Source organism: Salvelinus alpinus, chromosome 10 (genome assembly GCF_045679555.1).
Source record: "Salvelinus alpinus chromosome 10, SLU_Salpinus.1, whole genome shotgun sequence".
NCBI classification, from domain to species: domain Eukaryota; kingdom Metazoa; phylum Chordata; class Actinopteri; order Salmoniformes; family Salmonidae; genus Salvelinus; species Salvelinus alpinus.
In genome coordinates this window covers 33,320,720-33,443,988 of record NC_092095.1, presented here as the reverse complement: position 1 = coordinate 33,443,988, position 123,269 = coordinate 33,320,720, and the positions used below count along the sequence as shown (strand labels likewise).

The window sequence follows — 123,269 nt, the reverse complement described above, 5'->3', positions numbered from 1 at the left end:
CCAACAGGGGGAGTTCCAGAACATGCATTGTGATCCAGGACTAAACCCCCACAGCAGCCTATTCACATAATTTAAGAAGTTTACTACATTTTAGCCAGACATAAATGTGTACCGGATATTGATACATAATGTAAAGTGAATAATTGCTTAGGCTCTGTGTGAAGAATTCATTGTATACTATTATGGGTATGAATATTATGGATAGGGAATATACAATGAACAATTAAAAGGTACATTGTGTTCCGAGACCAAATGTGTTATTTTTCTGATGTCTACATTGATGAGAAAAATGATGAGAAATAATGAAATCCATTACTATTTCAATGTCAGTTTTCTGGAGTCTTTATTCAAAATGAGTGGCAAATTAAACTGTCTATGAATGTAACATGTTCCCATACCTTCAAATAGATACTACAGATTGCAAGAAGATTAACTGTTATTTTGAGCCATTTTAAAGGTTAATTCTATGTCCTCATGCTAATAACCCTTGATCTGATGAATGTGTCGTAGTAACAGGGAGAAGTTTATTGAGAGAGAACTTTGTGCAGTGGCCACAGCCAGACCCATCACATTCTGTTTCAAATAGTACATCTAAGGATCCAGAACAGGACAAATTTAAAGTCTTGCCAAGTTTATGTTGTTTGTATAAATTGCAGAAGTTTGTCCTCCTCAGTTAACCCCTCCACACACACACCAAAAACCCTAAGCCCTGACCCTAATTGTAACCCTAAACCTAAGCCCTAAGCCTAAAATAGCCTTTATCCTTTCGGGGACCGGACTTCTGGTCCCCACAAGGATAGTAAAACCCAAACACACACACGCTCACACACACACACTGATGCTAAAAATAATCTTCTTTAGTTACTCATGTAGTTTATAGCATAAACACTCAAAAATAAAAATATAGAAATGTTGTTTATTTTAGGGGTTTTCTGAGTGGCAAGAGGTAAATCAAGACATGGTTAATATTTGTATTGTTTGCTACAGTATATCACCATCTGCTGGACAGTTGATTGAGTAGTAAATCTGCAGCATCAGAGCATATGCAGTACATAGGCCTAAAAAGATTTTTTGAAAACGAAACAGATTCACATTCAAGTATCAATTCCGATGCAAAAATATCCTGTTGCCTTGGCTGGTTTACAAGTCTTAGCTGCTTTCACCTTTTCAAAAATACTGCAGATTGTAGAAAGTGAAAGATTAACTGCTGTTTTGATCAATTTGAAAGGATAATTCAATGCCCACATGCAAATAACCCTTGATATGATACATCTGTAGTAGTAAAGGGGAGAAGTTTATTGAGAGAGAAATATGATTAAATGCTCGGCTCAGTCAATGAGATTTAGTTAATTTTTTTTCCAGAATCTTTGTGCATTGGACACAGCCCGACCCATCACATTCTGTTTGGAAAAGTACAGCTTTGGAAACAGAACAGGACAAATGACTAGTCAGGACAAATGGACAAATGGACAAATGCCTAGTCTTGCTAAGTTTATGTTGTTTGTATAAATTGCAGTCGTTGGTCCTCCTCAGTTAACTTACAAATGCAAACATTCAAAAGAGTGAAACCAAAGTGAAGTAATCTAGCTTGCTTACATTTTACTTAATGATTGAGGAATTAAATAAAACAAAGTAAAAATTCACCAAGAGTGTCATTGTAGACACAGCTAAATATAATCTTCTTTATTTACTCATTTAGTTTATAGCATAAACCCTCAAAGACGAACATAAGGAAATATTGTTTATTGTTGGTGGTTTGCTGAGTGGCAAGAGGTAAATCAAGAAATATTTAATATTGTATTGTTTGTTACAGTATATCACCATCTGCTGGACGGTTGATTGAGGAGTAAATCTGCAGCATCAGAGTATATACAGTACATAGGCCTGGATAGATTTGAGAAAACTAAACAGATTCAAATTCAAGGATCAATAGGTAAATAATAATACAACTTACTGAAATTAACAAATAATCTTTCTTTAAAAAAAAAAGACAATAAGGCAGTTGTTTTTTAGTTTAGACTTCATCAAAGTGAGAATACATCAATATGGATGTGATTAAAACCTAGACTAAATTAAAGATTAAATCAATAAAAATAATTGTACATACCAAACTAAAAGAGCATTAGCCGTCATTCTAATATGGGGAACTCTACAGTTTACACAGCACAGCAGAATTATTTTTGTACCCAACCCATATCCCAGGAAAGAGGGGTTTAGTGAACGTGCTTTCGACTGTGTGAAGGAGGGTCATTGTGTCAGAGACGCTGTAGAAGGACAGAATACCTGCCTTGTGATCCAGGTACACTCCTACTCTGGAGGACTGAGGGCCTGATACTTTAGTCTCAACATTATTGTGTCTGAAACGATAACCATTACTAGAGCACTCTAAACCCCAAGACTTGTCATTGTATCCGAATCTGGAATCATTAACCATCCGTATTCTACTTATGTCTTTATATGAGACTGCTGTAACAGTCCCATGATGACACTCCACCTCCCAGTAACAGCGTCCAGACAGACCCTCTTTACAAAGGACCTGCCACCAATCAGTGAATCTGTCCGGATGGTCAGGATTTGGATCGTTAACAGCATTAACAACTGTCACCTTCCTGTTTCCCTCAGACAGAGAGAGGGATTTCTGTGCTGTGTTTGGGTCCAGTGTGAGCTGACAGGAATCTGGGAGAAGAGCAGAGCAGAGACCAATGAGGGGAGTTAGAACAGTAAGTTAAGGCACATACTGTACTGTATCTACCCTGTCTTTGATTACAGCAGAGCAGAGATCAATGTGAGCAGGTTCTACTATTGAAATATCACAAGGTTTGTAGTAGTGTCAGAAAAAAGAGACTGTTAGTTACTTGATGAAGAAACTCACATTGTAAGAAGTGTTCTCTGTTCTTGGGCTCTGGAGGCAGTACATCATCCACTGAATTCACTACATAGATAAAAAATATTATCAACATACCGTGTTGTACATGGTCTGAAGTAGGTGTTCTTATGTGTTGTGTTATTATTACTTTCAACCCACCTATGGTGGAGATCTTGATCCATTCTCCTTTAATGAAGTCTTCTAGTTTCTCTCTGACATCAGAAACAGCCTTATTCACATCTCCAAGGAACTGAGGACGCTTATCAATGCTGGGTGGGTCTGAAGAGACACTGGGACTGGAGAGAGACAGATAACTCTGGAGAGGAAGAGAGAGCGAGAGAGAGAGAGAGAGAGAGAGAGAGAGAGAGAGAGAGAGAGAGAGAGAGAGAGAGAGAGAGAGAGAGAGAATAATTGAGAAAATGTTTTTGTCATCTAATATTTTTTTTAATAACAGATGTCATCAAACATGACTACAGATATACAGAATGAAATATAATAGACAAAATGTATAGGGTCACAACAAGCTTATTTCTGTATCACCTTTATCAAGGAAGTTTAGTTACCTGGAGGAAATGGATGTGATCCTCTGTGTGAGAGAGCTGCTCCATCTCAGCATTTCTTCTCCTCAGCTCAGCTATCTCCTGCTCCAGTTGCTCCAGGAGTCCATCAGCTTGACTCACTTGAGCCTTCTCCTGGTCTCTGATCAACTCCTTCACCTCAGAGCACCTTCTCTCAATGGAGTGGATCAGCTCAGTAAAGATCCTATCACTGTCCTCCACTGCTGCCTGTGCAGAGTGCTGTTCAGACACAAAGAGAGAAGAGAAGGCTCCATGTTAAGTAGAATATATTTTCCCCAGGCCGTTTTATTACCGAGGAGTAAGGTTCTACATAGAACCCTTTCCATCTGAATAAGCTTTCTCACTGATGGTATCAGTTGTCATGACTTTGGCCTGGGGGTAGGTTTATGACAGTCATAAATACCTCTTCCCCCCTTTTTCCTCTCCCTACTCTACTGATGTGACATTAGAAAACCCCTTGGTTAACATAGAGATTCTGGGAACATCAGAAGTTGGACTATAATGAACTATATTCTGGTAATCCGACCAATTGAACATATGCGGTGGTACTTAAGGTATATTATGTCAGTTTGGTTGTCATCTGGCACATTCTCATCGATAGGATGACATAAACTCTCCTGTGGAAAGTCTACACATCAGAGTTATCGGATTCACATGGAATTGTTGTTCAATTCAAATGTTTGAATATGAAATTATTGGTGAAGAGATGAAATGTAATTTTAGCTTCCAAATGAGAGATTTGGGTTTTCATAAGTTTAGGGCTCTGCTCAACCAGTGGCCCTCCGCTGTGAAGAGACATGGGTTATAAACTTTTCAGACACACCCTTCTATCTCCACTATATAAGTCATTGATGAAAATTTAACCTCCTGTTCCGAGGATGTGAGGACGACGGTCCGATGTCAGAATGGTTTAGATAATAACTACAGAACGAAGCTAACATCAGCGTGAGCTTTGGTTGCAAATGGTATGAACTTTGAACTCTTATTCACTACAGAAGTGATACCGCCTAGCCGTTGAGTTAGCAACAGCAGCTGCAAACGTAAATTATCCCATCAGAGTATCCCGTCTACCACACAACGACGTTACTACAACTATCCAATTGACCACCAGAGACATTCTTCAAAGGACAAAGGACTCGGTTTGGCAACACGGCCTTCCATCTACCACCAACCTACCGAAGCGCAGCTCAGAGTAAATATTCATTGCATTTTCCTTTTCCAAATGGGCGGTAATTTAGAATGCATAAGATATTGTATTTACGATAGCACAGCTTCGCCCTTTGTTCCTCAGCCTTCCCGCTCTTTCACTCAAACCCAGCCCCTTTTCTTTTGTGTAACCAGCTGTCATGTCTGTTCCGCCCGCTAGGGACGTTTTCCTTTATGACGTAATTTGTAATCAAGGTATGATTCATTCTGTGTATATGTAATTCTGTGTGATTAGTTAGGTATTTAGTAAATAAATAATTAAACCCAATTTTGTATTGCTGATTCAACTTGTTAGCCAGGGTTCGTGAAGATAACCAAGAATTTACAAATTTCAGATGAGACTGAAATAAGGTGACGATTAATATTGACTGCTATTTATGTAAAATATTACTAGGTCTTTAAGAGTTTATTCGGAAGATAACAGCTCTATAAATATTATTTCGTGGTGCCCCGACTTTCTAGTTAATTACATTTACATGATTAGCTCAATCAGGTAATAGTTATTACGGAGAAACGATTTTATAGAATAGCATGTCATATCACTTAATCCGGCATAGCCAAAGACACGACACAGTCTAGCCACCCCAACGAAACCCAGAAACAATACAAGTAGAATAAAACAACAATAAAAATTATAGATACAACCAACCGTAAGTGAACTAATGCAAAGAACAGAGATTCACAATTACCCACAACCCTCCAGCAAAATATAAAACCTAGAATTTAAAGGGTTCTAGGTCGAAACCTTCATAGAGGCCCACATAAAAAAACACAATTCACTGATTGTACAAAACATTAAGAACACCTTAATATTGAGTTGCACTTGACCCCTCGCCCCCTTTGCCCTCAGAACAGCCTTGAAACATGGACACTACAAGCTGTCGAAAGACTTCCACAGGGATGTGGCCCATGTTGTCTCCAATGGTTCCCACAGTTGGCTGGATATCCATTGGGTGGTAGAGCATTCTTGATATACACAGGAAACTGTTGAGCATGAAACACCCAGCAGCGTTGCACGTTTGTGACACAAACCAGTGCACATACAACCATACCCCGTTTGGTATTCCTTGTATATAGCCTCGTTATTGTTATTTTATTGTGTTACTATTTCCCTTTTTTTTAATAGCACATTTTTCTTACTTTTTAACTCTGCATTGTTGGGAACGTGTTCGTAGGTAAGAATGTCAATATGAAGTCTGCACCTGTTGTATTTGGCGAATGTGACAAAAACAATTTTATTATTACTTACTACAGTGTTTTTGGGGGGTAGATAATACTGAAGTATTCACAATAGTATTTCAGTATATTACAAAATGTTATAGTAAGTACTACACATGATCGACAGATACTAGTGTTTAGTATAGTATTCTACAGTATACTACAGTTTCTATATAATGAATTTTTTAAATTTTTAAATTTCACCTTTATTTAACCAGGTAGGCAAATTGAGAACACGTTCTCATTTACAATTGCGACCTGGCCAAGATAAAGCAAAGCAGTTCGACACATACAACAACACATAGTTACACATGGAGTAAAACAAACATACAGTCAATAATACAGTGAAAAATAAGTCTATATACAATATGAGCAAGTGAGGTGAGATAAGGGAGGTGAAGGCAAACAAAATATATATATAAATAAATAAAAATATAAAAAGGCCAAGGTGGCGAAGTAAATACAATATAGCAAGTAAAAAAAAAAGTAGAGTAGAGATAGTAGAGATAGAAAAAGTAGAGATAGAAATAATGGGGTGCAAAGGAGCAAAATAAATAAATAAATACAGTAGGTAAAGAGGTAGTTGTTTGGGCTAAATTATAGATGGGCTATGTACAGGTGCAGTAATCTATGAGCTGCTCTGACAGCTGGTGCTTAAAGCTAGTGAGGGAGATAAGTGTTTCCAGTTTCAGAGATTTTTGTAGTTCGTTCCAGTCATTGGCAGCAGAGAACTGGAAGGAGAGGCGGCCAAAGGAAGAATTGGTTTTGGGGGTGACCAGAGAGATATACCTGCTGGAGCGCGTGCTACAGGTAGGTGCTGCTATGGTGACCAGCGAGCTGAGATAAGGGGGGACTTTACGTAGCAGGGTCTTGTAGATGACCTGGAGCCAGTGGGTTTGGCGACGAGTATGAAGCGAGGGCCAGCCAACGAGAGTGTACAGGTCGCAGTGGTGGGTAGTATATGGGGCTTTGGTGACTAAACGGATGGCACTGTGATAGACTGCATCCAATTTATTGAGTAGGGTTTTGGAGGCTATTTTGTAAATGACATCACCGAAGTCGAGGATTGGTAGGATGGTCAGTTTTACAAGGGTATGTTTGGCAGCATGAGTGAAGGATGCTTTGTTGCGGAATAGGAAGCCAATTCTAGATTTAACTTTGGATTGGAGATGTTTGATGTGAGTCTGGAAGGAGAGTTTACAGTCTAACCAGACACCTAGGTATTTGTAGTTGTCCACATATTCTAAGTCAGAGCCGTCCAGAGTAGTGATGTTGGACAGGCGGGCAGGTGCAGGCAGCGATCGGTTGAAGAGCATGCATTTAGTTTTACTTGTATTTAAGAGCAAATGGAGGCCACGGAAGGAGAGTTGTATGGCATTGAAGCTCGCCTGGAGGGTTGTTCACACAGTGTCAAAAGAAGGGCCAGAAGTATACAGAATAGTGTCGTCTGCGTAGAGATGGATCAGAGAATCACCAGCAGCAAGAGCGACATCATTGATGTATACAGAGAAGAGAGTCGGTCCAAGAATTGAACCCTGTGGCACCCCCATAGAGACTGCCAGAGGCCCGGACAACAGACCCTCCGATTTGACACACTGAACTCGATCAGAGAAGTAGTTGGTGAACCAGGCGAGGCAATCATTAGAGAAACCAAGGCTGTCGAGTCTGCCGATGAGGATGTGGTGATTGACAGAGTCAAAAGCCTTGGCCAGGTCAATGAATACGGCTGCACAGTATTGTTTCCTATCGATGGCGGTTAAGATATCGTTTATGACCTTGAGCGTGGCTGAGGTGCACCCATGACCAGCTCTGAAACCAGATTGCATAGCGGAGAAGGTATGGTGGGATTCGAAATGGTCGGTAATCTGTTTGTTGACTTGGCTTTCGAAGACCTTAGAAAGGCAGGGTAGGATAGATATAGGTCTGTAGCTGTTAGGGTCAAGAGTGTCCCCCCCTTTGAAGAGGGGGATAACCGCAGCTGCTTTCCAATCTTTGGGAATCTCAGACGACACGAAAGAGAGGTTGAAAAGGCTAGTAATAGGGGTGGCAACAATTTCAGCAGATATTTTTAGAAAGAAAGGGTCCAGATTATCTAGCCCGGCTGATTTGTAAGGGTCCAGATTTTGCAGCTCTTTCAGATCATCAGCTGACTGTATTTGGGAGAAAGAGAAATGGGGAAGGCTTGGGCGAGTAGCGGAGGGGAGGGCAGTGCTGTTGATCGGGGTAGGGGTAGCCAGGTGGAAAGCATGGCCAGCCGTAGAAAAATGCTTATTGAAATTCTCAATTATAGTGGATTTGTCGGTGGTGACAGTGTTTCCTATCTTCAGTGCAGTTGGAAGCTGGGAGGAGGTGTTCTTATTCTCCATGGACTTTACAGTGTCCCAGAACTTTTTTGAATTTGTGTTGCAGGAAGCAAATTTCTGCTTGAAAAAGCTAGCCTTGGCTTTTCTAACTGCCTGTATATATTGGTTTCTAGCTTCCCTGAAAAGTTGCATATCACGGGGGCTGTTCGATGCTAATGCAGAACGCCATAGGATGTTTTTCTGTTGGTTAAGGGCAGTCAGGTCAGGAGAGAACCAAGGGCTATATCTGTTCCTGGTTCTAAATTTCTTGAATGGGGCATGCTTATTCAAGATGGCGAGGAAGGCATTTAAAAAAAATATCCAGGCATCCTCTACTGACGGGATGAGATCAATATCCTTCCAGGATACCCCGGCCAGGTCGATTAGAAAGGCCTGCTCGCTGAAGTGTTTCAGGGAGCGTTTGACAGTGATGAGTGGAGGTCGTTTGACCGCTGACCCATTACGGATGCAGGCAATGAGGCAGTGATCGCTGAGATCTTGGTTGAAAACAGCAGAGGTGTATTTGGAGGGCAAGTTGGTTAGGATGATATCTATGAGGTTACCCGTGTTTACGGAATTGGGGTGGTACCTGTTAGGTTCATTGATAATTTGTGTGAGATTGAGGGCATCAAGCTTAGATTGTAGGATGGCTGGGGTGTTAAGCATGTTCCAATTTAGGTCGCCTAGCAGCACGAGCTCTGAAGATAGATGGGGGGCAATCAGTTCACATATGGTGTCCAGAGCATAGCTGGGGGCAGAGGGTGGTCTATAGCAGGCGGCAACGGTGAGAGACTTGTTTTTAGAGAGGTGGATTTTTAAAAGTAGAAGTTCAAATTGTTTGGGAACAGACCTGGATAGTAAAACAGAACTCTGCAGGCAATCTTTGTAATAGATTGCAACACCGCCCCCTTTGGCCGTTCTATCTTGTCTGAAAATCTTGTAGTTGGGGATGAAAATGTCAGAATTCTTGGTGGTCTTTCTAAGCCAGGATTCAGACACGGCTAAAACATCCGGGTTGGCAGAGTGTGCTAAAGCAGTGAACAAAACAAACTTAGGGAGGAGGCTTCTAATGTTAACATGCATGAAACCAAGGCTATTACGGTTACAGAAGTCATCAAAAGAGAGCGCCTGGGGAATAGGAGTGGAGCTAGGTACTGCAGGGCCTGGATTCAACTCTACATCACCAGAGGAACAGAGGAGGAGTAGGATAAGGGTACGGCTAAAAGCTATGAGAATTGGTCGTCTAGAACGTCTAGAACAGAGAGTAAAAGGACGTTTCTGGGGGCGATAAAATAGCTAGTAAGTACTGTAGTATTCTATAGTAAACCGTAGTATTTTTCATGTGGGGGTGCTTTCCAGAGGGTTCTACCTAGAATCAATAAGGGCCTAGAATCAGAAACGGTCCTACTTAAACAGGTTGAAGAACCCTTCATGGTTCCTTTTTATAAGAGTGTATTTCATCTCTGACTGGGAGCCCAGAGAGCCTGTTCCCCACAGTGAGTCTCAGTTTGATTGGAGAGTGTCCTCTCTCTCTGACTGGCTGACTGGAGGAGGGAAGTGAAATGGTGCATCTCCAGTCCTCTGTGCCCAGTTTTTCAAAAGTTATCTGATTGGATTTCGGAAATCGGATAGGATTAAATGTTAGAATTGGGTTTTTCAACATTTACAATTTTTATTCTGATCTTCTGGATAGGGATTCACATTTGGTAATCCAATCTAAACTTTAATCAGAATTAAAAGTATTTTTAACATTTTTCTGCTGTCAAAAATAGTGATTAGGATGGTTTTAATGCCGATAATCAGGATGATCTTAATCCCACGGGAAACGGTGGATTCAGGGTGGATTTAGAAAGGTAAAAGGCACTACAACGAATACATGTCAATGTAACTAAGAGGAGGTGGTTTAAAAAACGAAAAATGAAGGTTCATTATGTTAAATTGACCGCAGTATAGTTTCGTGGTCAATTGTGATATGTCTCTCTTTAATCTAGGTACCTTTATTCATGTAGTTAACTCATCTCTGTTTCCCTATGACAGTGTAGAAGTAGTATCATAACCAGTCCAGGAAACTGGCCCAAAAAACAGGTCTGACAAAAGAGAGATCTGATCATGAATTGCAAAAAAAAAATAATGATCCAGATTGAATTTTTGGAAAAACTGGGCCTTGGTCAATAAAACTTACCTTGAGAGACTCCACATTCTGTTGGAGCTCCTTCAGCTCCTTCTCTCTCTCCTGGATTCTCTGCTGGAGCTTCTGCTGACTCATCCCCAGCTGACTCTATGGAGAAACACTGTTCATTGAGCTATCAAGATTTATTTGTCCAGTAGTGCAATAGTATGGTATTATGATATAAGGCCCATAGAGAGTAGGATTTAAATTGTAATAGAAGTCCCACTGCAAAATTATATATCTATGTTGTTAGTTGAATTATTATGTTTCTTTACAGTACTCATATCATATAGTTTAAACAGAACTTTGGACTCAAAAGAAAATGATGGTGTGTGACTACAACAAAGTGGTGATACATTTAGACAATGTTTTTCATGTAACTAATTATATATGTTTATCTCATATTCAAACAGCTCTCCTGCTGTATATTACATTATTTGTTTATCAGAGTCACCAACAAGTTATTCTGGTCTAACCTGTTTCTCGGTCCTCTCCGCTGCAGCTGACACTGTATCATGGCCTTTATGATCATCCACCATACACAGACAACAGATACAATTCTGATCGGTACGACAGTAAATCTTCAGCAGTTCGTCATGACGGGAGCAGATGTTCTCCTGTAGCTGTGTGGAGGCTTTGACCAGCTTGTGCTTCTTTAGTCCAGGGACACTATAGTGAGGCTGGAGGTGAGTCTTGCAGAAAGACACCAGACACATCAGACAGGACATGAGGGCTTTCTGCTTTCTGGTCCCAGTGCAGAAATCACATGCCACCTCTCCAGGTCCAGCATAGCACAGATCAGGGGGAGCAGCCTGAAGTCCTGTCTTCAGTTTCTCCACCACTTCTGCCAACATGTTATTTTTTCTCAGAGCAGGCCTTGGAGTGAAGGTCTGTCTGCACTGAGGACAGCTGTAGATCCCCTTCAGATCATCCTGATCCCAGCAGCCCTCAATACAGCTCCTACAGTAACTGTGTCCACAGGGAATAGTGACTGGCTCCTTCAGTAGATCCAGACAGACAGAACAAGAGAACTGGTCCTGTTCCAGCAGAACTGCCTGCTGAGCCATTTGGACGGTTGCTGTTCACTTTCACACAGACAAACGACACCGCGACTCAGATAAGTTTTGTTTTCTCAGAAGAGAGTTTGTGGAAGGGGTAGGGACTTCCTGGTTCTGCCAGAAGGTGGGGTTAGTTAGAGGGAGGGAGATAGAGGAATGTCGTCCGATGCAAAAATGAATATCCTGTTGCCTTGGCTGGTTTACAAGTCTTAGCTGCTTTGTGACATATACTTCTGCAGCATGTTCCTACACCTTTTCAAAAATACTGCAGATTGTAGAAAGTGCAAGATTAACTGCTATTTTGAGCAATTTGAAAGGATAATTCAATGTCCACATGCAAATACCCTTGATATGATACATTTGTAGTAGTAAAGGGGAGAAGTTTATTGAGAGAGAAATATGATTAAATGCTCGGCTCAGTCAATGAGATGTAGTTACGTTTTTTTCCGGTATCTTTGTGCAGTGGCCACAGCCCGACCCATCACATTCTGTTTGGAAACAGAACAGGACAAATGCCAGGTCTTGCTAAGTTTGTTGTTTGGTTGTTTGTATAATTTGCAGTAGTTGGTCCTCCTCAGTTAACTTACAAATGCAAACATTCAAAAGAGTGAATTCAAAGTGAAGTAATCTAGCTTGCTTACATTTTACTTAATGATTGAGGAATGAAATTAAATGGAGTAAAAAGTCACCAAGAGTGTCCGTGTAGACACAGCTAAATATAATCTTCTTTATTTACTCATTTAGTTTATAGCATAAACACTTAAAACGAACATAAGGAAATATTGTTTATTGTTGGTGGTTTGCTGAGTGGCAAGAGGTAAATCAAGCCATGTTTAATATTGTATTGTTTGTTACAGTATATCACCATCTGCTGGACGGTTGATTGAGTAGTAAATCTGCAGCATCAGAGCATATGCAGTACATATGTAATAGGTGCGTGTTGGTGGCAGGGAAGTCAGGCGCAGGAGAACGAACTTGGTATAAACGGAGTCGTTTAATAAGTGCTGACCAAACTCCAAAAATCAAAATATATAAAAATAACAAAGTGGGTACAAACCCAATCGCACACCAACACATACTAGCACAATCACATACAATAAAACAATCTCCGACAAGGGTTAAATACACAACATGAAATTGATGGGATTGGAACCAGGTGAGAAGGAAGATAAGACAAAACCAATGGAAAATGAAAAATGGATCAGTGATGTCTAGAAGGTCGGTGACGTCGACCGCCGTACACCGCCCGAACAAGGAAAGGGACCGACTTCGGCGGAAGTCGTGACAGTCCCCCCCCCCCCCGACCTCGGGGACGACCCGAAGGGCGAGGCGCAGGGTGATCCGGATGGAGACGGTGGAAATCTCACGGCAAAGAAGGATCCAACACGTCCTCCACTGGAACCCAGCATCTCTCCTCCAGACCATACCCCTCCCAATCCACGAGGTACTGAAGGCCCCTCGCCCGACGTCTCGAATCCAGTATGGAACGAACGGAGTACGCCGGGGCCCCCTCGATGTCCAGAGGGGGCGGAGGAACCTCCCGTACCTCAGACTCCTGGAGTGGGCCAGCCACCACCGGCCTGAGGAGAGACACATGGAACGAGGGGTTAATATGGTAATCAGGGAGAAGTTGTAACCGGTAACATACCTCGTTCACTTTCCTCAGGACTTTAAATGGCCCCACAAACCGCAGACCCAGCTTCCGACAGGGCAGGCAGAGGGAGGGGCAGGTTTCGGGTCGAGAGCCAGACCCGGTCCCCCGGTGCGAACACCGGGGCCTCACTGCGGTGACGGTCTGCGCCCACTTTCTGGCGCTGTACGGCACGCTGAGGGGGGACATGCGCGGCCTCCCATGTTTCCTCCGTGCGCCGGAACCAGTCAACCACCGCAGGAGCCTCGGTCTGACTCTGATGCCAAGGAGCCAGAACCGGCTGATACCCCAATACACACTGGAAGGGGGAAAGGTTAGTGGAGGAGTGGCGGAGCGAGTTCTGGGCCATCTCTGCCCAGGGCACGAACGCTGCCCACTCCCCCGGCCGGTCCTGGCAATAAGACCTCAGAAACCTACCCACATCCTGATTTACTCTCTCCATCTGCCCGTTACTCTCGGGGTGAAAACCTGAGGTAAGGCTGACCGAGACCCCCAGACGCTCCATGAACGCCCTCCAGACCCTCGACGTGAACTGGGGACCCCGATGAGACACTATATCCTCAGGCACCCTGTAGTGCCGGAAGACGTGTGTAAATAGAGCCTCCGCAGTCTGTAGGGCCGTAGGTAGACCGGGCAACGGGAGGAGACGACATAGAAAAACGATCCACAACGACCAGGATCGTGGTGTTACCCTGTGAAGGAGGAAGATCAGTCAGGAAATCCACCGACAGGTGCGACCATGGCCGTTGTGGAACGGGTAAGGGTTGTAACTTACCTCTGGGCAGGTGTCTAGGAGCCTTGCACTGGATGCACACCGAGCAGGAGGAAACATAAACCCTCATGTCCTTAGCTAAAGTGGGCCTCCAGTACTTCCCACTAAGACAGCGCACCGTCCGACCGATACCAGGATGACCAGAGGAGGGTGACATATGGGCCTAATAGATCAGCCGGTCACGGACAGCAGACGGAACATACAGACGCCCAGCCGGACTCTGAAGGGGAGTGGGCTCTGTACGCAACGCCTGCTCAATGTCCACGTCCAGCTCCCACACTACCTGTGCCACCAGGCAAGAGGCCGGGAGTATGGGAGTGGGATCCATGGGCCGCTCCTCTGTGTCATACAGCCGGGACAATGAGTCTGCCTTAACGTTCTGAGAGCCTGGTCGGTAGGAAAGGGTAAAAACAAAACGGGTGAAAAACATGGCCCACCTTGCCTGGCCAGGGTTCAGTCTCCTCGCCACCCAGATGTACTCCAGATTGCGGTGGTCAGTCCAGATTAGAAATGGGTGTTTGACCCCCTCAAGCCAATGTCTCCACGCCTTCAAGGCCTTGACAACAGCCAACAGCTCCCGGTCCCCCAGATCATAGTTTCGCTCCACCGGGCTGAGCTTCTTCAAGAAGAAGGCACAGGGGCGGAGCTTAGGTGGCGTACCCGAGCGCTGAGAGAGTACCGCTCCTATCCCAGCCTCAGACGCTTCCACCTCCACTATGAACGCAAAAGAGGGATCCGGATGAGCCAGCACGGGAGCCGAAGTAAACAGAGCCCTGACTAAAAGCCCTGTCCGCCTCAGCTGACCACTGCAAGTGTACCGGGCCCCCCTTCAGCAGTGAGGTTATGGGAGCCACCACCTGACCAAAACCCCGGATAAACCTCCGGTAGTAGTTGGCAAACCCTAAGAACCGCTGCACCGCCTTTACCGTGGTGGGAGTCGGCCAATTACGCACGGCTGCAATGCGGTCACTCTCCATCTCCACCCCCTGAAGTGGAAATGCGATACCCTAGAAAGGAGACGGACTGTTGGAAGAACAGGCATTTCTCAGCCTTGACGTACAGGTCATGCTCCAACAGGCGACCAAGCACTCTGCGCACCAGGGACACATGCTCAGCGCGTGTAGCGGAGTATATCAAAATGTCATCAATATACACCACTACACCCTGCCCGTGCAGGTCCCTGAAAATCTTGTCTACAAAGGCTTGGAAGACTGATGGCGCATTCATCAACCCGTACGGCATGACGAGGTACTCATAGTGCCCAGAGGTGGTACTGAAATCCGTCTTCCACTCGTCTCCCTCTCGGATACGCACCAGATTGTAAGCACTCCTGAGATCTAGTTTACTGAAGAAGCGCTCCCTGTGCATTGACTATCGCTGTGGCTATGAGCGGTAGTGGGTAGCTATACCTCACAGGGATCTGATTCAGACCCCGTAAATACACGGGCGTAGACCTCCCTCCTTCTTCTTCACAAAAAATAAACTCGAGGAGGCGGGTGAAGTGGATGACCGAATGTACCCCTGACGCAGGGATTCGGAGACATATGTTTCCATAGCCTCCGTTTCTGCTTGTGAGAGGGGATACACGTGACTCCTGGGAAGTGCAGCGTCTACCAGGAGATCTATCGCAGAATCGCCTCGTCGATGAGGTGGTAATTGAGTCGCCTTCTTTTTGGAGAAGGCGAGAGCCAAATCGGCATATTCAGGGGGAATGCGCACGGTGGAGACCTGGTCTGGGCTTTCCACCGTAGTAGCATCAACGGAAACCCCTAAACACCTACCTGAGCACTCTCGCGACCACCCCGTGAGAACCCTCTGTGGCCAATAAACAGTGGGGATATGACAAGCTAACCAGGGTAGGCCCAGCACCACAGGAAACGCAGGAGAGTCAATGAGGAAGAGACTAATTCTCTCCATATGACCCCCCTGTGTCACCATGCCCAACGGCGCGGTGGCCTCACTAATTAACTCTGACCCTAATGGTCGACTATCTGAGGCGTGAACGAGGAAGGGCACATCCACGGGAACAATAGGGATCCCTATACTGATCCCCAGCCAAGCCTGAATCGAGGGAACGTAACAGACAAAAAGTTTTTAAAAACGTAACAGAACGTAACAGAATTGAGGGAACGTAACAGACACAAACATATGTACAACAGAGGGCTCTGGGTGAGAATGGAGCCAGCTCACCTGGGGTGATGCCAGAGCACTCTGCCTGCTGCCTCGATTCCAACCCGGCACCGGAACCAACCCGGCACCGACCGGCAGTGTGACCGGCAGTGTGACCTCTGCGGCCACTGATGGTGCACGAGCGGGAACCCCCTCCAGTCTCCCTGTGCATCGCCCCTCCCAGCTCCATGAGAATTGGAGGGGGTGCGGGAGGATGGAACCACCAGACCCCGATCTGAACGTCCGCGAGTAGCCAGCAGGTTGTCCAGCCGGATGGACAGGTCCACCAGCTGGTCAAATGTGAGGGTGGTGTCTCTGCAGGCCAGCTCCCGACGGACGTCCTCGCGCAGACTACAACGATAATGGTCGATCAGGGCCCTGTTGTTCCATCCCGCGCCGGCAGCCAGGGTCCTAAACTCCAGGGCGAACTCCTGGGCGCTCCTCGGATGGTAGAGGCGCTCACCCGCCGCTCTACTCTCGGGCGGGTGGTCGAAGACCGCCCGGAAACGGCGGGTGAACTCCTCAAACTGGTCCAACGCCGCATCTCCCTCTCTCCACACGGCGTTGGCCCACTCCAGGGCTCTCCCGGTGAGGCACGAGACGAGGGCGGACACCCTCTCACGGTCCGATGGAGCCGGGTGGACGGTGGCCAGATAAAGGTTTAATTATAACAAGAACCCCTGGCAGTTCGCAGCCCTCCCGTCGTACTCCTGGGGCAAGGAGAGACGGATCCCACTGGGTTCAGGCGGGAAAGGGGCGCTCAAGTGAGACCCCGGTTGTGCTGGTGGAGGCGCTGGAAGAACTCCCTGTCTCTCCCAGCGGTCCATTGTCTGGACAACGCGATCCATGGCGACGCCAAGATGGTGAAGCATAACTGCATGCTCCTGGATGCACTCCTCCACCTCAATGGCCGGGGTACCTTCTCCTGCTGACTCCATAGTTGGGGTCGGAGATTCTGTAATAGGTGCGTGTTGGTGGCAGGGAAGTCAGGCACAGGAGAACAAACTTGGTATAAACAGAGTCGTTTAATAAGTGCTGACCAAACTCCAAAAACCAAAATATATAAAAATAACAAAGTGGGTACAAAACCCGTCGCACACCAACACATACTAGCACAATCACATACAATAAAACAATCTCCGACAAGGACATGAGGGGAAACAGAGGGTTAAATACACAATATGTAATTGATGGGATTGGAACCAGGTGTGAAGGAAGACAAGACAAAACCAATGGAAAATGAAAAATGCATCAGTGATGGCTAGAAGGTCAGTGACGTCGACCACCGAACACCGCCCGAACAAGGAGAGGGACCGACTTCGGCGGAAGTCGTGACAACATAGGCCTAAATAGATTTTAGAAAACTAAACAGATCAAAATTCAAGGATCAATAGGTATTTAATAATACAACTTAGTGAAATGAAATAACAATCTTTATTTAAAAAAAAGATATCAATACAGCAGTCGTTTTTTAGTTTAGACTTCATCAAAGTGAGAATACATCAATATGGATGTGATTAAAACCTAAAGTAAAGATTAAATCAATCAAAATAATTGTACATACCAGACTAAAAGAGCATTAACCGTTGTTCTAGTATGGGGAACTCTATAGTTTACACAGCTCAGCAGAATTATTTGTGTACCCAACCCATATCCCAGGAAAGAGGGGTTTAGTGAACGTGGTTCGGACTGTGTGGAGGAGGCTCATTGTGTCAGAGACGCTGTAGAAGGACAGAATACCTGCCTTGTGATCCAGGTACACTCCTACTCTGGAGGACTGAGGGCCTGATACTTTAGTCCTAACATTATTGTGTCTGAAACTATAACCATTACCAGAGCACTCTAAACCCCAAGACTTGTCATTGTATCCGAATCTGGAATCATTAACCATCCGTATTCCACTTATGTCTTTATAAGAGACTGCTGTAATAGTCCCATGATGACACTCCACCTCCCAGTAACAGCGTTCAGACAGACCCTCTCTACAAAGGACCTGCCACCAATCAGTGAATCTGTCCGGATGGTCAGGGTGTAGATTGTTAACAGCTTTAACAACTGTCACCTTTCTGTTTCCCTCAGACAGAGAGGGGAAATTATGTGCTGTGTTTGGGTCCAGTGTGAGCTGACAGGAATCTGGGAGAAGAGCAGAGACCAATGAGGGGAGTTAGAACAGTAAGTTAAGGCACATACTGTACTGTATCTACCCTGTCTTTGATTACAGCAGAGAAGAGATCAATGAGAGCAGTATCTACAATTGATATATCACAAGATTTGTGAGTAGTGTCAGAAAAAAGAGACCATTAGTTACTTGATGAAGAAACTCACACTGTAAGAACTGTTCTCTAGTCTTGGGCTCTGGAGGCAGTAAAACATCCACTGAATTCACTACAGACACACAGGTATTCACAGAGAGAGAGAATATTATCAGCATACCATATTGGACATGTATAAAGTGATGACTATAGGACCTCTGATTGGTCTAAACTAGGTGTTCTTACACTATATATTGTGTTAGTATTATTTTCAACTCACCTGTGGTGGAGATCTTGGTCCATTCTCCTTTAAGGAAGTCTTCTAGTTTCTCTCTGACATCAGAAACAGCCTTATTCACATCTCCAAAGTACTAAGGATGGAAAACGATGCTGGGTAAGTCTGAAGAGACACTGGGACTGGAGAGAGACTGATAACTCTGGAGAGAGAGAGAGTGTGAGAGAGAGAAAGAAGAGAGAGAGAGAGTAGATAATTGACAATGTTTTTTGCGATCAAATATGTTTTATTAATGTCAGGTAACATGAATACTGATATGGAGAATAAAGTATAATTTACAAAATATATAGTTTCACAACAAGTTCATTTCTGTATCACCTGTAACAAGGAAGTTTAGTTACCTGGAGGAAATGGATGTGATCCTCTGTGTGAGAGAGCTGCTCCAGCTCAGCGTTTCTCCTCCTCAGCTCAGCTATCTCCTGCTCCAGTTGCTCCAGGAGTCCATCAGCTTGACTCACTTGAGCCTTCTCCTGGGCTCTGATCAGCTCCTTCACCTCAGAACGGCTTCCCTCAAAGGAGTGGATCAGCTCAGCCCACTCCTATTTAAACACACTTTCCTCCAGAGCCATATATTTAAAGGTAACATATCTTCTCTGACAGGGGGCGGTCCAGTAACATGAATTGTGATCCAGGACTTAACATTAGAGCAGCCTATTCACGTAAGAAGTTTTGGCTACATGTGCCATACTTGTAAATCACTTTCATTGTAAGTGTATGGTTCCTACCTTTACAACATAGCCAGACAAATGTATACTGGATATTGAAACATAATGTAAAGTGAATGATTGATTTGCCTCTGTGTCCACAATTCATTGTATACAATTATGAGTATGAATATTATGGGTAGGTAATATACAATGAACCATTAAAAGGTACATTGTGTACCTAGGCTAAATGTGTTATTTTTCTAATGTCTACATTAGAGTTCACTAGATAAACTAAAGGGTATTACTGCAGGATGAGAAATAATGAAAACCATTACTATTTCAATGTCCGTTTTCTGGAGTCTTTATTCAAAATGAGAGGCAAATAGAACTGTCTATGAACGTAACATGTTTCTATACCTTTTCAAAAATACTGCGATTGTAAGAAGGTAAAGATTAGATACTATTTTGAGCTATTTAAAAGTTTAATTCAATGTCCACATGCAAATATCCTTTGATATGATGAATCGTTGTGCATTGGCCATAGCCTGACCAATCACATTCTATCTTAAATGGTACAGCTATGGAAACAGAACAGGACAAATGCCAAGTCTTAAAAGACTCAGACCATGTTGTTTAGTTGTTTGTATTAAGTGCAGTAGACTGTCTTCCTCGGTTAACTTTATGTCACGCCCTGACCTTAGAGATCCTTTTTATGTCTCTATTTTGGTTTGGTCAGGGCGTGAGTTGGGGTGGGCATCCTATGTTGTGTGTTCTATGTTTTCTATTTCTGTGTGTTTGGCCGGGTGTGGTTCTCAATCAGAGGCAGCTGTCTATCGTTGTCTCTGATTGAGAACCATACTTCGGTAGCCTTTTCCCACCTGTGTTTTGTGGGTAGTTGTTTTCTGTTTTGTGTTGCTGCACCTGACAGGACTGTTTCGTTCCGTTCATTCTCGTTGTAATTTTGTTTAGTGTTCTGTTTTAATAAATTAACATCAACCCTTGCTGTGCTTTGGTCCGATGATTCCTCATCTTCAGACGACGAACGTGACACTTTAGTAGAAAAGATTTCAAAGAATGAATCCAAAGTGAAGTCTTCTAGCTCGCTTATATTTTACTTAATGATCATGAATGAAATAAAATGGAGTAAACATTCACCTAGTGTCAGGGTAGACACGCCCCCCCTACACACACACACACACACACACACGCACACACACACACACACACACGTCCCTCACCACACATGCACCCCACTCGCAGGCACGCACACACGCATACACACTGCTGCTAAATATAAGGTTCTTTAATTGCATTGTCACTCATGTAGTTTAGAACATACAACTTATAGACAAAAATATAGAAATCTAGTTCATTTTGGTGGTTTACTGAGAGGCAGAGGTGCTGTAAATCAAAAAATGTGGAATCATTTGATTTGATTTTGCCATATCACCATCTGCTGGGTAATTGATTGAGTAGTAATTGTTTAGCACCAGATTGATATACAATATATAGGCCTAGATATATTTGAGGAAATTACACAGATTCAAATTCAAGGATCAATAGGTAAATAATAACACAACTTATTAAACAAGATATCAATACAGCGGTTGTTACTCAGAATGTACATCAAAGTGATAATACATCAATATGAATGTGAACATATAAGATTGAAACATACACTACAATTAAGATGATATCACTCAGAACAATTATTGTACATACCAGACTAAAATAGCATTTACCATCACTCTAATATGGGGAACTCTACAGTTTACACAGCTCAGCAGAATTGTTTACATACCTATTCCATATCCCAGGATAGAGGGATTTAGTGAACGTGCTTTCGACAGTGTGGAGGAGGGTCATTGTGTCAGAGACGCTGTAGAAGGACAGAATACCTGCCTTGTGATCCAGGTAAACTCCTACTCTGGAGGACTGAGGGCCTGATACTTTAGTCTCAACATTATTGTGTCTGAAACTATAACCATTACTAGAGCACTCTAAACCCCAAGACTTGTCATTGTATCCAAATCTAGAGCCATTAACCTTCCCTATTCTACTTATGTCTTTATACGAGACTGCTATAAAAACAGTCCCACTATGAAACTCCACCTCCCAGTAACAGCGTCCAGACAGACCCTCTCTACAAAGGACCTGCCACCAAACAGTGAATCTGTCGGGATGGTCAGGATTTGGATCGTTAACAGCTTTAACAACTGTCACCTTCCTGTTTCCCTCAGACAGAGAGAGGGATTTCTGTGCTGTGTTTGGGTCCAGTGTGAGCTGACAGGAATCTGGGAGAAGAGCAGAGCAGAGACCAATGAGAGGAGTTAGAACAGGAAGTTAAGGCACACACTGTACTGTATCTACCCTGTTTTTGATTACAGCAGAGCAGAGATCAATGAGAGCAGTATCTCCTATTGATATATCACAAGGTTTGTAGGAGTGTCAGAAAAAAGAGACTGTTAGTTACTTGATGAAGAAACTCACATTGTAAGAAGTGTTCTCTAATCTTGGGCTCTGGAGGCAGTAAAATATCCACTGAATTTACTACAGAAACAGACATTCACAGAGAGAGAGAATATTATCAGCATACCATATTGCACATGTATAAAGTGGTGACTAGAGGACCTCTGATTGGTCTAAACTAGGTGTTCTTACACTATGTGTTAGTATTATTTTCAACTCACCTGTGGTGGAGATCTTGGTCCATTCTCCTTTAAGGAAGTCTTCTAGTTTCTGTCTGACATCAGAAACAGCCTTTTTCACATCTCCAAAGTACTGAGGATGGATAACGACGCTGGGTAAGTCTGAAGAGACACTGGGACTGGAGAGAGACTGATAACTCTGGAGAGAGACAGAGATAAAGAGAGGGGGAGAGAGAGATAGAGCGAGAGTAGATAATTGACAATGTTTTTGTGATCAAATATTTTTATTAATGTCAGGTAACGTGAATACTGATATGGAGAATAGAATATAATTGACTAAATGTACAGTTTCACAAGTACATTTCTGTATCACCTGTAACAAGGAAGTTTAGTTACCTGGAGAAAATGGATATGATCCTCTGTGTGAGAGAGCTGCTCCAGCTCAGCGTTTCTCCTCCTCAGCTCAGCTATCTCCTGCTCCAGTTGCTCCAGGAGTCCATCAGCTTGACTCACTTGAGCCTTCTCCTGGGCTCTGATCAGCTCCTTCACCTCAGAGCACCTTCTCTCAATGGAGTGGATCAGCTCAGTAAAGATCCTATCACTGTCCTCCACTGCTGCCTGTGCAGAGTGCTGTTCAGACACAAAGAGAGAAGAGAAGGCTCCATGTTAAGTAGAATTTATCTCTCCCTAAAACTTTTTTTCTTTTTCGCTGATGATAGGTTCTACCTAGAAGCCTTTTCATCTGAATAAGCTTTCTCACTGATGGTATCAGTCTAGCCACCCCAACGAAACCCAGAAACATGAACTCAGAGACAATACAAGTAGAATAAAACAACAATCAAAATCATAGGTACAACCAACCATAAGTGAACTAATGCAAGGAACAGGGATTCACAATTACCCACAACCCTCCAGCAAAATATAAACATAGAAGATAAGGGTTCTAGATAGAACCCTTCATAGAGGCCCACATTAAAAAAATACTATTCACTGACTTTACAAAACATAAAGAACACCTTCCTAATATTATGTTGCACTTGTAACCCCCTTTTGCCCTCAAAGCAGCCTCAGTTCGTCGGGGCATGGACTCTACAAGGTGTTGAAAGCATTCCACAGGGATATGGCCCATGTTGTCTCCTATGGTTCCCACAGTTGTGTCAATATGGCTGGATGTCCTTTGGGGTGGTGGACCATTCTTGATACACACAGGAAACTGTTGAGCATGAAAAACCCAGCAGCGTTGCAGTTCGTGACACAAACCGGTGTGCCTGGCGCCTACTACCATACCCCGTTCAAAGGCACTTAAATCTTTTGTCTATGCACAATCCATGTCTCAATTCTCTCAAAGTTTAAAAATCCTTCTTTAACCTGTCTCCTCCCCTTAATCTACACTGACTGAAGTGGATTTAACCCAAAAATATATCCCAATCCAGATTAACATGTTGAAAAACTGGGCCCTGGTCAATAATATTTACCTTGAGAGACTCCACAGCCTGTTGGAGCTCCTTCAGCTCCTTCTCTCTCTCCTGGATTCTCTGCTGGAGATTCTGCTGACTCATCCCCAGCTGACTCTATGGAGAAACACTGTTCATTGAGCTATCAAGATTTATTTGTCCAGTTGTGTAATAGTATAGTATTACGATATAGGGCCCATAGAGGGTAGTAATTACATTTTAATAATAGTCCCTTTGCAAAGTTACATATCTATGATTTTAGTTGAATTATGTACTCATATCATAGTTTAAACGGAATTTTGGATTCTAAAGAAAATGATGGTGTGTGACTACAGCAAAATGGTGATACATTTAGAGAATCATGTAACTAATTAGATATGTTTCTCATATTCAAACAGCTCTCCTACTGTATATTTCATTATTTGTTTATCAGTCACCAACAAGTTATTCTGGTCTAACCTGTTTCTCGGTCCTCTCCGCTGCAGCTGACACTGTATCATGGCCTTTATGATCATCCACCATACACAGATAACAGATACAATTCTGATCGGTACGACAGTAAATCTTCAGCAGTTCGTCATGACGGGAGCAGATGTTCTCCTGTAGCTGTGTGGAGGCTTTGACCAGCTTGTGCTTCTTTAGTGCAGGGACACTATAGTGAGGCTGGAGGTGAGTCTTGCAGGAAGACACCAGACACACCAGACAGGACATGAGGGCTTTCTGCTTTCTGGTCCCAGTGCAGAAATCACATGCCACATCTCCAGGTCCAGCATAGCACAGATCAGGGGGATCAGCCTGAAGTCCTGTCTTCTTCAGTTTCTCCACCACCTCAGCCAACATGTTATTTTTTCTCAGAGCAGGCCTTGGAGTGAAGGTCTGTCTGCACTGAGGACAGCTGTAGATCCCCTTCAGATCATCCTGATCCCAGCAGCCCTCAATACAGCTCCTACAGTAACTGTGTCCACAGGGAATAGTGACTGGCTCCTTCAGTAGATCCAGACAGACAGAACAACAGAACTGGTCCTGGTCCAGCAGAATTCCTTGCTGAGCCATTTGGACGGTTGTTGTTCACTTTCACACAGACAAACGACACCGCAACTCAGATAAGTTTCGTTTTCCCAGAAGAGAGTTTGTGGGAGGGACTTCCTGGTTCTGCCAGGAGGTGGGGTTAGTTAGAAGGAGGGAGATAGAGGAATGTAGTCCGATGCAAAAATGAAAATCCTGTTGCCTAGGCTGGTTTACAAGTCTTAGCTGCTTTGTGACATATACTTCTGCAGCATGTTCCTATACCTTTTCAAAAATACTGCAGATTATAGAAAGTGCAAGATTAACTGCTATTTTGAGCAATTTTAAAGGATAATTCAATGTCCACATGCAAATAACCCTTGATATGATACGTCTGTAGTAGTAAAGGGGAGAAGTTTACTGAGAGAGAAATATGATTAAATGCTCGGCTCAGTCAATGAGATTTAGTTATGTTTTTTTCCAGTATCTTTGTGCATTGGTCATAGCCTGACCCATCACGTTCTGTTTCAAAAAGTACAGCTATAGAAACAGAACAGGACAAATGCCTAGTCAGGACAAATGGACAAATGCCTAGTCTTGCTAAGTTTGTTGTTTGTATAAATTGCAGTCGTTGGTCCTCCTCAGTTAACTTACAAATTCAAACATTCAAACGAGTGAATCCAAAGTGAAGTAATCTAGCTTGCTTACACTTTACTTAATGATTGAGGAATTAAATCAAATGGAGTAAAAATTCACCAAGAGTGTCATTGTAGACACAGCTAAATATAATCTTCTTTAGTTACTCATTTAGTTTATAGCATAAACACTTAAAACGAACATATAGAAATGTATTTTATTTTTGGTGGTTTTCTGAGTGGCAAGAGGTAAATCAAGACATCTTTAATATAGTATTGTTTGTTACAGTATATCACCATCTGCTGGACGGTTGATTGAGTAGTAAATCTGCAGCATCAGAGTATATACATTACATAGGCCTAGATATATTTGAGAAAACTAAACAGATTCCCATTCAAGGATCAGTAAGCAAATAATAATACAACTTATTGAAATTAACAAATAATTATTTTTATTATTGAGAAAATATATCATAACCGCAGTTGTTTTTTAGTTCAGACTTTATCAAAGTGAGAATACATCAATATCAATGTGATTAAAACCTAGACTAAATTAAAGATTCAATCACTCCAGAAATAATTGTACATACCAGACTAAAAGAGCATTAACCATCACTCTAATATGGGGAACTCTACAGTTTACACAGCTCAGCAGAATCGTTTTCGTACCCAACCCATATCCCAGGATAGAGGGGTTTAGTGAACGTGCTTTCGACTGTGTGAAGGAGGCTCATTGTGTCAGAGACGCTGTAGAAGGACAGAGTACCTGCCTTGTGATCCAGGTACACTCCTACTCTGGAGGACTGAGGGCCTGATACTTTAGTCTCAACATTATTGTGTCTGAAACTATAACCATTACTAGAGCACTCGAAACCCCAAGACTTGTCATTGTATCCAAATCTGGAATCATTAACCATCCGTATTCTACTTATGTCTTTATACGAGACTGCTATAAAAACAGTCCCACGATCAAACTCCACCTCCCAGTAACAGCATCCAGACAGACCCTCTCTACAAAGGACCTGCCACCAACCAGTGAATCTGTCCGGATGGTCAGGATTTGGATCTTCAACATTATTTTCAACGGTCACCTTTCTGTTTCCCTCAGACAGAGAGAGGAATTTATGTGCTGTGTTTGGGTCCAGTGTGAGCTGACAGGAATCTGGGAGAGGAACAGCGCAGAGACCAATGAGAGGAGTTTGAACAGTAAATTAAGGCACATACTGTACTGTATCTACCCTGTCTTTGATTACAGCAGAGAAGAGATCAATGAGAGCTGTATCTACTATTGATATATCACAAGGTTTGTGAGGAGTGTCAGAAAAAAGAGACTGTCAGTTACTTGATGAAGAAACTCACATTGTGTCAGGATTTGGCCAGGATTGTTCAGGTTTTCGTCACTAGATGCCCCCATTGCGCCTTTTTGAACCTTTTGTTTTTCCCTTGTTCTAGTTATTATTTGCACCTGTGCCTCATTTCCTTGTAGGTATTTAAACCCTTAGTGTTCCTCAGTTCTTTGCTCTGTGTTTGTATGTTAGGACCCAGCCCCAGCCATGCTGTGAACATTTATTTTTCTAGTTGGATTTTCCTGAGGTAATCTGGTTTTGTTCTTGTTTATTTTTGATTATTCTTTTGAGGTTTGTTTTTCCCTGCTGTTCTTACCACTTTGTGGATTTTCATTGTATCTTGGAGGTTATTCATTTTTTGTCTTGGCATTACTTTTGACGTTGTGGATTTATATTTTTTGCCTGAAGATCTTCTTCCTTTATTAAACCACCGTCTCTAGTACTGCTGTGTCTGCCTCATCTTCTGGGTTCTGCCGACTATTAGTGACTGTTTCTCACACCGGGTCCTGACATATTGTAAGAACTGTTCTCTAGTCTTGGGCTCTGGAGGCAGTAAAACATCCACTGAATTCACTACAGACACACAGACATTCACAGAGAGAGAGAATATTATCAGCATACCATATTGCACATGTATAAAGTGGTGACTATAGGACCTCTGATTGGTCTAAACTAGGTGTTCTTATACTAAGTATTGTGTTAGTATTATTTTCAACTCACCTGTGGTGGAGATATTGGTCCATTCTCCTTTAAGGAAGTCTTCTAGTTTCTGTCTGACATCAGAAACAGCCTTTTTCACACCTCCAAAGTTCTGAGGATGGATAACGATGCTGGGTATGTCTGAAGAGACACTGGGACTGGAGAGAGACTGATAACTCTGGAGAAAGAGAGAGTGTGAGAGAGCAAAAGAAGAGAGAGACAGAGAGAGAGCAGATGACTGACACAATATTTTTTGTGACCAAATGTTTTTGTATTAATGTCAGAAAACATGAATACTGATATAGAGAATAAAGTATAATTGACAAAATGTACAGTTTCACAAGAAGTTAATTTCTGTATCACCTGTATCAATGTAGTTTAGATACCTGGAGGAAATGGATGTGATCCTCTGTGTGAGAGAGCTGCTCCAGCTCAGCGTTTCTCCTCCTCAGCTCAGCTATCTCCTGCTCCAGTTGCTCCAGGAGTCCATCAGCTTGACTCACTTGAGCCTTCTCCTGGGCTCTGATCAGCTCCTTCACCTCAGAGCACCTTCTCTCAATAGAGTGGATCAGCTCAGTAAAGATCCTATCACTGTCCTCCACTGCTGCCTGTGCAGAGTGCTGTTCAGACACAAAGAGAGAAGAGAAGGCTCCATGTTAGGTAGAATATTTCCCCCCCAAAGCGTTTTATTGCAGAGGAACAAGGTTCTACATAGAAGACTTTTCATCTGAATAAGCTTGATGCAACCAGTCAGGATGCTCTCGATGGTGCAGCTGTAGAACCTTTTGGGGATATGAGGACTCATGCCAAATATTTTCAGTCTCCTGAGGGAGAATAGGCATTGTCGTGCCCTCTTCACGACTGTCTTGGTGTGTTTGGACCATGATAGTTTGTTGGTGATGTGAACACAAAGGAACTTGAAGCTCTCAACCTGCTCCACTAAAGCCCCATCGATGAGAATGGGGGCATGTTCGGTCCTCCTTTTTCTGTAGTCCACGATCATCTCCTTTTTTCCCCTCCTTTTTTTAGGGGTGGATCAGCTTAATATTGTGGAAAGATTTTTGCTTCCATCAATGTAATTGTCTGCATCATTTCCATTCCCCATATACTTTTGTTTGGTAAATATATATATATATCCATATACAGTTGAAGTCGGAAGTTCACATACACTTAGGTTGGAGTCATTAAAACTCGTTTTTCAACCACTCCACAAATTTCTTGTTAACAAACTATAGGTTTGGCAAGTCGGTTAGGACATCTACTTTGTGCATGACACAAGTAATTTTTCCAACAATTGTTTACAGACAGATTATTTCACTTATAATTCACTGTATCACAATTCCAGTGGGTCAGAAGTTTACACACACTAAGTTGATGGTACGTTTAAACAGCTTGGAAAATTCCAGAAAATTATATGGCCTTAAAAGCTTCTGATAGGCTAATTGACATCATTTGAGTCAATTGGAGGTGTACCTGTGGATGTATTTCAAGGCCTACCTTCAAACTCAGGGCTTCTTTGCTTGACATCATGGGAAAATCAAAAGAAATCAGCCAAGACTTCAGAAAAAAATGTAGACCTCCACAAGTCTGGTTCATCCTTGGGAGCAATTTCCAAAGCCTGAAGGTACCACGTTCATCTGTACAAACAATATTACGCAAGTATAAACACCATTGAACCACACAGCCATCATAATGCTCAGGAAGGAGACGCGTTCTGTCTCCTAGAGATGAACGTACTTTGGTGCGAAACATGCAAATCAATCCCAGAACAACAACAAAGGACCTTGTGAAGATGCTGGAGGAAACAGGTACAAAAGTATCTATATCCACAGTAAAGCGAGTCCTATATCGACATAACCTGAGAGGCCGCTCAGCAAGGAAGAAGCCACTGCTCCAAAACAGCCATGAAAAGCCAGACTACGTTTTGCAACTGCACATTGGGACAAAGATCGTACTTTTTGGAGAAATGTCCAATTGTCTGATGAAACAAAAATAGAACTGTTTGGCCATAATGACCATCGTTATGTTTGGAGGAAAAAGGGGGAGGCTTGCAAGCCGAAGAACACCATCCCAACCGTGAAGCACGGGGGTGGCAGCATCATGTTGTGGGTGTGTTTTGCTGCAGGAGGGACTCGTGCACTTCACAGAATAGATGGCATCATGAGGTAGGAAAATGATGTATATATATTGAGGCAACATCTCAAGACATCAGTCAGGAAGTTAAAGCTTGGTCGCAAATGGGTCTTCCAAATTGACATTGACCCCAAGCATACTTCCAAAGTTGTGGCAAAATGGCTTAAGGACAGTAAAGTCAAGGAATTGGAGTGGCCATCACAAAGCCCTGACCTCAATCCAAAAGAAAAGTTGTGGGCAGAACTGAAAGAGTGCGTGCGAGCAAGGAGGCATACAAACCTGACTCAGTTACACCAGCTCTGTCAGGAGGAATAGGCCAAAATTCACCCAACTTATTGAGGGAAGCTTGTGGAAGGCTACCCGAAACGTTTGGCCCATGTTAAACAATTTAAAGGCAATGCTAGCAAATACTAATTGAGTCTATGTAATCTTCTGACCCACTGGGAAAGTGGTGAAAGAAATACAATCTGAAAGAAATAAATCTCTACTATTATTTTGACATTTCACATTCTTAAAATAAAGTGGTGATCCTAACTGACCTAAGACAGGGAAGTTTTACTTGGATTAAATGTCAGGAATTGTGAAAAACTGAGTTTAAATGTATTTGGCTAAGGTGTATGTAAACTTCCGACTTCAACCGAACATACATATACACATATATACATACACATACCTATATAGACATACATACTTTGTTTTTAGAATATACCTTTATTATTCCCTGCAAACCCTACACCCCTTCCCCCAATTGGAGTAAACTAATAAACAATAACACGTAGGCTTCTACCTTCAGTTTATACATCTTATACACATTTTACAGACACAGTCTATTTTATAATAGTTATATTTTGTTTGTTTTTAGTCCTTCCTCTATTTCTGATGTCCATCCAGTTTGATTTCTATTTGCAACTGTGCTATTTCACAACATTTCTGAACCTATATACATTTTACAGACCCCGTATGTTTTACATTTGTCACGCCCTGGCCATAGAGAGGCTTTTATTCTCTATTTTGGTTAGGCCAGGGTGTGACTAGTGTGGGCATTCTATGTTATTTTTTCTATGTTTTTGTATTTCTTTGTTTTTGGCCGGGTTTGGTTCTCAATCAGGGACAGCTGTCTATCGTTGTCTCTGATTGGGAACCATATTTAGGTAGCTCTTGCCCACATGGGTTTTGTGGGTAATTGTTTTCTGATTTGTGTTGTTTCACCTGACAGGACTGGTTCGTTCTTTCTCTTTGTTATTTTGTTTAGTGTTCTGTTTTAATAAATTAACATGAACACTTACCACGCTGCGTTTTGGTCCGATGATTCCTCATCTTCAGACGACGAACGTTACAACATTGGTTATCTTGTTATTAGTCCCAACCTTCAGCTCCATTCAACCCCTCCCATCTATCTCTCAACACCATCCATTTTGGATTTCTATTTGCCATATATTTTCCAACTGTGCTGTGATGCTTCACAAATGTACTGAACCTTTCTATTCTCATAGCTTCTACAGATTGTAAATGAAAAATGAACATTTTTGCTAAACTAATAATTATATTATTGATTGATTGACTATGGCTTTTCAAATCACCCAGTATTGCTATCTGCAGTGTTAGTTCTAGGCAAATGTTGCAATTCTTCAGCCATTCCTGGACCTGTGAACAAAAATGAGCTACATATGGACAATACCAAAATAAATGATCTAATGACTCTGCCTCCTCACAGCAAAATCATCTGAGAAGCTGGGTTGATTGTATCCCCCATATATATAACATTCTATTGGTTGCAAGAATTTTGAATAGTAATTGAAAAATTCGAAGTTTTGAATCCGGCGTTTTGCGTATCAATTCATAAACCATGTGCCATTTTGCAATTTATATGGCACAGCTGTCAGTTTTTTGGTCCTTAAATTAAATTGGTATGTGTTTTTATTTATCACACTTTTCTTTAACCATTTATGTTCTTTAAAACAGGGCCGACTTACAAGATCCTTACTTTTTCCCCTTCTACTTGTCTCTTCCATTTTTGTGGTAACGCTGCAATTAGTTGGTTGTAATTTTGGGTAGAGCAGACATTTCCATATGTATGTGCTAGCTGCATGTGTGACATAACTCCACCTGTCCTATTTATGATATCATTCGCTAAAAGTATAACTATTTTTTAAATTTCTTCGAAAAATTCCTTTTTTGTTTAATCAAATAGTATATTTGAGTTTAACCACAATATTTGTTGTATTATTTGTTCTGTCTTTTCAGGTGGATTAAACTGAAATTGCAACCAACTTTCTAAGGCTTGTTTAAAAATCTATATATATTTCCTTTTCAAACAACCGAAAGTGAGCAGGTGTAATCTGAAAAAAGGGAAAAGGCCATTCATGAACATAAGATGAGACATTCCTGCCAATTTACTAGAGAACCAGTTTGGATTTAAGTATAACTTTTGTATGACTGATGCCTTTAGTGAGAGGTCTAATGCTTTAATATTTAATCATTTCTGCCCTCCGAATTCATATTCGTTATATAAATAGGCCATTTTAATTTTGTCTGGCTTGCCATTCCAAATAAAATGGAATATTTTTTGTTCATATAATTTAAAAAGCAGGTCACTAGGTGTAGGCAAAACCATAAGCAAGTTGATAAACTGTGATATGACTAAAGAGTTAATCAGGGTGATTCTTCCACAAATAGACAGGTATTTTAATTTCCATGGAAGCAAGATCTTATCTATTTTTGCTAAATTTCAATAAACATTTATTGGAGTGAGATAATTTCTTTATTTTGGGATTTGTATACCGAGTATGTCCACATCTCCGTCAGACCATTTAATTGGTAAATTACATGGTAATGTAAAATTAGAATTTTTTTGTGATCCAATACGTAATATTGTACACTTATCATAATTTGGTTGTAATCCAGAGAGGATAGCAAAGTATCTAGATCCTCTATGAGGCCGTGGAGAGATTCTAATTGTGGTTTTAAAAGAAAACATGAATCATCAGCGTACAATGACACCTTAGGTTTTAAGCCATGGATTTCTAATCCCTTAATATTATTGTTGGATCGAATTTCAACAGCTAACATTTCAATGGCAATAATAATAGATATGCCGATAGTGGACAACCTTGTTTTACTCCTCTAGATAGTTTAAAACATTCTGAGATGTAGCCATTAATTACTCTTTTACACCTAGGGTTACTATACATAACTTTAACCCATTTTACAAGAGATTCCCCAAAATTGAAATATTCTTGGCATTTATATATAAACTCCAGTCGTACTTTATTTTATTTTATTTTTTTATTTTACCTTTATTTAACTAGGCAAGTCAGTTAAGAACAAATTCTTATTTTCAATGATGGCCTAGGAACAGCGGGTTAACTGCCTGTTCAGGGGCAGAACGACAGATTTGTACCTTGTCAGCTCGGGGATTTGAACTTGCAACCTTTCGGTTACTAGTCCAACACTCTAACCACTAGGCTACCCTGCCGCCCCAAAAGCCTTTTCAAAATCAACTATGAAAACCAGGCCTGGTGTCCCCGATATTTCATAGTATTCTATTGTTTCCAGTACTTGTCTCATATTATCTCCAATGTATCGTCCATGTAAAAAACCTGTCTGATTAGGATGAATAATATCTGACAATACTTTTTTAATTCTATGCTCCAAGCATTTTGCTAGGATTTTTGCATCAAAACACTGAAGTGTAAGACGTCTCCAATTTTTTTAATGGACTGGATCTTTATATATATCACTTGGGTCCGGTTTCAGTAATAATGATATCAGACCTTCTTGTTGCGTGTCTGACAATGTACCATTTATATAGGAGTGGTTAAAACATGCTAATAATGGTCCTCTGAGTATATCAAAAGTTGTGTATACTTCCACTGGTATGCCATCCAGCCCTGGAGTTTTCCAAGCCTTAAAGGCTTTAATTGCATCAATAAGTTCCTCCTCTGTAATTTGACCTTCTGTACAGATGTTAATTTTACATTATCATTAGGAATAAAATCATTACAATTAGTTTCAGTTAGTGGAGATGGAGGAGACTGAAACGAAAACATATTCTTAAAGTACTTTACTTTATTTTTCAAAATATAATTCAGTGAATCATGCGTGACTCCATCATGTGTAACAAGTTTCAATACATTTTTTGGCGTAGCATTTCTATATTGAAGATTGAAAAAGAATTTGGTGCATTTTTCCCCATATTCCATCCAGTTTGCTTTATTTTTTATGATATATTACACTGGAACTTTCTTGAATAAGTTCCTCTATTTCTTTTTGTTTTTCCTCTAACTTATTCTGTGCCTCTATGGTACAGTTTTTATTGCTATCTAACTGGACTGTTAGTCCTTCAATTTCCTTTGTTAATATGGACTCTTTTGATCTAAATTGCTTTTGTTTTATAGATGAGTACTGAATTGAATGGCCTCTAAAGGCACATTTAAAAGTGTCGCATACAATAAGGGGATCTGTACCTATGTTATGTCTGAAAAAGTCAGTTATAAATTATTTTGTCCTAGTTCTAAATAATTTCTCATCTAGTAGGCTTTGATTAAATTTCCAATATCCTCTCCCACGTGGAAACTATGTAAGAGTAATATATATGCCAATTATGTGATGATCCGACCGCATTCTGTCCCCTATCAACACTTTTTGAACTTTTGGTGCCAGAGAGAATGGCATAAGAAAGTAGTCAAGACGACTAGCTTGATTAAGCCTCCGCCATGTATATGTCACTAGGTCAGGGTATTTAAGTCTCCATATATCCACTAATTCCAATATATCCATGACATTCATGATTTCCTTAAGTGCCCGAGGGTGATAGTTTGTAGTGTGATTTCCTTTCCGGTCAATAGAGGTATTTAAGACCGTATTAAAATCTCCCACCATAATAATAGAGTCTAGTGTTGCTTGTAGAGTTGATTCATTCTTATATATATTTTCAAAGAAGCTTGGATCATCATTATTTGGACCGTATAGGTTAATAAGCCATATCTGTTTATTGTCCAATAACATATTTAAAATAATCCATCTACTTTGATGATCTGTTTGGACAATTTGCACATTTGTATCAAAATTACTGTTAATTAAACCATCACCCCTTTTGAATTTCTTTGCCCATGGGAGAAATATATTTCGACCCCCCAATCCTTTTTCCACAGAACTTAATCTAAAATTGTTGAATGAGTTTCTTGTAAACAATAGATATTATATTCCTTATTTTTTAGCCAGGTAAATACTGATCGTCTTTTCTTGTTATCTGCTAAGCCATTACAATTGTAACTTGCTATACTTATTTCACTAATGAGACACAACTTTCAATTCTATTTATCAAAATATATGTTTGTAAACGTACCAATTAAAAAGTAACATGATGATTGAGTGTCTATATAGCTGTACCTTGATATTTGCATTGCTACTAAGTAAACCTCCAATTGGTCCCCACTATTCTACCCGCTAAAAGCCCTCCTCATCCCGAGTTGGGCTGTCATCCCAATGCCCGGCTGACCACCCTCGACCCCCCATATCCCATAGCCCTGAAAAGACTGGGATCCATCCTTCGAAAAGAGCACATTTACAGAACAGAAGTAGATCAACCCTTAAATGCATTTCCACAATCATCTCCTTTGTCTTGATCACGTTGAGGGAGAGGTTGTTATCTTGGTATCACACCGCCAGGTCTCTGTTGTCGGTGATCAGGCCTACCACTGTTGTGTCGTCGGCAAACTTAATGATGGTGTTGGAGTCGTGCTTGGCCATGCAGTCATGGGTGAACTGTGAGTACAGGAGGGGACTAAGCATACACCCCTGAGGGTCCCCTGTGTTGAGGATCAGCGTGGCAGATGTGTTGTTACCTACCCTTACCACCAGGGCGGCCCGTGAGGAAGTCCGGGATCCAGTTGCAGAGGGAGGTGTTTTGTCCTGGGGTCCTTAGCTTAGTAATGAGCTTTGAGGGCACTGGGGTGTTGACCACTAAGCTGTAGTCAATGAATAGCATGCTCATGTAGGTGTTCCTTTTGTCCAAGTGGGAAAGGGAAGTGTGGAGTGCAATAGAGATTGCATCATCTGTGGATCTGTTGGGGCAGTATGCAAATTGGAATGAGTCTAGGGTTCCTGGGATAATGGTGTTGATGTGAGCCATGACCAGCCTTTCGAAGAACCTCATGGCTACAGATGTGTGCTACGGGTCGGTAGTCATTTAGGCAGGTCACCTTGGTGTTCTTGGGCACAGGGACTATGGTGGTCTGCTTGAAACATGTTGGTATTACAGACTCGGTCAGGGACTCGTTGAAAATGTCAGTGAAGACACTTGCCAGTTGGTCAGCGCATGCTCGGAGTACACGTCCTGGTAATCCGTCTTGTGAATGTTGACCTGTTTAAAGGTCTTACTCACATTGGCTACGGAGAGCGTGATCACACAGTCGTCCGGAACAGCTGATGCTCTCATGCATGCTACAGTGTTGCTTGCCTCGAAGCGAGCATAGAAGTTATTCAGCTCATCTGGTAGGCTCGTGTCACTGGGCAGCTCTCGGCTGTGCTTCCCTTTGTAGTCTGTAATTGTTTGCAAGCCCTGCCATATCTGATGAGCGTCAGAGCCGGTGTAGTACGATTCGATCTTAGTCCTGTATTGATGCTTTGCCTGTTTGATGTTTCGTCAGAGGGCATAGAAGGATTTCTTCTAAGCTTCCGGGTTAGAATCTCTCTCCTTGAAAGAGGCAGCTCTAAATCAAATCAAATCAAATCAAATTTTATTAGTCACATACACATGGTTAGCAGATGTTAATGCGAGTGTAGCGAAATGCTTGTGCTTCTAGTTCCGACAATGCAGTAATAACCAACAAGTAATCTAACCTAACAATTCCACAACTACTACCTTATACACACACACAAGTGTAAAGGGATAAAGAATATGTACATAAAGATATATGAATGAGTGGTGGTACAGAACGGCATGGCAAGATGCAGTAGATGGTATAGAGTACGGTATATACATATGAGATGAGTACTGTAGGGTATGTAAACATAAAGTGGCATAGTTTAAAGTGGCTAGTGGTACATGTATTACATAAAGATGGCAAGATGCAGTAGATGATATAGAGTACAGTATATACATATGAGATGGGTAATGTAGGGTATGTAAACATTATATTAAGTGGCATTGTTTAAAGTGGCTAGTGGTACATTTTTACATAATTTCCATCAATTCCCATTTTTAAAGTGGCTGGAGTTGAGTCAGTATGTTGGCAGCGGCCGCTAAATGTTAGTGGTGGCTGTTTAACAGTCTGATGGCCTTGAGATAGAAGCTGTTTTTCAGTCTCTCGGTCCCTGCTTTGATGCACCTGTACTGACCTCGCCTTCTGGATGATAGCGGGGTGAACAGGCAGTGGCTTGGGTGGTTGTTGTCCTTGATGATCTTTATGGCCTTCCTGTGACATCGGGTGGTGTAGGTGTCCTGGAGGGCAGGTAGTTTGCCCCCGGTGGTGCGTTCTGCAGACCTCACTACCCTCTGGAGAGCCTTACGGTTGTGGGCGGAGCAGTTGCCGTACCAGGCGGTGATACAGCCCGACAGGATGCTCTCGATTGTGCATCTGTAGAAGTTTGTGAGTGCTTTTGGTGACAAGCCGAATTTCTTCAGCCTCCTGAGGTTGAAGAGGCGCTGCTGCGCCTTCTTCACAACGCTGTCTGTGTGGGTGGACCAATTCAGTTTGTCCGTGATGTGTACACCGAGGAACTTAAAACTTTCCACCTTCTCCACTACTGACCCGTCGATGTGGATAGGGGGGTGCTCCCTCTGCTGTTTCCTGAAGTCCACAATCATCTCCTTTGTTTTGTTGACGTTGAGTGTGAGGTTATTTTCCTGACACCACACTCCGAGGGCCCTCACCTCCTCCCTGTAGGCCGTCTCGTCGTTGTTGGTAATCAAGCCTACCACTGTAGTGTCATCCGCAAACTTGATGATTGAGTTGGAGGCGTGCATGGCCACGCAGTCGTGGGTGAACAGGGAGTACAGGAGAGGGCTCAGAACGCACCCTTGTGGGGCCCCAGTGTTGAGGATCAGCGGGGTGGAGATGTTGTTACCTACCCTCACCACCTGGGGGCGGCCCGTCAGGAAGTCCAGGACCCAGTTGCACAGGGCGGGGTCGAGACCCAGGGTCTCGAGCTTGATGACGAGTTTGGAGGGTACTATGGTGTTAAATGCTGAGCTGTAATCGATGAACAGCATTCTCACATGGGTATTCCTCTTGTCCAGATGGGTTAGGGCAGTGTGCAGTGTGGTTGCGATTGCGTCGTCTGTGGACCTATTGGCTCGGTAAGCAAATTGGAGTGGGTCTAGGGTGTCCGGTAGGGTGGAGGTGATATGGTCCTTGACTAGTCTCTCAAAGCACTTCATGATGACGGAAGTGAGTGCTACGGGGCGGTAGTCGTTTAGCTCAGTTACCTTAGCTTTCTTGGGAACAGGAACAATGGTGGCCCTCTTGAAGCATGTGGGAACAGCAGACTGGGATAAGGATTGATTGAATATGTCCGTAAACACACCAGCCAGCTGGTCTGCGCATGCTCTGAGGACGCGGCTGGGAATGCCGTCTGGGCCTGCAGCCTTGCGAGGGTTAACACGTTTAAATGTTTTACTCACCTCGGCTGCAGTGAAGGAGAGCCCGCAGGTTTTGGTAGGGGGCCGTGTCAGTGGCACTGTATTGTCCTCAAAGCGGGCAAAAAAGTTGTTTAGCCTGTCTGGGAGCAAGACATCCTGGTCCGCGACGGGGCTGGTTTTCTTTTTGTCATCCGTGATTGACTGTAGACCCTGCCACATACCTCTTGTGTCTGAGCTGTTGAATTGCGACTCGATTTTGTCTCTGTACTGGGACTTAGCCTGTTTGATTGCCTTGCGGAGAGAATAGCTACACTGTTTGTATTCGGTCATGCTTCCGGTCACCTTGCCCTGGTTAAAAGCAGTGGTTCGCGCTTTCAGTTTCACGCGAATGCTGCCGTCAATCCACGGTTTCTGGTTTGGGAATGTTTTAATCGTTGCTGTGGGTACGACATCGTCAATGCACTTCCTAATGAACTCGCTCACCGAATCAGCATATTCGTCAATATTGTTGTTGGACGCAGTGCGGAACATATTCCAATCCGCGTGATCGAAGCAGTCTTGAAGCGTGGATTCAGATTGGTCGGACCAGCGTTGAACAGACCTGAGCGCGGGAGCCTCTAGCCTTTAGCTCAGTGCCGATGTTGCCTGTAATCCATGGCTTCTGGTTGGGGTATGTGCGTACGGTCACCGTGGGGATGACGTCATCAATGAACTTATTGATAAAGACAGTGACTGATGTGGTGTACTCCTCAATGCCATCGGAAGAATCCCGGAACATATTCCAGTCTTTGCTAGCAAAACAGTCCTGTAGCTTAGCATCTGCTTCATCTGACCACTTTTTTATTGATCTTGTCACTGGTGCTTCCTGCTTTAATTTTTGCTTGTAGGCAGAAATCAGAAGGATAGAATTATGGTCAGATGGAGGGCGAGCTTTGTATGTGTCTCTGTGTGTGTAGTACAGGTGATCGCGTTTTTTTCACCCTCTGGTTGTACATTTAACATGCTGATAGAAATTTGGTAAAACGGATTTATTAAGTTTCCCTGCATTAAAGTCCCCGGCAACTAGGAGCGCCGCCTCTGGGTGAGAGTTTTCTACAGCTCATTCAATGCTGTCTTAGTGCCAGCCTCTGACTGTGGTGGTATGTAAACAGCTATGAAAAATACAGATGAAAACTCTCTAGGTAGGTAGTGTGGTCTACAGTTTATCATGAGATACTCTACCTCAGGAGAGCAATAGCTCGAGACTTCCTTAGATATCGTGCATCAGCTGTTATTACAAAAATACATCGTCCGCCGCCCTTTGTTTTACCAGACGCCGCTGTTCTATCGTGCCGGTGCAGCGTATAACCAGCCAGATGTATGTTGATAGTGTCGTTGTTCAGCCACGTCTCCATGAAGCATAAAATATTACAGTTTTGAATGTCCCGTTGGTAGTTTAATCTTCCGCATAGGTCCTATATTTTATTGTAAAAAATAGATTCAAAATGTAATTAAATGTAATCTTCCGATTACTTATTATAATGACCCAGATTACTTTAAAAATAAAGGTCCCTGGTCAATAATACTTACCTTGAGAGACTCCACAGCCTGTTGGAGCTCCTTCAGCTCCTTCTCTCTCTCCTGGATTCTCTGCTGGAGATTCTGCTGACTCATCCCCAGCTGACTCTATGGAGAAACACTGTTCATTGAGCTATCAAGGTTTATTTGTCCAGTAGTGCAATAGTATGGTATTATGATTTAGGGCCCATAGAGTAGGAATTATATTGTAATATATGTTCCTTTGCAAAATTATATATCTATGATTTTAGTTGAATTATTATGTTTCTTTAAGGTACTCATATCATATAGCTTAATCTGAATTTTGGACTCTGAAAAATGATGGTGAATGACTACAGCAAATTATCATACATTTAGAGATAATTTTTCATGTAACTAATTATATATGTTTATCTCATATTCAAACAGCTCTCCTACTGTATATTTCATTATTTGTTTATCAGAGTCACCAACAAGTTATTCTGGTCTAACCTGTTTCTCGGTCCTCTCCGCTGCAGCTGACACTGTATCATGGCCTTTATGATCATCCACCATACACAGATAACAGATACAATTCTGATCGGTACGACAGTAAATCTTCAGCAGTTCGTCATGACGGGAGCAGATGTTCTCCTGTAGCTGTGTGGAGGCTTTGACCAGCTTGTGCTTCTTTAGTCCAGGGACACTATAGTGAGGCTGGAGGTGAGTCTTGCAGGAAGACACCAGACACACCAGACAGGACATGAGGGCTTTCTGCTTTCTGGTCCCAGTGCAGAAATCACATGCCACATCTCCAGGTCCAGCATAGCACAGATCAGGGGGATCAGCCTGAAGTCCTGTCTTCAGTTTCTCCACCACTTCAGCCAACATGTTATTTTTTCTCAGAGCAGGCCTTGGAGTGAAGGTCTGTCTGCACTGAGGACAGCTGTAGATCCCCTTCAGATCATCCTGATCCCAGCAGCCCTCAATACAGCTCCTACAGTAACTGTGTCCACAGGGAATAGCTACTGGCTCATTCAGTAGATCCAGACAGACAGAACAACAGAACTGGTCCTGGTCCAGCAGAACTGCCTGCTGAGCCATTTGGACGGTTGTTGTTCACTTTCACACAGACAAACGACACCGCGACTCAGATAAGTTTAGTTTTCTCAGAATAGATTTTGTGGGAAGGGGAGGGACTTCCTGGTTCTGCCAGGAGGTGGGGTTAGTTAGAAGGAGGGAGATAGAGAGGAATGTAGTCCAATGCAATAATGAATATCCTGTGGCCTAAGGTTGTTTAGGGGTCTAAGCTGCTTTGTGACATATACTTCTGCAACATGAGTTGGAATCCAGCCCACTGCTATTTCAACACACTTTCCTCCAGAGCCATATATTTAGAGGTAACAATTCCTTTCCAACAGGGGGAGTTCCAGTAACATGCATTGTGATCCAGGACTAAACCCCCACAGCAGCCTATTCACATACTTTAAGAAGTTTACTACATTTTAGCCAGACATAAATGTGTACCGGATATTGATACATAATGTAAAGTGAATAATTGCTTAGGCTCTGTGTGAAGAATTCATTGTATACTATTATGGGTATGAATATTATGGATAGGTAATATACAATGAACAATTAAAAGGTACAATGTGTTATTTTTCTGATGTCTACATTGATGAGAAAAATTATGAGAAATCATGAAATCCATTACTATTTCAATGTCAGTTTTCTGGAGTCTTTATTCAAAATGAGAGGCAAATAGAACTGTCTATGAATGTAACATGTTCCCATACCTTCAAAAAGATACTACACATTGCAAGAAGATTAACTGTTATTTTGAGCCATTTTAAAGGTTAATTCTATGTCCTCATGCTAATAACCCTTGATCTGATGAATGTGTCGTAGTAACAGGGAGAAGTTTATTGAGAGAGAACTTTGTGCAGTGGCCACAGCCAGACCCATCACATTCTGTTTCAAATAGTACATCTAAGGATCCAGAACAGGACAAATGTAAAGTCTTGCCAAGTTTATGTTGTTTGTATAAATTGCAGAAGTTTGTCCTCCTCAGTTAACCCCTCCACACACACACCAAAAAACCCTAAGCCCTGACCCTAATTGTAACCCTAAACCTAAGCCCTAAGCCTAAAATAGCCTTTATCCTTTCGGGGACCGGACTTCTGGTCCCCACAAGGATAGTAAAACCCAAACACACACACGCTCACACACACACTCTGATGCTAAAAATAATCTTCTTTAGTTACTCATGTAGTTTATAGCATAAACACTCAAAAATAAAAATATAGAAATGTTGTTTATTTTAGGGGTTTTCTGAGTGGCAAGAGGTAAATCAAGACATGGTTAATATTTGTATTGTTTGCTACAGTATATCACCATCTGCTGGACAGTTGATTGAGTAGTAAATCTGCAGCATCAGAGCATATGCAGTACATAGGCCTAAATAGATTTTTTGAAAACGAAACAGATTCACATTCAAGTATCAATTCCGATGCAAAAATATCCTGTTGCCTTGGCTGGTTTACAAGTCTTAGCTGCTTTCACCTTTTCAAAAATACTGCAGATTGTAGAAAGTGAAAGATTAACTGCTGTTTTGAGCAATTTGAAAGGATAATTCAATGTCCACATGCAAATAACCCTTGATATGATACATCTGTAGTAGTAAAGGGGAGAAGTTTATTGAGAGAGAAATATGATTAAATGCTCGGCTCAGTCAATGAGATTTAGTTAAGTTTTTTTCCAGAATCTTTGTGCATTGGTCATAGCCTGACCCATCACATTCTGTTTCAAAAAGTACAGCTTTGGAAACAGAACAGGACAAATGCCTAGTCAGGACAAATGGACAAATGGACAAATGCCTAGTCTTGCTAAGTTTATGTTGTTTGTATAAATTGCAGTCGTTGGTCCTCCTCAGTTAACTTACAAATGCAAACATTCAAAAGAGTGAAACCAAAGTGAAGTAATCTAGCTTGCTTACATTTTACTTAATGATTGAGGAATTAAATAAAACAAAGTAAAAATTCACCAAGAGTGTCATTGTAGACACAGCTAAATATAATCTTCTTTATTTACTCATTTAGTTTATAGCATAAACCCTCAAAGACGAACATAAGGAAATATTGTTTATTGTTGGTGGTTTGCTGAGTGGCAAGAGGTAAATCAAGAAATATTTAATATTGTATTGTTTGTTACAGTATATCACCATCTGCTGGACGGTTGATTGAGGAGTAAATCTGCAGCATCAGAGTATATACAGTACATAGGCCTGGATAGATTTGAGAAAACTAAACAGATTCAAATTCAAGGATCAATAGGTAAATAATAATACAACTTACTGAAATTAACAAATAATCTTTCTTTTAAAAAAAAGACAATAAGGCAGTTGTTTTTTAGTTTAGACTTCATCAAAGTGAGAATACATCAATATGGATGTGATTAAAACCTAGACTAAATTAAAGATTAAATCAATAAAAATAATTGTACATACCAAACTAAAAGAGCATTAGCCGTCATTCTAATATGGGGAACTCTACAGTTTACACAGCACAGCAGAATTATTTTTGTACCCAACCCATATCCCAGGAAAGAGGGGTTTAGTGAACGTGCTTTCGACTGTGTGAAGGAGGGTCATTGTGTCAGAGACGCTGTAGAAGGACAGAATACCTGCCTTGTGATCCAGGTACACTCCTACTCTGGAGGACTGAGGGCCTGATACTTTAGTCTCAACATTATTGTGTCTGAAACGATAACCATTACTAGAGCACTCTAAACCCCAAGACATGTCATTGTATCCGAATCTGGAATCATTAACCATCCGTATTCTACTTATGTCTTTATATGAGACTGCTGTAACAGTCCCATGATGACACTCCACCTCCCAGTAACAGCGTCCAGACAGACCCTCTTTACAAAGGACCTGCCACCAATCAGTGAATCTGTCCGGATGGTCAGGATTTGGATCGTTAACAGCATTAACAACTGTCACCTTCCTGTTTCCCTCAGACAGAGAGAGGGATTTCTGTGCTGTGTTTGGGTCCAGTGTGAGCTGACAGGAATCTGGGAGAAGAGCAGAGCAGAGACCAATGAGGGGAGTTAGAACAGTAAGTTAAGGCACATACTGTACTGTATCTACCCTGTCTTTGATTACAGCAGAGCAGAGATCAATGTGAGCAGGTTCTACTATTGAAATATCACAAGGTTTGTAGTAGTGTCAGAAAAAAGAGACTGTTAGTTACTTGATGAAGAAACTCACATTGTAAGAAGTGTTCTCTGTTCTTGGGCTCTGGAGGCAGTACATCATCCACTGAATTCACTACATAGATAAAAAATATTATCAACATACCGTGTTGTACATGGTCTGAAGTAGGTGTTCTTATGTGTTGTGTTAGTATTACTTTCAACCCACCTATGGTGGAGATCTTGATCCATTCTCCTTTAATGAAGTCTTCTAGTTTCTCTCTGACATCAGAAACAGCCTTATTCACATCTCCAAGGAACTGAGGACGTTTATCAATGCTGGGTGGGTCTGAAGAGACACTGGGACTGGAGAGAGACAGATAACTCTGGAGAGGAAGAGAGAGCGAGAGAGAGAGAGAGAGAGAGAGAGAGAGAGAGAGAGAGAGAGAGAATAATTGAGAAAATGTTTTTGTCATCTAATATTTTTTTTAATAACAGATGTCATCAAACATGACTACAGATATATAGAATGAAATATAATAGACACAATGTATAGGGTCACAACAAGCTTATTTCTGTATCACCTTTATCAAGGAAGTTTAGTTACCTGGAGGAAATGGATGTGATCCTCTGTGTGAGAGAGCTGCTCCATCTCAGCATTTCTTCTCCTCAGCTCAGCTATCTCCTGCTCCAGTTGCTCCAGGAGTCCATCAGCTTGACTCACTTGAGCCTTCTCCTGGTCTCTGATCAACTCCTTCACCTCAGAGCACCTTCTCTCAATGGAGTGGATCAGCTCAGTAAAGATCCTATCACTGTCCTCCACTGCTGCCTGTGCAGAGTGCTGTTCAGACACAAAGAGAGAAGAGAAGGCTCCATGTTAAGTAGAATATTTTTTCCCCAGGCCGTTTTATTACCGAGGAGTAAGGTTCTACATAGAACCCTTTCCATCTGAATAAGCCTTCTCACTGATGGTATCAGTTGTCATGACTTTGGCCTGGGGGTAGGTTTATGACAGTCATAAATACCTCTTCCCCCCTTTTTCCTCTCCCTACTCTACTGATGTGACATTAGAAAACCCCTTGGTTAACATAGAGATTCAGAAGTTGGACTATAATGAACTATATTCTGGTAATCCGACCAATTGAACATATGCGGTGGTACTTAAGGTATATTATGTCAGTTTGGTTGTCATCTGGCACATTCTCATCAATAATAGAATGACATAAACTCTCCTGTGGAAAGTCTACACATCAGAGTTATCGGATTCACATGGAATTGTTGTTCAATTCAAATGTTTGAATATGAAATTATTGGTGAAGAGATGAAATGTAATTTTAGCTTCCAAATGAGAGATTTGGGTTTTCATAAGTTTAGGGCTCTGCTCAACCAGTGGCCCTCCGCTGTGAAGAGACATGGGTTATAAACTTTTCAGACACACCCTTCTATCTCCACTATATAAGTCATTGATGAAAATTTAACCTCCTGTTCCGAGGATGTGAGGACGACGGTCCGATGTCAGAATGGTTTAGATAATAACTACAGAACGAAGCTAACATCAGCGTGAGCTTTGGTTGCAAATGGTATGAACTTTGAACTCTTATTCACTACAGAAGTGATACCGCCTAGCCGTTGAGTTAGCAACAGCAGCTGCAAACGTAAATTATCCCGTCAGAGTATCCCGTCTACCACACAACGACGTTACTACAACTATCCAATTGACCACCAGAGACATTCTTCAAAGGACAAAGGACTCGGTTTGGCAACACGGCCTTCCATCTACCACCAACCTACCGAAGCGCAGCTCAGAGTAAATATTCATTGCATTTTCCTTTTCCAAATGGGCGGTAATTTAGAATGCATAAGATATTGTATTTACGATAGCACAGCTTCGCCCTTTGTTCCTCAGCCTTCCCGCTCTTTCACTCAAACCCAGCCCCTTTTCTTTTGTGTAACCAGCTGTCATGTCTGTTCCGCCCGCTAGGGACGTTTTCCTTTATGACGTAATTTGTAATCAAGGTATGATTAATTCTGTGTATATGTAATTCTGTGTGATTAGTTAGGTATTTAGTAAATAAATAATTAAACCCAATTTTGTATTGCTGATTCAACTTGTTAGCCAGGGTTCGTGAAGATAACCAAGAATTTACAAATTTCAGATGAGACTGAAATAAGGTGACGATTAATATTGACTGCTATTGATGTAAAATATTACTAGGTCTTTAAGAGTTTATTCGGAAGATAACAGCTCTATAAATATTATTTCGTGGTGCCCCGACTTTCTAGTTAATTACATTTACATGATTAGCTCAATCAGGTAATAGTTATTACGGAGAAACGATTTTATAGAATAGCATGTCATATCACTTAATCCGGCATAGCCAAAGACACGACACAGTCTAGCCACCCCAACGAAACCCAGAAACAATACAAGTAGAATAAAACAACAATAAAAATCATAGATACAACCAACCGTAAGTGAACTAATGCAAAGAACAGAGATTCACAATTACCCACAACCCTCCAGCAAAATATAAAACCTAGAATTTAAAGGGTTCTAGGTCGAAACCTTCATAGAGGCCCACATAAAAAAATACAATTCACTGATTGTACAAAACATTAAGAACACCTTAATATTGAGTTGCACTTGATCTCCCCCTTTGCCCTCAGAACAGCCTTGAAACATGGACACTACAAGCTGTCGAAAGACTTCCACAGGGATGTGGCCCATGTTGTCTCCAATGGTTCCCACAGTTGGCTGGATATCCATTGGGTGGTAGAGCATTCTTGATATACACAGGAAACTGTTGAGCATGAAACACCCAGCAGCGTTGCACGTTTGTGACACAAACCAGTGCACCTACAACCATACCCCGTTTGGTATTCCTTGTATATAGCCTCGTTATTGTTATTTTATTGTGTTACTATTTCCCTTTTTTTTAATAGCACATTTTTCTTACTTTTTAACTCTGCATTGTTGGGAACGTGTTCGTAGGTAAGAATGTCAATATGAAGTCTGCACCTGTTGTATTTGGCGAATGTGACAAAAACAATTTTATTATTACTTACTACAGTGTTTTTGGGGGGTAGATAATACTGAAGTATTCACAATAGTATTTCAGTATATTACAAAATGTTATAGTAAGTACTACACATGATCGACAGATACTAGTGTTTAGTATAGTATTCTACAGTATACTACAGTTTCTATATAATGAATTTTTTAAATTTTTAAATTTCACCTTTATTTAACCAGGTAGGCAAATTGAGAACACGTTCTCATTTACAATTGCGACCTGGCCAAGATAAAGCAAAGCAGTTCGACACATACAACAACACATAGTTACACATGGAGTAAAACAAACATACAGTCAATAATACAGTGAAAAATAAGTCTATATACAATATGAGCAAGTGAGGTGAGATAAGGGAGGTGAAGGCAAACAAAATATATATATAAATAAATAAAAATATAAAAAGGCCATGGTGGCGAAGTAAATACAATATAGCAAGTAAAAAAAAAAGTAGAGTAGAGATAGTAGAGATAGAAAAAGTAGAGATAGAAATAATGGGGTGCAAAGGAGCAAAATAAATAAATAAATACAGTAGGTAAAGAGGTAGTTGTTTGGGCTAAATTATAGATGGGCTATGTACAGGTGCAGTAATCTATGAGCTGCTCTGACAGCTGGTGCTTAAAGCTAGTGAGGGAGATAAGTGTTTCCAGTTTCAGAGATTTTTGTAGTTCGTTCCAGTCATTGGCAGCAGAGAACTGGAAGGAGAGGCGGCCAAAGGAAGAATTGGTTTTGGGGGTGACCAGAGAGATATACCTGCTGGAGCGCGTGCTACAGGTAGGTGCTGCTATGGTGACCAGCGAGCTGAGATAAGGGGGGACTTTACCTAGCAGGGTCTTGTAGATGACCTGGAGCCAGTGGGTTTGGCGACGAGTATGAAGCGAGGGCCAGCCAACGAGAGTGTACAGGTCGCAGTGGTGGGTAGTATATGGGGCTTTGGTGACTAAACGGATGGCACTGTGATAGACTGCATCCAATTTATTGAGTAGGGTTTTGGAGGCTATTTTGTAAATGACATCACCGAAGTCGAGGATTGGTAGGATGGTCAGTTTTACAAGGGTATGTTTGGCAGCATGAGTGAAGGATGCTTTGTTGCGGAATAGGAAGCCAATTCTAGATTTAACTTTGGATTGGAGATGTTTGATGTGAGTCTGGAAGGAGAGTTTACAGTCTAACCAGACACCTAGGTATTTGTAGTTGTCCACATATTCTAAGTCAGAGCCGTCCAGAGTAGTGATGTTGGACAGGCGGGCAGGTGCAGGCAGCGATCGGTTGAAGAGCATGCATTTAGTTTTACTTGTATTTAAGAGCAAATGGAGGCCACGGAAGGAGAGTTGTATGGCATTGAAGCTCGCCTGGAGGGTTGTTAACACAGTGTCAAAAGAAGGGCCAGAAGTATACAGAATAGTGTCGTCTGCGTAGAGATGGATCAGAGAATCACCAGCAGCAAGAGCGACATCATTGATGTATACAGAGAAGAGAGTCGGTCCAAGAATTGAACCCTGTGGCACCCCCATAGAGACTGCCAGAGGCCCGGACAACAGACCCTCCGATTTGACACACTGAACTCGATCAGAGAAGTAGTTGGTGAACCAGGCGAGGCAATCATTAGAGAAACCAAGGCTGTCGAGTCTGCCGATGAGGATGTGGTGATTGACAGAGTCAAAAGCCTTGGCCAGGTCAATGAATACGGCTGCACAGTATTGTTTCCTATCGATGGCGGTTAAGATATCGTTTATGACCTTGAGCGTGGCTGAGGTGCACCCATGACCAGCTCTGAAACCAGATTGCATAGCGGAGAAGGTATGGTGGGATTCGAAATGGTCGGTAATCTGTTTGTTGACTTGGCTTTCGAAGACCTTAGAAAGGCAGGGTAGGATAGATATAGGTCTGTAGCTGTTAGGGTCAAGAGTGTGTCCCCCTTTGAAGAGGGGGATAACCGCAGCTGCTTTCCAATCTTTGGGAATCTCAGACGACACGAAAGAGAGGTTGAAAAGGCTAGTAATAGGGGTGGCAACAATTTCAGCAGATATTTTTAGAAAGAAAGGGTCCAGATTATCTAGCCCGGCTGATTTGTAAGGGTCCAGATTTTGCAGCTCTTTCAGATCATCAGCTGACTGTATTTGGGAGAAAGAGAAATGGGGAAGGCTTGGGCGAGTAGCGGAGGGGAGGGCAGTGCTGTTGATCGGGGTAGGGGTAGCCAGGTGGAAAGCATGGCCAGCCGTAGAAAAATGCTTATTGAAATTCCCAATTATAGTGGATTTGTCGGTGGTGACAGTGTTTCCTATCTTCAGTGCAGTTGGAAGCTGGGAGGAGGTGTTCTTATTCTCCATGGACTTTACAGTGTCCCAGAACTTTTTTGAATTTGTGTTGCAGGAAGCAAATTTCTGCTTGAAAAAGCTAGCCTTGGCTTTTCTAACTGCCTGTATATATTGGTGTCTAGCTTCCCTGAAAAGTTGCATATCACGGGGGCTGTTCGATGCTAATGCAGAACGCCATAGGATGTTTTTCTGTTGGTTAAGGGCAGTCAGGTCAGGAGAGAACCAAGGGCTATATCTGTTCCTGGTTCTAAATTTCTTGAATGGGGCATGCTTATTCAAGATGGCGAGGAAGGCATTTAAAAAAAATATCCAGGCATCCTCTACTGACGGGATGAGATCAATATCCTTCCAGGATACCCCGGCCAGGTCGATTAGAAAGGCCTGCTCGCTGAAGTGTTTCAGGGAGCGTTTGACAGTGATGAGTGGAGGTCGTTTGACCGCTGACCCATTACGGATGCAGGCAATGAGGCAGTGATCGCTGAGATCTTGGTTGAAAACAGCAGAGGTGTATTTGGAGGGCAAGTTGGTTAGGATGATATCTATGAGGTTACCCGTGTTTACGGAATTGGGGTGGTACCTGGTAGGTTCATTGATAATTTGTGTGAGATTGAGGGCATCAAGCTTAGATTGTAGGATGGCTGGGGTGTTAAGCATGTTCCAATTTAGGTCGCCTAGCAGCACGAGCTCTGAAGATAGATGGGGGGCAATCAGTTCACATATGGTGTCCAGAGCACAGCTGGGGGCAGAGGGTGGTCTATAGCAGGCGGCAACGGTGAGAGACTTGTTTTTAGAGAGGTGGATTTTTAAAAGTAGAAGTTCAAATTGTTTGGGAACAGACCTGGATAGTAAAACAGAACTCTGCAGGCAATCTTTGTAATAGATTGCAACACCGCCCCCTTTGGCCGTTCTATCTTGTCTGAAAATCTTGTAGTTGGGGATGAAAATGTCAGAATTCTTGGTGGTCTTTCTAAGCCAGGATTCAGACACGGCTAAAACATCCGGGTTGGCAGAGTGTGCTAAAGCAGTGAACAAAACAAACTTAGGGAGGAGGCTTCTAATGTTAACATGCATGAAACCAAGGCTATTACGGTTACAGAAGTCATCAAAAGAGAGCGCCTGGGGAATAGGAGTGGAGCTAGGTACTGCAGGGCCTGGATTCAACTCTACATCACCAGAGGAACAGAGGAGGAGTAGGATAAGGGTACGGCTAAAAGCTATGAGAATTGGTCGTCTAGAACGTCTAGAACAGAGAGTAAAAGGACGTTTCTGGGGGCGATAAAATAGCTAGTAAGTACTGTAGTATTCTATAGTAAACCGTAGTATTTTTCATGTGGGGGTGCTTTCCAGAGGGTTCTACCTAGAATCAATAAGGGCCTAGAATCAGAAACGGTCCTACTTAAACAGGTTGAAGAACCCTTCATGGTTCCTTTTTATAAGAGTGTATTTCATCTCTGACTGGGAGCCCAGAGAGCCTGTTCCCCACAGTGAGTCTCAGTTTGATTGGAGAGTGTCCTCTCTCTCTGACTGGCTGACTGGAGGAGGGAAGTGAAATGGTGCATCTCCAGTCCTCTGTGCCCAGTTTTTCAAAAGTTATCTGATTGGATTTCGGAAATCGGATAGGATTAAATGTTAGAATTGGGTTTTTCAACATTTACAATTTTTATTCTGATCTTCTGGATAGGGATTCACATTTGGTAATCCAATCTAAACTTTAATCAGAATTAAAAGTATTTTTAAAATTTTTCTGATGTCAAAAATAGTGATTAGGATGGTTTTAATGCCGATAATCAGGATGATCTTAATCCCACGGGAAACGGTGGATTCAGGGTGGATTTAGAAAGGTAAAAGGCACTACAACGAATACATGTCAATGTAACTAAGAGGAGGTGGTTTAAAAAACGAAAAATGAAGGTTCATTATGTTAAATTGACCGCAGTATAGTTTCGTGGTCAATTGTGATATGTCTCTCTTTAATCTAGGTACCTTTATTCATGTAGTTAACTCATCTCTGTTTCCCTATGACAGTGTAGAAGTAGTATCATAACCAGTCCAGGAAACTGGCCCAAAAAACAGGTCTGACAAAAGAGAGATCTGATCATGAATTGCAAAAAAAAAATAATGATCCAGATTGAATTTTTGGAAAAACTGGGCCTTGGTCAATAAAACTTACCTTGAGAGACTCCACATTCTGTTGGAGCTCCTTCAGCTCCTTCTCTCTCTCCTGGATTCTCTGCTGGAGCTTCTGCTGACTCATCCCCAGCTGACTCTATGGAGAAACACTGTTCATTGAGCTATCAAGATTTATTTGTCCAGTAGTGCAATAGTATGGTATTATGATATAAGGCCCATAGAGAGTAGGATTTAAATTGTAATAGAAGTCCCACTGCAAAATTATATATCTATGTTGTTAGTTGAATTATTATGTTTCTTTACAGTACTCATATCATATAGTTTAAACAGAACTTTGGACTCAAAAGAAAATGATGGTGTGTGACTACAACAAAGTGGTGATACATTTAGACAATGTTTTTCATGTAACTAATTACATATGTTTATCTCATATTCAAACAGCTCTCCTGCTGTATATTACATTATTTGTTTATCAGAGTCACCAACAAGTTATTCTGGTCTAACCTGTTTCTCGGTCCTCTCCGCTGCAGCTGACACTGTATCATGGCCTTTATGATCATCCACCATACACAGACAACAGATACAATTCTGATCGGTACGACAGTAAATCTTCAGCAGTTCGTCATGACGGGAGCAGATGTTCTCCTGTAGCTGTGTGGAGGCTTTGACCAGCTTGTGCTTCTTTAGTCCAGGGACACTATAGTGAGGCTGGAGGTGAGTCTTGCAGAAAGACACCAGACACATCAGACAGAACATGAGGGCTTTCTGCTTTCTGGTCCCAGTGCAGAAATCACATGCCACATCTCCAGGTCCAGCATAGCACAGATCAGGGGGAGCAGCCTGAAGTCCTGTCTTCAGTTTCTCCACCACTTCTGCCAACATGTTATTTTTTCTCAGAGCAGGCCTTGGAGTGAAGGTCTGTCTGCACTGAGGACAGCTGTAGATCCCCTTCAGATCATCCTGATCCCAGCAGCCCTCAATACAGCTCCTACAGTAACTGTGTCCACAGGGAATAGTGACTGGCTCCTTCAGTAGATCCAGACAGACAGAACAAGAGAACTGGTCCTGTTCCAGCAGAACTGCCTGCTGAGCCATTTGGACGGTTGCTGTTCACTTTCACACAGACAAACGACACCGCGACTCAGATAAGTTTTGTTTTCTCAGAAGAGAGTTTGTGGAAGGGGTAGGGACTTCCTGGTTCTGCCAGAAGGTGGGGTTAGTTAGAGGGAGGGAGATAGAGGAATGTCGTCCGACGCAAAAATGAATATCCTGTTGCCTTGGCTGGTTTACAAGTCTTAGCTGCTTTGTGACATATACTTCTGCAGCATGTTCCTACACCTTTTCAAAAATACTGCAGATTGTAGAAAGTGCAAGATTAACTGCTATTTTGAGCAATTTGAAAGGATAATTCAATGTCCACATGCAAATACCCTTGATATGATACATTTGTAGTAGTAAAGGGGAGAAGTTTATTGAGAGAGAAATATGATTAAATGCTCGGCTCAGTCAATGAGATGTAGTTACGTTTTTTTCCGGTATCTTTGTGCAGTGGCCACAGCCCGACCCATCACATTCTGTTTGGAAACAGAACAGGACAAATGCCAGGTCTTGCTAAGTTTGTTGTTTGGTTGTTTGTATAATTTGCAGTAGTTGGTCCTCCTCAGTTAACTTACAAATTCAAACATTCAAAAGAGTGAATTCAAAGTGAAGTAATCTAGCTTGCTTACATTTTACTTAATGATTGAGGAATGAAATTAAATGGAGTAAAAAGTCACCAAGAGTGTCCGTGTAGACACAGCTAAATATAATCTTCTTTATTTACTCATTTAGTTTATAGCATAAACACTTAAAACGAACATAAGGAAATATTGTTTATTGTTGGTGGTTTGCTGAGTGGCAAGAGGTAAATCAAGCCATGTTTAATATTATATTGTTTGTTACAGTATATCACCATCTGCTGGACGGTTGATTGAGTAGTAAATCTGCAGCATCAGAGCATATGCAGTACATATGTAATAGGTGCGTGTTGGTGGCAGGGAAGTCAGGCGCAGGAGAACGAACTTGGTATAAACGGAGTCGTTTAATAAGTGCTGACCAAACTCCAAAAATCAAAATATATAAAAATAACAAAGTGGGTACAAACCCAATCGCACACCAACACATACTAGCACAATCACATACAATAAAACAATCTCCGACAAGGGTTAAATACACAACATGAAATTGATGGGATTGGAACCAGGTGAGAAGGAAGATAAGACAAAACCAATGGAAAATGAAAAATGGATCAGTGATGTCTAGAAGGTCGGTGACGTCGACCGCCGTACACCGCCCGAACAAGGAAAGGGACCGACTTCGGCGGAAGTCGTGACAGTCCCCCCCCCCCCCGACCTCGGGGACGACCCGAAGGGCGAGGCGCAGGGTGATCCGGATGGAGACGGTGGAAATCTCACGGCAAAGAAGGATCCAACACGTCCTCCACTGGAACCCAGCATCTCTCCTCCAGACCATACCCCTCCCAATCCACGAGGTACTGAAGGCCCCTCGCCCGACGTCTCGAATCCAGTATGGAACGAACGGAGTACGCCGGGGCCCCCTCGATGTCCAGAGGGGGCGGAGGAACCTCCCGTACCTCAGACTCCTGGAGTGGGCCAGCCACCACCGGCCTGAGGAGAGACACATGGAACGAGGGGTTAATATGGTAATCAGGGAGAAGTTGTAACCGGTAACATACCTCGTTCACTTTCCTCAGGACTTTAAATGGCCCCACAAACCGCAGACCCAGCTTCCGACAGGGCAGGCAGAGGGAGGGGCAGGTTTCGGGTCGAGAGCCAGACCCGGTCCCCCGGTGCGAACACCGGGGCCTCACTGCGGTGACGGTCTGCGCCCACTTTCTGGCGCTGTACGGCACGCTGAGGGGGGACATGCGCGGCCTCCCATGTTTCCTCCGTGCGCCGGAACCAGTCAACCACCGCAGGAGCCTCGGTCTGACTCTGATGCCAAGGAGCCAGAACCGGCTGATACCCCAATACACACTGGAAGGGGGAAAGGTTAGTGGAGGAGTGGCGGAGCGAGTTCTGGGCCATCTCTGCCCAGGGCACGAACGCTGCCCACTCCCCCGGCCGGTCCTGGCAATAAGACCTCAGAAACCTACCCACATCCTGATTTACTCTCTCCATCTGCCCGTTACTCTCGGAGGTAAGGCTGACCGAGACCCCCAGACGCTCCATGAACGCCCTCCAGACCCTCGACGTGAACTGGGGACCCCGATGAGACACTATATCCTCAGGCACCCTGTAGTGCCGGAAGACGTGTGTAAATAGAGCCTCCGCAGTCTGTAGGGCCGTAGGTAGACCGGGCAACGGGAGGAGACGACATAGAAAAACGATCCACAACGACCAGGATCGTGGTGTTACCCTGTGAAGGAGGAAGATCAGTCAGGAAATCCACCGACAGGTGCGACCATGGCCGTTGTGGAACGGGTAAGGGTTGTAACTTACCTCTGGGCAGGTGTCTAGGAGCCTTGCACTGGATGCACACCGAGCAGGAGGAAACATAAACCCTCATGTCCTTAGCTAAAGTGGGCCTCCAGTACTTCCCACTAAGACAGCGCACCGTCCGACCGATACCAGGATGACCAGAGGAGGGTGACATATGGGCCTAATAGATCAGCCGGTCACGGACAGCAGACGGAACATACAGACGCCCAGCCGGACTCTGAAGGGGAGTGGGCTCTGTACGCAACGCCTGCTCAATGTCCACGTCCAGCTCCCACACTACCTGTGCCACCAGGCAAGAGACCGGGAGTATGGGAGTGGGATCCATGGGCCGCTCCTCTGTGTCATACAGCCGGGACAATGAGTCTGCCTTAACGTTCTGAGAGCCTGGTCGGTAGGAAAGGGTAAAAACAAAACGGGTGAAAAACATGGCCCACCTTGCCTGGCCAGGGTTCAGTCTCCTCGCCACCCAGATGTACTCCAGATTGCGGTGGTCAGTCCAGATTAGAAATGGGTGTTTGACCCCCTCAAGCCAATGTCTCCACGCCTTCAAGGCCTTGACAACAGCCAACAGCTCCCGGTCCCCCAGATCATAGTTTCGCTCCACCGGGCTGAGCTTCTTCAAGAAGAAGGCACAGGGGCGGAGCTTAGGTGGCGTACCCGAGCGCTGAGAGAGTACCGCTCCTATCCCAGCCTCAGACGCTTCCACCTCCACTATGAACGCAAAAGAGGGATCCGGATGAGCCAGCACGGGAGCCGAAGTAAACAGAGCCCTGACTAAAAGCCCTGTCCGCCTCAGCTGACCACTGCAAGTGTACCGGGCCCCCCTTCAGCAGTGAGGTTATGGGAGCCACCACCTGACCAAAACCCCGGATAAACCTCCGGTAGTAGTTGGCAAACCCTAAGAACCGCTGCACCGCCTTTACCGTGGTGGGAGTTGGCCAATTACACACGGCTGCAATGCGGTCACTCTCCATCTCCACCCCCTGAAGTGGAAATGCGATACCCTAGAAAGGAGACGGACTGTTGGAAGAACAGGCATTTCTCAGCCTTGACGTACAGGTCATGCTCCAACAGGCGACCAAGCACTCTGCGCACCAGGGACACATGCTCAGCGCGTGTAGCGGAGTATATCAAAATGTCATCAATATACACCACTACACCCTGCCCGTGCAGGTCCCTGAAAATCTTGTCTACAAAGGCTTGGAAGACTGATGGCGCATTCATCAACCCGTACGGCATGACGAGGTACTCATAGTGCCCAGAGGTGGTACTGAAATCCGTCTTCCACTCGTCTCCCTCTCGGATACGCACCAGATTGTAAGCACTCCTGAGATCTAGTTTACTGAAGAAGCGCTCCCTGTGCATTGACTATCGCTGTGGCTATGAGCGGTAGTGGGTAGCTATACCTCACAGGGATCTGATTCAGACCCCGTAAATACACGGGCGTAGACCTCCCTCCTTCTTCTTCACAAAAAATAAACTTGAGGAGGCGGGTGAAGTGGATGACCGAATGTACCCCTGACGCAGGGATTCGGAGACATATGTTTCCATAGCCTCCGTTTCTGCTTGTGAGAGGGGATACACGTGACTCCTGGGAAGTGCAGCGTCTACCAGGAGATCTATCGCAGAATCGCCTCGTCGATGAGGTGGTGATTGAGTCGCCTTCTTTTTGGAGAAGGCGAGAGCCAAATCGGCATATTCAGGGGGAATGCGCACGGTGGAGACCTGGTCTGGGCTTTCCACCGTAGTAGCATCAACGGAAACCCCTAAACACCTACCTGAGCACTCTCGCGACCACCCCGTGAGAACCCTCTGTGGCCAATAAACAGTGGGGATATGACAAGCTAACCAGGGTAGGCCCAGCACCACAGGAAACGCAGGAGAGTCAATGAGGAAGAGACTAATTCTCTCCATATGACCCCCCTGTGTCACCATGCCCAACGGCGCAGTGGCCTCACTAATTAACTCTGACCCTAATGGTCGACTATCTGAGGCGTGAACGAGGAAGGGCACATCCACGGGAACAATAGGGATCCCTATACTGATCCCCAGCCAAGCCTGAATCGAGGGAACGTAACAGACAAAAAGTTTTAAAAAACGTAACAGAACGTAACAGAATTGAGGGAACGTAACAGACACAAACATATGTACAACAGAGGGCTCTGGGTGAGAATGGAGCCAGCTCACCTGGGGTGATGCCAGAGCACTCTGCCTGCTGCCTCGATTCCCAGAGGAACCAACCCGGCACCGACCGGCAGTGTGACCGGCAGTGTGACCTCTGCAGCCACTGATGGTGCACGGGCGGGAACCCCCTCCAGTCTCCCTGCGCATCGCCCCTCCCAGCTCCATGAGAATTGGAGGGGGTGCGGGAGGATGGAACCACCAGACCCCGATCTGAACGTCCGCGAGTAGCCAGCAGGTTGTCCAGACGGATGGACAGGTCCACCAGCTGGTCAAATGTGAGGGTGGTGTCTCTGCAGGCCAGCTCCCGACGGACGTCCTCGCGCAGACTACAACGATAATGGTCGATCAGGGCCCTGTTGTTCCATCCCGCGCCAGCAGCCAGGGTCCTAAACTCCAGGGCGAACTCCTGGGCGCTCCTCGGATGGTAGAGGCGCTCACCCGCCGCTCTACTCTCGGGCGGGTGGTCGAAGGGGTTCACGGCGGGTGAACTCCTCAAACTGGTCCAACGCCGCATCTCCCTCTCTCCACACGGCGTTGGCCCACTCCAGGGCTCTCCCGGTGAGGCACGAGACGAGGGCGGACACCCTCTCACGGTCCGATGGAGCCGGGTGGACGGTGGCCAGATAAAGGTTTAATTATAACAAGAACCCCTGGCAGTTCGCAGCACTCCCGTCGTACTCCTGGGGCAAGGAGAGACGGATCCCACTGGGTTCAGGCGGGAAAGGGGCGCTCAAGTGAGACCCCGGTTGTGCTGGTGGAGGCGCTGGAAGAACTCCCTGTCTCTCCCAGCGGTCCATTGTCTGGACAACGCGATCCATGGCGACGCCAAGATGGTGAAGCATAACTGCATGCTCCTGGATGCACTCCTCCACCTCAATGGCCGGGGTACCTTCTCCTGCTGACTCCATAGTTGGGGTCAGAGATTCTGTAATAGGTGCGTGTTGGTGGCAGGGAAGTCAGGCACAGGAGAACAAACTTGGTATAAACAGAGTCGTTTAATAAGTGCTGACCAAACTCCAAAAACCAAAATATATAAAAATAACAAAGTGGGTACAAAACCCGTCGCACACTAACACATACTAGCACAATCACATACAATAAAACAATCTCCGACAAGGACATGAGGGGAAACAGAGGGTTAAATACACAATATGTAATTGATGGGACTGGAGATAAGATATCAATACAGCAGTCGTTTTTTAGTTTAGACTTCATCAAAGTGAGAATACATCAATATGGATGTGATTAAAACCTAAAGTAAAGATTAAATCAATCAAAATAATTGTACATACCAGACTAAAAGAGCATTAACCGTTGTTCTAGTATGGGGAACTCTATAGTTTACACAGCTCAGCAGAATTATTTGTGTACCCAACCCATATCCCAGGAAAGAGGGGTTTAGTGAACGTGGTTCGGACTGTGTGGAGGAGGCTCATTGTGTCAGAGACGCTGTAGAAGGACAGAATACCTGCCTTGTGATCCAGGTACACTCCTACTCTGGAGGACTGAGGGCCTGATACTTTAGTCCTAACATTATTGTGTCTGAAACTATAACCATTACCAGAGCACTCTAAACCCCAAGACTTGTCATTGTATCCGAATCTGGAATCATTAACCATCCGTATTCCACTTATGTCTTTATAAGAGACTGCTGTAATAGTCCCATGATGACACTCCACCTCCCAGTAACAGCGTCCAGACAGACCCTCTCTACAAAGGACCTGCCACCAATCAGTGAATCTGTCTGGATGGTCAGGATGTAGATTGTTAAAAGCATTAACAACTGTCACCTTTCTGTTTCCCTCAGACAGAGAGAGGAAATGATGTGCTGTGTTTGGGTCCAGTGTGAGCTGACAGGAATCTGGGAGAAGAGCAGAGACCAATGAGGGGAGTTAGAACAGTAAGTTAAGGCACATACTGTACTGTATCTACCCTGTCTTTGATTACAGCAGAGAAGAGATCAATGAGAGCAGTATCTACAATTGATATATCACAAGATTTGTGAGTAGTGTCAGATAAAAGAGACCATTAGTTACTTGATGAAGAAACTCACACTGTAAGAACTGTTCTCTAGTCTTGGGCTCTGGAGGCAGTAAAACATCCACTGAATTCACTACAGACACACAGGTATTCACAGAGAGAGCGAATATTATCAGCATACCATATTGCACATGTATAAAGTGATGACTATAGGACCTCTGATTGGTCTAAACTAGGTGTTCTTACACTATATATTGTGTTAGTATTATTTTCAACTCACCTGTGGTGAAGATCTTGGTCCATTCTCCTTTAAGGAAGTCTTCTAGTTTCTCTCTGACCTCAGAAACAGCCTTATTCACATCTCCAAAGTACTGAGGATGGAAAACGATGCTGGGTAAGTCTGAAGAGACACTGGGACTGGAGAGAGACTGATAACTCTGGAGAGAGAGAGAGTGTGAGAGAGAGAAAGAAGAGAGAGAGAGAGTAGATAATTGACAATGTTTTTTGCGATCAAATATGTTTTATTAATGTCAGGTAACATGAATACTGATATGGAGAATAAAGTATAATTGACAAAATATATAGTTTCACAACAAGTTCATTTCTGAATCACCTGTAACAAGGAAGTTTAGTTACCTGGAGGAAATGGATGTGATCCTCTGTGTGAGAGAGCTGCTCCAGCTCAGCGTTTCTCCTCCTCAGCTCAGCTATCTCCTGCTCCAGTTGCTCCAGGAGTCCATCAGCTTGACTCACTTGAGCCTTCTCCTGGGCTCTGATCAGCTCCTTCACCTCAGAACGGCTTCCCTCAAAGGAGTGGATCAGCTCAGCCCACTCCTATTTAAACACACTTTCCTCCAGAGCCATATATTTAGAGGTAACATATCTTCTCCGACAGGGGGCGGTCCAATAACATGAATTGTGATCCAGGACTTAACATTAGAGCAGCCTATTCACGTAAGAAGTTTTGGCTACATGTGCCATACTTGTAAATCAATTTCATTGTAAGTGTATGGTTCCTACCTTTACAACATAGCCAGACAAATGTATACTGGATATTGAAACATAATGTAAAGTGAATGATTGATTTGCCTCTGTGTCCACAATTCATTGTATACAATTATGAGTATGAATATTATGGGTAGGTAATATACAATGAACCATTAAAAGGTACATTGTGTACCTAGACCAAATGTGTTATTTTTCTGATGTCTACATTAGAGTTCACTAGATAAACTAAAGGGTATTAATGCAGGATGAGAAATAATGAAAACCATTACTATTTCAATGTCCGTTTTCTGGAGTCTTTATTCAAAATGAGAGGCAAATAGAACTGTCTATGAATGTAACATGTTTCTATACCTTTTCAAAAATACTGTGATTGTAAGAAGGTACAGATTAGATGCTATTTTGAGCTATTTAAAAGTTTAATTCAATGTCCACATGCAAATATCCTTTGATATGATGAATCGTTGTGCATTGGCCATAGCCTGACCAATCACATTCTATCTTAAATGGTACAGCTATGGAAACAGAACAGGACAAATGCCAAGTCTTAAAAGACTCAGACCATGTTGTTTAGTTGTTTGTATTAAGTGCAGTAGACTGTCTTCCTCGGTTAACTTTATGTCACGCCCTGACCTTAGAGTACCTTTTTATGTCTCTATTTTGGTTTGGTCAGGGCGTGAGTTAGGGTGGGCATTCTATGTTGTGTGTTCTATGTTTTCTATTTCTGTGTGTTTGGCCGGGTGTAGTTCTCAATCAGAGGCAGCTGTCTATCGTTGTCTCTGATTGAGAACCATACTTAGGTAGCCTTTTCCCACCTGTGTTTTGTGGGTAGTTGTTTTCTGTTTTGTGTTGCTGCACCTGACAGGACTGTTTCGTTCCGTTCATTCTCGTTATTTTGTTTAGTGTTCTGTTTTAATAAATGAACATGAACCCTTGCTGCGCTTTGGTCCGATGATTCCTCATCTTCAGACGACGAACGTGACACTTTAGTATAAAAGATTTCAAAGAATGAATCCAAAGTGAAGTCTTCTAGCTCGCTTATATTTTACTTAATGATCATGAATGAAATAAAATGGAGTAAACATTCACCTAGTGTCAGGGTAGACACGCGCCCCCCCCCCCCCCCCCCCCCCCACACACACACACACACACACACACACACACACACACACACACACACACACACACACACACACACGTCCCTCACCACACATGCACCCCACTCGCAGGCACGCACACACGCATACACACTGCTGCTAAATATAAGGTTCTTTAATTGCATTGTCACTCATGTAGTTTAGAACATACAACTTAAAGACAAAAATATCGAAATCTAGTTTATTTTGGTGGTTTACTGAGAGGCAGAGGTGCTGTAAATCAAAAAATGTGGAATCATTTGATTTGATTTTGCCATATCACCATCTGCTGGGTAATTGATTGAGTAGTAATTGTTTAGCACCAGATTGATATACAATATATAGGCCTAGATATATTTGAGGAAATTCAACAGATTCAAATTCAAGGATCAATAGGTAAATAATAACACAACCTATATACTTATTCTTACAAGAAATCAATACAGTGGTTGTTATTCAGAATGTACATCAAAGTGATAATACATCAATATGAATGTGAACGTATAAGATTGAAACATACACTACAATTAAGATGATATCCCTCAGAACAATTATTGTACATACCAGACTAAAAGAGCATTTACCATCACTCTAATATGGGGAACTCGACAGTTTACACAGCTCAGCAGAATTGTTTAAATACCTATTCCATATCCCAGGAAAGAGGGGTTTAGTGAACGTGGTTTCGACTGTGTGGAGGAGGCCCATTGTGTCAGAGATGCTGTAGAAGGACAGAATACCTGCCTTGTGATCCAGGTACACTCCTACTCTGGAGGACTGAGGGCCTGACACTTTAGTCCCAACATTATTGTGTCTGAAAATATAACCATTACTAGAGCACTCTAAACCCCAAGACTTGTCATTGTATCCGAATCTAGAGCCATTAACCTTCCCTATTCTACTTATGTCTTTATACGAGACTGCTATAAAAACAGTCCCACGATGAAACTCCACCTCCCAGTAACAGCGTCCAGACAGACCCTCTCTACAAAGGACCTGCCACCAACCAGTGAATCTGTCTGGATGGTCAGGATTTGGATCGTTAACAGCTTTAACAACTGTCACCTTTCTGTTTCCCTCAGACAGAGAGAGGGATTTCTGTGCTGTGTTTGGGTCCAGTGTGAGCTGACAGGAATCTGGGAGAAGAGCAGAGCAGAGACCAATGAGGGGAGTTAGAACAGTAAGTTAAGGGACGTACTGTACTGTATCTACCCTGTCTTTGATTACAGCAGAGAAGAGATCAATGTGAGCAGTATCTACTATTGATATATCACAAGGTTTGTAGTAATGTCAGAAAAAGAGACTCTTAGTTACTTGATGAAGAAACTCACATTGTAAGAACTGTTCTCTAGTCTTGGGCTCTGGAGGCAGTACATCATTCACTGAATTCACTACAGAAATAGACATTCACAGAGAGAGAGAATATTATCAGCATACCATATTGTACATGTATAAAGTCGTGACTAGAGGACCTCTGACTGGTCTAAACTTGGTGTTCTTACACTATGTATTGTGTTAGCATTATTTTCAACTCACCTGTGGTGGAGATCTTGGTCCATTCTCCTTTAAGGACGTCTTCTAGTTTCTCTCTGACATCAGAAACAGCCTTATTCACATCTCCAAAGTACTGAGGATAGATAACGACGCTGGGTAAGTCTGAAGAGACACTGGGACTGGAGAGAGACTGATAACTCTGGAGAGAGACAGAGATAAAGAGAGTGTGGGAGAGAGACAGAGCGAGAGTAGATAATTGACAATGTTTTTGTGATCAAATATTTTTTATTAATGTCAGGTAACGTGAATACTGATATGGAGAATAGAGTATAATTGACTAAATGTACAGTTTCACAAGTACATTTCTGTATCACCTGTAACAAGGAAGTTTAGTTACCTGGAGAAAATGGATATGATCCTCTGTGTGAGAGAGCTGCTCCAGCTCAGCGTTTCTCCTCCTCAGCTCAGCTATCTCCTGCTCCAGTTGCTCCAGGAGTCCATCAGCTTGACTCACTTGAGCCTTCTCCTGGTCTCTGATCAGCTCCTTCACCTCAGAGCACCTTCTCTCAATGGAGTGGATCAGCTCAGTAAAGATCCTATCACTGTCCTCCACTGCTGCCTGTGCAGTGTGCTGTTAAGACACAAAGAGAGAAGAGAAGGCTCTATGTTTAAGTATAATTTTTTCCCCCCAAAACGTTTTATTGCAGAGGAATAAGGTTCAATCTAGAACCCTTTTAATCTGAATAAGCTATATCACTGACGGTATCAGTCTAGGCACCCCACCGAAACCCAGAAACATAAACCCAGAAACAATACAAGTAGAATAAAACAACAATCAAAATCAAAGGTACAACGAACCGTAAGTGAACTAATGGCAAAGAACAGGGATTCACAATTACCCACAACCCAACCCTCCAGAAAAATGTAAAACCTAGAAATAAAAGTGTCCTAGGTAGAACCCTTCATAGAGGCCCACATAAAAAAAAAATATACAGTGACTGTACAAAACATTAAGAACACCTTCCTAATATTGAGTTGCACTTGGACCCCCCCCCATTATAGTTTTCACTTGGATTCACCTGGTCAGTCTATGTCAAGGAAAGAGCAGATGTCCCTAATGTTTTGTACACTCAGTGTATATTACCTCAGTTACCTCAAGTACCTTGTAACTACCCACTATTCAAAGTGCTTTGATCAAATTAAGGGAATCGTTCACAAAAATTGGCACATTCTAAGATCCGATGATAGTATCGGTAATGTGTTTTCGGAACATCCCTTGGTCGTATTCTTGCTGGCAAAAATCTCAGAGATCAATTGATGAACTCTGATTTACCACCCCAAGATATCCCTGCACAACGTCTATTTGCGCCCCTACTGGATGGAAACTACAAGTGTAATGGCTGTGCACAATGCAATGGCACTTATAAATGTAGATCCTTCAAACACCCCCAAACAGGGAAACAGATCCCAATCAAAGGTGTTATCACGTGCTCCACTAAGGCAGTTATTTATCTTATAACTTGTCCTTGTGGTAAAAATGATGTGGGTAAAACAAAGCGCAAAATAAAAGTACGAATCTCGGAGCATCGTAGCACCATTAGGTGCAAAAACTCGACTTACCCAGTTGCGGCCCACTTTTTGGAAGCAAATCACGCGATTTCGTCTCTACGTTATATTGGCATTGAACATGTCACCCTCCCTAGGAGAGGGGGTGACCTCAATAATTTATTGTTAAAACGAGAGGCTACCTGGCTCTTTAATTTAAAGACCCTTGCTCCCTTCGGTCTCAACGTAGACTTTGATCTGAAGCCATTCTTGTGATTTTGCTATTGTAAATGTTTGTAGTCTTATCTATGATCGTACGCTATCCATTAGTTTTTTGTATGCTATTTTAATATATGCGAATTAACCAATGACATCAGGCTACACCCGGCCATGATTACAGACACCTGTGTGTGTGTTTTGACACTATATAAACGAGTCACCTCACATAAACGAGTCACCTGTTTGTCATTATACCCTGATGAAGACAGCTTGTCTGTCAAAATGTTGGACATTACATTTTTGCATCTGAGCTCCTAGAGTGTGCGGCTCTCCTTTATTTTTCAAGTGTTCCACTCCGCTAGCCAGCACCTCGCTTAAATAGGTGTGCGTTTCGTTTGCCTCTGTATAACAGAGTCGGTCAGGGACACGTTGAAAATGTCAGTGAAGACACTTGCCAGTTGGTCAGCGCATGCTCAGAGTACACGTCCTGGTAATCTGTCTTGTGAATGATGACCTGTTTAAAGGTCTTACTCACATCGGCTACGGAGAGCGTGATCACACAGTCGTCCGGAACAGCTGATGCTCTCATGCATGCTCGGTGTTGCTTTTCTCGAAGCGAGCATAGAAGTTATTCAGCTCGTCTGGTAGGCTCGTGTCACTGGGCAGCTCTCGGGTGTGCTTCCCTTTGTAGTCTGTAATAGTTTGCAAGCCCTGCCACATCCGACGAGCGTCGGAGCTGGTGTAGCTTGATTCGATCTTAGTCCTCTATTGACGCTTTGCCTGTTTGATGTTTCGTCAGAGGGCATAGAGGGATTTCTTCTAAGCTTCCGGGTTAGAGCCCCGCTTATTGAAAGTGGCAGCTCTACCCTTTAGCTCAGTGTGGATGTTTCCTGTAATCCATGGCTTCTGGTTTGGGTAGGTACGTACAGTCACTGTGGGTACGACGTCATCGATGCACTTATTGATAAAGACTGACTGATGTGGTGTACTCCTCAATGCCATTCGAAGAATCCCGGAACATATTCCAGTCTTTGCTAGCAAAACAGTCCTGTAGTTTAGCATCTGCTTCATCTGACCACTTTTAAAAAATATATAATCTAGTCATTGGTGCTTCCTGCTTTAATTTTTGCCTGTAGGCAGGAATCAGGATAGAATTATGGTCAGATTTGCCAAACGGAGGGTGAGCTTTGGATGCATCTCTGTGTGTGGAATAAAGGTGGTCCAGGTTTGTTTCCCCTCTGGTTGTACATTTAACATGCTGAAAGAAATTTTGAAAAAATTATTTAAGTTTTCCTGCATTAAAGTCCCAGGCTACAAGGAGCGCTGCCTCTTGGTGAGCGTTTTCTTGTTTTCTTATGGCGGAATACAGCTCATTCAATGCTGTCTTAGTGCCAGCCTCTGACTGTGGTGGTATGTAAACAGCTACGTAAAATACAGAGGAAAACTCTCTAGGTAGGTAGTGTGGTCTACAGTTTATCATGAGATACTCTACCTCAGGTGAGCAGTAGCTCGAGACTTCCTTAGATATCGTGCACCAGCTGTTATTTACAAATATACATAGTCCGCCGCTCCTTGTCTTAGCAGACGCCGCTGTTCTATCCTGCCGGTGCAGCGTATAACCAGCCTGTATGTTGATAGTGTCGTTGTTCAGCCACGTCTCCGTGAAGCATTACAGTTTTGAATGTCCCGTTGGTAGTTTAATCTCCCACATAGGTCATCTATTTTAGTGTCCAATGATTGCATGTTTGCTAGCAGAATGGAAGGAAGTGGGGGATTATTCGATCGCCCACGAATTCTCAGAAGGCAGCCCGTTCTCCGGGCCACTTTTTCTCCGCCTCCTCTTCACGCAAATCACAGGGATCTGGGCCTGTTCCCGAGAAAGCAGTATATCGTTCGCGTCGGCCTCGTCAGACTCGTTGAAGGAAAAAAAGGATTCTGCCAGTCCGTGGCGAGTAATCGCAGTCCTGATGTCCAGAAGTTCATTTCGGTCATAAGAGACGGTAGCGGCAACATTATGTACAAAATAAGTACAAAAATAAGTTCCAAACAATGCAAAAAACACACAAAAAAAAAACACAATCGGTTGGGGGCACGTAAAACGTCTGCCATCTTCTCCGGCACCATTTTATATATTTGAGTGTGGTAATCCAATCTGACCTTTAATCCGGATTAAAAGCAGTTTTTGCATTTTTCTAATCTCTAAAATAGTGATTAGGATTGTTTTGAAGCCGAAAATGTTGATTATCTTAATCCCACTGGAAACGGTGGATTCGGGATGGATTTAAAAAGGTGAATACATTTCAATGTAACTAACTAAAAACTTTCTAACATCTGAAAAACAAAGGTTCATTAAATTGATCGCATAATAGGTATGTGGTCAGTTGTTAAATGTCTCTCTTTAATCTAGGTACCTTTATTCATGTAGTTTACTCATCTCTGTTTCCCTATGACAGTGTAGAAGTAGTACCATAACCAGTCCAGGAAACTGGCCCAAAAAACAGGTAGAGATCTGATCATGGATTCAAAATATAAATAATAGCACTACAGAATCCGGATTATAATGATCCAGATTACTTTTTATTTTTTTTAACTGGTCCCTGGTCAATAATACTTACCTTGAGAGATTCCACAGCCTGTTGGAGCTCCTTCAGCTCCTTCTCTCTCTCCTGGATTCTCTGTTGGAGCTTCTGCTGACTCATCCCCAGCTGACTCTATGGAGAAACACTGTTCATTGAGCTATCAAGATTTATTTGTCCAGTAGTGCAATAGTATAGTATTATGATATAGGGAGTAGGATTTAAATTGTAATTCGAAGTCCCACTGCAAAATTATATATCTATGATTTTAGTTGAATTATTATGTTTCTTTACAGTACTCATATCATATAGTTTAAACATAACTTTGGACTCAAAAGAAAATGATGGTGTGTGACTACAGCTAATGGTGATACATTTAGACAATGTTTTTCATGTAACTAATTATATATGTTTCTCATATTCAAACAGCCCTCCTGCTGTATATTAAATTATTTGTTTATCAGAGTCACCAACAAGTTATTCTGGTCTAACCTGTTTCTCGGTCCTCTCCGCTGCAGCTGACACTGTATCATGGCCTTTATGATCATCCACCATACACAGATAACAGATACAATTCTGATCGGTACGACAGTAAATCTTCAGCAGTTCGTCATGACGGGAGCAGATGTTCTCCTGTAGCTGTGTGGAGGCTTTGACCAGCTTGTGCTTCTTTAGTGCAGGGACACTATAGTGAGGCTGGAGGTGAGTCTTGCAGAAAGACACCAGACACACCAGACAGGACATGAGGGCTTTCTGGTCCCAGTGCAGAAATCACATGCCACATCTCCAGGTCCAGCATAGCACAGATCAATGGGATCAGCCTGAAGTCCTGTCTTCTTCAGTTTCTCCACCACTTCAGCCAATATGGTGTTTTTTATCAGAGCAGGCCTTGGACTGAAGGTCTGTCTGCACTGAGGACAGCTGTAGATCCCATTCAGATCATCCTGATCCCAGCAGCCCTCAATACAGCTCCTACAGTAACTGTGTCCACAGGGAATAGCTACTGGCTCCTTCAGTAGATCCAGACAGACAGAACAACAGAACTGATCCTGGTCCAGCAGAACTGCCTGCTGAGCCATTTGGACTGTTTTTCACTTCCACACAGAAAAACGACACTGCGACTCAGATAAGTTTCGTTTTCTCAGAAGAGAGTTTGTGGGAGGGGGAGGGACTTCCTGGTTATGCCAGGAGGTGGGGTTAGTTAGAGGGACGAAGAGAGCATGTAGTACAATGCATAAAATGCTAGGGTAGTTTAGGGTTCATTCTCTTTCCATGACATTGACTGACCAGGTGAAAGCTTTGATCCCTTATTGATCCCTTATTCACTTGTTAAATCCACTTGAATAAGTGTAAATTAAGGGGAGGAGACAGGTTAAAGAAGTATTTTAAAGCCTTGAGACAATTAAGGCTTGGATTGTGTATGTGTGACATTCAAAGTGTGATTGGGCAAGACAAAAGTTTTAAGCGCCTTTGAACAGGGTATGGTAGTAGGTGCCAGGCGCACTGGTTTGAGTGTGTCAAGAACTACAATACTGCTGGGTTTTTCCACGCTCAACAGTTTCCCGTGTGTATCAAGAATGGTCCACCACCCAAAGGACATCCAGCCAACTTGACAACTGTGGGAAGCATTGTACTCAACATGGACCAGAATCTACAGTTGAAGTCGGAAGTTTACATACACCTTAACCAAATACATTTAAATTCAGTTGTTTTTACAATTCCTGACATTTAATCCTAGTAAAAATTCCCTGTTTTAGGTCAGTTAGGATCACCACTTTATTTTAAGAATGTGAAATGTCAAAATAATAGTAGAGAGAATGAATAGTCAATTAGTATTTGGTAGCATTGCCTTTAAATTGTTTAACTTGGGTCAAACGTGTCAGGTAGCCTTCCACAAGCTTCCCACAATAAATTGGGTGAATTTTGGCCCATTCCTCCAGACAGAGCTGATGCAACCGAGTCAGGTTTCAAGGCCTCCTTGCTCGCACACGCTTTTTCAGTTCTGCCCACAAATCTTCTATTCGATTGAGGTCAGAGCTTTGTGATGGCCACTCCAATACTTTCACTTTGTTGTCCTTTAGCCATTTTTCCACAACTTTGGAAGTATGCTTAGGGTCATTGTCAATTTGGAAGACCCATTTGCGACTATGCTTGAACTTCCTGACTGATGTCTTGAGATGTTGCTTCAATATATCCACATCATTTCGCTACCTCATGATGCCATCCATTTTGTGAAGTGCACCAGTCCCTCCTGCAGCAAAGCACCCCCACAACATGATGCTGCCACCCCCGTGCTTCACGGTTGGGATGGTGTTCTTCGGCTTCCAAGCCTCCCCCTTTTTCCTCCAAACATAACGATGGTCATTATGGCCAAACAGTTCTACTTTTGTTTCATCAGACCAGAGGACATTTCTCCAAAAAGTACGATATTTGTCCCCATGTGCAGTTGCAAACCGTAGTCTGGCTTTTTTTATGGCGGTTTTGGAGCAGTGGCTTCTTCCTTGCTGAGCGGCCTTTCAGGTTATGTCGATATAGAGCTCGTTTTAGTGTGGATATAGATACTTTTGTACCGGTTTCTTCAAGCATCTTCACAAGGTCCTTTGCTGTTGTTCTGTTGCACTTTTTGCACCAAAGTACGTTCATCTCTAGGAGACAGAACGCGTCTCCTTCCTGAGCGGTATGACGGCTGCGTGGTTCCATGGTGTTTATACTTGCGTACTATTGTTTATACAGATGAACGTGGTACCTTCAGGTGTTTGGAAATTGCTCCCAAGGATGAACCAGACTTGTGGAGGTTTACAATTTGTTTTCTGAGGTCTTGGCTGATTTCTTTTGATTTTCCGAGGATGTCAAGTAAAGAGGCACTGAGTTTGAAGGTAGGCCTTGAAATATATCCACAGGTACACCTCCAATTGACTCAAATTATGTCAATTAGCCTATCAGAAGCTTCTAAAGCCATGACCTAATTTTCAGGAATTTCCCAAGCTGTTTAAAGGCACAGTCAACTTAGTGTATGTAAACTTCTGTCCCATTGGAATAATCTGTCTGCAAACAATTGTTGGAAAAATGACTTGTGTCAGGCACAAAGTAGATGTCCTAACCGACTTGCCAAAACTAGTTTGTTAACAATACATTTGTGTAGTGGTTGAAAAACGAGTTTTAATGACTCCAACCTTAATGTATGTAAACTTCCGACTTCAACTGCATGTGGAACGCTTTCGACACCTTGTCGAGTCCATGCCCAGACGAATTGAAACTGTTCTGAAAGCAAAAGGGGGTGCAACTGAATATTAGAAAGGTGTTCCTAATGTTTTGCACACTCCATGTACTTCTGAACCATGGGTTCGAATCCTGCCCACTGCTACTTCAACACACTTTCCCCCAGAAGCATATTTAGAGAGGTAACATCATCTCCAACAGGGGGCGCTCCAGTAACATGCATTGTGATCCAGGACTTAACATTACAGCAGCCTATTCACATACGTTTTGGCTCAAAGCGCAATACTAGTAAATCACTTTCATTATAAATTCATGATTCCTACCTTCACTATATATTAGTCAGACATAAATGTATACTGGATATTGAAACAGAAAGCAAAGTTAATGACTGATTGGCCTCTGTGTATAATGTGTTGTATAATCTACCCGATTGTGATCAACCACTTGAATATTATGGGCAGCCAACATACCATGAAACATAAAAAGGTACATTGTGTACCGAGGCCAAATGTGTTATTTTTCTGATGTCTACATTAGAGTTCACTAGGTAAACTAAAGGGCACGAATGCATGATGAGAAATAATAAAATACATTACTATTTCTTTGTCATTTTTCTGGGGTCTATGATAATATATCCTTTTTTCAAAACGAGAGGCATATAGAACTGTCTATGAATGTAGCATGTTCCTACACCTTTTCAAAAATACTGCAGATTGTAGAAAGTGCAAGATTAGCTGCTATATTGAGCTATTTAAAAGGTTAATTCAATGTCCACATGCAAATAACCCTTGATATGATACATCTGTTGTGGTAAAGGGGAGAAGTTTATTGAGAGAAAAATATGATTAAAAGCTTGGCCCAGTCAATGAGATGTTGTAGTGAGATGATAATACCTTTTTCTTTCATTCACTTTTTTTCAGTGGCCGTAGCCTGACACACCACATGCTTTTCCAAATGGAACATGAATTCAGAACAGGACAAATGCCAAGTCATGCCAAGTCTTATAAAATACTTCCTAAGTTAACTTAGGAAGTATTTTTTTCACCAGACTAATGTCCATTGCTCGTGTTTCTTGGCCCAAGCAAGTCTCTTCTTCTTATTGGTGTCCTTTAGTAGTGGTTTCTTTGCAGCAATTCGACCATGAAGGCCTGATTCACGCAGTCTTGCACTCTGTGAAGCATTACTTGCACTCTGTGAAGCAGTTATTTGGGCTGAAATCTGAGGTGCAGTTAACTAATGAACTTATCCTCTGCAGCAGAGGTAACTCAGGGTCTTCCTTTACTGTGGCGGTCCTCAAGAGAGCCAGTTTCATCATATCGCTTGATGGTTTTTGCAACTGCACTTGAAGAAACTTTCAAAGTTCTTGAAATTTTCCACATTGACTGACCTTCATGTCTTAAAGTAATGATGGACTGTTGTTTCTCTTTGCTTATTTGAGCTGTTCTTGCCATAATGTGGACTTGGTCTTTACCAAATAGGGCTATCTTCTGTATACCACCCCTACCTTGTCACAACACAACTGATTGGCTCAAACGCATTAAGAAGGAAAGAAATACCACCAATTAACAAGGCACACCTGTTAATTGAAATGCATTCCAGGTGACTACCTCATGAAGCTGGTTGAGAGAATGCCAAGAGTGTACAAAGCTGTCAAGGCAAAGGGTGGCTACTTTGAAGAATCTCAAATATAAAATATTTTTTGGGTTACTACATGATTCCATGGTTTTGATGGAAGAACCCTGGAATAAGTAGGTGTCCAAACGTTTGACTGGTACTGTACATCTACAGTATATTGCCAAAAACCACTCAACAACGTCAGACTCTGACCTGTCCAATGAGCCAAACTGATTAAAGAATCGAAGTGTGCACACACACACAGACACACACAATTAGAATCCATAGAGCAGCTTTTTGCTCACCCCTCCTCTGCCTCTCTCCATCGCTTTCTCTGTGTCGTTTTCACTGTCTGTATTTCACCTCTTGAATTGGAATCTATAGAGCAGCTTGAAGTGATTCTGTATACTGTGTGGTCAACCCACCTCTTTTCTCTCTCCATCTGTCCTCTTCTGTCACTTTTCTCTCGTGCCGTCTGTCGCGCTCTCAGGTTCTTGTTTGTTACTGTCTCATTTGTCTATCTTCTGTTATGACTTGTTCTGTTATTCTGGTGTCTCTCTCCATCATATCCTATTCTTCTGTTGCTGTCTCTGTGTCTCATCTGGTGTTTAGTTTTGCAATGCAAAATGGTCAAGGGGATACCGGGGTAGCTTAACTTGTTTTGGGCCTGTGTCTGGGTCACCTAAATCATCCTCTTCCCTACCATTTGCCCCTGGCTGCTGTTCTTCTAAGTGCTCCACTTGCCTGCTGTTCTCATCTGTCCACCTCCTTGGCTCATCTGAAAAGGTAGCAAGGTAGAAGTGCAACATGTAATTAGTTAGATTTAAAGGGCGACTGCACTTTCGCCAATTAGCTTCAGCCGGCTGGTGTGGGACCTGACTTTGGATATGATGGAGAGAGACACCAGAAGAACAGAACAGGCCTATTGCCGGGGTTAGTTAGGGACCATCAATAAATGACAATGTAAATGAGAAATATTAAATACTTTCATGTTGCACACCTTTTAGTTCTCACCCTTTCCTGCAGTCAAATGACCAAATCACCCTCTAGTGGCCTCATGGGTGGAATATTATTTATATTTTTCATAATTTATAAACATTAAAAAAAACTGCCGAAAATCCGGTGTTTCTATGTCAAACGGTTTTGTTATATTTCAGTCTTCTGTGATGTATATAAGATGTAATATTGGGATGCAAACTCAAAATTGACTACATTTTAACACTATATCTGATATGGTACAGTGGGTGTATACTTTTGTTTCAAAGTCGATTTGTTTAAGACTAACAAGAAACACTCTGTGTAACCCTGATTTAGCCCATTGCAGTAAAAGGTTAAATGCTTACAATATTTGTAAATTAATTTCTAAAATGTATTGTTGGTTTGAGGTTTTTAAGTAATTGAAATTTGGAGCTTTTGGAATTTGAACATACTGTCCCTAATTAGCCCCATAGGGATATCCAAAGTCAATCCAAATTTACCACAATCATTACGATCGGGTCGGGTGCTGCTGCACTCCGAATTGATGATTACTTGTATGCTGCCAGCTGTGGGCAGGATTGAAACAAACCCAACCTTCATTTACGTTCTGATGCAGTCTCAGTTTCATCCAAAACTGGGTTAAGACCAAAATTATCCTACTTACACTTTGTAGTCAATTTTGACAATATAAATGTTTCTGACTCGTATCAATGACACATAGGCTGTTGGTTTTTAGAGGCAGTTGCTCTTTAAAGTTACTGTATACTGACAGAACCAGGGCATCTCAACTGTAAAAACAGTTTCACAAAGATTCAAATGTCCGCATAGCAGCGCAACACAACTCCAAACATGACAGATAAGAAGCTACATAGCCCGTTAGGATATATGAAAATAAAGACGCATGAAACCCCCCCCAAAATTTGACCTGTAGAATGGAATAAGTTATGACCTCTGTGGCTGTGATAGTCGCCTATTGTTTTCTCCCGCTGGAGCGGCATCTGTTGTCAAAATGGGTGCTACACATAGCATTTTTTATCATTTTCGCATTGTAATTTCAGAAAATGTCCATAATATAATGGCAGTAATAGTGGAATGATAGTTTTTGACAGTATTACATACCCACCAGTGTTGTGATTGGCTGTGATAGTCGCCAATTGGTTTCTCACACAAATTGAGTTTATGTGAGAACAAGCACTGAATTGTGTAGGGAATCATTGTACCATCTAAAAATCGCTGTGAAATATCCTTTAAATAAGAAAAAAAAAGTGGTTTTACAGCTGTTTGAAGCTGGTGGACCAAAACCGAAAGTAAAAGGCTCAAGTGTGAGTTCACAACATTGGCAGGTAAGTATTACTGTAAATCACTATCATTGCACTATTAGCGTCAGATATACAGTGCATTCGGAAAGTATTCAAACCCCTTAAATTTAACATTTTGTTATATTACAGCCTTATTCTAAAATCAATTAAATACATTTTGTCCTCATCAATCTACACACAATACCCCATAATGACAAAGAGAAAAAAAGCTATGTATTAAAAATAAAAAACAGAAATACCTTATTTGCATTTGAGACTCGAAATTGAGCTCAGGTGCTTCCTGTTTCCATTGATCATCCTTGAGATGTTTCTCCAACTTGATTGGAGTCCACCTGTGGTAAATTCAATTGATTGGACATGATTTGGAAAGTGTCCCAGTCCCTGCCGCTGAAAAACATCCCCACAGCTTGATGCTGCCACCATCCATTTTAGAATAAGGCTGAAACATCTGCCTCGACACAATCCTGTCTTGGAGCTCTACGGACAATTCCTTCAACCTTATGGCTTGGTTTTTGCTCTGACATGCACTGTCATCTGTGGGACCTTATATAGACAGGTGTGTGATTTCCAAATCATGTCCAATCAATTGAATTTACCACAGGTGGACTCCAATCAAGTTGTAGAAACATCTCAAGGATGATCAGGTTTAAAAAGCAGGTAAAAATACACATTATGGAACAGCAGGGACTGTGAAGTAACACAAACATAGGCACAGACACATGCATACACACATGATAACATACACAGTGTGTTGTGAATTCTGTAATGAATGTATTGTAATGTTTTTGAAATTGTATAAACGCCTTAATTCTGCCCCTCGGCAGCAGCTAATGGGGATCCATAATAAATACAAATGGAAACAGGATGCACCTGAGCTCAATTTCGAGTCTCGTAGCAAAGGGTCTGAAGACTTATGTAGATAAGGTATTTCTATTTATAAGTTTGAATAAATGTGCAAAAATGTCAAAAAATCTGTTTTTGCTTTGTCTTTATGGGGTATTGTGTGTAGATTGATAAGGATTTTTTATTGTATTTAATCCATTTTAGAATCAGGCTGTAACATAACAAAATGTGGAAAAAGTAAAGGGGTCTGAATACTTTCCGAATGCAGTGTATTATGGACATTTTCTGAAATTACTATGCAAAAATCCCCCAAAATCCTGTATGTAACATCTTTAAAGGCCTATGCATTTTCAATGTTTTGTTCATCAAGAATCTAACCGCAAAGCTGGCCATCTTTTCTCCTCTCTTTCTGGCAGCCCTTACCCTTCCCGTCTAAGTTCAAGTTTGTTTATTTGTCATATACACATAACATACATGGAGTACACAGTGCAATGAAATTCTTACTTGCAGGTTAACATCTTGGCAATGCAACAACCATAGAAAACGTAAGTAGCTAAGTGAATAAAAAGAGTAATAAAAATAAAGTGGTCCACTGCGTTCTGAAACCACAGCTGGCACTGCGTAACTTGCAGTGCCTGCTACTGCCTAGCACAGTATAATGGATTGTTTTTTTTTTGTCATTAAAGTTGTCAGTAAAACATATATTACATTTTTATACTGCATGGTTCGGGCTGCATCAAAAACACGTGGGGCTGGAGACACGGAAACCCAGGCCCAATGACGCCACTGCTGAGCACCTCCTGTACATTTGAAAGAAAACTGAACGGGTGAATGAGATTTTGAAACAATGATATTAAACAATAAATTAGAACATGTTTTCTCAAACTACAGCAGAATTGGGTACAGCAGAAGACACATTTCGGTCTCGTATGAATTAATAAACTATTGTTATTATTTTGAATCATATCTCAAAGTCTTGTTGCCCTCAACTCTAAACACATAAAAAAAAGTGTTTCTGTGTTTTCACAGCAAGACAGCCACTTACATAACTGTGTGTCTGTGCCGTTGATATGACTAAACGGGTGCCTGTACTCCAACAAATACACCGCGGTTAGTCACAAAGAAAAGGACACGATGACACAGTAAAACAGGTCTAAAAATACACCAAGATTGTGTTTATGTATCTTCTTGTTAAAATCATTCGAAGGCTATTATCAACAGTGCTCTACCCAGGTCCTTATTCAGATACGATGGACTGAATTAGGCTGGTTATAAAACTCTCATAAATGGACAATCTGGGATTTTGAAAAACAACAAAGCAGTCACAACGCCACTTGATTTGGTAAAACAGCTGAGGGATGGGGCTGGAGAAAGGTAATATAACCACTCAAAAATTCATAGACAGAGCTATTGATGCGAGGACCATTCATGAAAACAAAATGACAAACAACTTTATCATTTGAGTCCTGGTATAATAGTTGAACGAAACTCATGAAGCACTTAAACAGTTATATCCTTTAAGAATCAACGGTTGTATTTCATTTAATAGTCCAAAAATGAATGAACCAATCCCAGATTGCCCCTTGAAACTGAAGAGTGTATTTATAATGTACTACATGGCTCTGAGAATGAATCATATGTTTTAACGAATGCCATGGTTCTAAGAATGAAAGACGTGTAAGTTACACAGTACATCTTTAAAGTCATTGAATATACATTCCAACGGATAAGCGGTGGGAATTAGAACATTTACAAACTGAGCTGACTATCAAGCATTTACTTCGCCAACGCTGCTTGCCCGAACGTTTGAAACACGTGAATGATTTAGTTTAAATATGTCCCATTGCAATGCTCCTTGAAATGAATGAAATACTGGCACATTTCAAAATGCCTGTGCAATTATATTTTCTGACTACGCAATTTATGTATACGATGCATATAGTATTTATTTATGTATATTTTATCACACAGCAAACTGAATGTATTTATTTTCTTAGGTTGCATTGATATACTCATGTTTCTCTACGGTAAGAATATATAAATACGAATATGTGTATCCAGGCGCAAGCCATATAAACAGCACGCGATTGATATCATAAAACGAGCAACTTGACACAAAGGAGATAGCTCCAGACGTCAACGTTGATGTAAGCCCTCTGTCAAATTTGAAAAAAACATTCAAGTCCAGGATTTTCACATGAGCCTGTCTCAAGTCACCTACAGTAACTCTTCTTAACGAACATGTTCCCAGTGAGCAAAATTGGTTGAAAAGACGTCTTTTTAACGTCGTTACAGCATCTTCTCAACGTCCTTTTAAACAAATTTAGCTCACTGGGAAGTTTGTTGGCTTCTCAATGTCCCCCAAGCATCAGCCAGACTAGGGTCAAACAGCACACTGATACATGCTTGACTTTGGGTTTGGCAAGGCTGTGTCCATGTTGTAGGATCAAACCTTTACTTCTGGCTGGAGATGCTTTATCCTGGACGTAAAAGGCACATATATATATATATATTTCTGTTTTTGTTGCTGTTGTATATCATATTTTACATTTGTGTGACTGTTCTTGTCTATCAGTGTTTCAGTGCTTTGTTACTTGTCGTGTTTTATGTTTTTGTGTGGACCCCAGGAAGAATTGCTGCTGCTTCGGCAAAACATATGGCCCGGAAACATACAGAATGACAAACTTGCATCACAAAAAAAAGTGCCACCCTCTTCCCCATATAGTGCACTACTTTTGACCAGGGTCCATGGATTACATACGCAATATATAAGGAATAGGGTGCTATTTGGGATGCATACAAGATAAATACAGTAAGATAAATAGATACATTAAAAACACAAATGGACCCAAAATAAAGTCAATAAGATATGTAAATAAGTAGACAACTACATTCATTTATAGAATATAGCAAATAAAACTCTAAGCATAACATATTTTTTGTAGTGAATTTTCATCAGCAGCTACACTCACCGGACAGTTTATTAGGTACACACATCTAGTACCAGGTCGGACCCCCCTTTGCCAACATAACAGCCTGAATTCTTTGGGCTGTGGATTCTACGGTGTTGGAAATGTTCCACAGGGATGTTGGTCCATGCTGATGCAATGGCATCACGCAGTTGCTGCAGATTGGATGGCGGTACAATCATGCTTCGAACAGCCCGTTCCATCTCATCCCAAAGATGCTCTATTGGGTTTGGTCAGCAACAATGTTCAGATACGTTGTGGCGTTCAAGCGTTGATCAATTGGTATCAAGGGACATAACGTGTGCCAGGAAAACATTCCCCACACCATTACACCACCGTTACCAGCCTGTATCGTTGACACCAGGCAGAATGGGCTCATGCTGCTTACGCCAAATCCTGACTGCCATCACCATGACGCAACAGGAACTGAGATTCATCGGACCAGGCAATGTTTTTATACTCCTCAACTGTCCAGTGTTGGTGATCATGTTCCCACTGGAGACCCTTCTTCTTGTTTTTAGCTGATAGGAGTGAAACCCGGTGTGGTCGTCTACTGCAAACGTGATAGCAACAGCCCATCCGTGACAAAGATCGACGAGTTCTGCACACCACTGCACCGTTATTTGTCTGTTTATGGCTCCCGCCTGTCAGCTTACACAATTCCTGCCATTTTCCTTCGACCTCTCTCATGAACGAGCTGTTATCAACCACAGGACTGCCGCTGACTGGATGTTTTTTGTTTGTCGCACTATTCTCCTAGACACTGTCGTGCGTGAGGACGGCCGTTTCTGAAATACTGGATCTGGCGCGCCTGGCACCGACGATCATACCACGCTCAAAGTTGCTTAGGTCACTTGTTTTGCCCATTGTAACGTTCAATCGATTAGTAACTGAATGCCTCGATGCCTGTCTGCCTGCTTTATATAGCAAGCCATGGTCACGTGGCTCACTGTCTGTAGGAGTGATCCATTTCTATGAACGTGGTGATGTACCTAATAAACTGGCCGGTCAGTATATTACAAGGCAAAATGTCTAACACCCAGTACTTTCTATGTCCCTGAGGATTTCATCAACATGTATAAAGGATATTCTGACTGACTCATTTCCAGCAGCTCTTTAGTAGCTACCATCCTGCAGACCACCATGCAGAGGCCTGTGTTTCATCACCATAGAATACAAGCTTTCCCTAGCCCCAAAAAGATATATAGATAGGACCTCTATACCAGGCGGTGTCAGAAGAAGTCATAGACCGTACTCTCTGCTACCGCACGGCAAGTGGTACCGGAGCGCCAAGTCTAGGTCCAAAAGGCTTCTAAACAGCTTATATCCCCAAGCCATAAGACTCCTGACCAGCTACCCAGACTATTTGCATTGCCCCCCCCCCCCCCCCCCCCTACACTGCTGCTACTCTGTTATTATCTATGCATAGTCACCTTATTAACTCTACCCCTGCTCATTGACTCTGTACCAGTACCCCCTGTATATAGCCCCACTATTGTTATTTACTGCTGCTCTTTAAATATTTGTTATTCTTATCTCTTTTTTTGTTTGTTGGTATTTTCTTAAAACTGCACTGTTGGTTAAGGGCTTGTAAGTAAGCATTTCACTGTAAGGTCTACTACACCTGTTGTATTTGGCGCATGTGACAAATCAAGGTTTTTGTGTTATCATGACATTAAAACATTTTTTTTTACCTTTATTTAACTAGGCAAGTCAGTTAAGAACAAATTCTTATTTTCAATGACGGCCTAGGAACAGTGGGTTAACTGCCTTGTTCTACCTGCCACTCATAAGGGTGCCCCACTCCCAAAGGAGGTAATAGATCTCTGCACCACATACACATTGGTTGGTAGAGACAGATATGGCAAAATCGATGGATGTGCCAATCCCAGGTTGCCCCTTTAAAGCGCTTCCCCAATCATTATTGATGTTTTGTCAAGGATAACTATTTAATTGAATGGCAGAGGCTAGAAGGAGGACGTTGCACCTTGCAATCCATTTAGAACTGTGCAGACGCAGAGTCAGCATAACAAGTAACTATGAAGGAACAGAGTAAAACTGAGATAATATAGGTTCTTATCATTTTGAAGTGTGTCATATAGTTGGCATGTGAAATGTTTTTTCCCCCCCTCTTGATGTGTGCAAATAAATTTGGACATCAAAGAATATTGATATATCATTTTCTAAGTGTGAGGAATCGGACCATTGATTTGGGCCTAACAGTAAAACAAATGGAACGAACACCAGTCATCTAAATTAGCACTGTTGTGTGTGCTTACATTCCTGATGTCACCTGGGTTAGGCCCAGATCATTGGAGTCTTCCTTTCCAACGCGGGAAGTGGATGACATCTCCATGGCTAGTCATGCCGGCTTTCTAGTCCCATCTGGGTTCTCCAGTGGAAGTGGGGCCTCCCTTCCTCCCCTCACGGTGCTCCTGTTGTTCTTCCCTGAGGCATTGTCCCCCTTCAGCTTTTTCGGCAGGCAGAAGTCCTTGAAGCACCTCTTGAAGTTCTCATCCAGGAAGGCATAGAGGACGGGGTTGAGGCTGCTGTTGGTGTAGCCCAGCGCCACGCAGAAGAAGTAGGCGGCCATGACGGCGGTGGTCTCGGGCACGCTCACCAGCACCTTGACCAGGATGAAGATGTGGATGGGCGTCCAGCACACTACGAACACCACGACCACCACCATGACCAGGCGGGTGATGCGCCGCAGCTGCCGGTCCTTTTCCCGGGAGCCCGAGAGGAGACGCACGCTCTTGAGTCGCAGCACCATGAGGGTGTAACACACGGTGATGATGAGCACGGGCACCACGAAGGCAAACACAAACACACAGACCTTCATCAAGGTGTCCCAGTACACGTACGGTTCCGGGAACTGCAAGGCACACTCCGTGGTTCCTAGAGGGAGTGGAGGGAGGGAGGGGAGGGGAGGTCGAGAAAGAAAAAGCACTGATGAAATGCACCTACGCTCAAGCAAAGTGTTCTGAGAACACATACCATTTCACGCTGCGTCTGGTTCATCTCTCACTCTGCGACACTGTTATGGAACGGCTAATGCGCACTCAAAAAGGGAACATCTCACTAATAGCGCAGATTTCTTTTTCACTTATCCACAACTCCATCTGTATTCAGAAACAATATGTGGTGTAAGGATAACGGCAAGCTCATTACCAACAGATGGCTTAGACGTAATGCATTTCCCCTCTACAAAGTAGAGGAGAGATGGTCTGTATTAGACCTTTATGTTCTGGCATTAGACGGGCACTTCTGCACTTTGATTCACTCCACCTAAGGAATCTGAGAGTAAAAACAATATGAACCAGCTCAATCTGTGCACAGTGTAAGGCATGTTCATTATGTTCTCTTGGGACAATTTCACCCATAAGAACTGTGTGTGTGTGTGTATATATGTGTGTGTGTGTGTGTTTGCCTGCGTACGTGCATTTTCATGCATTCATGTTTGTGTGCGTGCTTCATGAGTGTGTGTGTGTGTATGCGTGCTTTTATGATTTAGTGTGTGCCTGCATGTATGCATACCAGCGCTCTCACCATTGTTGGACTGGGTGCCACCCAGTAGCAGTGCTGGTACCCCTGCTGCAGAGGACAGCATCCAGATACATATGTTGATGATCTTGGCTTTGATTGGCGTCCGGAAGTCCAGGGCCTTGACCGGGTGGCACACGGCCACATAGCGGTCCACACTCATCATGGTCAGGGTGAAGATGCTGGTAAACATGTTGTAGTAGTCGATGGAGATGAACACCTTACACACCACCTCGCCAAACGGCCACGAGTTCAACAGGTAGTCAGTGCTCTGGAAAGGCATCGTCGTGGTGACCAGGGCGTCGGCCAGAGCCAGGTTGAAGATGTAAATGTTGGTGGCTGTCTTCATCTTTGTATACCTGTTTCAAAACAGAGTCAAGAATGGAGGGTAGAATGTGTTAGGTCCACATCTGAGTTTAAATACACATTTAAATCATCTTAAATACTCTATCTGTGCAAACAGTGCAACAGTGCAAACTCCAGCCATCTGGCAGACTAGAGCAGCCTTTTTCAAACCTCTCGTCGGGGACCCCCATACGTTTAAGTCGTGGGTAACTGCAACTCAACATGGCTGCGGGAACATGGGTGTGTCAACATAAGACGGGCGTATTTACATATGTGAGTGTATGGAAAGCGAACAGCTAATTGCGCGGATTTGTTGCCACTCAAGACTGTTTCTGTGAGCGAGAGCATCCTATACTGACGGTATGAGGTCAATATCCTTCCAGGATACCCGGGCCAGGTTGATTAGAAAGGCCTGCTCGCTGAAGTATTTTAGGGAGCATTTGACAGTGATGAGGGGTGGTTGATTGACCACTGACCCATTACGCACGCAGGCAATGAGGCAGTGATCGCTGAGATCCTGGTTGAAGACAGCAGGGGTGTATTTAGAGGGCAAGTTGGTCATGATGATATCTAAGAGGGTGCCCATGGTTATGGATTTAGGGTTGTACCTGGTTGGTTCCTTGATAATTTGTGTGAAATTGAGGGCATCTACCTTAGATTGTAGGACGGCCGGGGTGTTAAGCATATCCCAGTTTAGGTCACCTAACAGTACGAACTCTGAAGATAGATGGGGGGCAATCAATTCACATATGGTGTCCAGGGCACAGCTGGGGGCTGAGGGGGGTCTACAACAAGTGGCAACGGTGAGAGACTTGTTTCTGGAAAGGTGGATTTTTAAAAGTAGAAGCTCAAATTGTTTGGACACAGACCTGGATAGTATGACAGAACTCTGCAGACTATCTCTTCTATCTTGTCAGAAATTGTTGTAGTTGGGGCTGGAAATTTCTGGATTTTTGGTGGCCTTCCTAAGCCAGGTTTCAGACACGGCTAAGACATCCGGGTTGGCGGAGTGTACTAAAGCAGTGAATAAAACAAACTTAGGGAGGAGGCTTCTGATGTTAACATGCATGAAACTAAGGCTTTTATGGTTACAGAAGTCAACAAATGAGAGCGCCTGGGGAATGGGAGTGATGCTGGGGGCTGCAGAGCCTGGGTTAACCTTTACATCACCAGAGGAACAGAGGAGGAGTAGGATAAGGGTACGGCTAAAGGCTAAAAGAACTGGTCGTCTAGTGCGTTCAAAACAGAGAGTAAAAGGAGCAGATTTCTGGGTGTGAACGAATAGATTCAAGGCATAATGTACAGACAAGGGTATGGTAGGATGTGAGTACAGTGGAGGTAAATGTAGGCATTGAGTGACGGCATTGAGGTTTTGTCTCTAGAGGCACCAGTTAAGCCAGGTGAGGTCACTGCAAGTGTGGGGGGTGGGACAAAAGGGCTATCTAAGGCATATTGGTCAGGCCTGGGAGCTCTACAGTGAAATAAGACAATAATCACTAACCAAAACAGCAATAGACAAGGCATATTGACATTAGGGAGAGGCATGTGTAGCCGAGGGATCATAGGGTCCAATGAGTAGCAATAGGTGAGTCATGGAGCCAATTCAATAGTCGCTACTACGCTAGGCGAGCTGGAGACACGGCGATCCAGACAGCTAGTGTGCCGGGGCAAGCAGATGGGCCTTTGGCGACGTCACAACGGAAGAGCCTGTTGAAACCACCAGACCAGTTGTGATGGATCGGCGGGGCTCCGTGTCGGCAGTAAAGGGTCCAGGCCAATTGGCAAAAGAGGTATTGTATCCCAAGAATTAGCTGGTGGACTTCTTTGGCTGGCTAGGAGAGGGGCCTAGCTCGAGGCTAGCTCAAGGATAACTGGTGCTTGCTTCGGGACAGAGACGTCAGCCACTCGGATTGCAGCTTGCTAGCTGCGATGATCTGGTGTAAAGTTTCAGAGCTTGCAGCAGGAATCCGGAGATGTGGTAGAGAAAAAGCAGTCAGATATGCTCTGGGTTGATATCGCTCTGTGTAGACTGGCAGGTATTGACCGAGCTGAGGCTGGCTGGTGTCCTAGTTAAAGGTGAGGAACGCTAGCAGTGGTTAACTGACCACTAGCTAGTAGCTAGTTAGTTGGCTAGCTCTGATGGGGGTTCCGGTTCTAAAGTATAAAAATAGCACCCACATTGGGTGAGGCGGGTTGCAGGAGAGTATACTCAGTCCGTAGATGGAAAGTGAGATTAAAATTTATATGAAATATATACGAAAAGAAAATGATATTTACACGGGACAGAACGGGACAAGGCAAAACACACGTCCGACTGCTACGCCATCTTGGAACAGCCATCATCTACGTTAGTTCTCCTAAACAAACTATTAGTCCCGATAAAACCAGCATCACCACACAGGAACTGACCAATGAAAACATTTTAAGAATTTAAAAACAACACCGCTCAATCAAAACCGTCTAACCAATCACATAGCACTGATGTTACGTCCATCGCCGATGATCCACCCACTTATTTCACCATGCCCACTTCCAGACACATTTCCCGTAGGCAGTTACCACATAGAGATAGATAGAGGACTCTAGTGCCCAAAATACCATTTTAGCATTAAGGACTTTCACCATTTTTAAGTTGTCAACTGGGTGGACTTCCTATGGGTTAGGAAGGATCACATGATTCCATCCGAGTCATCAACAGGGATTAGCCAATTAATTATACTCGTGAGCAAACATTCCATAATGGCAGATGGCACTAAATCGCAAATTTGGACTTTATACCTGTTCAAACAACACCCTCTAGGTGGCAGTATGCACCCATCTTGTTTGTTTGCAAACTCATAAAAGTAGTAGAAGAAGCAAATTGACTACTACAAAATGAAGATTGCCTCAATGGTACTGTCCAAGCTCTCAAAAATGCCATAATGAGGCAGATACAATGATGGATGTCTATCTAAGTCTATGTGTTATCCATACTTGGGACATTTCACAATTTTGTTGTAGACCTGAACTAGCACACCTGATTCAAGGGCTTGATTATTAGTTGAATAATTTAATCAGGTGTGCTAGTCATGGAATAGTTTAGATACAATTAAAATAATGGTTGGGGGTCCAAAAGTATTTGAAAGATTTCAAATAGTATTTGAACTCAGGTGATCTAAGATTGTTATTGACAGTTAATTAAAGAACTTGATGAAACCCAATGGGAAAACTCTTCCATCTGTTAAATTGTTATCGTCTAAGCTGGTGATTCTATTGATAGTCCCAACAACATGAGGCAGACTAAAAGTAATACAATTCTCATGCAAGGTATTTTTTATCTGTAAACAACTATATATGTAACTAGGGGAGAAAGTGACAACAGTCATGTACTGTATAAATAAGTAAAGTCATTTCTGTCTGATATTTTGATTTGGAGAAAAAAAACCTTGGCAGGGCTAGCTTAGCAGCTGTCATACTTTTAAACGCCCACACCATTTGAAATCCACTTTTTCGAGCTGAAAGATGGTGGCCAGAGCTTACCCCATGATGTTGCACAACAATTTAAGTCAATAAGTCATTGTTTTAGTTAAAGTATAATACACTACATGACCAAAAGTATGTGAACACCTGCTCGTCGAACATCTCATTCCAAAATCATGGGCATTAATATGGAGTTGGTCCCCCCTTTGCTGCTACAACAGCCTCCACCCTTCTGGGAAGGCTTTCCACTAGATGTTGGAACATTGCTACGGGGACTTGCTTACATTCAGCCACATGCATTAGTGAGTCAGGCACTGATGTTGGGCGATTAGACCTTGTTCGCAGTTGGTGTTCCAATTCAGTCAGGGCTCTGTGCAGGCCAGTCAAGTTTTTCCACACCGATCTTGACAAACCATTTCTGTATGGACATCGCTTTGTGCACGGGAGAATTGTCATGCTGAAACAGGAAACGGCCTTCCCCAAACTGTTGCCACAGAGTTGGAAGCACAGAATCGAACAGAATGTCATTGTATGCTGTTGCATCAAGATTTCCGTTCACTGGAACTAAGGGGCCTAGCCCAAACCATGAAAAACAGCCCCAGACAATTATTCTTCCTCCACCAAACTTTACAGTTGGCACTATGCATTGGGGCAGGTAGCGTTCTGCTGGCATCCGCCAAACCCAGATTTGTCCATCGGACATGCCAGATGATGAAGCGTGATTCATCACTCCAGAGAAAGCGTTTCCACTGCTCCAGAGTCCAATGGTGGCGAGCTTTACACCACTTCAGCAGACGCTTGGCATTGCACATGGTGATGTTAGGCTTGTGTGCGGCTGCTAGGCCATGGAAACCCATTTCATAAAGCTCCCGACGAACAGTTATTGTGCTGACGTTGCTTCGAGAGGCAGTTTGGAACTCAGTAGTGAGTGTTGCGACTGAAGACAGACAATTTTTACGCACTACACTCTAAAGCACTCGACGGTCCCGTTCTGTGAGCTTGTGTGGCCTACCACTTCACTGCTGAGCCGCTGTTGCTCATACAGTAGACATTTCCACTTCACATTAACAGCACTTACTGTTGACCAGAGCAGCTCTAGCAGTGCAGAAATTTGACGAACTGGCATGTCGAAAAGGTGACATCCTATGATGGTACCATGTTGAACGTCACAGAGCTCTTCAGTAAGGCCATTCTACTGCCAATGTTTGTCTATGGAGATTGCATGGCTGTGTGCTCGATATTTTACACCTGTCAGCAACGGGTGTGGCTGAAATGGCCAAATCCACTAATTTGAAGGGGTGTCCACGTACTTGTGTGTAAATATAGTGTATATTTGGGCTTGAAGTGACAAATCTGAACTACACTCTTCGTGCAAATCTATGTGAATGCGGTGTCTTTTCATATGATATGACATACAAATTGTTTTCAGCCTACGTTAGTTTCAGGGCTGAGTTAATTTGAATGTTACCACCCACCAGCATGGCATTGTCTTTTTAATCAGAAACCGCTGCAAAGTTATTCCTCTACGCGACTGAGATGAGCCAAACACCCTTATATATCCAATTAGCCACCTGAGCCATGGAGCAAATAAAAATAGGGGGAGCAAACTTATGTTTTTGCACCTCCACTATTTTCCCCCCAGAAAAATCCATTAGATTCTTTGTCAATTTCCCCCCCAAGATGAATGGTTTTGGCCACTAAAGTTTTTATTTCACTACATGCTCCACTGCTTTGATTGATGTAACGTTAGCTAGAAACAACGAAAGAAAATTAAAGGAACTTATGTCATTTGCAGTGGTGTAAAGTACTTTAGTAAAAAATACTTTAAAGTACTACGTACATCGTTTTTTGGGGGGGGGGAATAAAATAATGTACTTTTTACTCCATACATTTTCCCTCACACCCAAAAGTACTCGTTACATTTTGACAGGAAAATGGTCCAATTCACACACTTATCAAGATAACATCCCCGGTCATCCCTACTGCTTCTGATCTGGCAGACTCACTAAACACAAATGCTTTGTTTGTAAATTATGTCTGAGTGTTGGAGTGTGCCCTTGGCTATCCGTCAATATATATATATATTTTTTTTTACAAATTGTGCTGTCTGGTTTGCTTATTAAGGAAGTTGAAATTATTTATACTTTTAATTTTGATACTTAAATACATTTTAGCAATTCCATTTACTTTTGATACTTAAGTATATTTAAAACCAAATACTTTTGGACTTTTACTCAAGCAGTATTTTATTGGGTGTCTTTCACTTTTACTTGAGTTATTTTCTATTAAAGTATCTTTACTTTTACTCAAGTATGAAAATGGAGCACTTTTTCCACCACTGATGATTTACAGCCTGCACGATCATGAGCAAAGTCATTGTAGCCTATCATTTCACTTCCCATGTGAGAACCATGAGCTTCATCTTATTCTTTCAAATTATTTATATGGTGGATTCGCGGCCACATTTTTTGGAAGATGCCAAAACTTTGGAGATAGATGGCGAAGTCAAAGATAGGCCAGTGGTTTCCATCTGTGGTAAAGTTTTCCCTATATCAATGCTTATGATAAATCCAGCTCCAGGTCCAGCCATAGAGCCATCTGGCTAATCGTTTGAATATGGTGTAGTAAAAAAAAAAAAAAAAACAAGAGATAATATTAGTTAGCCAGATTAGGTTAACATGCTAGCTAGTTACACTGACAGCTGTAAGTGCCCTATTTGTTGATGTTCATCAAATCCGTGAGGAAATTCCCACACCCAATTCGTGAATATGTATAAGTAACCTTCATCATTCTTCGGAGGTGGAACCTAAACAACGACGCAACGCGGAGTGCCTGGATACAGCCCTTTGCCGTGGTATATAGGCCATATACCACAAACCCCTGAGGTGCCTTATTGCTATTATAAACTGGTTGCCAACGTAACTAGAGCAGTAAAAATAAATGTTTTGTCATAACCGTGGTATATGGTCTGATATACCACGGATGTTAGCCAATCAGCATTCAGGGCTCGAACCACCCAGTTTATAATGAAGAATATAGGCTAACATATATAGTGCCTTCGGAAAGTATTCAGACCCCTTGACTTTTTCCACATTTTGTTACGTTACAGCCTTATTCTAAAATGTATTAAATAGTTTTTGCCCCTCATCAATCTACACACAATACCCCATAATCACAAAGCCAAAACAGGTTTTTAGACATTTTTGCAAATGTATTAAAACAAAAAAAACTAAAATATCACATTTACATAAGTATTCAGACCCTTTACTCAGTACTTTACTCAGTACTTTGACAGCGATTACAGCATAGAGTCTTCTTGGGTATGACTACAAACTTGGCACACCTGTATTTGGGGAGTTTCTCCCATTATTCTCTGCAGATGCTCTCAAGCTCTGTCAGGTTAGATGGGGAGCGTTGCTGCACAGCTATTTTAACGTCTCTCCAGAGATGTTCGATCTCGTTCAAGTCCAGGCTCTGGTTGGGCCACTCAAAGACATTCAGAGACTTGTCCCGAAGCCACTCCTGCATTGTCTTGGCTGTGTGCTTAAGGTCGTTGTCCTGTTGGAAGGTGAACCTTCGCCCCAGTCGGAGGTCCTGAGCGCTCTGGAGCAGGGTTTCATCAAAGATCTCTCTGTACTTTGCTCCATTCATCTTTGCCCCGATCCTGTCTAGTCTCCTAGTCCCTGCCGCTGAAAAACATCCCCACAGCATGATGCTGCCACCACCATGCTTCTAGGCATGGTGCCATGTTTCCTCCAGACATTATGTTTGGCATCCGGGCCAAAGAGTTCAATCTTGGATTCAGTAGACCAGAGAATCTTGTTTCTCATGGTCTGAAAATCTTTAGGTTGCCTTTTGGCAAACTCCAAGAGGGCTGACATGTGCCTTTTACTGAGGAGTGGCTTCCGTCTGGCCACTCTACCATAAAGGCCTGATTGGTGGAGTGCTGCAGTGATGGTTGTCCTTCTGGACAAATCAAAATATATTTTAGATTATAGATTCTTCAAAGTAGCCACCCTTTGCCTTGATGATAGCTTTGCACACTCTTGGCATTCTCTCAACCAGCTTCGTGAGGTAGTCAGTCGCAAAAACCATCAAGCACTATGATGAAACTGGTTCTCATGAGGACCGCCACAGGAAAGGAAGACCCAGAGTTACCTCTGCTGCAGAGGATAAGTTCATTAGAGTTACCAGCCTCAGAAATTGCAGCCCAAATAAATGCTTCACAGAGTTCAAGTAACAGACACATCTCAACGTCAACTGTTCAGAGGAGACTGCGTGCATCAGGCCTTCATGGTCAAATTGCTGCAAAGAAACCACTACTAAAGGACACCAATAATAAGAAGAGACTTGAATGGACCAAGAAACACGAGCAATGGACATTAGACCAGTGGAAATCTGTCTTTTGTTCTGATGAGTCTAAATTTGAGAATTTTGGTTTCAACCGTGTTGGATGATCTCCACATGTGTGGTTCCCACTGTGAAGCATGGAGGAGGAGGTGTGATGGTGTGTGGATGCTTTGCTGGTGACACTATCTGTGATTTATTTAGAATTCAAGGCACACTTAACCAGCATGGCTACCACAGCATTCTGCAGAGATACGCAATCCCATCTGGTTTGCGCTTAGTGGGACTATCATTTGTTTTTCAACAGGACAAATGACCCAACACACCTCAAGGAGAGTGATGGAGTGCTGCATCAAATCACCCGGACTCCACAATCAACCGACCTCAAACCAATTGAGATGTTTTGGGATGAGTTGGACCATAGAGTGAAGGAAAAGCAGCCAACAAGTTCTCAGCATATGTGGGAACTCCTTCAAGACTGTTGGAAAAGTATTCCAAGTGAAGCTGGTTGAGAGAATGCCAAGAGTGTGCAAAGCTGTCATCAAGGCAAAGGGTGGCTACTTTGAAGAATCTATCATCTAAAATATATTTTGATTTGTTTAACAGTTTGTTGGTTACTACATGATTCTATATGTGTTATTTCATAGTTTTGATGTCTTCACTATTATTTCTACAATGTAGAAAATAGTAAAAATAATGAAAAACCCTTGAATGATAAGGTGTGTCCAAACTTTTGACTGGTACTGTATATTTGCATATCGTTTAACCCTCCCATAAAAAGCTTGTCTCTCATTTTGTTGCATTTTGCACAAAATATATTGTATGTTACCCATATGGCTCTGGTCAAATTGTGCACTATATATGGAATAGGGTGCCATTTGGGACATAACCATAGTCAAATCCTAGTCCTTAGGAGCACATAATAAAGTTCCAGCCATTGCAGGGGTGATGAGGCCTCCATCTTCCAATGACTTCTGTCACAGGTGATTTATGGACGGACCCCAGTGAAATAACTCCATAACAACAGGAATGAAACCACAATCTTCCCTAAAATCAATCACAGCTCTGTGGTGGTAATTTAACCATAACAACAGAGACATGTTGCCACTTCAGTTCAGAAGTACAGTAGAGGAATTCCATTATGCCCATATGGTTATATGCTAATAAATCATTTGAAATAAGGCATATTTGGATCCACTTTGCAAGTGCATTCAATTTCCTGATTGCTAAATGTATAATCTCTCGTGGACAGAAATTTGCGCTAGAATTTGACTTCTGGTTAAAATAAATGACTAAATGTATAACGTAGGAAAATTATATTTAAGAAGAAAATGTGAAGATAAAAAATAATTCAACGAGATAAAAAATATACAAATTCTGAACTGAGCTGGCTACAAAAAAACGGAGAGCTGAGAGTATCACGATTAGCTAACCAATAGAATTGAATAAAATTGGGGAGGTGACGGAATGGCCCTATGGAAGACAGGTAATGTGCGATCAATCTGATTTTCGGTCATTGTCTGGTCTGGAGCACTTTATGAGGCGTTGGTGCAATGCACACGACACCAGCTCTGATTTATATGTCTACACCACATAAATAAAACCCAATGAGGTGCAGGCATTATAGAGTGCCACTGATTTTAAATGACACATTTAAAACACTTTTAAACATTGCCCCAAAAAGGTAGTATTCCAACTGTCAAAAAGCCCGATAGTAAAAAGGTATTGTTCCCTCCAATAGAACGGTACAGTATATGTTCGGTATGGGTCATGATTGAAACAAAATAATCAACAAACCATATGGTGTTTGTACACTTTGTACAATAACGTGTAAACATGCACCTGCCACTGGGTGGCTCACAAGTGTTGCAGATGTCAGAAAGGTGTACTTTTTGTTTTTCTGTGCTGAAATGTAGTCAGGTGTATTGCATGGGCATCTTACTCTATTGTTGTATTTTTTGCATACCCTTAATTTCCCCCCAAATCTTTACCAGTAGCCTATAAATTGTCAAAGTTGATATCAATGCAATATTGAGGTGAGTGAGCAAATAGATCACGATAAACCTTACCTGATGATAACGTACATGACGAGGCAGTTGCCCACCAGGCCCACCACGAACACCACGGAGTACACAGCTGTGATGATGGGGATGATTGGGGACATGGGATCCTCTTCCCAGTCAGGGTCAAAAGTCAGATTGTGACCTTCTGGGTATTCAGACTGCGAAGTAGCATTCATAAAACAGTTTTCGACGAGCGCCGTGAGGCACTTGTCTTCTTTGAATATTTCAACCGGGGTGCCTTCCATATTTGGTTATGCTTGACCACCTAACGAAAAGGAGATAATGGGGCTACCAGCATATGCCTTTGGCTATGCGGGAATGAAACCAGTGAGAGAGAAAAAAGAACGATTAAAAAGTTGAAGGTGTGCGTCAAATTATAATTCTTAATTTACGTTTGTATATTAAACCAACTTTCTTATGTGCCGTTCAAAAAAGGAATGAAAACGATCCAACTACATTATATATACAGAGTAATTTAATCGTATTTTTAATGTGATAACACAATTAAAGCTTACTGCGTAATGCATAATTTCACCAATCTGGGCAATTGGTAACTTACCCTCTGGATATTAGTTCCTTCTGTTCCTTTTTTTTGTGTCTGTAAAATATGGAAATTGTGCTGAGCGAAACGATGTTAGATATTTGCTGTTTGATTGCAGAAGGATATGGCTCACCAAACTTTGTAGAGCGGAGTATGAGAGAGACAAGCACAACACCGCGGCTCAGCGGAGACTCGAGCACACGCACAGCGCGGGCTGTGCCGCGCCCTCCCGCTCAAATATGACGTCAGAGAAATATCAATACCCCAACATAGGATCTCTATGAACGTCAACATAGGATCTCTATGAACCTCAACATAGGATCTCTATGAACCTCAACATAGGATCTCTATGAACCTCAAGGCAACGTCTACGTCCCCATGTAACCATATAATTCGATGTAACCATGGAATAGCCTACAACTGTGAGAGACGAAGTGCGCAAAGAAAATACATACATCCATTATCTTCATCATATCAATTATTATTACACTATATAATATTATATGTGGAAGTTATTGACCATGAGTAATATATAATGCTAACCTGCTCTAGACTCACTTGAATTGTTTGAATTCACTTCAACACTTTTCTATTCTGCAGGGGTCTTCAACAAGTTATTGGAGAACATCTGTGTAATAAATTGGTTTAATTTACTAAATCATTTAAAAACATTTGACCATAACATCAAAGCAATAATACCAGTTGACATAACATACATCAATAATCCGATTGATCATAGAAATCAGATAATTCCGCTGTGCCTCTTGTTCTAACCTCTGATTGCATGAAAATGTATGTTGGAGCAGCACAAAACCAATCATCCATCATCATTAATCATTTATCAGAGGCACAAAAGACCCTCTATCAAAGAGGATGTTCTGGATGTATGCTATGTGATAATGCACTGTGAATAATCATATGCTGTGCAGTATGCATATTACTGATAGTGACACAGTGCATATCCTCTATCCTGTAATGTAGGTAAATACACAGAGTATACAACATATTAAGAACATGACATAGACTGACCAGGTAAATCTAGGTGAAAGATAGGATCCCTTTATGATGTCACCTGTTCAATCCACTTCAGTCCGAGACGGGTTAAAGATGGATTTTTAAGCTTTGAGACAATTGAGACATGGATTGTGTGTGCTATTCAGAGGGTGAATGGGCAAGACAAAATATGTAAGTGCCTTTGAACTGAGTATGGTAGGTGATGCCAGGCGCACCGGTTTGTGTCAAAAACTTCAACACTGCTGGGTTTTTCACGCTCAACAGTTTGCCGAATGCATCAAGAATGGTCCACCACCCAAAGGACATCCAGCCAACTTAACACAACTGTGGGAAGCATTGGAGTTAACATGGGCCAGCATCCCTGTGGAACGCTTTCGACACCGTGTAGATCCATCCCGATGAATTGAGGCTGTTCTGAGGGTAAATAGGGAGGGGGGGTGATATTAGGAAGGCATTCCTTGGTATACTCAGTGTATAGGCTACTCTGTGTATGTCTGGAAATGCATTTACAAGCTGTAACTGATGTGATTGGAAATCCTGGGTCTCAGTCTCGATTTGTAGTATCCTGGGTAGCCTGAGGGAAACCAAGGATCCATGAGTTCTTACCACTAATTACAGCTAATCAGAGGGGAAAGCAAATGAGCAATCAAACCTCGTTAGCACAAGCCAAAATGCTTCCGCGGTGATTCACATTGTGGATATGATGCATGATGGGTCCCTAGTTCAAATGAGTTCAGCAGATACACAAACAGCAGGAAGCACAGGTCATGCAATGTTTAAGAGTCATCATCTCCATAGATGTCTATTGATTAGTGCACTTTTATTCTATATTGCTATAGTACTGATGATTACTGAGTCAAACTCTGACTTGACTTGATCCTCTTGGCCCCTTTGGGAGCATAGGGCGTCCGCTTTGGCAAAGTGGTTGGGGTTATATCCTCCCTGAGCTGTTCACCGGACGTGCTACCTTGTCCTGGACCTGCTGTTTCAACCCTCAGCCACCGTGCTTCTACATCTGCATTGCTTGCTCTTTGGGGTCTTTGAGACATGGATTGTCTCATGGATTGTCTCCCCAGCAGGTCCAGGACAAGGTAGCACGTCCGGTGAACAGCTCAGGGAGGATATAACCCCAACCACTTTGCCAAAGCGGACGCCCTATGCTCCCAAAGGGGGCAAGAGGATCAAGTCAAGTCAAGGTTTGACTAGGATGGGTTTCCATGTAAGCACTTTGTGACAACTGCTGATGTAAAAAGGGCTTTATAAATATATGTGATTGATTGATTGATAGATAGCTCTCCACGTCAATCTTTGCTGTGCAAGAGCTTTTAGTCATACTCTAAAGCAGCGTCCTGCCCCCCCTGTGCACGTTTTGGTTTTTGCCCTAGCACTACACAGCTGATTCAAATAATCAAACTAATCATCAAGCTTTGATTATTTGAATCAGCTGTGTAATGCTAGAGGAAAAACCAAAACGTGCACAGGGGGGGGGGGGGCGCAGTCCACAGCAGGACTGCCCCCCCCCCCCCTGACATTGTGTTCAAACACTACAGAAGAGCAAAATGTTTTCCTGGAAGTTCTCTGTTAAGCATTGAACAATATGTTTTATCTGCTGGGATGGGGTTCTAATGCATTTCCTGATGCATTTCTCATAATTTTTTGAAAGTGTAAACTGGTTTGTGTCTCTGTCAAAATAGAAGTAATATGGTAAGACATTCCAGCAACACTCTGTATTACATAAAGGAAAAGCATCAATGGCTCAACCTTGTGTTATTCATGAAAATATAATAAAGTGAAATGGCTTTTTCAACTGCAATGCTTGAAACGTATCACGGCCATTTTGAAATGTAATACATTTCTTTAAAATGACAGTGTGATTTATTTTCCCACTGTATCAATTGTCAATGTGGATGTCTTGACATTTTGTGTGTGGATCACATCCCATGTCTTGCTCTTCTGGTAGTTGTTGATGTAAGGCTCAAGTCATCTCTGGGTTTAAGGAGTGAAATCGTCCTGACCTGAATGGAAACTGTATTTCACAACTTCCATCACAAACGTATCTCACAACGTCAGGTAAATCAGACAAATGGAAATAATGATGGTGTCACCTGGCGGAGTCTACTTTCATTTGTTACGTTGGACATTTCATAAAGATATCCCCAAAAGTAAGCCAGGCAGAGAAGCCTGGACTGCTATCTCTAAGGTTGTAATAGAAAGGGTACCCTATTCCCTGTACAGACATGCTCAAATTTGTTGGTACCCCTCCACAAAAACCAAAGAATGCATAATTTTCTCTGAAATAAGTTGAAACTGACAAAATTAATTGGCATCCACCAATGTTCATTCCATATTTAATAGAAATCAGACTGCTTTTGATTTTTTTATTCAACATAATATTGTAAATAATGAAACAAATGAAAATGGCATGGACAAAATGATGGGACCCTTCACCTAATATTTTGTTGCACAACCTTTAGAGGCAATCACTGCAATCAAACGTTTTCTGTAGCTCTCAATGAGACTTCTGCACCTGTTAACAGGTAGTTTGGCCCACTCTTCCTGAGCAAACTGCTCCAGCTGTCTCAGGTTTGATGTGTGCCTTCTCCAGACTGCAAGTTTCAGCTCTTTCCACAGATGTTCGATAGGATTCAGATCAGGTCACATAGAAGGCCACTTCAGAATAATCCAATGTTTTGTTCTTATCCATTCTTGGGTGCTTTGAGCTGTGTGTTTTGGGTCATTATCCTGTAGGAGGACCCATGACCTGCGACTGAGATAGAGTTTTCTGACACTGGGCAGTATGTTTCGCTCCAGAATGCTTTGATAGTCTTGAGATTTCATTGTGCCCTGCACAGATTCAAGGCACCCTGTGCCAGGCGCAGCACAGCAGCCCCAAAGCATAACCGAGCCTCCTCCATGTTTCACTGTAGGTATGGTGTTATTTTCTATGAAAGCTTCATTTTTTCATCTGTGAACATAGAGCTGATGTGACTTGCCAAAAAGCTCCAGTATTGACTCCAAATGACATTCTCCCAGAAGGATTGTGGCTTGTCAATAGGCATTTTAGCAAATTCCAGTCTGGATTTTTTTATGTTTTTCTTCAAAAGTGGAGTCCTCCTGGGTCTTCTTCCATGGAGCCCACTTTCGCTCAAAAAGCGACGGATGGTGCGATCAGAAACTGACGTACCTTCACCTTGGAGTTCAGCTTGTATCTCTTTGGCAGTTATCCTTGGTTCTTTTTCTACCGTTCGCACTCTCCTTCTGTTCAATCTGGGGTCGATTTTCCTCGTGCCGCCGCGCCCAGGGAGTTTGGCTACAGTTCCATGGACCTTAAACTTCTTAATAATATTTGCAACTGTTGTCACAGGAACATCAAGCTGCTTGGAAATTGTCTTGTAGCCTTTACCTCTACCATGTTTGTCTATTATTTTCTTTCTGATCTCCTCAAACAAATCTCTCCTTTGCTTTCTCTGGTCCATGTTCAGTGTGGTGCACACAATGATACCAAACAGCCCATTCACTACTTTTCTCCATTTAAATAGGCTGAATGACTGATTACAAGATTGGAGACGTGTGATATTAATTAAAGAAACAAATTAAGCATTATTTCAATGGTAAGGGTACCAACAAATTTGAGCACGTCTGTATATAGTTCAATACTTTTGACCAGAGCCCTATGGGAATAGGGTTCCATTTGGAATGCTAACTTACTCTGCATAAGCAGCTTTCTTGATTAGAGGTCTCAGGGACAATGATGGTAGTACATTTGGATATTGCATTTTCAAATGGTATTAGAAAATGGCTTGATTTGAAGGGGTGGGATTGGGGCACACACTGTTCACTGCTCCCGGGTGGCGCAGTGGTCTAGGGCACTGCATCGCAGTGCTAGCTGCGCCACCAGAGTCTCTGGGTTCGCGCCCAGGCTGGGCTGGGTTCGCGCCCAGGCTCTGTCGCAGCCGGCCGCAACCGGGAGATCCGTGGGGCGACGCACAATTGGCATAGCGTCGTCCGGGTTAGGGAGGGTTTGGCCGGTAGGGAGGGTTTGGCCGGTAGGGATATCCTTGTCTCAGTATGTAAAAATGTAATAAAATGTATGCACTCTACTGTAAGTCGCTCTGGATAAGAGCTTCTGCTCTTGGCCGGTAGGGATATTCTTGTCTCAGTATGTAAAAAAATTAATAAAATGTATGCACTCTACTGTAAGTCGCTCTGGATAAGAGCGTCTGCTAAATGACTCAAATGTAAATGTAAAATGTTCATCAGCTGCAAAATGGATTGACTGCATTTGATTAGGAGGACTCAGATGAGATGAGAGACACAGATGAGATATGCTGTAATTTCAACATGAGTGCAGGATAAAATCAACCTTGTACAAGTCATGTCCTACTGGGCAAAGACGGGTTATTTTGTGTAGATTGTTGACAAAAAATTACAATTAAATCCATTTTAATCCCACTTTGTCACACAATAGAATGTGAAGAAATCCAATACTTTTGCAAGGTAGTATACAGTGCATTCAGAAAGTATTCAGACCCCTTGACTTTTTACAGATTTTGTTTTACATTACAGCCTTATGGTAAAATGTATTAAATATTCCCCCCCCTCATCAATCTACACACGATACCCTAAAATGACAAACCAAAAACAGGATTTTAGACATTTTTGCTAATTTACAAAAAAAAAAAAAAAAAAAGATCACATTTACATAAGTATTCAGGCCCTTAACTCAATACTTTATTGAAGCACCTTTGGCAGCGATTACAGCCTCGAGTTTTCTTGGGTATGATGCTACAAGCTTTGCACACATGTATTTGGGGAGTTTCTCCCATTCTTCTCTGCAGATCCTCTCAAGCTCTGTCAGATTGGATGGGGAGCATTGCTGCACAGCTATTTTCAGGTCTCTCCAGAGATGTTCGTTTGGGTTCAAGTCCGGGCTCTTGCTGGGCCACTCAAGGATATTCAGAGACTTGTCCCGAAGCCACTCCAACGTTGTCGTGACCGTGTGCTTACGGTCGTTGTCCTGTTGGAAGGTGAACCGTCGCCCCAGTCTGAGGTCCTGAGTGCTCTGGAGCAGGTTTTCATCAAGGATCTCTCTGTACTTTGCTCCATTCATCTTTGCCTCAATCCTGACTAGTCTCCCAGTCCCTGCCGCTGAAAAATATCCCTACAGCATGATGCTTCCACCACAGTGCTTCACTGTAGGGATGGTGCCAGGTTCCCTCCAGACGTGACACTTGGCATTCAGGCCAAAGAGTTCAATCTTGGTTTCATCAGACCAGAGAATCTTGTTTCTCATGGTCTGCGAGTCCTTTAGGAGCCTTTTGGCAAACTCCAAGCAGGCCGTCATTTGCCTTTTACTAAGGAGTGGCTTCCGTCTGGCCACTCTACCATAAAGGCCTGATTGGTGGAGTGCTGCAGAGATGGTTGTCCTTCTGGAAGGTTCTCCCATTTCCACAGAGGAACTCTGGAGCTCTGTCAGAGTGACCACCGGGTTCTTGGCCACCTCCCTTACCAAGGCCCTTCTCCCCCGATTGCTCAGTTTGACTGGGCGGTCAGCTCTAGGAAGAGTCTTGGTGGTTCCAAACTTCTTTCATTTAAGAATGACGGAGGCCACTGCGTTCTACTGAACCTTCAATGAGGCAGAAAAGTTTTGGTACCCTTCCCCAGATCTGTGCCTCGACACAATCCTGTCTCGGAGCTCTACGGACAATTCCTTTGACCTCATGGCTTGGTTTTTGCTCTGACATGCACTGTCATCTGTGGGACCTCATATAGACAGGTGTGTGCCTTTCCAAATCATGTCCAATCAATTTAATTTATCACAGTTGACAGTGCATGTCAGAGAAACATCTCAAGGAGGATCAATGGAAACAGGAAGCACTTGAGCTCAATTTCGAGTCTCATAGCAAATGGTCTGAATACCTATGCAAATAAGATATTTCTGTTTTTATTTTTAATAAATTTGCAAAAATGTCTAAACCTTTTTTTCTCTCGCTTTGTCATTATGGGGTATTGTGTGTGGATTGATGAATAAATTGAATTGAATTGATTTTAGAATAAGGCTGTAACGTAACAAAATGTGGAAAAAGTCAAGGGGTCTGAATACTTCCCAAATGCACTGTATTTGAACATTTGTCAATGTGTTACAATTTACAAGTACATGTCAAGTAACTATTTAGCCTACAGCTAAGATGTTTGCTCCGTATTTTATACAGAATTCCATTTAATCTTCCAAGCCATGTTTAGACTACATCTCTTACACATATGTTGTAATATTTGCTGACTGTCTATTTGGTCAGTAGCAGTCCACAGACCAAGGGTTTCAATCTCATGGTAGCAAACAAGAATACTGTGCAGTGTGAAAACACAGAGATCCAATTTGATTAGCAGCTTACGTTTCTATCCTCCCACGAACCTATTGTTGCTGGAAATGAATTTATGATCTTTCTGTTTATTGAAACAGTGAGGGACAAAGATCAATATTAGTGTGGCTTTAAATCTGCGCCAGATGATTGTATCTATTCCCTGGAAGAATCTCTTGGATCGCAATGATTTAAAATAGTGGGTGTGTGTGGGTGTGTGCATGTGTGCTTGTGTGAGTGATACACTCAGATGACCAGTGAGTGGCATACTGACACTTGGGTACTCCTATAGCCAGTGAGCCAACTCCTATAAGATGTGTGGTTGAATTAATCTCAGTTTAGCATTGGCATGTCTAATGCAGGGTCTTGTTTTTGTTGTTGGGTTCTGTCTTCGTTTATTTTTTTGTGAGTATGTTTGGGGTCAGGGTCAATGCCATTCTCCTGGATTTCACTTGAAGGGATTGCTGACAAACACAAACAAGTAGAATAAATACCCTTTTCCAGCAGGAGGATAAAATGTAGCTTGATTAAAAAAGAAGAAAATCACATCGTGAACCAGTGAACCATGAACTCTCTCTCTCGCTCTCTCTCGCTCTCTCTACATGTCTCTTTTTAATGCATGCATTCAGCTTGTTTGGTTGCTGTCTCTCGTCTCTCATCTCGCCCTCCCTCCTCCCTCTGTAACTCCCTCACAGTACTGCCCCTCCTGCTAGAGCGGCACCTCTCTCCCTCCTCTCACGCTTTATCAGCTCCGGTTAATAAAGTAGCATAAAAAATTATTTTCTGCTGCTTCCCTCACTTGGCTCGACCAGGGTTAGGATCTGACCAGGAACAGGTCTAATTGTCCTGGGGTCACTTCGGAACGGGTCTCTATATTTAAAAAAAATGATTTATGCATATCGGGTCCGTGTGGGGTATATCCAGGTCCATTTCTGAACGGGTCCCAACTTTGCGTAATTATTGTACTGGGACACCTTTGCAATTCTGTGTCATTAAACCGAGAAGTGAGAAGGGAATAACAGCCAGAGTATAGATAGGCTTAATTACTTACTTAGAGAACTTACTGAAAAATCCCCACTGCCTCTCTCAGAAGTTAATTGCAATGATGCTCTGGTGTCATAAGAAGTAATACACATCCTGCTGTATTATATCTGCTCAAGGCTCCATGAGAACACATTCGTCTGTCTGTCTGTCTGTCTGTCTGTCTGTCTGTCTGTCTGTCTGTCTGTCTGTCTGTCTGTCTGTCTGTCTGTCTGTCTGTCTGTCTGTCTGTCTGTCTGTCTGTCTGTCTGTCTGTCTGTCTGTCTGTCTGTCTGTCTGTCTGTCTGTCTGCCTGCCTGCCTGCCTGCCTGCCTGCCTGCCTGCCTGCCTGCCTGCCTGCCTGCCTGCCTGTCTGCCTGTCTGCCTGTCTGTTCTGATTAATCAAAGTTTCCGATTGCTTTCACTTCTCCCCTTTAGTATGGGTCTATGGCTGAAGTTAAGATGTCGCTGGCTAGTTTAGGCCACTGGTGAGAGAGTGAGGAATTGAGAAGCCAGCTGTCAAAAAAGTGTGAAGTTGCAGCTTATCTGCCCTGATTAAGTACGTGTCTTTCTGGAAGCTGCTGTCGTGCTGTCTGTGTGGAGTTACTTCTAACAATGATGTCATAAGGCCTGAATGTGTTTTGGCAACAGGAATGGTGAGCTGACGTAAGGAATAATCAACAGGGATAATCTTTACCAACCAGTCTGCCTCATACAGCATGGAGTAGAAGAGGAAGAAAATCTCACCCGTCATCAACTCTTGACAGGGCTAAGCCTAAACATGTTTCAACAGGAGGAGCAGCTTGACTAGCATGAAAACATGATTTGGATCAAATAAAACAGCTGAGCATCACGAGATAGATACATTTATAAGCAGTGCGCAGGCCTATTTCATATTTTCCACCTCGTAAAATAAACTATTACACTTCATATCTTTAAATGGGGGCCTCTACAGTATACCGAAAATCCATATAAAATCAATGTCAAAACAACCAAAACCACTAAAACTCAAGGACAGATGGGTACACTACAACGCAGGATCAATGAGTTAGCCGGCTAACTTTGATAAACAACCGGAAATAACTATTGATTTTCTGGAGCGTTAAGAAAGTTAAACTTAGATATACGTTTTCGCTTGTTGAGTCAATTAGACCATGGCCTTTTCAAGTTTATTTCAGAATATTTAGGCAAGTTAGCTGGCTAACTCATTGATCCTACTTTGAAGTTTACCCCTTCGGGTCCAAGGAGCCCGCTGATGCAAACAAAGCAGAACGCCTTCCAGAGGCGGGATTTGCTTCACGTTGGGTGGGTGCTGAGTAAGTGTGTGTGGTTGGGACCATGGCCAGGGTCAGCTCAGCCTTAGTGCACACAGTCAGCAGGGCTCCCCGTTTGATGTGTGGCCCCGAGGAACAGGTGATCATCTCTCCAAAGCGCTGACTGTGCGCGACGGGACGTCTGGGCGTTTATAGCCGGTGCCAGAGCCAACGGGACTGCAGAGTGCAGACCCACTGCACAGTGCACACTACATCAAAGAGTGAGGGAGCTAGAGAGAGAGGGGGGGGGGGGGGGCAGAAATGATGAGCAAGGGGACAGGTCTTGGGGTAGATCAAGCAGGATTGCAGATCAGAGAGAGAGAGAGAGGGAGGGAGAAAATGAGAGAGTGGGAAGTGAGAGAGAGAGAAAAATAAACGATTGGGCATCATTTACCATTTTTAAATCACGTTGTGTTTTCCCCCCTGTAACATTACCCATCTCCTCTCATTCATTTTCTAAATAGATTTACAGTTCTGGAGGCTCGGAATTACAGGTCTTTTTTTACCGTGTCGTATGAAAATAACTCCTTCTCTGTGACCTATCTATCCTGCAAAGGGTTCCCCGGGTGTAAATAACTAATAAATAATTTTATGACGTAACAAAATGTGGACAACGTCAAGCGGTCTGAATACTTTCCCGAAGGCATATTCGTAATCTCTTTGAGCACCAAAGGGTGATAATTGGTAGTATGATTGCCTTTATGGTCTAGTAATGTACTTAATACTGTGTTGTAGTCCCATACCATTATAACAGAGTTACTTACATTTTGGTGACTAATTAGATTATTGTAAATATTTTCAAAGAAGTTTGAATCTTCATTATTCTTTCCATATAGATTTATGAGCCATGACTGTTTGTCATCAAGTCATATATTTCAAGGCAATCCATCTTCCTTGAGGATCTATTTTAACTGATTGTATCTCAAGATCCAAATTGTTTTTGAGTAGGATCATAACACCTGTTGAATTTCGTAAACCCATGACTGAAATAGGTTTTTACCATCCCATTATTTTTCCCAGACCACTTCATCAGAAGATATTGAATGAATTTCCTGAAGACAATAAATATGGCAACCCTTCTCCTTAAGCCATGTAAACACTGCTCTTCTATTCCTTTTATCAGCCAAACCATTGGTATTATAGCTAGCTAATCTTAATTCACAGATTACCATGATGGGTTACATTTTAAGATACTTATCACTGTCCTTACCATCATTTTTGATACACTTATCCATACTAACTGTAAATCAACCTCCAGTTGTCCTCCAATACCACTCCCACAATTTATAGATTTTTGTTACAAAATACAATTACCCCCAGAAGTCTAATCCCTGTCCCAACCTGTCTTTTTAGTGGAGGTTGGACCCCTAGTGTTGCTCCTAGTATGAGTCCATGTTGCACTTGGCAAATCAAAATAAAGATAAAGCAATAAAGATAAAGCAAAACGCGGTTGTTTTCGCTTCCTTCTTTTGTCTAGTAAGAAAAAAGAGAAGGAAACCGTGTCAGTTTAACAAAGGACTGTCATAGATCTAACCATACCATGTGAGGCACACACTCCTTGACTCAGCGGGGGCACAGCGCAGAAGGAGGCCCAGACAGCGTCTGGATGCCCCTATTAAACTTTGTGCACTATCCCAAATGCAGCCTTCCCCCGCACTGAACCCCGGGCAACACAAGACCCGTCCACTCATAATTCACACAGACAGTAATAAACAGAAACACTCCATCACTGAACAAAAATATAAAACGCAACATGCAACAATTTCAACGATTTTACTGAGTTACAGTTCACATAAGGAAATCTGTGAATTGAAATACATTTATTAGGCCCTAATCTATGGATGTCACATGACTGGGCAGGGGCGCAGCCATGGGTGGGCCTGGGAGGGCACAGGTTCTAAAGACTGCTGACATCTAGTGGAAGCCTTAGGAAGTGCAATCGGACCAAATTTCTACTGTATCTTGGATAGGCAAAGAGTTCAAAAACTACAAACCTCAGATTTCCCACTTCCTGGTTGGATTTTTTCTCAGGTTTTTGCCTGCCATATGAGTTATGTTATACTCACAGACATCATTCAAACAGTTTTAGAAACTTCAGAGTGTTTTCTATCCAAATCTACTAATAATATCCAAATCTACTAATAATATCCATATCCTATAATCTGGGCCTGAGTAGCAGGCAGTTTACTCTGGGCACGCTTTTCATCCGGACGTGAAAATACTGCCCCCTACCCCAAATTAAGGACACACCTCAGATATTGCCACCCCTGCCACCTCAGCTCAAGTCAGCTGATATAAGACAGGTAAATTACCGATCATGGCTCTAGGGTCTGAAAATAGATGAGCGCCGGCTTTCACACGTCGAAATTGCAAACGAGCGTGTGTTCGACAATTGTGCTGGATTAATGCCAGCCGAAAATACAGTGAGTGTACAAAACATTAAGAAACTCTTCTTAATATTGAGTTGCTCCCCCCACCGCACTTTTTCCCTCAGAAGAGCCTAAATTGTTTGGGGCATCGACTACAAGGTGTGGAAAGCGTTCCACAGGGATGTTGGCCCATGTTGATGCCAATGCTTCCCCCAAGTTGGTTGGATGACCTTTGGGTGGTGGATCATTCTTGATACGCACGGGAAACTGTTGAGCATGAAAAACCCAGCAGCGTTGCAGTTCTTCACACAATGTGATGCGCCTGGCACCTACTACCATAACCCGTTCAAAGGCACTTACATTTCTTGTCTTGCCTATTCACCCTCTGAATGGCATACATACACAATATAACCTGTATCCTCCCTTTCATCTACACTGATTGAAGGGGATTGAACAAGTGACATCAATAAGGGATCATAGCTTTCACCTGGTCAGTCTATGTCATGGAAAGAACAGGGGTTCATAATGTTTTGTACACTCAGTGTAGAACCCCAAGTCTGCTTAATCTACGCTGAGAGATTTTGGGGGGAGTCGACCCTCTCGCGTCACCTATTCCTCTCTGTGTTTACATATTTCCAATATTAGTATAAACGCAGTGAACAAATACATCCGGTCGTATTCATTCATCACTAAACTGAAGAAAACAGACAGAAACAGAGAGGGACTACCTAAACGTCCAATAACAAACAATATTTTCAGTGGTAAAACATTTTGCTACAATGTGCCCTATTGAATACAGACCTTTTTTTCATATGTCATTCCAGCATAATGGTTAACAGTAACTGTCCCAGTTAGATATACAACACCCCAGCTTGAGGCCAAACACGAAGGACTGGACTCACTCATGCCTGGGAAGTCATCAGTGGAGAGATGCCCCGAGCACCATCTGACTCTCACACCAACAGACGTGTCCCATTTAGAGGGCTGACTAGCTCTGTATCCGAGGGCTGAGTTTAACACCACTGGACTGTTTCAGCTACCCATGGCCAAAAGCCAGCCTTTCTGCCTTTACAGTATCCAAAACAAGTTCAGGGACATGTGTTCCAACTGCACACACATTCACACACTTTCTCTCTCTCGCTCGCTCTCGCTCCCTCTCTCTCACTCTTACTCTCACTCTCTATTTCTCTCTCTCTCATATTTTCTTTGGCATCTGTAGTTCCGGTCAATTCTGCATGCAGTGAGGCGCGTTCACAATGTTTCTCACAGTGCAGGTCTCCTGGGGTGTCTTCTATGGTTGTGTTGTGATACTTAGGTTCAACCCCATATGATTCAAGGTTGCTGCGTTCACATTAGGGGAACATAGCAGGGGTGAAGTCCAACTCCATACGATATGATATGTGGCTCTGCTCACGCCAGGGAAACTGGGCAAGAGTTAACAACTTGGGTGAAACTCCACATGATTATGGCATTTCCATTTCCGTGTGTTGCACTTGCTTTCAGTAGTATCTATGAATGACATGCTCAGGCATTGACGTCAAACGGAAGAACCAAGGACACGGATGGTTCCTGATGTTGTGGGATTCTCTCTGGTGTTGACAGAACAACTGGTGCTGTGAGATTAGGATATTAGGATTCAAGGTTGCAGTGAGATTAGGATATCAGAACCTGCGTAGACAAAGCAATTGTAACAGTAGAGCAAAGGATTAGTACATGAATGCAAAGGTAACTGAACTAAAGGACTATTGCCCCGTAGCACTCATTTCTGTCATCATGAAGTGCTTTGAGAGACTAGTCAAGGATCGTTTCGCCTCCACCTTACCTGTCACCCTAGACCCACTTCAATTTGCTTACCGCCCCAATAGGACCACAGATGATGCAATCGCCATCACACTGCACACTGCCTTATCCCATCTGGACAAGTGGAATACCTACTGTATGCAAGAATGCTGTTCATTGACTATAGCTCAGCATTCAACACCATAGTACCCTCCAAGCTCATCATTAAGCTTGAGGCTCTGGGTCTGAACCCCGCCCTGTGCAATTGGGTCCTAGACTTCCTGACGGGCCGGCCCCCAGGTGGTGAAGGCAGGAAACAACACCTCCACTTCGCTGATCCTCAACACTGGGGCCCCACAAGGGTGCGTGCTCAGCCCTCCTGTACTCCCTGTTCACCCATGATTGCGTGGCCAAGCACACCTCCAACTCAATCATCAAGTTTGCAGACGACAGCCTCCCGGGTGGCGCAGTGGTCTAGGGCACTGCATCGCAGAGACCCTGGGTTCGTGCCCAGGCTTTGTCACAGCCGGCCGCGACCGGGAGGTCCGTGGGGCGACACACAATTGGCCTAGCGTCGTCCGGGTTAGGGAGGGTTTGGCCGGTAGGGATATCCTTGTCTCATCGCGCACAAGCGACCCCTGTGACGGGCCAGGCGCAGTGCGCGCTAACCAAGGTAGCCAGGTGCACGGTGTTTCCTCCGACACATTGGTGCGGCTGGCTTCCGGGTTGGAGGCGCGCTGTGTTAAGAAGCAGTGCGGCTTGGTTGGGTTGTGTTTCGGAGGACGCATGGCTTTCGACCTTCGTCTCTCCCGAGCCCGTACAGGAGTTGTAGCGATGAGACAAGATAGTAATTACTAACAATTGGATACCACGAAATTGGGGAGAAAAGGGGGTAAAATAAAATTTAAAAAAGAAAAGAAAAAGAAAATAAGTTTGCAGACGACACAACAGGTGTAGGCTTGATTGCCAACAACAACAAGACAGCCTACAGGGAGGAGGTCAGGGCTCTGGGAGTGTGGTGCCAGGAATATAACCTCTCACTTAACGTCAACAAAACAAAGGAGATGATTGTGGACTTCAGGAAACAGCAGAGGGAGCACCCTCCTATCCACATCGATGGGACAGCAGTGGAGAAGGTGGTAGGTTTTAAGTTCCTCGGCGTGCAAATCACTGAAATGGTCCACCCATACAGACAGTGTGGTGAAGAAGACGCAACAGCACCTCTTCAACCCCAGGAGGCTGACGAAATTTGTCTTGTCACCTAAAACCCTCACAAACTTTTGCAGATGCACAATTGAGAGCATCCTGTCGGGCTGTATCACCGCCTGGTACGGCAACTGCACCTTCCACAGGGCTCTCCAGAGGGTGGTGCGGTCTGCACAACGCATCACCGGGGGCAAACTACCTTCCCTCCAGGACACTTACAGCACCCGATGTCATAGGAAGGCCAAAAAGATCACCAAGGACAACAACCACCCAAGCCACTGCCTGTTCACCCCGCCATCATCCAGAAGGAGAGGTCAGTACAGGTGCATCAAAGCTGGGAACGAGAGACTGAAAAATAGCTTCTATCTCAAGGCCATCAGACTGTTAAACAGCCATCTCTAACACAGTGAGGCTGCTGCCTACACACAGACTTGAAATCATTGGCCACTCTAATAAATGGAACACTAGTCACTTTAATAATGTCACTTTAATAATGCTTACATATCTTGCATTACTCATCTCATATGTATATACTGTATTCTATTCTACTGTATCTTAGTCTATGCCACTCTGACGTTGCTCGTCCATATATTTATGTATTCTTAATTCCATTCCTTTACTTAGATTTGTGTGTATTAGATATATGTTGTGAAATTGTTAGATATTACTTGTTGGATATTGCTGCACTGTCGGAAACTAGAAGAACAAGTATTTCGCTACACCCACAATAATATCTGCTAAACACGTGTATGCGACCAATAAAATTTGATTTGATGATACATGGAATATAAGTGTCCTTGTTCTATAATGTTATGTATTATGTCATGTTTTGTGTGGACCCCAGCAAGAGAACCTTCCAGGTTCCATAGGGACATCCCCAGGGGTACCAACAGATTGTGATTGATGTGTGTGACTTAACCAGAGGTGAGAGCAGAGCAGTCAGTAGTGGCAGAATCGATAGCGGTGTTGCCTATCTCAGCAGCTTCATCCTACGCACATGAAAATGCACGCATTACATTTTTTTATTTTTTTATTTCACCTTTATTTAACCAGGTAGGCTAGTTGAGAACAAGTTCTCATTTGCAACTGCGACCTGGCCAAGATAAAGCATAGCAGTGTGAACAGACAACACAGAGTTACACATGGAGTAAACAATAAACAAGTCAATAACATGGTAGAAAAAAAAAAAAAAGAGAATCTATATACAATGTGTGCAAAAGGCATGAGGTAGGCAATAAATCGAATAATTACAATTTAGCAGATTAACACTGGAGTGATAAATCATCAGATGATCATGTGCAAGAAGAGATACTGGTGTGCAAAAGAGCAGAAAAGTAAATAAATAAAAGCAGTATGGGGGGTGAGGTAGGTAAATTGGGTGGGTAGTTTACAGATGGACTATGTACAGCTGCAGCGATCGGTTAGCTGCTCGGATAGCAGATTTTTAAAGTTGTTGAGGGAGATAAAAGTCTCCAACTTCAGAGATTTTTGCAATTCGTTCCAGTCGCAGGCAGCAGAGAACTGGAAGGAAAGGCGTCCAAATGAGGTTTTGGCTTTAGGGATGATCAGTGAGATACACCTGCTGGAGCGCGTGCTGCGGGTGGGTGTAGCCATCGTGACCAGTGAACTGAGATAAGGCGGCACTTTACCTAGCATAGCCTTGTAGATGACCTGGAGCCAGTGGGTCTGACGACGAACATGTAGCGAGGGCCAGCCGACTAGGGCATACAGGTCGCAGTGGTGGGTCGTATAAGGTGCTTTAGTAACAAAACGAATGGCACTGTGATAAACTGCATCCAGTTTGCTGAGTAGAGTATTGGAAGCTATTTTGTAGATGACATCGCCGAAGTCGAGGATCGGTAGGATAGTCAGTTTTACTAGGGTAAGTTTGGCGGCGTGAGTGAAGGAGGCTTTGTTGCGGAATAGAAAGCCGATTCTTGATTTGATTTTGGATTGGAGATGTTTGATATGAGTCTGGAAGGAGAGTTTGCAGTCTAGCCAGACACCTAGGTACTTATAGATGTCCACATATTCTAGGTCGGAACCGTCCAGGGTGGTGATGCTAGTCGGGCGTGCGGGTGCAGGCAGCGAACGGTTGAAAAGCATGCATTTGGTTTTACTAGCGTTTAAGAGCAGTTGGAGGCCACGGAAGGAGTGTTGTATGGCATTGAAGCTCGTTTGGAGGTTAGATAGCACAGTGTCCAAGGAAGGGCCGGAAGTATATAGAATGGTGTCGTCTGCGTAGAGGTGGATCAGGGAATCGCCCGCAGCAAGAGCAACATCATTGATGTATACAGAGAAAAGAGTCGGCCCGAGAATTGAACCCTGTGGTACCCCCATAGAGACTGCCAGAGGACCGGACAACATGCCCTCCGATTTGACACACTGAACTCTGTCTGCAAAGTAGTTGGTGAACCAGGCAAGGCAGTCATTAGAAAAACCGAGGCTACTGAGTCTGCCGATAAGAATATGGTGATTGACAGAGTCGAAAGCCTTGGCCAGGTCGATGAAGACGGCTGCACAGTAATGTCTTTTATCGATGGCGGTTATGATATCGTTTAGTACCTTGAGCGTGGCTGAGGTGCACCCGTGACCGGCTCGGAAACCGGATTGCACAGCGGAGAAGGTACGGTGGGATTCGAGATGGTCAGTGATCTGTTTGTTGACTTGGCTTTCGAAGACCTTAGATAGGCAGGGCAGGATGGATATAGGTCTGTAACAGTTTGGGTCCAGGGTGTCTCCCCCTTTGAAGAGGGGGATGACCGCGGCAGCTTTCCAATCCTTGGGGATCTCAAATGATACGAAGGAGAGGTTGTACAGGCTGGTAATAGGGGGTGCGACAATGGCGGCGGACAGTTTCAGAAATAGGGGGTCCAGATTGTCAAGCCCAGCTGATTTGTATGGGTCCAGGTTTTCCAGCTCTTTCAGAACATCTGCTATCTGGATTTGGGTAAAGGAGAAGCTGGGGAGGCTTGGGCGAGTAGCAGCGGGGGGGGCGGGGCTGTTGGCCAAGGTTGGAGTCGCCAGGAGGAAGGCATGGCCAGCCATTGAGAAATGCTTGTTGAAGTCTTCGATTATCACGGATTTATCGGTGGTGACCGTGTTACCTAGCCTCAGTGCAGTGGGCAGCTGGGAGGAGGTGCTCTTGTTCTCCATGGACTTTACAGTATCCCAGAACTTTTTGGAGTTAGAGCTACAGGATGCAAATTTCTGCTTGAAAAAGCTGACCTTTGCTTTCCTGACTGACTGCGTGTATTGGTTCCTGACTTCCCTGAACAGTTGCATATCGCGGGGGCTCTTCGATGCTATTGCAGTTCGCCACAGGATGTTTTTGTGCTGGTCGAGGGCAGTCAGGTCTGGAGTGAACCAAGGGCTATATCTGTTCTTGGTTCTGCATTTTTTGAACGGAGCATGCTTGTCTAATATGGTGAGGAAGTAACTTTTAAAGAATGACCAGGCATCCTCAACTGACGGGATGAGGTCAATATCCTTCCAGGGTACCCGGGCCAGGTCGATTAGAAAGGCCTGCTCGCAGAAGTGTTTTAGGGAGCGTTTGACAGTGATGAGGGGTGGTCGTTTGATCGCGGACCCGTGGCGGATACAGGCAATGAGGCAGTGATCGCTGAGATCTTGATTGAAGACAGCAGAGGTGTATTTGGAGGGCAGGTTGGTCAGGATAATGTCTATTAGGGTGCCCATGTTTACGGATTTAGGGTTGTACCTGGTGGGTTCCTTGATGATTTGTGTGAGATTGAGGGCATCAAGCTTGGATTGTAGGACTGCCGGGGTGTTAAGCATATCCCAGTTTAGGTCACCTAACAGAACAAACTCTGAAGCTAGATGGGGAGCGATCAATTCACAGATGGTGTCCAGGGCACAGCTGGGAGCTGAGGGGGGTCGGTAGCAGGCGGCAACAGTGAGAGACTTATTTTTGGAGAGATTCATTTTTAAAATTAGAAGTTCGAACTGTTTGGGCATAGACCTGGAAAGTATGACAGAACTTTGCAGGCTATCTCTGCAGTAGATTGCAACTCCTCCCCCTTTGGCAGTTCTATCTTGACGGAAAGTGTTATAGTTGGGTATGAAAATCCCAGAATTTTTGGTGGCCTTCCTAAGCCAGGATTCGGACACGGCAAGGACATCAGGGTTGGCAGAGTGTGCTAAAGCGGTGAGTAAGGCAAACTTAGGGAGGAGGCTTCTGATGTTGACATGCATGAGGCCAAGGCTTTTTCGATCACAGAAGTCAACAAATGAGGGTGACTGGGGACATGCAGGGCCTGGGTTTACCTCCACATCACCCGAGGAACAGAGGAGTAGTAGGATGAGGGTGCGGCTAAAGGCTATCAAAACTGGTCGCCTAGAGCGTTGGGGACAAAGAATAAAAGGAGCAGATTTATGGGCGTGGTAGAATAGATTCTGGGCATAATGTGCAGACAGGGGTATGGTGGGGCGCGGGTACAGCGGAGGCAAGCCCAGGCACTGGGTGATGATAAGAGAGGTTGTATCTCTGGACATGCTGGTCTCAATGGGTGAGGTTACCGCATGTGTGGGGGGTGGGACAAAGGAGGTATCAGAGGTACGGAGAGTGGAACTACAGGGTCCATTGCAAACCAAAACAATGATAATGATAACTAGCCTGAACAACAGTATGCAAGGCATATTGATATTTGAGAGAGACATACAATAAGGCATAAAGTGATTGCAGGTCTTGATTGGGAGAGCTAGCTAAAACAACAGGTAAGATAACAGCAGCAATAACAGGGTGCTAGTCTAACACAGCAACAACAGGTAAAAATGGCGACGACTAGGCAGAGAGGGTCGGATTAACTACACACAGATCCTGAGTTAAAGCACAGAGCCGACAGATAAAACACAAATAAACAGAATGGAGTACCGTGAATTAATGGACAGTCAAGCATGCATCAGCTATGTAGCCAAGTGATCATAGTGTCCAGGGGGCAGCCGTAGATGGAGCAGGGAGGCCTCCACTAAGCTAGCACGCGGCGTTTAAAGTTAGTAGCCCGGGGGGTGGTCTGCTCAGACGGAGGGGGTCTGCTCAGACGTGGTCGTGTCGACAGAGAATCCAAGCCGGATGGCGAAAGAGAGGTTGTGAATTGTAGAATTGTGTTTGCTAACTGGTGCTAGCTTCGTGGCAGTGGCGCTAGCTGCGCTAGCTGCAAGCTAGCTGTGAGGATCAGAAGTAGTGGCTCAGGGATTACGGCAGGAATCCGGCGTTGTTGTCGAGAGACAGTCCGATGCTGGTAAATTGGTGAGTAATATCCAGGCTAATAACAGGGCTGGTGTCTGTGCAGAAAGTAAAAGCTACTAGCAGCGGCAAAAAAATGGCTAAATTAGCTTGTAGCTGATTTAGACCAGTTGTGATGGATTGGCAGGGCTCTGTGTCGGCAAAAAAAGGTCCAGTCCAATTGGCAAAAGAGGTATTGTAGCCCAAGAATTCGCTGGTAGACCTCTTCGGCTAGCCGGCAGATGGGCCTAGCTCGAGGCTAGCTCAAGGCTAACTGGTGCTTGCTTCGAGACAGAGGTGTTAGCCAGTAGTAGCCACTCGGTTGCAGCTAGCTAGCTGTGATGATACGGTGTAATTGTCCAGAGCTTGCGTCAGGAATCCGGTGATGTGGTAGAGAAAAAGCAGTCCTATATGCTCTGGGTTGATATCGCGCTTGCAGACTGGCAGGTATTGGCCCGAGCTGAAGTTGGCTGTGTCCGAGTTAAGGGTGAAGACCGCAGCAGTGGCTAACTGACTACTAGCTAGTAGCTAGTTATCTGGCTAGCTTCTGATTGGGGTTACGGTTCTAAAGTATAAAAAATAGCAGGTCCGTACCACATTGGGTGAGGCGGAATGTAGGAATGTATATTCAGTTCCTAGATGGAAAGTGAAATTAAAATATATACGAAATGTATACGAAAAATACGAGGACTATTTACACGGGACAAGACAAGACAAACACACGTCCGACTGCTACGCCATCTTGGATTCTGTATCCAAGATGCAAACGCACGCTTAAACACCACACTCTTATATGATTGGTTTGTGATGTGTAATCACTTAACCAGCTACTCTAATGGTCCGGTCTAGTTAGGGTTATTGTTATTACCTGATCACGTAAGATTGACATTGATTGCGACATAGGTGACTATAACATGTGCATTAACTATTTGTTGTGTTGGTTTGTCATTGTGTCACCAGTCTGAGGCTGCGTCCCGAATGGCACGCTATTTCCGATATTGTGCACTACTTTTGACCAGGATCGATAAGGTTCAAGTCAACAATAGTGCACTATATAGGTAATAGGGTGTCATTTGGGACGCAACCTGTGTTTGATGAACCAATGCGTGTGTAATGAAGATAACATGCTTACATGCTAGGCTGGAACGGATGGATAGGAGAATGTGTGAGAAGATCATTCCTGAATGCATGGCCAACTTCCATTCTGTATGCCCACCACGTTTCACAAAGGGAAAGGTTAGCTTTGTATGTCAGGGAAAAATCTAAAGTGTCACTCTCCATAGCTGGTTTTATACACATTGAAGTCATTGAAGGACAGACACAGATTTGGTAGGTTGGTTTTGTGGTATGTGAATCATGCTACTTGTGTGAATCCATGGGTGTGCGTCCCAAATAGAACCTTACATAGTGCACTACATTTGACCAGAGCTCTATGAGCTCTATGGGCCCTGGTAAAAAGTAGTGCACTGAAGGAAATAGGGTGTCATTTGGGACGCAGGCCATGTCTCCATCATAGCTACCAGTCTGGATTCAAACCCATGAACTATAACTCCACCCTATATCATAATCTATATCACCAGTTTACTGCATCATGGTTATTTGTGTTCACAGTAAGTAGTCAATCTCAAAGTGACATCCCTTGTTAAATAAATAAATACAAATATTTATCGTAATATTGCAATCTGCATACTCTGGCAATCTGTGTTTGTCGCTATGCCAATGTCCTTGTTTTAACTAGTTGGTGTAAGGAGCACTCACATGCAGTGCTCTCTGTGTGGCTGCAGGGCCTTGCTTTAATGTAATTCAGCTGTCGTGCTAGCTTCAGTTAATTACATATGGACTGATGATTTTCTGTCCACTTCATCACTGACTGACTCCCAAGTGAAATAAAGTTAGTTGATCAATTTAGCAGAACAATGCCAAATATGGCCTACAGTACACTCCCTTGTACTAGATTGTTTCTCTATGACTTGTGGAATTTGCACTTTTTTCCTACCAGCAAATAGTGGGGCTCTATAAAATCTAATGACTTGTCATGATGCTAATTAAAAGGCTTCTGGTAGATGGAAAGGCTTCCCCGAAAACCTTCTCAGTTAAATGTTAACTACAAAGTAACCTATTCTTACCTGGCAGAATGATATCATGATTATTTGCATCAATCCAGTGGATATTTCTATTGCAAGCTCTACAATCACGGGCGCTACAAAAACAGTGTTAAACAACAGCCTCTTGCTAAACAACAGCCTCTTGCTAAACAACAGCCTCTTGCTAAACAACAGCCTCTTGCTAAACAACAGCCTCTTGCTAAACAACAGCCTCTTGCTAAACAACAGACTCTTGCTAAACAACAGCCTCTTGCTAAACAACAGCGTCTTGATGAACAACAGCCTCTTGCTAAACAACAGCCTCTTGCTAAACAACAGCCTCTTGCTAAACAACAGCCTCTTGCTAAACAACAGCCTCTTGCTAAACAACAGCCTCTTGCTAAACAACAGCCTCTTGCTAAACAACAGCCTCTTGCTAAACAACAGCCTCTTGCTAGGTGCTCACTGGAATTAAATGGCAACAAAAGAATTCTCAACTTTTTCCCAGACCTCAAATGTGGTCTCCTGATGAGGTTTAACCATTGTTGTGGACTTCGAATTGAGTTGTTTTTCTATGAACAAGGTGTGATTTTTGAAAGCGAAAATCGGAAAAAACTGGGGGAAACTGAATCAGGCCCTAGAATAGTCAATAATTATTGCGTCTTTTCAAAAGAATATAAATGGGAAACGGATCGATCTGGCTAATCATCAGGTAAAAGAATGGATTTGATTTATGATGTGTTCCTGATTTGCATGCAATGTTCAAATCGCTCCCCATGGCACTGGGATGAAATGGCACAAACAGGCATGCATGCACAGTTAGACTGTTTGTACAGCAGCAATGTGAACAAACACAAAACCTCAAAAATACCATACTCAGGTCACTCTCAAACATTGGATCTCCACTCTGTTGTCTTTGAACTTGTTCTAACAAACAGACTATGGTCTGACTATGGAGTCTTACTATGGAGATAGATTACTGTCAAACTGATTAATTAATTTACAACATTTGGACATTAGCATTGGCTTGACTACCTCTAACTTTTTATATTGGATGCGGAGGCACACATTTTTTTATTCACAAGTTCACCTGGAAGTAGATAAAGGGCTTCATTGTCAAAATACCAGGGTAATCCTTTAACAATCTACATATTATATTCATTTATAATGGGTGCCACAGAAATAAAAACATAGAGCGGAGACATCATTCATGTGGGGTTCCGGCCAGAGCTCCACATTTAATCCTTCAGGTTCATCTGTATCCAAGTTATAAATTCAAACCGCTTTGCCACGCGTAAATAAATGAAGTCAGATGATTTACTCTTGCTGTGAGGAGAGGACAGGGACAATTTCTCAACACCCCAGAACTTCAGAGTAAGTCTAAAAATCCAAGCCTAAACCCACTGTTGGATTACGTCCGAGGTGAACGAATCATGAAGTTTTGAGGAACTTTCTGTGTAAAGGCTCCATGACAAATAAATCAAGCCATCTCATTCCCATTAATTCTGCAACTGGTAGAGGAGTGCCTCTGGGAGACTTAGAGAGGCAACCATTCATTCTGAAGGAAGGAGAGAGAATTGAGGCCTATTATAGCCCAGTCGGCAACCCTAAATAACCAGAATATAATGTTGTGCCAGAGAGCACAGGCTTTTCTAATAGCTGTACATTTATACTGAGGAGAGAAGCGAAGTGTGTAATTACCATATCTAAAGGAGGGATGACAGGGTGGAGGCGTGTGTCTGGATCAAACGAGTGGGGAAGAAATATATATTCTATCACTTACACACTCTTTGAGGTAATCAGGACTTGACACTCAACACCTGTGGGAGCCTAACACTTGACAACCAGCCCGTACGGATTGGAACTTTACACACACATATAGAGATTTCGGTAGTGTAAAGTATCCAAGAGAGTATAATTACCTGAGTTTTATCAAGAGAAAAAGTGCCTACGATAACAAAAGTGAGGGGAGAAAGTGGAGAAAGTCTCTCCATCTCTCCGTCTCTCTCTGTCTCTCCCCCCAATCTCTACTGCCTCCAATTAAAAGCCACCTCCAGCTATGGTATAATGATGGTATGGGAGTTTGTATATCATTCTTTTAGCTACAGTCCCCCTCTAACTCACACATCATTTGATCCCAATAGGTCTTCAAATGCAGCTGAAAAAACAGACCCATTAAAATTCACTGTGTAGCCAGTTAGAAGTACACAACCACTTCAACACTTCACTATAGTGCAACGACAATGGCTGAAGATTCGCACTGACACAGTGACTCAGACAATTATGCATGTCCTAAACTGAGTATCTTGTAAGAGTCCTGGACTGTCAAGGCAGATGAGCACAACAGCAAAACATACTTAAATGTATCTATTTCCTAATAGATAAAGCCCTCGCACATCTGAGTTTGCTTGTTGCAGGTGCGTGGGAATCATTTGATGATACAGTATCTTCCACTGCTCTTGCCAGAAAATCACAAAAGCTCTGACGAAGGCCAACAGACCGATTCACAAGATTACATAACTTAAAGCTTTGTTTATACCTGGTGCTAACATGCATTCTTTGTCCTGATCTTATCCACATTCTTATTGTGCCCACATTATAGCCGTTGCATCTACAAATGTTAGTAAAATGTATCTCTTATCCGTCCACTGTGTCCACACTGTGACAAGATATCCTGGTCCAAGGATGAAAATGAAGCTAGTCCGCTAGCCTGTGGCTAGTACTTTTCAGACTGGGCTAGTAAAAATTGCCGTCTACTAGCCCGGGTGGCCAGTGCCCAAAATCCTTAAGTTCCATCCCTGTGACCTGTTCCCACCATGTATGCATATTCTTTTAAAATTATATTTGTTTATTTACTTTAAGACACATATTGATGCCACAAGTCAATCACGTCACCTGTCAATGATTTTAGAGGTGGGATAATGGTGATTTAAATGGTTTCACTGTCCCGATCCATCTACACTTCGAAGATACCCAGACACAATGTTAGTCTGACTAACTCCGGAAGTGGTCAGGAAGGTCTAATCACAATCAGACCACAATGTGTCTTCTAATCGTCTACACCTGTCTAAAAACGTGGGCACAATCAGAATGTGGACAAGATCAGGACAAAGAACGGATGTTAGAACCAGGTATTAACGAGGCTTAAGTGATACTGGCAAGAGCATAGTCTCTCTAGATAGAGATTTGCTTCCCACAACATACCAGTGTTCTAGCATACACTTCTGTGCTTCAACCAACGTCAATTTGGCAGAGAGGAAAGGGCAGAGTTGGGCACCAGAAAATCCTTCCAGAGCCCTGCCGTAAACAACTCCGGTAGCTAGCTAGATGGAGTTTGCGCCATGACATAAGCGTTACAAGCCTACAACCACTGTTTGGCTGTGGCTAAAATTAGCCTAGCTACAGTATCTGAATCTACGTTATGTGCCTCTGTCATGTTTTGCACATTTCCCAAATTCATTTCCCAAATTAAATACTGTGTTTTTGGAACACTTCACATGTGATGATATTTCACGTGGATGAAACAGGTGATGCCCTGCAATTAGTTGTTAGGATACACACAGTGCTTTCAACATACAGTTGAAGTTGGAAGTTTATACACTTAGGTTGGAGTCATTAAAACTCGTTTTTCAACCACTCCACAAATTTCTTGTTAACAAACTATAGTTTTGGCAAGTCGGTTAGGACATCTACTTTGTGGATGACACAAGTAATTTTTCCAACAATTGTTTACAGACAGATTATTTCACTTATAATTCACTGTATCACAATTCCAGTGGGTCAGAAGTGTACGCACACTAAGTTGACTGTGCCTTTAAATAGCTTGGAAAACTCCAGAAAATTATGTCATGGATTTAGAAGCTTCTGATAGGCTAATTGACATCCTTTGAGTCAATTGGAGGTGTACCTGTGGATGTATTTCAAGGCCTACCTTCAAACTCAGTGCCTCTTTGCTTGACATCATGGGAAAATCAAAAGAAATCAGTCAAGACCTCAGAAAACAAATTGTAAACCTCCACAAGTCTGGTTCATCCTTGGGATCAATTTCCAAATGCCTGAAGGTACCACTTTCATCTGTACAAACAATAGTACGCAAGTATAAACATCATGGGACCACGCAGCCATCATACCGCTCAGGAAGGAGACACGTTCTGTCTCCTAGAGATGAACGTACTTTGGAGCGAAAAGTGCAAATCAATCCCAGAACAACAGCAAAGGACCTTGTGAAGATGCTGGAGGACACAGGTACAAAAGTATCTATATCCACAGTAAAACAAGTCCTATATCGACATAACCTGAAAGGCCGCTCAGCACGGAAGAAGCCACTGCTCTAAAACCGCCATAAAAAAGACAGACTACGGTTTGCAACAGCACATGGGGACAAAGATCGTACTTTTTGGAGAAATGTCCTCTGGTCTGATGAAACAAAAACAGAACTGTTTGACCATATTGATCATCGTTATGTTTGGAGGAAAAAGAGGGATGTTTGCAAGCCAAAGAACACCTTCCCAACCGTGAAGCACGGGGGTGGCAGCATCATGTTGTGGGGGTGCATTGCTGCAGGAGGGACTGGTGCATTTCACAAAATAGGAAATAGAAAAGTATGTGGATATATTGAAGCAACATCTCAAGACATCAGTCAGGAAGAACCTGTTTGGGATAGGGGGCAGCATTTTCACGTTTGGATGAAAAGCATGCCCAGAGTAAACTGCCTGCTACTCAGGCCCAGAAGCTAATATATGCATATGATTAGTGGAATTGGATAGAAAACACTCTGAAGTTTCTAAAACTGCTTGAATGATGTCTGTGAATATAACAGAACTCATATAGCAGGCAAAACCTGAGAAAAATCCAACCAGGAAGTGGGAAATCTGAGGTTTGTAGTTTTTCAACTCATTGCCTTTCCAAGATATAGTGTAAATGGGGTCATATTTCACTTCCTAAGGCCTCCACTAGATGTCAGCAGTCTTTAGAACCTTGTTTCAAGCTTCTACTGTGAAGGGGGGAGAATAAGAGCTGTTTGAGTCAGGGGTCTGGCAGAATGCCATGAGCTCAGTCATGCGTGTGGCCGTGAGAGCGAGCTCTGTTCCTTTTCCTTTCTAAAGACAAAGGAATTGTCCGGTTGGAATATTATTGAAGATTTATGATAAAAACATCCTAAGATTGATTCTATACATCGTTTGACATGTTTCTACGAACTGTAATATAACTTTTTGGACTTTTCGTCTGAACTTTCGCCTGGACTTGCCCGCGCCTCTTGTATTTGGATTTGTGAACTAAACGCGTGAACGAAAAGGAGGTATTTGGACATAAATTATGGACTTTATCGAACAAAACAAACATTTATTGTGGAACTGGGATTCCTGGGAGTGCATTCTGATGAAGATCATCAAAGGTAAGTGAATATTTATAATGCTATTTCTGACTTAAGTTGACTCCACAACATGGCAGGTATCTGTATGGCTTGTTTTTGGGTCTGAGCGCTGTACTCAGATTATTGCATGGTGTGCTTTTTCCATAAAACTTTTTTGAAATCTGACACAGCGGTTGCATTAACGAGAAGTATATCTTTAATTCTGTGCATAACACTTGTATCTTTTATCAAAGTTTATGATGAGTATTTCTGTAAATTGATGTGGCTCTCTGCAAATTCGCCGGATGTTTTCGAGGCACAACATTACTGAACATAACACGCCAATGTAAACTGAGATTTTTGGATATAAATATGAACTTTATTGAACAAAACGTACATGTATTGTGTAACATGAAGTCATATGAGTGCCATCTGATGAAGATCATCAAAGGTTAGTGATTAATTGTATCTCTATTTCTGCTTTTTGTAACTCCTCTCTTTGGCTGGAAAATGGCTGTATGTTTTTTGTGACTAGGCTCTGACCTAACATAATCATATGGTGTGCTTTCGCTGTAAAGACTTTTTGAAATTGGACACGATGGGTAGATTAACAAGAATTTAAGCTTTATTTTGGTGTATTGCACTTGTGAATGTATGAAAGTGAAATATTTCTAAGAAATATTTCTGAATTTCGCGCTCTGCCTTTTCAGCGGATGTTGAGGGGTTCCGCTACAGTTTTAAAGCTTGGTCGCAAATGGGTCTTCCAAAAGGACAATGACCCCAAGCATACTTCCAAAGTTGTGGCAAAATGTCTTAAGGACAACAAAGTCTAGGTATTGGAGTGGCCATCACAAATCCCTGACCTCAACCCTATAGAAAATTTGTGGGCAGAACTGAAAAAGCATGTGGGTGCAAGGAGGCCTTGAAACCTGACTCAGTTACACCAGCTTTGTCAGGAGGAATGGGCCAAAATTCACCCAACTTATTGTGGGAAGCTTGTGGAAGGCTTGTGGAAACATTTGACCCAAGTTAAACAATTTAAAGGCAATGCTACCAAATACCAATTGCGTGTATGTAAACTTCTGACCCACTGGGAATGTGATGAAAGAAATTCAAGCTGAAATAAATCATTCTCTCCACTATTATTCTGACATTTCACATTGTTAAAATAAAGTGGTGACGCTAACTGACCTAAAACAGGGAATTTTTACTAGGATTAAATGTCAGGAACTGTGAAAAACTGAGTTTAAACGTATTTGGCTAAGGTGTATGTAAACTTCCGACTTCAACTGTATATTGTTATCAATGTACATATTTGACTACATTGTGTATGTTTATTTATAAGGTGTTATCCAAATCTTCCTGCTACGACACCATGTCTGTGTGAATAACTGATTACACGCGTATTCCTACACTTCGGACTTCAAAGTACCTCTCAGCTTTGTTAGAAATACGCTCAAGATTGAATTATAATATTTATCATAGGAATTCGGGAGGAATATTCAAACAGAATAATATGCCCCGCCAACATTTTACAACTATACAGAAAACCCCTCAAATTGCTGAAATAAGTAAATGAAATCAATTATGAGAATAGGTGGCACTCTTTTACCCAAGTGCAGAGATGTATTATAGGTACAGAATGTGTAGAGGACTTGTGTAGAGGACTTGAGAATGTTACAGATTTTGTGGTGTAGCAGAAAGCTCAGTGCAACTAAAATCCAGATGTTTTTGAGTTCAAATCCCAGGTGGAGTCATATTTTAGCTGAATAGCGTACCACTTCCTTTAAAAACCCCAATATCATTAAATGTTTAACTTTTAATGGTTTGGGATGATTTGTGGAACATCTGGGAACATCGTGTGATGTCCTGACGACTGGTAGAGTCTTGAAAACATCTTACAGACATCCTAACATGGTCCTCACACTTTTGTGAAACCCACATGAATTTCACATGTTTCACGTGATATCATGTGATCACATGGGATTTATGTGACAACATGTGACAACATGTAAAGCAACATGTGACAACCATGTTATCACAAACTTCACATAAGATCACGATCAAGTTTGTGATATGTGACAACATGTAAAGCAACATGTGATAATCGTGTTACCCAAACTTCACTTAAGATCATGTGTAAACCTGAGATCACATGATCTTATGTGAGGTTTGTGATAACATGAAACTACACATGTGAAAACATGATTTCACGTGGTGTTCCAAGAACACGTTTTCCAAGTGACATTTCACGTAACATTTTTTCAGAAACACATAATTTGCAAAGTGTTCTAAAAATAAATTTTCACGTGTGAAATTTCACATGTTAATTGTTCCAGAAACACGTTTACAAATGTAGAATTTCACATGTGAAATCATGTGATTTTCCACATGACATTGTTTAATTTACATTATAAAATGTTCCTGTTTCCTGTCATCACAGTTCACAGAAAGCCTAACCACAGCAAACACCTGTACAATCATTTCGACTTGTAATGGTCTCAATATGTTTTCCCATCCACCCTTCACTGTACATTTCAGTGTAAATTGTGATTAAGTTTCCTACAGTACATGAACTTACAAGAACATTACCTCAGGTGCCATCTTGAGGAAACCCGATTTGAAGGCCTGTCTCTGCTCATCGAAATGTAATTAATGAAATAGTAATTCTATTTCAATGTTACTGTTCCTATAGCCTCATCATAATCCCCCGGGGTGTTGAGCTCAGTATATTAAATTAATGAATCAACCCTCGAACAGCTGATACCTATACAGACCAGTATGAAAATATCCACAATAACACTGACTTTCTCCTGACCTCTGGGTGCTGTGTTGGTTCCAGGAGGGTCCGCATCCTAAACAGCACCCCATTCCCTATATAGTGCACTACTTTTGACCAAAGCCTGGTAAGGACCTACAGTATAGGCCCTGATCAAATGTAGTGCACTACATAGTGAACATGGTGCCATTCTGGACAGAAAATAGGCCTGTATTTCCAGATCAATCAACTCATCCAGACCAGGAGAGATGGGAAGCAAAGACAGTGGCTCTCCTAGGTCAGAATAACTACAGAATAAAAGCAGGACTGAAGTTAATCCATAATTAACCAGTGAATTAAATGGGGAAACAGTCATTGATATTTCATGTAGCTGGCCTCCATTGACATTGCTTCCCCTTAATCTCTTGGTTTGACGTGCCAGTCAAGCATAAATGTTCTGTTAAATAAACTACCTGTACTGTCTTAAAGGGATAGTTCACACAAATGACCCTGTAAGCAGTCTATGGACAAGGTAAGACAGCAATCCATGCCTTGCCTTTGTTTACCTGGACACTGTCTCCAAACGCTAACAACTATGTGATTTAGTAATTTGGGTGAACTTTCCCTTTAAGGGTGTTCCTTGGATGAGACAGAGAGAGGAAGGTAATATAAAGAGGAGGTACAAGACTGTAAATGCAGATCTTCCCTAACTGATCTATCATTAGATCATGAAGACAGACAAGTCAAGTTTTGAATAGAAAACATACTGCATTAAAGGGGACCATTGAGACACATTAAAGTTACTTTAGGGAGGACCACCTTGCCAACATTAGATGGTAGGTTTAGAGGCAGCAATTTCACACATCCAGCAATGATTAAAATGTAAGAAGGCAGCCTCCCAGGTGGTGCAGTGGTCTAAGGCACTGCATCGCAG

General features: G+C 42.8%; 7 protein-coding genes and 2 pseudogenes across 9 annotated transcripts; all 9 read right to left on the bottom strand.

Moving 5' to 3' along the window:
• Positions 1-1,639: 1,639 nt before the first annotated feature.
• Positions 1,640-11,538, bottom strand: LOC139531954 (tripartite motif-containing protein 16-like). Of its 2 annotated transcripts, XM_071328974.1 has the most exons (6): positions 10,857-11,537; positions 10,393-10,488; positions 3,430-3,663; positions 3,026-3,182; positions 2,873-2,932; positions 1,640-2,676 (listed from the first exon to the last, which is right to left on the bottom strand). In XM_071328974.1, exons 1-6 carry the CDS (start codon positions 11,445-11,447, stop codon positions 2,150-2,152), a joined length of 1,665 nt encoding a protein of 554 aa, XP_071185075.1. In that variant the 5' UTR covers positions 11,448-11,537; the 3' UTR covers positions 1,640-2,149. The 2 variants fall into 2 exon arrangements, with proteins under 2 accessions (XP_071185075.1, XP_071185076.1); XM_071328975.1 differs by lacking the exon at positions 2,873-2,932 and having other exon boundaries at positions 10,857-11,538.
• Positions 11,539-17,040: 5,502 nt separating this feature from the next.
• LOC139532921 (tripartite motif-containing protein 16-like) lies at positions 17,041-20,172 on the bottom strand (annotated as a pseudogene).
• Positions 20,173-20,509: 337 nt separating this feature from the next.
• Positions 20,510-25,108, bottom strand: LOC139531949 (tripartite motif-containing protein 16-like). The gene is made up of 6 exons (XM_071328969.1): positions 23,786-25,108; positions 23,348-23,443; positions 22,269-22,502; positions 21,915-22,071; positions 21,715-21,774; positions 20,510-21,518 (listed from the first exon to the last, which is right to left on the bottom strand). Exons 1-6 carry the CDS (start codon positions 24,377-24,379, stop codon positions 20,989-20,991), a joined length of 1,671 nt encoding a protein of 556 aa, XP_071185070.1. The 5' UTR covers positions 24,380-25,108; the 3' UTR covers positions 20,510-20,988.
• Positions 25,109-25,401: 293 nt separating this feature from the next.
• On the bottom strand, positions 25,402-26,380 carry LOC139532920 (stonustoxin subunit beta-like). The gene is made up of 2 exons (XM_071331079.1): positions 26,326-26,380; positions 25,402-26,176 (listed from the first exon to the last, which is right to left on the bottom strand). Exons 1-2 carry the CDS (start codon positions 26,378-26,380, stop codon positions 25,599-25,601), a joined length of 633 nt encoding a protein of 210 aa, XP_071187180.1. The 3' UTR covers positions 25,402-25,598.
• LOC139531957 (E3 ubiquitin/ISG15 ligase TRIM25-like) lies at positions 26,173-40,408 on the bottom strand. The gene is made up of 5 exons (XM_071328981.1): positions 39,757-40,408; positions 39,298-39,393; positions 27,398-27,631; positions 27,033-27,189; positions 26,173-26,885 (listed from the first exon to the last, which is right to left on the bottom strand). The coding sequence occupies exons 1-5, from the start codon at positions 40,345-40,347 to the stop codon at positions 26,749-26,751; spliced, it is 1,215 nt and encodes a 404-aa protein (XP_071185082.1). The 5' UTR covers positions 40,348-40,408; the 3' UTR covers positions 26,173-26,748.
• Positions 40,409-42,281: 1,873 nt separating this feature from the next.
• On the bottom strand, positions 42,282-52,157 carry LOC139531952 (tripartite motif-containing protein 16-like). Of its 2 annotated transcripts, XM_071328972.1 has the most exons (6): positions 51,461-52,155; positions 50,997-51,092; positions 44,045-44,278; positions 43,667-43,823; positions 43,514-43,573; positions 42,282-43,317 (listed from the first exon to the last, which is right to left on the bottom strand). In XM_071328972.1, exons 1-6 carry the CDS (start codon positions 52,049-52,051, stop codon positions 42,791-42,793), a joined length of 1,665 nt encoding a protein of 554 aa, XP_071185073.1. In that variant the 5' UTR covers positions 52,052-52,155; the 3' UTR covers positions 42,282-42,790. The 2 variants fall into 2 exon arrangements, with proteins under 2 accessions (XP_071185073.1, XP_071185074.1); XM_071328973.1 differs by lacking the exon at positions 43,514-43,573 and having other exon boundaries at positions 51,461-52,157.
• Positions 52,158-57,620: 5,463 nt separating this feature from the next.
• On the bottom strand, positions 57,621-60,510 carry LOC139531399 (tripartite motif-containing protein 16-like). Its single transcript, XM_071327849.1, has 5 exons — positions 60,484-60,510; positions 59,257-59,454; positions 58,901-59,057; positions 58,694-58,753; positions 57,621-58,501 (listed from the first exon to the last, which is right to left on the bottom strand). The coding sequence occupies exons 1-5, from the start codon at positions 60,508-60,510 to the stop codon at positions 57,975-57,977; spliced, it is 969 nt and encodes a 322-aa protein (XP_071183950.1). The 3' UTR covers positions 57,621-57,974.
• A 372-nt stretch (positions 60,511-60,882) lies between these two features.
• On the bottom strand, positions 60,883-67,798 carry LOC139531948 (tripartite motif-containing protein 16-like; annotated as a pseudogene).
• An 11,113-nt stretch (positions 67,799-78,911) lies between these two features.
• Positions 78,912-91,970, bottom strand: LOC139531941 (delta-type opioid receptor-like). Its single transcript, XM_071328956.1, has 4 exons — positions 91,854-91,970; positions 91,301-91,602; positions 81,087-81,439; positions 78,912-80,435 (listed from the first exon to the last, which is right to left on the bottom strand). Exons 2-4 carry the CDS (start codon positions 91,537-91,539, stop codon positions 79,900-79,902), a joined length of 1,128 nt encoding a protein of 375 aa, XP_071185057.1. The 5' UTR covers positions 91,540-91,602; positions 91,854-91,970; the 3' UTR covers positions 78,912-79,899.
• Between the last annotated feature and the right edge of the window lie 31,299 nt (positions 91,971-123,269).

Bases quoted from the DNA above. Each gene is read 5' to 3' on its own strand.
- LOC139531399 (XM_071327849.1), bottom strand. From the start codon at position 60,510: ATGAACGGAACGAAACAGTCCTGTCAG. The intron at 59,455-60,483 runs GTGCAGCAACAC...GTGTTTAAATAG, and splicing joins GAACGAAACAGTCCTGTCAG to GAGTGGGCTGAGCTGATCCA. The intron at 58,754-58,900 runs GTGAGTTGAAAA...GTGTGTCTGTAG, and splicing joins GACCAAGATCTTCACCACAG to TGAATTCAGTGGATGTTTTA.
- LOC139531949 (XM_071328969.1), bottom strand. From the start codon at position 24,379: ATGGCTCAGCAAGGAATTCTGCTGGACCAGGACCAGTTCTGTTGTTCT. The intron at 23,444-23,785 runs GTTAGACCAGAA...GTTTCTCCATAG, and splicing joins CGGAGAGGACCGAGAAACAG to AGTCAGCTGGGGATGAGTCA. The intron at 22,072-22,268 runs GTAACTAAACTT...GTCTCTCTCCAG, and splicing joins ATCATATCCATTTTCTCCAG to AGTTATCAGTCTCTCTCCAG.
- LOC139531957 (XM_071328981.1), bottom strand. From the start codon at position 40,347: ATGGCTCAGCAGGCAGTTCTGCTGGACCAGGACCAGTTCTGTTGTTCT. The intron at 39,394-39,756 runs GTTAGACCAGAA...GTTTCTCCATAG, and splicing joins CGGAGAGGACCGAGAAACAG to AGTCAGCTGGGGATGAGTCA. The intron at 27,190-27,397 runs GTATCTAAACTA...CTCTTTCTCCAG, and splicing joins ATCACATCCATTTCCTCCAG to AGTTATCAGTCTCTCTCCAG.
- LOC139531941 (XM_071328956.1), bottom strand. From the start codon at position 91,539: ATGGAAGGCACCCCGGTTGAAATATTCAAAGAAGACAAGTGCCTCACG. The intron at 81,440-91,300 runs GTAAGGTTTATC...GTTTTGAAACAG, and splicing joins GTCATGTACGTTATCATCAG to GTATACAAAGATGAAGACAG. The intron at 80,436-81,086 runs GTGAGAGCGCTG...CACTCCCTCTAG, and splicing joins TGGCACCCAGTCCAACAATG to GAACCACGGAGTGTGCCTTG.
- LOC139531954 (XM_071328974.1), bottom strand. From the start codon at position 11,447: ATGGCTCAGCAGGCAGTTCTGCTGGAACAGGACCAGTTCTCTTGTTCT. The intron at 3,664-10,392 runs GTAAGTTTTATT...GTGTCTGAACAG, and splicing joins AGAATGTGGAGTCTCTCAAG to CACTCTGCACAGGCAGCAGT. The intron at 2,677-2,872 runs GTGAGTTTCTTC...CTCTTCTCCCAG, and splicing joins CAGAGAACACTTCTTACAAT to ATTCCTGTCAGCTCACACTG.
- LOC139531952 (XM_071328972.1), bottom strand. From the start codon at position 52,051: ATGGCTCAGCAGGCAGTTCTGCTGGAACAGGACCAGTTCTCTTGTTCT. The intron at 43,574-43,666 runs GTGGGTTGAAAG...TTATCTATGTAG, and splicing joins GATCAAGATCTCCACCATAG to TGAATTCAGTGGATGATGTA. The intron at 43,318-43,513 runs GTGAGTTTCTTC...CTCTTCTCCCAG, and splicing joins CAGAGAACACTTCTTACAAT to ATTCCTGTCAGCTCACACTG.
- LOC139532920 (XM_071331079.1), bottom strand. From the start codon at position 26,380: ATGGGGGCATCTAGTGACGAAAACCTGAACAATCCTGGCCAAATCCTG. The intron at 26,177-26,325 runs GTGAGTTTCTTC...ATGTGCCTTAAT, and splicing joins TGGCCAAATCCTGACACAAT to TTACTGTTCAAACTCCTCTC.